The sequence below is a fragment of the Podarcis vaucheri genome, assembly GCF_965113315.1.
Source record: "Podarcis vaucheri genome assembly, chromosome: 1".
Taxonomy (NCBI): domain Eukaryota; kingdom Metazoa; phylum Chordata; class Lepidosauria; order Squamata; family Lacertidae; genus Podarcis; species Podarcis vaucheri.
This window is the reverse complement of record NC_138759.1, coordinates 5,342,169-5,486,347: the sequence shown is the minus strand read 5'-3', so window position 1 is coordinate 5,486,347 and position 144,179 is coordinate 5,342,169. Positions and strand designations below refer to the sequence as shown.

General features: G+C 46.9%; 1 protein-coding gene across 1 annotated transcript; it reads left to right on the top strand.

Annotated features, from left to right (window-relative positions):
* The first annotated feature begins 46,021 nt into the window (after positions 1-46,021).
* On the top strand, positions 46,022-132,869 carry LOC309535905 (maestro heat-like repeat-containing protein family member 2B). The gene is made up of 43 exons (XM_082229422.1): positions 46,022-46,249; positions 50,208-50,335; positions 53,239-53,404; positions 56,551-56,649; positions 58,703-58,854; positions 60,361-60,501; positions 64,101-64,193; positions 64,988-65,098; positions 66,320-66,389; positions 67,718-67,834; positions 69,248-69,321; positions 69,873-69,995; positions 70,632-70,769; positions 74,973-75,111; positions 75,298-75,338; positions 78,359-78,512; positions 80,277-80,323; positions 82,114-82,221; positions 84,331-84,450; positions 85,911-86,036; positions 90,116-90,310; positions 90,691-90,717; positions 92,015-92,137; positions 93,866-93,945; positions 94,283-94,409; positions 98,771-98,866; positions 100,128-100,229; positions 102,944-103,067; positions 103,181-103,290; positions 104,546-104,698; positions 107,323-107,477; positions 107,626-107,788; positions 109,787-109,977; positions 113,346-113,483; positions 114,754-114,865; positions 116,251-116,397; positions 120,403-120,576; positions 122,072-122,227; positions 124,002-124,133; positions 125,130-125,232; positions 126,739-126,804; positions 129,621-129,833; positions 132,725-132,869. Exons 1-42 carry the CDS (start codon positions 46,216-46,218, stop codon positions 129,830-129,832), a joined length of 5,067 nt encoding a protein of 1,688 aa, XP_082085548.1. The 5' UTR covers positions 46,022-46,215; the 3' UTR covers position 129,833; positions 132,725-132,869.
* Positions 132,870-144,179: the final 11,310 nt, after the last annotated feature.

Here is a 144,179-nt window from a genome sequence, read left to right as displayed (position 1 = left end):
TTGATAGGAAATGCTCTGCAACGGGATGGGGGACGAAAAATGGGGGGGTCGGGGGTCAAGGTGGATCAGTTTGGGGGGGAGCGAGAAGCGTCCACCTTTTCATCTGAGGGATGTTGGAGAGTAAGTAAAGTTCTGTCATGCCGGTGTGGTGTAGTGGTTAAGAGCGGTAGATTCGTAATCTGGTGAACCGGGTTCGCGTCTCCACTCCTCCACTTGCAGCTGCTGGGTGACCTTGGGCCAGTCACACTTCTCTGAAGTCTCTCAGCCCCACTCACCTCACAGAGTGTTTGTTGTGGGGGAGGAAGGGAAAGGAGAATGTTAGCCGCTTTGAGACTCCTTAAAGGGAGTGAAAGTCAGGATATCAAATCCAAACTCTTCTTCTTCTGTTACTCACCCTTATTAATCCTGATTTGTTTGTCTGGAGGTTACACACAACGTTGCACTAAGTGTTATCCCGCCTTTTCCATCATCATATTCCTTATCGCAAAAGCTCTTATCTTTGGGGGAAGAGGGTTTGTTGTGCAAAACCTGCCAATCAATTGTAATTGCACAATGCCCATTCCGAACTTCAGGAGGAGGGGGGGTTGCGGGCTCACGACCCCACCCACACATAAGGGATTCCCTTATTTGCATCCCCTGCAGCGCCAGCCAATCGGCTGGCGGCAGGGGCGGGCCTTCCAGAGGCCACATAAGGTCGGGGCAGCCCTCTGCTCGCTATGGGCTTCGGCTGGTCGCCGCAAGGGGCCTGGTAGGAGTTTTTCCATTTGGCTAATTGGCTGGTTTTTGGAGCCACTTGGTTTTTTCGCCTACCTCGTAGCAATTCGTCACAACTCCCTCGGTTTTGGCGGTAGGCATTGGCCGGGGTATTGTTATGCAAATGAGGTTGGGGGGGAGGAACGCCATCACCTCCCCCAATGCTTGAAGGGTAGTTCGTTAAAGGACTCCGAGGGGCGACGCCTCGTCCGAAACCTACGGAGGCTAGGGCCTAAAGCGCGCCCCCGAGCGGTAACCCCTCGGGGAGTGCCTAGGGATACGCATCTCGGGTGGCTCCCCCTGTTGGTGTTTAACCCTTCCCGGTTAGACCGGATAGTCGGTTAGGGGCCAATGCCTAAAGCCAATACCCTTCTTACCTGTAATCAATAAAGTTGTGGCCATTTACGCCCATTAACCTAAATTTCTGTGTCCGTTGTCTTTATTTATTCCACCTGTGGGGGGGGGGAGGGAATAGCCACGCAACCTGAACTTGCTGGTATGTGCTGAATGCAAAACTAGCAACAGTCTAGAAGTGTCCTGTACAGTGGTACCTCAGGTTAAGTACTTAATTCTGTTCTTAACCTTAAACTGTTCTTAACCCGAGGCATCCCTTTAGCTAATGGGGCCTCCTGCTGCCGCCATGCCGCCGGAGCCCGATTTCTGTTCTTATCCAACCTGAAGCATATGTAACCTGAAGCGTATGTAACCCGAGGTACCACTGTATCTAGTTTCTGTTGAGCTTTCATTCTGACTCCTTTTCAGGGAAGCCAGCAAGCCTCCCTCTCAATTTGCTTGGGTAGTGTTTAGACATCTTCCTGTTCATCATTTGTTCATTCGCCTGTTTCTTTCCAAACTGCAAGAAGTCTGCTTCTTCTTTTAAAACGTGGATTACCTGCACTAGGGCACTGAAGCACTTTACTCCTCTTGAATCTATTTTTAAAAAATATTTATATGAACTGTAAAAACAAAACACCAGAGCAATTTACAGCAATTGTACATAAAAACCATACCACAAAACATACCATGGAAAATATAAATCAGAAATCAAGTAACGGTTGTGCAAAGATGTGTTCTTAATGGCCTGCATAAGCTTGCCAAAAATGTTTTCAGCTGGCATTTAAATGATGAAACATAGGACACCTGCTGAATCTCTTATTAGCAGAGTATCCCACATACTGGGCCATTGACACAAAAGGTTTCTTGTTGTTGTCAGATGAGCTGCACCGACTCAGGGAGTTGTGCAAAATCCACTTCCAAGCTAGGGAGGAGGTGGGATTGCGAGCTTCACGCCCCACCCCACACTCGCAGGGACTGGCTCCAGCCCCACACGATAGCAGGGAATCCTCGGACGCGTCATACCCCGAGCCAGCCAATCGGCTGGCACGGGGGGCGTGGCCTCACCTACTTAGGTCTGGCGCTGCCGAGGGTCTCTCTCTTTCCCGCACCACAGTTGACCCGGTTTTCCCTCCCCTCCCACCCGTTAGGCTAGGTTCTCTGACGTCGCTATGAACCTCGGTTGGTCGCCGTCAAGGGGCCTGGTAGGAATTTTTCCAACTGGCAGATTGGCACCAGCCATTTGGTTTTTGCCTACCTCGTAGCAAACCGTCACAACTCCACGGTATTGGCATTTAGGCATTGGTGGGGGTACTGTTTTATTGTTATGCAGATTAAGGGGGGGAAGGAGCGCCATCACCTTCCCCCAAATCAAAGGGTAGTCCGGTAAAGGACTCCGGGGGCTGTGGCCTCATCCTAAGCCTATGGAGCTGTGGACCCACGGCACACCCCCACGCGGTGACCCCGGGGGAGGTCCTAGTTGACGTGCCTCAGCAGGACTCCCACTGGTGGTTAACCCTCACTGGCCAGGCCGGTTAGTTGTAGGACCAATGCCTAAGCCAATACCGCTTAATTCCTGTAATCAATAAAGTTGTGGCCTAATTTGACCCATTAACTCGAATTCTTGTGTCCTGTGTCTTTATTTCTATGGGGGGAGGCTGGAACTCACCACGCAACCTAAATTTCTCGTACGCACTCGAATCCCTCCTGCAAAACACGGACAGTCTGGAGGTGAGCAAAAGAGGTCCGGATTGAGTGAGCTCCTCATTTCTGACTTTTCCATTTCATTTCGCTTCAAAGCTGCCATCTTCCCATTCCGCTAATAAACAGCACCCGCTTCCGTTCCTCAATAGTTCCTACTGGGCTGGCTCAGCGGAATCAGAAAGCAACGTTCCTGAAAATATTGCCCTTTCGAAAAGCAGCATCTTTTTCCATGCGGCCTCATAGCAACACCTGGTTGCCGTTGTTTAAACAGCACTGCTGTGCCTGATCTCACAGGGGAGTCCTCCGAGCAGCTTTTAAACACCTGCTTGCAGTTTTACAGCCAACAGCATGAATACCTTCCTAAGTACAAACTAGGTGCAAAAATTCATGCAGCAGGTGAAACCGCTCATCTGCTCATTAAATTGTGGCTTTTACCATGCAGCTCCACAGTGCAGGCACACACAATACATTAAGCATTTAAAACTTCCCTAAACAGGGCTGCCTTCAGATGTCTTCTAAAAGTTATGCAGTTCTTTATCTCCTTGACATCTGATGGGAGGGCATTCCACAGGGCGGGCGCCACTACCGAGAAGGCACTCTGCCTGGTTCCCTGTAACTTCACTTCTCACAGTGAGGGAACCGCCAGAAGGCCCTCAGAGCTGGATCTCAGTGTCCAGGCTGAACGATGGAGATGGAGACGCTCCTTCAGGTATCCAGGGCCAAGGCTGCTTAGGCTTTAAAGGTCAGCACCAGCACTTTGAATTGTGCTCAGAAACACAGCAGTCATTTTGGGCCGACAAAGTTTGAATATGGGGGAAAAGGTGTCACATTTGCAGTCCAAACAGGTGTGCTGGGCCCGGGGGTAACCCAAGAACCGTAGTCCAGGTCCGGTCCAGAATCCATAGGTTCCGCTAGGAGTCAGTACAACAGGGTCAAGGCAGGACACAAGGCAGGAAACCAGGCAAGGATAGGTACAGGCTCTTAGGCAGGATCTGGCATACAACAATGTTGCTCCCGCAACCTGGGGCGGGGTCCGGCAGCCTTTTATCTTTGTCAGGGTAGCGGCCAGTCCTGATCCCCCGGCGACTCACCTCCCTGTTTCGCCCGAAGGCAAGCACTCCTCCTGCAAGTACTCAGGTCTCTCCTTCTCTCAGACCTCAGTCTCTGCAGCTCAGGAGACGTCGGTGGGTTACTAGACCCAGAGGCCGCCTCAGCCTCCCCTGACCCAACTGGTAGTGGAGCAGCTGTAAGTGATGGCCCAGCTGGAGGCAATGAGGTCATCCCCGCATCTGGAGCCAGGGCAGGCTCAGGCCCCGGACTCGGCCCAGCTGGTGTTTGTTGCAGGGGAGCCTGTGCAGATTGGGGCTCTTCAGGATCAGGCCCCAGACTTGGTTCAGATGATGCCTGAGGCAAAGGATCCGGTGCAGACTGAGTCTCCTCTGGTTCCGAGTCCGAGTCCCAGGCCATCACAACAGGACAGGGACCACTTTTGTCCAAAAACATTGGTGTCGTGAGAGTGCGTGTGACCCCCCCCCTGACCTATCCTGCATTTTGCCTGACCAAAGGTGGCAACCCTAGAGGGCACACACTTCCACTGTTCAAAACAGGCCTCATCCATGTGTCACGTCCTACACGAACAACTTCCACACACCTCACCCAAATGGCCCGCTGGAGACTTAGAGTCACTTCCTGGTGTCACATCTGAAAAAAGATAATCTTGGGATCTGCCCCCCCCCTCCCCTAAGGTACACAGAGCATTTAAATCTTCCAGCACCTCACAGCTCTCTAATCCTTTCTGCCAGGCACATCAATAAATATCCCCAAGATGCATGGCAAAACATTTCTTCTTTTAATAACTCCAGCAGCATGGCAGCGCTCTTCCTCCCCACTCCATTACATCATCATTATCAAAGTCGAAAGGAAATTAATTTTGTTTTCTGAAGGCTTGGCAGCGAGTCGGCTCGGGGCTTCGCCCGACATCTGCTGTTTTCCTACCTAGGTCATTCTCCGAAGCGCAGTTTCCCCCCTTCTTACTTCTCATAACAGTTTATCATGCGCTGCTCTTTGCCAGGGAAATAAAACGTGCGGCGAGATTTCTCACCGGCCCCGTAAAAACGTGTAAAGCTAACCCTAAAGCCGATAGTCATCGTCTATATTTCACTTTCAAAATAGTTTGGGGGGTTTTTTTTGCTGGTTTCGAAAGAGAGAGGCGGAAAGAAAAGAGAGCGGTTTGGCCGGGGGCAGGGAGAGCTGGGGGCGGACATTGGAGGAACTTCTCACCAAAGACTGTCAAGCAAAAAAATAACCTCTCTTGGTCTCTGCCTGAAATTTATTACTCTCTCTGCTGAATTTTGTTTTAACAGATGGGGCTTTATCAGCAGGGTCTATGGGCAGCCTACCAGTTCCTTTTAGGAATGGGGGGCTGTCTCTATTGACTTGGGCTCTTATCTCGGCACTTAGAGCTATATTCGGACCACAACATTCTAGCGGTTTTATTTTCATTTATTGATGCAGAAGATAAAGCACAGAGAATCTTATGTTCTCCCAAGTGCAGGCTACCTCTCACAAGCCTTCCGTGGCCCCGTGCGTTGTCGACAGATTATTGAGGGTGGCTGTCACGTACATAGCCTCCAAGCGTCCCGATTTCCCAGGGACAGTCCCAGAATTACAAAAGCCACCCTGGCTCCAGATTTGATCCCAGAATGAATGAATGAATGAATATTTATTTGCATCAGCCACCGGCCTTAACAATAAAACAACAATACGATATACAAAGAACAAAGATTTTTTTAAAAAAAGTCAATTATATAAAATGCATCTTAGGGTTTTGAATCAATAGTCAAATAGTGGATCTTATTCTGATGGCCCCAGCTAGAAACCTTGCCACCTTTGCTGTCGCCTGCTCATCTTGATCTGCGAAGAGAAGGGACACTGTGGCAGTGGCTGGGCAACCCGGAATGGACAGTAAAAGAGGGGCGATAACCTCATTCCTCAAGTCTTTATAAAGAGTACAAGCCAGAAGGGCGTACGCCACCAATTCGGTACTGCCATCTCCACAGGGACATAAGTGCTTTTCGTGTGGAATTTGTTGGAATGATCCCAGAATGTTCCTATTTCACCCGCCAGTACTGAACTCAGGCAAGAGGATGAACCGGTGTCTGTCCTGACCGACTGCGGTTGCGAATGCCTGCTTTCTTACATGCTCTGTTACTTCCGGGTCGCTGCGGAGCGCAACCCGAAAATATTTAAGCTGAAGCGTATTCATCCTGAGGTATGACTGTAAATATTATTTTTAAAAAGAGAGAGATGCATTTTAAATAAAAGCACACATTCTACTCATGTAAAAACACCAGGCAGGCCCCACAAATAACCCAGAGATGCATATTAAATAAAAGGACACATTCTACTCATGTAAAAACACGCTGATTCCCGGACCATCCATGAGCCAAATTGAGAAGGCGATTGGGCCAGAACCAGCCCCTGGGCTTTAGTTTGCCTACCCTTGCTCTAGACGGTCCAGAAGGATGTTATGGTCGATGGTATCAAAGGCCACTGAGAGATCCAGCAGAACTTATACTGTAAATCTATACTGTCTTCCTCTTCTCTAGAAGGTTGGGGGGGGGGACGGTCTTCACCATGCCTCCTCAGCCCAGTCCCTGACACCTTGTCTCAACAGGTTTTTGGGAACAACTGATTTTAATGAAAGGGCTGGTACCATGCTGTTTTTAAGCATAATAGTGGCTTTAATAGATTTTATATCTGTATATCGTTTCGATCCTATCAATGCCCAATTGTTTTCTAATTATTGCTTTACAGTGGTACCTCGGGTTACATACACTTCAGGTTACAGACGCTTCAAGTTACAGACTCCGCTAACCCAGAAATAGTGCTTCAGGTTAAGAACTTTGCTTCAGGTTGATAACAGAAATCGTGAGGTGGCGGCACAGCGGTAGCAGGAGGCCCCATTAGCTAAAGTGGTATCTCAGGTTAAGAACAGTTTCAGGTTAAGAATGGACCTCCGGAATGAATTAAGTACTTAACCTGAGGTACCACTGTATTGTGATTTTAGCTGCTCTTGTTTTTATCTGTAAGCCGTCAAGGGACAATGTGGGGTATAAATAAATCAACAACAACAACAACAATTCTAAGCAAACCAAATGTTTTCCCAAGCCTAGCTGCACCCCTGTGGTATTTATCAAGGCACCGACTTCCTTCTCCAGCCCCAAACCCCAGAGTTAACCTGTCGCTGGTGTTTTCTGCTGCCCTTTTTAGCCCATGAACTTTATTCAGCAGCAGTACTTGCTTTTGCAGATCTGGCCCCGAGACAGCATGGGGGAGTTGCTATCTCTTATCCCCAGTCCAGGGGTCTGTTTCAAACGCAGCTACATTGATAAACGGCGCTCTAATTTTCCTCCATAGCAGGTGCGAGATTAAGCAATAGGCTGAGAGCTGCTGCTGCCTGGCTGCCTTGGAGCTGGAGTTACAGTCCTGAGGACTTTGCTAAAAGAATTCTGAATTGGTGCAATAGCATCCCTGCACAGGTGGGACAAAGGAAGGGGGGGGGGAGTCGTGAGAGAGAACTGTGCAGCAGCTAGTTTCCAGGAACTGAAGCGGCGCTAAGGATACAAGAAAAAAGAAGATGGAGCCTAATGCCCAACTAGCCATTTGCAAAAAACAACAACACCTTTCTCCCAAAAAACCTCTTGTGTCCGGATTATACCTTTTTAAAAGCCATCTACTCTGCATGAAACAGGCGTCTTTCTTGGGAGAAAAGCAATGACAAACCTAGACAGCATCTTAAAAAGCAGAGACATCACCTTGCCAACAAAGGTCCGTACAGTTAAAGCTATGGTTTTCTCAGTAGTGATGTATGGAAATGAGAGCTGGACCATAAAGAAGGCTGATCGCCGAAGAATGGATGCTTTTGAATTATGGTGCTGGAGGAGACTCTTGAGAGTCCCATGGGCTGCAAGAAGATCCAACCTCTCCATTCTGAAGGAAATCAGCCCTGAGTGCTCACTGGAAGGACAGATCCTGAAGCTGAGGCTCCAATCCTTTGGCCACATCATGAGAAGAGAAGACGCCCTGGAAAAGACCCTGATGTTGGGAAAGATGGAGGGCACAAGGAGAAGGGGACGACAGAGGACGAGATGGTTGGATAGTGTTCCCAAAGCTACCAGCATGAGTTTGACCAAACTGTGGGAGGCAGTGGAAGACAGGAGTGCCTGGTGTGCTCTGGTCCATGGGGTCACGAAGAGTCAGACACAACTAAACGACTAAACAACAAAGCTCTGCATGAAGATGTACAAATGATCCTTGCTGTCTAACCTGCCTGTAAACAAAACACAGCAAATACGGAATAAACAGCCATCCTCGTCAAATCTCCTTGCAGTATTTGTGCAGACAAGTCAACACGAATGATCAAGAAAGCAAACAATTTGGAAAGCCCCTGCATTTTAAAACTGAATGTGTGTTGGGGGGGGGAGCTAAACCCCTCCCCATTTTTCCTGCCTGCGCCCTGACGCTTGGAGCACTTTCTTCCCAGCCCAGTTCTGACACCAGAAGGGAAGTGGCTCAGAGGAGAAAAGTTATTCATGCTGCAAGTTGCAGGAAGTGGAGAGCTCAGTTCCTCTCCCCAATAGGCACCATTGCTCCACTGGGTTAGGATGGAGAAACAAGGTTTCCCCCATGCTTTGCAGTCAAAGTACAACTAAGGGTAGGGGTGGAATTCAATTCAGCTCGCATTCAAAGGAAAATGCATGAATTGAAACACAGCCATTCTTCCCAATTTGCACGTCCCTGAATTTTGCAGTGCCCTTCTCTAGCCCTCTGATAGGTACAAAAAATGGAACTGCTAGGGTAAATTGTGCATAGAAATGTGAATATATAATAGAATAATAGAATAATAGAATAATAGAATAATAGAATAATAGAATAATAGAATAATAGAATAATAGAATAATAGAATAATAGAATAATAGAATAATAGAATAATAGAATAATAGAATAATAGAAATGTTCGAATCCCTGCTTCTGCCCACCTAGCAGTTCGAAAGCACTCTTAAGTGCAAGTAGATAAATAGGTACCGCTCCGGCGGGAAGGTAAACGGCGTTTCCGTGTGCTGTGCTGGTGCTGTGCTGTGCAGCTTCGTCACGCTGGCCACGTGACCCAGAAGTGTCTCCGGACAGCGCTGGCCCCCGGCCTCTTAAGCGAGATGGGCGCGCAGCCCCAAAGTAGGACACGACTGGCCCGTATGAGCAGGGGTACCTTTACCTTTACCTTTAAATTTGTGAAAATAACGCACAGAAATGCATTCTATAAGGAGAAGTAGCTTTGCAAAAATGTGCATATCAAGTGGAATTGTGTATATTAGCAGAAATTCGCACTAAAATGCTAATGAATTCTCATTCGGTTTTTTAATAAAGGTAATTGCAAATCACTGCAGAAACAAAGGAACTGACGTTACAAGTGGGAAAATAATAATAATAATAATAATAATAATAATAATAATAATAATAATTTTTTATTTATACCCCGCCCATCTGGCTGGGTTTCCCCAGCCACTCTGGGCGGCTTCCAAAAGAATATTAAAATACTATAATACATCAAACATTAAAAGCTTCCCGAAACAGGGCTGCCTTCAGATGTCTTCTAAAAGCCTGGTAGTTGTTGTTCTCTTTGACATCTGGTGGGAGGGTGTTCCACAGGGCGGGCGCCACTACCGAGAAGGCCCTCTGCCTGGTTCCCTGTAACTTGGCTACTCGCAGTGAGGGAACTGCCAGAAGGCCCTCAGAGCTGGACCTCAGTGTCCGGGTAGAACAATGGGGGTGGAGACGCTCCTTCAGATATAGACAATGAAACCAAAATTGACAGATTTGCCCCTCTTTAAATATAGCCAAATGATAGTCGAACTTGCCCACCTGTGAAATGATGCCTCTCTCCCACAAACTTAGTTTCTAAAGTAAAATTCGAATAGGACTGCAATGGCACAAAGATAGGCGATTTCTAGAAATCTGCTGCCTGGTAAGCAGGTGAGATAAGACCTGGGTGCTGAGCCTCTCATCCCTTGGTCTCCTTCTTGCAAGAGCCCACGCCGGTCACTTCCCAGAAAGAAAGGCTGCCCCACATCAGAGCCACCAGAGAACAAGGCAGACACATGAGCCCCGTGCTCTATGTGGGGCTACCTTGGAAGGTGACCCGGAAACTGCAATTAATCCAGAATGCGGCAGCTAGACTGGTGACTGGGGGCGCCCACCGAGACCGCATAACACCGGTCCTGAGAGATCTGCATTGGCTCCCAGTACGTTTCCGAGCACAATTCAAAGTGTTGGTGCTGACCTTGAAAGCCCTAAACGGCCTCGGTCCAGTATACCTGAAGGAGTGTCTCCATCCCCATCGTTCAGCCCGGACACTGAGGTCCAGCTCCGAGGGCCTTCTGGCGGTTCTCTCATTGCAAGAAGTAAGGTTACAGGGAACCAGGCAGAGGGCCTTCTCCGTAGTGGCGCCTGCCCTGTGGAACGCCCTCCCAGCAGATGTCAAAGCAATAAACAACTATTTTACTTTTAAAAGTCATCTGAAGGCAGCCCTCTTTAGGGAAGTTTTTAATGTTTTGAGCTGTAGTGTTTTTAATACAGTGGTACCCCGCAAGACGAACGCCTCGCAAGACGGAAAACCCGCTAGACGAAAGGGTTTTCCGTTTTGGAGGCGCTTCGCAAAACGAATTTCCCTATGGGCTTGCTTCGCAAGACGAAAGCCCATAGGGAAATCTCCGGGACAGCGGGGAAGCGCAGCGCGTCTTCCCCACTGTCCTCGGACCTCCTCCCGCCGCCGGCTTCGGAACGAAGCTCCGATGCCGGGCGGCGGAGGGGGAACGTCTCCCCGCAAGAAGAAAAAACTTGCGGAACGAATTAATTTCGTCTTGCGAGGCACCACTGTATTCAGTTGGAAGCCGCCCAGAGTGGCTGGGGAAACTCAGCCAGATGGGCGGGGTATAAATAATAAATTATTATTATTATTATTATAAATGAACATTTAGGTCCTGTCTGCACCATACTCTGTAAACACATGGCTTCATACACTGAATCCTGGGAACTGTGGTTTGTTCAGCGCACCGGGAATTCTAGCTCTATGGGAATAAACTGCATTTCCCAGCAGGGCCTTCTTAAGCATATCCGGTGCCGTAGTGCAAAGATCCCTCCGGCCGCCCCCCCCTTTCCCAGAGTTGTCAACCTTTTTTAGGGCTGGAGGAGGCGGGCAGTGGCTGGAGGGCAGCTCCTACGGCAGGGAAGAGGCGGAGGCTGGACATAGTGCCTCCCAGCTCGGCTGGACGCTTTGTGCTACAGTGGCCATGGCAGGCAGCACACCGAGTGAGCGAACCTGTGCCGAGCAAGCGAGGGCGTGTGCACTGCTCCCATTGAGCACCGGCTCTGTTTTTTCCCTTTTAGTCTTCTGGCGCTCCGCAGAATTCGGTGCCTGCAGACTAAAAGGGGGGAAACTGAGCTGATGCTCAGCGGGAGCAGCACACGCACCCTCGCTCACTCAGCGCACTCGTTCGGTGTTCCCTGGCGCCATGCGCCACTAGCATCTATGTGTAAGACGGGCCTGTATCTGTGCCTTAAATGCATGGTCTGAATGCGACCCCAGTTGCATCTGCTTTGGTCCTCAGCCTTACTAGCGAAGGAGAGAGAAAAGGAAATCTGGGTGCATGAGCAACAACTGTTTCTAGGCTGGGTTTTGAATCATAACGAAAGCATATCGGGCTTCTTGGGAGTGTCATCCAGCTGCAAGAAATTCCTCCCCTCCAGCCGCCTTTGATGGGTCCCCTGCCTTCTTTGTGTTACACTCGGCTAAGGACCACATGCCCTTCTGAAGTGCGGCCATGCTTGAATTACTTCATCTGCGTATAAATTTCATAGTTATTTGAAACACATGCAAAACGCAGATACCAATGTACTCTAAAATTGATTAAATATCTGCCTCATTAAAGTATAAAACCTGGAGCATAAGAGGCCCCTCTGGAGTCTTCACTTTGCATTAAGGCTGCTAACCTTTGCCAGCAAAATACTATTCTCATTTTGGCCGGGGTTTAAGGGTGCCACATCCGAACTGTAACAGCTGCCTCTTTCCATGAGAAACGGGCGCACAAAAAGCTCGCAGAGAGAGGCCACGACAATACTTTGGCTCGCCTTTGAGTACAGCAGGGGTGAGGGAGGTTTCTTCATTCCAAGGGCCATTTTACCTTCTGGGCAGCATCCCGAGAAACATGTGCCTAGGAAAGGCAGGATTGGAGGCAAAAGTGGGCAGAGGGTATTTTAGGGACGTGGGTGGTGCTGTGGTCTAAACCACTGAGCCTCTTGGGCTTGCCGATTGGAAGGTCGGCAGTTCGAATCCCTGCGACGGGGTGAGCTCCCGTTGCTCTGTCCCAGCTCCTGCCAACCTAGCAGTTCGAAAGCACACCAGCACAAGTAGATAAATAGGTACCACTGCGGCGGGAAGGTAAATGGCGTTTCTGTGTGCTGCTCTGGTTTCGGTGTTCCGTTGCGCCAGAAGCAGTTAGGTCCTGCTGGCCACATGATCCGGAAAACTGTCTGCGGACAAACACCGACTCCCTCGGCCTGAAAATGAAATGAGCACCACAACCCCATAGTCGCCCTGGAGTGGACTTTACCTTTACCTTTTTATCTATTGTATGAACGAAGACATTACCTTTGGCAAGTCCCTTCCAACTTTACAATTCTAGGATTATGTGATTGGATGTTCATAAGTTCTAATGCCTCAAGGTCCATAAAGAGCAACACACTAGTGGTCCGGGCCCTAAGGAAGTTAGATTGGCTTCAACCAGAGCCAGGGCCTTTTCCACACTGGCCCCAGCCTGGTGGAACACTCTGCCTCATGAGACCAGGGCCCTGCAGGATCTGATTTCTTTCCGCAGGGCTGGTAAGACAGAGTTGTTCCACCTGGCCTTTGGCTTTGGAGCCAATTTGATTCCCTCCCCCTCTTTCTTTTTCCTTTTTCCTTTCTCCTCCTGTGATGAGGCTGCATTTTAATATTTTAATGTTTCAATATTTTAATGTTGTATTTTAATCTTGTTTTTAAGTTGTATTCATTCAACTTGTTTTTATTATTGCTTGTTAGCCGCCCTGAGCCCGGCCTTGGCTGGGGAGGGTGGGGTATAAATAAAAATTATTGTTGTTGTTGTTGTTGTTGTTAATGTTACAGGAGAGGGAGAAGAAACTTTTCTCTATCCACTTTCTTCGAGCCGTGCGTAATTGTATAAATTATCATGCTACCTCTTACTAATCTTTTCTCTAAATTAAAAAGCCCTGAATGCACCAACCTTTCTTGCCGGTTGCTGCACCACTTTGCTAAACGCTATCTCAGCTGGAAACCACTTCCCTGGTTGTTTGGAGCCCAAACAAGGCAGAGCAGGATGAATACTGGGATCCTGGCCGTCTACTCTCTTCCGTATTTTTTATCTGTTGCCCTTGCAGCTGTGGCTGAACCTAGAGCACAGACTCTGGTTCCAGAGCAACCAGCTCTCTCTTTCAGAAACAGGACTCGAGGATCCTCAATTAGGGTTCGGTATGCCAATCCAGTGGCGTAGTGTGGGGGGTGCAAGGGGGGCCGGCCGCACCGACCGCAACATCGGGGGGGGGCGCTCGCCGCCTCCGGAGTCGCTGAAGAGCCTCGGGCGCAGGCTGTAGCAGAGCCCCATGTCTCGCGGAACCGACGAGCTGGCAGCGGCTCTCAGCGCTCGCCGCGGAGAGCGCGCCAGGCAGCCCCTCCTCACAGCCCCGCCGCCGCTGCTGCTGCTGCAGCTGCTGGGCCATGTTGCATTTTCCTCGCCTCTCTGCCCTTCTCCTCCTCCGGGCAAGCGGTGTCGTTTGGGCGGCAGCACCAGCGGCAACTCGCCTCAGATCACCTGACACCGCAGGTTAGGGGTTAGGGGGCGCAAATTACTTGCCTTGCCCCGGGTGCTGACAACCCACGCTACGCCACTGCTCCAATCCATAGCCTCTTCCTGGCCCTGACGTAAACAATGCCACGGTTTTATTTTATATTTCTGGAGGGGGAAATGCAAACGTAGAGAAAAACACATTTTGCTTTCATGATTCTTATTAATCTAATCTTGTTATTGGCATACCATGATGGTCCGTGAGAAATTTAGAGATGTGGTCAGTGGCCCCCCAAATCTTTGGGGTGGTGTGAAAACGGAACTGAAATGAAAATATCTGGCAAACCCCCAATCTGAGTGTACCTAAACTCTTCTCTGGAAACTGAAATGAGTTCTAAATTAACTTCCCCCGGTCAAATGCCAATTTTCCTGGAGCCTGATTCCCCCAATAAAGCAAAGCAAAGCAGTCAGGAAGTAAAGATGGAGAGCAAAAGGAAAGCTGCAAAATTAAATAGCTATTCCTTTGCATGTGGAATCTGGTGCAAAATACTTCCCTATAAACAGTTGTCGATAAACACAACTGCAGCAAACGTATTTGGTAAATGCCGGGGTCAAAGGTCTTCGATGTTTATAGCCTTGTAAACTCAAAGGCAAGTAAATTTATTGCTGGAATAAGTTTCTGAGTATTGGCCACCATAAAAACCCTCCACTCCAGGTACGAAAGGCCTCATCAGTTCTCTCTGCAGCTATTGCAGGCTTGAGGAGCCACCATTTGCTCAGAAATTCAAGCAGATATCTAGCCAGGTTTGCCATTTTTAACCCATCCTGGGCTGCCTGCTCAGTCATTGGCCATTTCCTGGGTAGAGATGCACCACTAGGTGAGCAGCTATAGGGTTTCCCTTGGATCTGGTCCTATAGTTACAAACCCACAAAGAACCTTCCATCAGCCATGGCTGATACAATCACAGCTGTGACTCCTCCAAGAGAGAGAGAGATTGACCTCAGTTCTTCATGCCCTGACAACATCTGGTTTGGACTACTGTAATGTGACGGACATGGGGCTGTCCTTGGAGACCACTCAAAAGTTCAACAAGTACAAAACACAATGTCTAGATGCCCAGGGTCAGCAGAAGACCTTTTGCTGCTAGAAGTGAAGGAGAAGAAGAGTTTGGATTTGATATCCCGCTTTATCACTACCCTAAGGAGTCTCAAAGCGGCTAACACTCTCCTTTCCCTTCCTCCCCCACAACAAACACTCTGTGAGGTGAGTGGGGCTGAGAGACTTCAGAGAAGTGTGACTGGCCCAAGGTCACCCAGCGGCTGCATGTGGAGGAGCGGAGACGCGAACCCGGTTCCCCAGATTACGAGTCCACCACTCTTAACCACTACACCACACTGGCTCTAAAGGAGAAGGAGGTGTCTCTTCCCATTGCACACACAGAAGCCAACAGCAGTGGCAGTTGAATCTTGTTCCAAGCCATAGGAACCAACTCTAGGAGCTGAGGTCCCTTTAGCCACCGCCAATAAATTATTTGAGGGGCCCACAAAGTTGGTGGGCATTGCCATTCAAATGCTTTGCATGAGCCACATCTTGCAATTGATTGTACAGGGTGGGGCTTATCCTCCAATATTTTACTCAAGCGGGTACCCCTGTTCTAAACTAGCAATTGGGTAGCATCTTTCCCTGCACCTGAGAGAGCAGACCAGCTTAGGGTTGCCCAAGATAGTCTATGTAGTATACAAGGTAAGGGATGTGGGTGGCACTGTGGTCTAAACCACGGAGCCTTGCCGAACAGAAGGTTGGTGGTTTGAATCCCTCAACAGAATGAGCTACCATTGCTCTGTCCCAGCTTTTGCCAACCTAGCAGTTCGAAAGCATGCCAGTGCAAGTAGATAAATAGGTACCACTGTGGCAGGAAGGTAAATGACGTTTCCATGCACTCTGGTTTCTGTCAAAGTGTCCCATTTTGCCAGAAGCAGTTTAGTCCTGCTGGTCACATGACCCGGAAAGCTGTCTGTGGACAAACGCTGGCTCCCTTGGCCTGAAAGTGAGGTGAGCACCACAACCCCATAGTCGCATTTGACTGGACTTAACCATCCAGGGGTCCTTTACCTTTCTTTTTTTTTTTAACCTATGTAGTATACACAGCTCTGTCCTCCAACAAGGGGGAACAGCTGAGGGAGACCTCAGGAGGAACCACGGGCATCATCCGTCAGAGAAGGGCAGGACATACCGGTAAATGTGGATGTCAAAGTTATGATGGGCATGCTTTTAATTCAACGGGCATAAAGAAGAGAAAGGACCAACTTTCCCATTCCATTCAGTCATTTGCTTTCTATGATCAACTGAAGTTTCTGCATCCATTTTTACAGAATCTTCTCACTGGGTTCTGAGGCTACCTGTAAGCAATTTATTTGGTTATTTCTTGAGAATGTCTCAAGAGTCTACTTCTGAGGAGGACCATATTGCTCAAAATGCGTAAGGTAATCCTTTTTTGCTTTTACCAGCACCTCAGACCCCCTCTGTGTGTGTTGTTCCATAAATTTTTGGACATGTTTTAATTGTTGTAACCCATCTTGGGACCTTAGGGTGAGGGGCAGGTACTAACATGTGATGATGAAACCTTTTCCTGATGTTTAGTCAGAATCTCCTTTCTTGTCCAAAACATCTGGAAAGCATTATGCTGGGGAAGGCTGTTCTAGAACACTGATATGTGCCTCAGCACTCCACTTGCCATCAAACACTAGAACTATTGGGATTTACTTTCCAGTAAGACCATCACTGAGCATAACCCATGTCAGGGAACTGACATCAGAGGAAAGGGAGGTGGTAGGGCTCCCAGAGACTGGGAGAGAGTCAGCAGCTAAAGCAGGGACAAGGAGGGGGAGCGAGGGGTCTCTGGAGGAGGATCTCAGTAATGCTGAGAGAGACGCAGCAGCCCAGGCAGGAAACAGCAGGGGAGAGAAAGGGGTGAGAGACACTTCCAGCGAAAATAGCGGGGAGGTGTCAGAAGCAACTGCAGGGAGACCCATGCTTCGCCGGAAGCTGCCACGTCGTGAGTCCAGGAGACGCGTTTCCGTTAAGGAACTTCTTTGCTGGAAGCGCTTCCGCAGGCAGCCACTGTCAGACTCTACTAGTGACTAGAGCAGACATGTCTGAGGAGCTCTGTCACACACAGAGGTTTGTGGGGCCGCACAAACTCTGAAGGGGCACAATTTTAAGCACAAGCAGCTAATCATCCCCTCACAGCAGTCTGACAGTCTCTGTACGCTGCCTGTGCAGGAGAAAGCATCATGAGCAACCCAGTCGGAACCGGAGAGGCAGGGGTTGGAGCTGGTCCAAGCTTGGAAGAAAGGTATCAAGCTCTGGAGGTCCAACTTGCGCTGCAGACGGCGAGGCTCGAGGAGAGAAGGGCTCAGGATGCTGACAAAAAGGGGAGAACCACTCAGTTCCCCAGAAAGGTACCAGGATTGGTGCAGAAGTTTGGGGGGGACCCCAAGGATTACCATGCCTTTAGGACTGAGATGCAATATGCCCTGAATGTGCAGTTTGATGAGTTCCCTGATGAGGAATCGCGAGTTGCTTTCGTAATTGGGCATCTTGAGAAGGGGGCGCGGGACTGGGTTCGACCCCTGATGGCAACGCACAACGATATCCTAAAGGACACTATGAAATTCTTTCGTGCAATGGATATCATGTTTTCCAGCGATATTGAGGAAGGGGTGGTGCGCAGACAGCTAATGGCTTGCAAGCGGGGAAGCAGATCTGTCCGTGAGTACTGGACTGAATTTACCATGCTGATTCACAGATTGGGGTGGGATTTATCGGCAGCACCCATTCAGATGCTATTTGAAGAAGGTCTTTCTTCAGCTGTGAAAGACGAGCTGGCCAGGAGCCCCAGGGCGGTGTCTATGGATCAGCTGACCAAATCTGCGCTGACCATTGGAGCGCGCCAGGAGGCAAGAGCCTTGGAGAGGCGGGAAGGGAGAGGGGAACGTTGGAAGGAGTTACGCATTCCAGACATTCCTGAGCCAGCTTTCCCGCCGGCAGAGCCGATGGAAATCGGAACAGCCCGCGCGCGCGCAGTTTCAAAGCCCAGTGAGGGGGCGAAGAAGGAGGGAAAGGGAGCCCGGAAATGCTATCTCTGCCAACAGCCAGGCCACTTTGCCAGAGTCTGCCCCCAGAGGAAGGAATGGCAAGGGATGGTGGGAGCAGTTGAGGGGGAAGAGCAGGGAGAAACGGAGCAGGTAAAAGCCAACGCCTGGTTGCCAACGTCAGGGCACTGCAGCCAGGCCAAAGAGCAGTGAAAGTGCCCGTGCCAGAAGCTTCTCGACCTGCTCTAGTGATTGAAGTGTCGCTAGAGCTGCAAAATGGACACCCCCTAAAAATAAAGGCGCTGTTGGACTCAGGCAGCTCCTGCAATTTTATGAGCAAGGAGTTTGCTGCTGAACATCAGATACAGACTATCCCTTTAAGCAACCCCCTGCAGGTGACCACGATCGATGGCAGGGAACTGTTGGGAGGAGGAGTTAGCTTGCAGACCGTCCCAATGATAATGAGGGTGGCAAGGCACACAGAACTGATAGCGTTTAATGTGGCCACCTTGGGAGGCGCTCCCATTATTTTGGGAATGAGCTGGCTAGCCTTACATGATCCGCTGGTGGGCTGGCATCAAAGAGTGGTTTCCTTCGGTTCAGCACATTGCTTAGAACACTGCAGGGGGGAAAAGGGGTCAGCAGGGGCCCAAGCCACCCTAGCAGGGACTGAAGTAATGGGGAAGGGGAAGGTGCCACCACAGTATGCTGATCTCAGCGACGTGTTCAGCGAGAAGGAAGCTGACCAACTACCCCCGCATAGGCCCTTTGATTGCCAGATCAATTTACTCCCTGGAGCACAGCTTCCTGTAGGCAAGTTGTATGCCATGTCAGACAGGGAAATGCAGGAGTTGCGAGCGTTCATTGACAAGAACCTGAAGAGAGGCTTCATCAGAGAGTCCAAGGCAGCGGGGGGTAGCCCAGTGTTTTTTGTGGATAAAAAAAACACGGACAAGCCGAGGCTGGTATGTGACTTTCGGCGCCTAAATGCAGTGACAGAGCCGGCGGCTTTTCCTATGCCCAGGATTGATGATATTTTGACCAGGGTGCGAAAAGGAAAGATTTTTACAAAGCTGGACCTAAGGGGGGCGTACAACCTGATACGTATAAGGAAAGGGGATGAATGGAAGACCACCTTTGGGGGCATTTGAATACCTCGTTATGCCTTTTGGATTACAAACAGGCTCCGCGTGTTTTCAAGCCTTCATGAACCACGTACTGGGGCCTTTGCTCTACAAGAATTGCGTGGCCTTCTTAGATGACGTGTTGGTGTATTCGGAGAATGAGGAGCAACATGTGAGAGACGTCAGAGAAGTGTTGAGCAGGCTGCAAGCCAACAGACTGTGGGTGAAACTGGAGAAGTGTCAGTTTCATACCAAGGAGGTGGAATTCCTGGGGTACCGCTTGTCAGACAAGGGGTTGGCCATGGACCCCGGCAAGGTTCAAGCGGTGCTGGAATGGAAAACACCCAAGACCAAGAAGGATGTGCAGAGGTTCCTAGGGTTTGGAAACTTTTATCGTAAGTTCATCCGAAACTTCGCCCACCTGACGGCGCCCATCACGGACTGTCTCAGCAGTAAAAAGAAGTTTGTTTGGACGGGGGAGGCGGAGCGAGCGTTTGAGGAACTGAAAAGGGCCTTCGCCTCTGATGAACAACTTCTACATGTGGATTTACAAAAAAAGCTGAGGGTCGAAACAGACGCTTCTGACAGAGCCATAGGGGCGGTGCTTCTTCTGCAGCCGGGGAAGGAGGGGTCAGAGTGGCGACCGTGTGCCTTCTTTTCGCGAAAGCTGAACAAATCTGAGAGGAACTACACGGTGTACGACCGGGAACTTCTTGCGATTCATGAGGCCTTCCGGAGATGGAGGCACCTGCTAATTGGTGCACAACAGAAGGTGCAAGTGTGCACGGACCATAAGAATCTAGAGTATTGGAGAACTGCGCGAGTGCTCAACCAACGGCAGTTGAGATGGGCCCAGGAGTTCTCCAAATTTAACTTTGAGATTTGTTACGTACCAGGCCCGGAGAACATTAGGGCGGACGCTCTCTCACGCAAACCTGAATATTTGGAGGGAGAGGGTGCACCCGAAGAGACCCATGTCATTCCCGAGGACCGCTGGGTGTGTGGGGCGGCATTGGTGGGGCAAAGGGAACTGGTAGAGGGAACGGTGCAGGATGAATACGCCCAGGACAAACTCAGGGGTCTCAGGAGGGAGGGAGACAAACCCGGGGGTTTTGAGGAGAGAGATGGGGCGTTGTACTACAAGGGAGCGTTATACATACCTGAAGGGGAATTGAGGGAAAAGGTACTCAAGCAACTGCACGATAGCCCCACAGCAGGGCATTTTGGGCAACACAAAACCATGTGGCTGGTTACCAGGGAATTCTGGTGGCCCAAGGTCAGGGAAGATGTGCGGGAATATGTGAGAGGGTGTGACCGATGCCAACGAGCCAAGGGGGAGAGGCGGGCACCGGCAGGTTTATTAGAACCACTACCCACGCCGGAAAGGCCATGGGAGGCAGTGGCAATAGATTTCATGACTGATCTGCCCAGGTCCAAAGGGAAAACAGCCATCATGGTTGTGGTAGACCTGTTAACCAAGATGGCCCACTTTATAGCCTGCTCACATGCGGTCACAGCGGAAGAAACCGCTAAATTGTTTGTGGAAAATGTGTTTAGGCTGCATGGCGCCCCCTTGAGGGTGGTTTCTGACCGAGGGAAACAATTTACTTCCAGGTTCTGGAGGAAGCTCATGAGCTTATTGCATGTAGAGGTTAATTTCTCTACTGCCCGTCATCCAGAAACCAACGGGCAGGCGGAAAGAGCTAATGGTGTCCTCCAGCAATATTTGAGGTGTTATGTGAATGACAGAGAGAATGATTGGGTGGAGAAGCTGGCATTGGCAGAATTTGCCTACAACAATGCAGAGAACGTGTCCACGGGGATGAGCCCTTTTTTGGCTAATCACGGGTGTCATCCCCGAGCCTTCCCAGGGGGGGAAGGGGAGAACTGGAGCGTTCCAGCCGCAGAACAGTTCGTTGAAGAAATGGAAGCGATCCATCGCCAGCTCCAACTTAATTTAAACAGGGCGAAGGAGGAATATAAGAGGCAGGCAGACAAAACCAGAAGGGAAGGGGAAAGCATTAGGGTGGGGGACCAGGTGTGGCTGTCCACCCAAGGGTTACCATTTAAAGGAGGTTGTAAGAAGTTAAGACCCAAAAGACTGGGCCCATTTGAAGTCACGCAACAGGTCAACCCAGTGGCTTTCAGACTCCGGTTACCGAACCACATGAAGTTGCACCCAGTGTTCCACAGGTCGTTGCTGTCACCGTATATAGGGGACAGAGAGGGGAGGGTCAATAGGGGACCAGCTATGGAGGAAAAAGAACACAGCTACCATGTAGCGGAGATCCTCGATTCCAGGTGGAAGGGAGAGCAAGTAGAGTATTTGGTAATGTGGGAAGGGGAGCCGGAGTCGGAAAACACCTGGGTCAGGGCAGAGGATGTAGATGACGAGGTTTTGATTGAAACTTTTCATCAGAGATTCCCTCGTAAACCCCAGCCAGTGGCGAGGTTCCGGAGGGAATACTTCGCCACCACCGACGAAGAAGAAGAGTGGGAGGGGTTCTCTGATTCCGAGGTGGAGGAGGATTCAGCGAGTCGGAATGAAGACCGATGGAGGGAAATGTTCGAGACGTCTGAAGATGAAGAGGATTCTTTTCGGGGTTTCAGCTCCTCACCGCCCAGAGGAGAGAGTAGGGGCGGGGGAGAAGGGGGCCCTGGAGGGGAGGTGGATGTCAGGGAACTGACATCAGAGGAAAGGGAGTTGGTAGGGCTCCCAGAGACTGGGAGAGAGTCAGCAGCCAAAGCAGGGACAAGGAGGGGGAGCGAGGGGTCTCTGGAGGAGGATCTCAGTAATGCTGAGAGAGACGCAGCAGCCCAGGCAGGAAACAGCAGGGGAGAGAAAGGGGTGAGAGACACTTCCAGCGAAAATAGCGGGGAGGTGTCAGAAGCAACTGCAGGGAGACCCATGCTTCGCCGGAAGCTGCCACGTCGTGAGTCCAGGAGACGCGTTTCCGTTAAGGAACTTCTTTGCTGGAAGCGCTTCCGCAGGCAGCCACTGTCAGACTCTACTAGTGACTAGAGCAGACATGTCTGAGGAGCTCTGTCACACACAGAGGTTTGTGGGGCCGCACAAACTCTGAAGGGGCACAATTTTAAGCACAAGCAGCTAATCATCCCCTGATAACCCAGCTACAGGGAATCATAGCAGGGTCTGCTCAGTGATGGCACTTTGTGCTCCCACAATAAGGTAGGTTGTAAACTGCCCTGTGATCGCTGGATGAAGGGTGGTACATAGATTTAATTAATAAATATTAATAATAAGTCAACAGGGTAGCAGGGGTCAACAAACTTTCTCAGCAGGGGGCCAGTCCACTGTCCCTCAGACCTTGTGGGGGGCTGGACTATATTTTTTGGGGGGAATGAACCAATTCCTATGCCCCACAAATAACCCAGAGATGCGTTTTAAATAAAAGGACACATTCTACTCGTGTAAAAACACGCTGATTTCCGGACCGTCCACGGGATGGATTTAGAAGTCGATTGAGCCGCATCCGGCCCCCGGGCCTTAGTTTGCCTACCCTTGGGCTAGAGCATGGTGCTGATAACGCCAAAGTTGCAGGTTCGATCCCCATAATGGACAGCTGTATATTCCTGGATTGCAAGGGGTTGGACTACATGATCCTTAGGGTCTTTTCCAATTCTACGATTCTCTGGATAAGGCAAGCTCTGATTTAGGCTGGCTATCCATTCCGGCTAAAAACATTCCTCTTCTGCCAGGCTTTCTGAGTCAGGATTATTGCCACATCCACGGAAGCGGGGCAGATACATGCTTTTCCTTTGTGAAATTGTGCATGTTGCGATCCTGTACGGTTTTTGCGATTGTTTCTAATTGTTTTTTACCCATTCTGTGTGCCGCGGCCCACACTGGAATTGTTTTTACAGCATAGGAAGGGATATAAATCTGGGAAATAAATATAGGCTGTTTTGACACAGATCAGGAATGTGGTTCACAGGGAGTTTTTCGGCTATTTTATGGGCAGACTCCCACCTCGCCTGCCCTTCCGCATGCGCTGGGCTGCATGCATGATTGAACTGAAATCAGGTATTCCACAGGCGACGGCAGCCAACATCTCAAAACATTTTAGGACTTTTTTCCTTTTTTTTTTAAGGGCATGAAAAATCAACCTTATAAATCAAATTCACAACACTGTAGATTTCAGGCGGCTTTGTGACACCTCCTGGAGAATATCGGTAGCGCAAAGAGACATGTACAATCTCATCTCCTCACAAAGAAACGTTTGAGACCTACTGGAGCAAAATCTAATCTTTCCTCCGGTATTTTAATAGGAGGGCAAAGAATGCGTTTCCTGCTTTAATCCAGACAGAATTTTGAATAAGTCTCTGTGTGGAGAAATTAATCCCTGTCACTTTTGGTTGTCTTTGCATTTTAAATCGCCGCCGATAATGCACCGAGTTCCAAGGCGCACCAGATAATAGAACTTTAAGGTGGATTCCAAACTCCCCCTTTCCCCCTCCACATCAGCCCCCCCCCAATTACGTCAACACGGCATGTTGCAAAGGATTATCAGTGGGGTGGGGTGCACTCACAGTTTGCAAAAGATGCCAGCAGGCTTAGTGCCCTGCGCAAAACAATGGTTTATTCCAATACGGGGATGGCGAACCCATGGCTTTTGCAAATCCCATCATCCCTGACCATTATCCATGATGGCCAAGGTTGATAGGAAATGGAGTCCACCTTCTGAAGGTCCGGAGCTTCCCCATGCCAGCTGTAATGGACAGCTGACTGGGTGCAGCCTCATCCCAGCCTAGTGGGAAGAGGAACTCAGTGAGGAAGAGTAGACATTGCCGCTGCTTACTTAAACTAGGGGACTCGCTCCCGCAGGGGACCGTGGGGCCCACAGTCTTGGAGGGTTTCAAAAGAAGATTAGGCAAATTCATGGAGAAGAGAGCTATCAACTGGCCATGATGGCTCTGCCTCCACAGTCAGAGGCAGCAATAATAATAATAATAATAATAATAATAATTAATAATAATAATAATAATATTTATTATTTATTATTTATACCCCGCCCATCTGGCTGGGCTTCCCCAGCCACTCTGAGTGGCTTCCAACAAAATATTAAAATACAGTACAGTGGTACCTCAGGTTACAGGCACTTCAGGTTACAGACTCCGCTAACCCAGAAATAGTACCTCAGGTTAAGAACTTTACCTCCGGATGAGAACAGAAATCGCATGGCGGCGGTGCGGCGGCAGCGGGAAACCCCATTAGCTAAAGTGGTACCTCAGGTTAAGAACAGTTTCAGGTTAAGAACGGACCTCCGGAACGAATTAAGTTCTTAACCAGAGGTACCACTGTAATGCATTAAACATTAAAAGCTTCCCTAAACAGGGCTGCCTTCAGATGTCTTTTAAAGATAACATAGCTACTTATTTCCTTGACATCTGGTGGGAGGGCATTCCACAGGGCGGGCGCCACCACCAAAAAGGCCCTCTGCCTGGTTCCCTGTAACTTGGCTTCTCGCAGCGAGGGAACCGCCAGAAGGCCCTCGGTGCTGGACCTCAGTGTCCGGGCAGAACGATGGGGGTGGAGACGCTCCTTCAGGTCTACTGGACCGAGGTTTCTGAACCCTAGTTGCTGGAAACCTCAGGAGGGGAGAGATGCTCTTGTGCACGGATCCTGCTTGCTGGCTTCCCAAGGGCATCTGGTCGGCCACTGCGAGAACAGGATGCTGGACCAGATCTGGCCTGATCCAGAAGGCCCTCCCCATGTCCCACCAGGATCTGAAGCCCAATTGGCAGGAACTTCTCTGTGGTGGCTCCTCGTCTTGTCTCTAATGACCCTTCTCTGGCAGAAGGATGCTTTCTTTTATTTAGCCAGGGCTATGGTCCACAAGTAGTAGTTTCCCAGTAGTGATGTATGGAAGTGAGAGCTGGACCATAAAGAAGGCTGATCGCCAAAGAATTGATGCTTTTGAATTATGGTGCTGGAGGAGACTCTGGAGAGTCCCAGGGACTGCAAGAAGATCCAACCGATCCATTCTGAAGGAAATCAGCCCTGAGTGCTCACTGGAAGGACAGATCCTGAAGCTGAGGCTCCAAGACTTTGGCCACCTCATGAGAAGAGAAGACTCCCTGGAAAAGACCCTGATGTTGGGAAAGATGGCGGGCACAAGGAGAAGGGGATGACAGAGGACGAGATGGTGGGACAGTGTTCTCGAAGCTACTAGCATGAGTTTGACCAAACTGCGGGAGGCAGTGGAAGACAGGAGTGCCTGCCGTGCTCTGGTCCATGGGGTCACGAAGAGTCGGACACAACTAAACGACTAAACAACAACAACATGGTCCACAAATTGACTTGTAAATATGTAGATGTGGTTTTAGCTGGCTATCATACAGTAGCAACTCACCACTGGGGCAGAGCTTCCTGGCAGGTGATTCGCTGTTGCTTACAGAGCAAGGCAGGTGGGCAGGTTGGCGTGGTTCAAACGCATCAGCGGACCCAATCTGGCTCTTCTGCTGTTGTGTTTGCACCACACTGACCTCTTCCCACCTCCCAAGCAGTTACTGTTGCAGCTCCACCTCACCTGGTGAGCCACTTCTGAGTTTATAGTGAAATATTCTTGGAGTCGAGAGTGGATTTCATGCTCTTCATTCCGCTCATAGTGGTGAGGAGGAATGAATGTTTCCCCAAAATATCTGCTTTATATACATTATTTACACAATGTGCTGCACGTGATTGGCTAATTCCGGGATTCTCCTGTAGGCCAATCAGATTGTGGATTCACTTCCACCTGGAGCTGGATTGGGTGGCTCCTGCGGACCAATCAGACTGCTGCATTGTTCTAGGACCAATCAGACTGCTGCATTCTGAATCCTATTGTTCTAGGACCAATCAGACCTCTGCATTTTGGATCTTATTCAACTCAGTACATAACAATAGGATGTTTTAGCTGCATTATAATTAATTATAATTGTTATGCAGCAATAAAAATGCTAGCACATTTGCAAAGCTAAGCAGGGTCTGGTATGGTTTACAACTGGATGGGGGACCGCGTGTTGAGATTCCGCGTGTTGAGATTCAGACTCCACGATTCTATTATTATTACCTGTCCTTCACCAGTAGGCCCCAGGGCAGGTCCCAACATATTAAAATCAGTTTAAACTTGATTACAGTCACATCCCAGGTGTCAAAGGCCAGGGACGAAAAGGTGCGTCTTCTGCAAAAGTTATATGGTGAAGAAGGCAGATGGGCATCTGTGAGGAGTGAAGCCCACAATGTAGGAGCTGCTACCAAGGAGACCCTGTCTTGGGTCACCACCCCTGGACTTCTCTTTGCAGACTTGGGAGGGTCTGTAACTAACCTGAGCACCTTTAATTGGGGCTGGATATGGACTGGCAACTGATATGTGCTTTCTTGCTATACCATTTGGTGGGGAAGTGGGGTACAAATTTAAGTACGCAAATATATGACCCCACCAGGCCAAATTCTTTGCAACTGCCATAAAACTTAGAGAACAAGCCGTGCTACCTTAATGACTGGGACGCGGGTAGCGCTGTGGGTTAAGCCACTGAGCCTAGGGCTTGCCGATCAGAAGGTTGGCGGTTCGAATCCCCGCAACGGGGTGAGCTCCCATTGCTCAGTCCCTGCTCCTGCCCACCTAGCAGTTCGAAAGCACGTCAAAGTGCAAGTAGATAAATAGGTACCGCTCCAGCGGGAAGGTAAACGGCGTTTCCGTGCGCTGCTCTGGTTCGCCAGAAGCAGCTTAGTCATGCTGGCCACATGACCTGTATGCCGGCTCCCTCGGCCAGTAAAGTGAGATGAGCGCCGCAACCCCAGAGTCGGTCACGACTCGACCTAATGGTTAGCGGTCCCTTTACCTTTACCATAATGACTAAGGCTTTAAATGACAAATTTAGGTTATATTTTAGTGATTAAGATTTAACTGATATGTTTTTAACTGCGGTTATATCTGTATCGTCCCTGTTATGCCCTATTGCAATTTTAAATGCATCCCTATCGTGTGTTATGATTTCCCTGATATCGTATATGAGCTGGAACTGGTCTGTGACCGAAATAATAAATTGACGACCCCACCAGCGCCCCCTCTCATGCGCTGTTTGAACCGGGACGGTTCCAAACGGTGCCACCAACTGTGGCCGCCATCGTCTCTGCTTCCCATTAAAGCTGGTGCAGCCTCCACAAAACGAAACATGTAATATTGCCTTGTTAGTAGATCTTCTTTATTATTCCTCTGGTCAGAGCATCTCTCTCCACAGGTCTGAGCATTCCCTCTGGATGCAAGCGAAGAGGTAATAAACATATTTGTTTCATTACAACGTCTTTTAAAATCATATATATATATATATATATATATATATATATATGCCAGAAAAACACCACTCAACCAACTGTAAGCTGACCTCCAGCCAAAGTACACATTAATTATCCAGCTTAAGTCAGGCGGATGCTCAAGGGAAGGGGAGATAAAGTTACCCCCAGCTGAATACTTTGTAGTTAGCACAAATGTAATATAAAGCGAACCAGAGTTTGTCAAGTGTCTGTCTGGATTTTCAGTTTTCATTAGTGCCCTAATTAAAACCACATTTCTCGACTATATTACCTATAACAAGAAAGGAATGAGAAATGAGGTTGTCAAGGTCAGCTTCTCTCTGCTCTTAACGCTGAGGATCTGCAGGCCACGGGGCTGGATTTTGGTGTAAACCAGAGCAAGAGGGGTGGAATGTCACGTTGCAGCCGAAACCTTTCTGCGGGCGAAGAGGCGAGCCCATGAGATCATTTCCTCCTCATCGCCAACAGAAGGGGTTCATCGGGACGGCGCTTCTGAGACAGGGAGGTGGGCAAGGGTGGTGGCGGGCAGAAACGACAGGCACCCTAGTCCTGTGTCTCATGACCCCCGTAGACTCAAAAACGGGGAGCAGGCAAGGTGTAATTTGGGCTGTGCCTCACTACGGGTTAGTCCTAGGACCAGGGCCGGATTTAGGTTTGATGAGGCCCTAAGCTACTGAATGGGATGCGGGTGGCGCTGTGGGTTAAACCACAGAACCTAGGACTTGCCGATCAGAAGGTCGGTGGTTTGAATCCCCACGACGGGGTGAGCTCCTGTTGCTCAGTCCCCTGCTCCTGCCCACCTAGCAGTTCGAAAGCACACCAGTGTGAGTAGATAAATAGGTACCACTCCAGCGGGAAGGAAAACAGCATTTCCGTGCGCTGCTCTGGTTCGCCAGAAGCGGCTTAGTGTGATGGCCTGGGAATCCGATTCAGAGGGTGAACCGGAGGAATCCCAGCCTGCACAGGAGTCCCCGCCTCCAGGGCCGGCTGAACTGGGGCAAGGCCTTGATTCTGAGGCACCTGCACCTGTGCCGGATCCTCAGGAGCAGGCACCAGGTGAATCCACTCTGGCTCCAGAGGTGGTTGAGGACTCAGTGCCTACAGGTGAGTCTCCCCCTGGGCCCAGTAACCCTTCAGCCTCTCCTGAACTGCAGAGGCTCAGGGCAGAGAGGCGAAGGGAACTGGTTTCTCCCAGGAGGAGTGCTCGCCTTAAGGCCAGGAGAGGCGGGGCTCCTGGGGGCCGGGACCGCCCCTGGCCTCAGAGAAGATAAAGGCCAGTCAGCCCGGTCCCAGGTTGCGGGAGCAACGTCGTTGTTGAGTACCTGTTCCTGCCTGGACCCAGACCTGACCCTCCAGTGTTCCTGTCCCCACCCGGCTTCCTGCTTCGGACCTCTCCCCGCTCCTTGTGAACTGTTTCCAGGCTAGTGACCCAGGACCGGACTTTGACTACGCCAGCGGTAACCTTCCCCCCAGGACCAGCACACTTAATCATGCTGGCCACATGACCCGGAAGCTGTACGCCGGCTCCCTCGGCCAATAAAGCGAGATGAGTGCCGCAACCCCAGAGTCGGCCACGACTGGATCTAATGGTCAGGGGTCCCTTTACCTTTAAGCTACTGAATGTAATGGGGCCCTTGATATGTCTAGCTGTCAACAACAATTTTTTGTGTGTTTAATATATGCTATATGGTAATTTATGGACCTAATAGGTATCTATAGCCATTTGCACATAACAGTCCGTGCAGAATGTAGGCACCCTATATAAAGAAATGAGCAAACCAGTGATATTTGAGGGAGCAGGCTAGCAGGCAGGGCCCATAACTTACATCATAAGAGCCGACACAACACAAAACACTGTTGCTATGTGTAGGTTTTATTTTATTTGTTGTTTATCTTATATTTTGGAAATGTACATCCAGGGTTTTTTCCCCTTTAATTTTCTTGGGGGCCCCCAAGAGAGTGGGGCCCTAAGCTATAGCTTGTTTAGCTTATACGCAAATCCGGCGCAGGAATTATGGCAGGGTGCCAGACAGATACAATGAGAGAGAGAGAGAGAGAGAGAGAGAGAGAGAGAGAGAGAGAGAGAGCGCTGCCATTTGGGTGCTAACCTCAGGCGGCAGAAGCGCTCAGCAAAGACTCTCTGGTGAAGATCTTCATTGTGGTTCTTCAACGCCTCTTGCCTACTTCTCCCTTTGGCTGGAGAATGAGAGATGTTACGTACTGAAGTTCTCACCTTGGGCCAGCAGGGGGATACTGTAGATAGTTTTCACTCAGGTCCACATATGCAAATAAGGGATTGAAAGTGATGTTCAGTGATTGGATAGTTACAGAAAGTGGTTACTGTTGCATTGTAGTGGGGCTCTATATAAACAGGCTGGCTGAACCCTTCAGTTCAGTTCTGTTCTGGCCTGTGAATAAATAAGAGCTGTTTGAAGAATCGCTGTGTCGTCTGATATGTTCACCCACAACTTAACAAGAGGCAAGGACCCTGCTTTGCACATAGAACCACAGGTATACAGAGCTGGAAGGGACACAAAGCACCATTTGGTCCAACCCCTTGGAATGCAAGAATCATATGACTGGGGAAGGGTAAGCCATCCCATCTACTTAGGTATGGTCCCAGTAGACCTGAAGGAGCATCTCCACCCCCCATCGTCCAGCCCAGACCCTGAGGTCCAGCTCTGAGGGCCTTCTGGCGGTTCCCTCCCTGTGAGAAGTGAGGTTACAGGGAACCAGGCAGAGGGCCTTCTTGGTGGTGGTGCCTGCCCTGTGGAATGCCCTCCTATCCGATGTCAAGGAGATAAAGAACTGCAAAACTTTTAGAAGACATTTGAAGGCAGCCCTGTTTAGGGAAGTTTTTAATGCTTAATGTTTTATTGCTTATTATTATTATTATTATTATTATTATTATTATTATTCTATTGGGAGCCACCCAGGGTGGCTAGGGAAACCCAGCCAGATGGGCGGGATATAAATAATAATATATTATTATTATTATTATTATTATTATTATTATTATTATTGACTCTAGAACAAGGGTGTGGGGTTGTGTGTGATTCATCTCTTTTACATTTTCATTCTTAGCAGGTACAGCAAATTCCCTTCTCCCCAGACCAGTGGCGTAGCGTGGGGGGTGCAGGGGGGGCTGGCCGCACCGGGTGCAACATCTGGGGGTTAGGGTTAGGGGGCACAAATCCACGGGTTAGGGGCGGAAATCCACGGGTTAGGGGGCGCAAATTACTTGCCTTGCCCCGGGTGCTGACAACCCACGCTACGCCACTGCCCCAGACACCTGTATGTGTTGCAAGGCACTAGGATTTGATGCATTTTTTTAAAAAAAAACAACCAAACAGGACAATGTTTTGTTTGCCCCCCCCAAAAAAAGCCAGGAAATGGGAACCATCCCCCACAAAAGGATTACTTTTTTTAAAAGAAAAGAAACCCAGGCAAATGTTTCTTTTTTAGAAATGGTGACTTGCTTTTAGAAAGGGTCAAGGGCCAGGTGGGAAGGGAATGCCCCGTGTGTCCCGCAAAACTGCTCCCTCTCTGCGTGAACCTCCTGGACGTTGATTGTTGCCGGCTCTCGGGCGAAGGGGGTGCTGGGCTGGGAAACCGGGTTTCTCTCCCAAATGTCCTTTGGGCAGGCGAGAGGCGCTCCGTCCCAGCCGGCTCCAAGACCACCGCAAGAGACAGCCGTGTGGCCTCAGGTGCCAGCAGGAAGCTCTCGGGGGCCCAGATGTTCTTTTTTAAAAAATAATATTTATTGGAATTTTACAGACAGTAAAAGGTTACAAAATTTAAACATAAAAAATAAGAGAATAAGAGAATAGAAAAAAGGGGGGAAGAGATGCAAAAATACAAAAACAAAACACATAAGTGAAAAACAGTTAAAAAGAAAAAAAATCAATATTTTCATGTCTTACAATTCATTTACTTGTTTCCTGACTTCCTCACACCTCCCCTTTTGTATTCCCGTTTAAAATTCCTTTCAGCAAATCCTTACCCTCTATCATTTATCTTTACTCAATATCTTAACCTATTATAACTATGTATTTTCAGCCATTACCAATCCATATTTGCATACTCTTAATAATCTTTTTGCCAATACCACTTATTTTCCATTCCAACATCATTTTAACATTCATTAATTTTGCAGTATTTCTGCAAGTAGCCTTTGAATTTCTTCCAGTCCTCTTCCACCGACTCTTCTCCCTGGTCACGGATTCTGCCAGTCATTTCTGCCAATTCCCGGGGGCCCAGATGTTCTTCCTTTTTTTTTAAATGCATTTTTATTAAAGTTATACACAAAAAACAGACATATATGAAAATACAGAGAAAAAATTACAAAAAAAGAAAAAAAAAAGAAAAACCACACATCCGTAAAAAACAACAACACACAATCTGAACTTCCCTCCATCCTTTTGATAAGTATCAAATATCTCCTTCCATTACGTATTTGATTTTCAATCTATAGTCTTAAATTCACTCGCTGGTCGTATTGTTCTAACCCCGTCAATTCACTTTAAGCATTTATTCCAATATATTTCCAAAATTTACTCCAATTTTTCAGAAATTTCTGTTCATCCTGATCTCTTATTTTACATGTTAGTTTGTCAAGCTCAGCATAGTTTACCATTCTAATCTGCCAGTCCTTTATGTTGGGGATGGTTTCCACTTTCCAATATTGTGCCAACATAATTCTCGCTGCTGTGGTGGCGTAGAGGAATATCGTCCTATCTTCCTTTTTAATTTCTTTATCCATCATTCCCAACAGGAAGGCTTCAGGCCTTTTGGGAAAGGTATACTTAAATATTTTTTTAAGTTCATTATAAATTAATTCCCAAAAGCCTTTCACCTTTTTACATGTCCACCATAAATGATATAGGTCACCCTCCACCTCGCCACATTTCCAGCATCTCTTATCTTTTAATCTATACATTTTGGCCAATTTCACAGGAGTGTGGTACCATCTATATAGCATTTTCCAGATGTTTTCTCTCAATGCCATACATGCTGTGAACTTTATGTTACAATTCCAAACTTCTATCCACCTTTCAAAATCAATATTATAACCAAAGTCAATTGCCCATTTAATCATTGCCTCCTTCACCTCCTCATCTTTTGTGTACCACTCTAGTAATATATCATAAATTCTAGACAGGGTTTTATTATTGCCTTCTATTACTTCTATATTAAATTTTGGGTTTTTTATCATCAAAACCCGCCTTCCTCTTATCCTCTTTTAACAAATCATTCACCTGGTGGTATTGCAGCCAACCAGTGAATAAATTTTTTATTTCTTCATAAGGTCTGAGTTTGGGCCCTTGGTCAGTTTTTCTTAACATTTCTTCATAGGTGGCGTTTATCTCCTCCATATTTATTTTCTTAATCGTTAAGACCTCTATTGGTGAAATCCACCATGGGGTTTTTCTTTCAAGGAGGTTTTTGTTCCTTTCCCATGCTTGATATAATGGTCCCCTAAAAATATGGTCTAAGAAACTCTTGTGAACTTTCACTTTCCCATACCAAAGGTACGAATGCCATCCGTACCAATTATTAAAGCCTTCCAGATCCAGTAGCTCTCTATTCTCCAGTTTTATCCAATCTTTTACCCAATATATACAAGCCCAGATGTTCTTCCTGGGGGGAGGGGGAGAAAGAGCAGGAGGCTGTGGCATCTGGAAGCGTCAGCTGCCAAGTGGGGGCTCATCATCTGCCGCTCGCAGGTGCTGCCGTTGCTGCTGGCACGCGAGGAGAGCAGAGCGAACCTGACACCCCAGGAGGATGTGTTTTCGGCTTAGCACAGCACAGGCCGCCCAGAGGTAGGGGCTGCTTCGAAGCACCCCAGATGTTCCTGCAGGCCCTTCGGTCCAGGGTCTGCTGAATGCATTAGGGCTGTGCAAATGCACCAGTCTCTCTCTCTCTGTGTGTGTCTGTTTCTCTGTCTCTCTCTCTGGCACAGGGGCTCTTGAGATTCTTTTGCCTCTCAGATCTTTTGTAGCTGGGGCCAGATTTAGGTTTGATGAGGCCCTAAGCTCCTGGAGCTCATGGGGCCCTTGCTATGTCCAGCTGTCCTTTGTCAACAACAAATTGTCGCTGTTTTTTGTGTTGAATATATGTGATATGGTAAAACCTAAAGGTAAAGGTAAAGGGACCCCTGACCATTAGGTCCAGTCGTGACCGACTCTGGGGTTGTGGCGCTCATCTTGCTTTATTGGCCGAAGGAGGCGGCGTACAGCTTCTGGGTCATGTGGCCAGCATGACTAAGCCGCTTCTGGCGAACCAGAGCAGCGCACGGAAATGCCGTTTACCTTCCCGCCGGAGCGGTACCTATTTATCTACTTGCACTTTGATGTGCTTTCAAACTGCTAGGTTGGCAGGAGCAGGGACCGAGCAACGGGAGCTCACCCCATCGCGGGGATTCAAACCGCCGACCTTCTGATCGGCAAGTCCTAGGCTCTGTGGTTTAACCCACAGCGCCACCCGCATCCCTTTAGATACCTATTAGGTAAAACCTAATAGGTATCTAAAGCCAATTGCACATGTTGCCGTGCAACCAGTCCATGCAGAATGTAGGCACCCTCTATATAGACGGCTTTATAGGTCAAAGCCAGCACTTTGATTTGGACCTGGAAGCTAAGTGGTAGCCAGTGCAATCGGACCAAGAGTGTAATATGCTCAAACTGTCTTGCTTCGACGAGCAATCTGGCCGCTGATTTCTCCTCTATCTATCTATCTATCTATCTATCTATATCTATCTATCTATCTATCTATCTATCTATCTATCTATCTATCTGACCAGAGTGGCTGAGGCAACCCAGTCAGATGGGTGGGCTATTATTATTATTATTATTATTATTATTATTATTATTATTACTTCCCCACCCATCATCTGGCTGGGTTATCCCAGCCACGTGACAGGGACTCAAGTCAACTTGCAGCCAAATTTTAATTTCATTCCGTTTATCTGTGGAAGGCGCTGTACACGATCCCTTCCCTTGCACATTTTTCCTTTACAGCCATTCTGTGAGGCAGGATTGGTGGAAAGGTTGCCATTGGCTCAAGGTGGCAGGTGTGGATGTGTGTATAATGTCGATGTGCTGCGAGAGCCAACGAGGGAGAAGCTTCGTGATGTAGAACGGGGCGACCCTTTTTAATCAGAGAAATATTGGAGGGTTTGGAATGCTGTCTGCACAGGTCTCGATGGACACAGGGGCTGCAACTTATAGCCCTGGGATGGGAAGCCCTCTGGATCTGCCAGGCTTGGTGCAAATGGTAAGCGAATCACCTCCTTCGGCTCACACAATTCTGGACTCCCAGGGGTGCCCTGATGAACATTCAGAGGGTGCAGCCTTCGAGTCTAGATTACAGTACAGCTGGCACAGCCCTGGCACAGCCTGGCCATGTCATACATGCATGTAAGTGTTTTCTGTGATGTGGACCCAAAATTCTGCCATTCTGCCATCCAGAAAGCAAATTTGGGATGAGTATTGAAAGCCAACAGCTCCCCCTGCTGGCTATTTTCAATATTATTGAATATTACTCTATTTGTGATAGGTAAAGGTAAAGGGACCCCTGACCATTAGGTCCAGTCGTGGCTGACTCTGGGGTTGTGGCGCTCATCTCGCTTTATTGGCCGAGGGAGCAGGCGTCCAGCTTCCGGGTCATGTGGCCAGCATGACTAAGCCGCTTCTGGTGAACCAGAACAGTGCACCGAAATGCCGTTTACCTTCCCGCCGGAGAGGTACCTATTTATCTACTTGCACTTTGATGTGCTTTTGAACTGCTAGGTTGGCAGGAGCTGGGACCGAGCAACGGGAGCTCACTCCGTCGCGGGGATTCGAACCGCCGACCTTCTGATCGGCAAGTCCTAGGCTCTGTGGTTTAACCCACAGCGCCACCCGCGTCCCCTATTTGTGATAAGTAGTCTATTTTCAAGTTATGTTTTTATGATGACATGTTCGTACTGGATCAGATTGTTATAAGGTCTACGGTCTTCATTGTTTCTGCAGCTTATAAACCACCCTGTGTATGGTAATATAGAAAGGCAACCTACAAATTAAAAGTGAAATGAAATGAAGAGGAATCACAATTAATCTATGATTCTGTGAGAGTTTAGTATTCCTCCCCCGCACAGATTTTTAATGGTCCGCCTTGCACTCACCCAGCTAATTTAGACCGATGGTCCCAGTTTCTTAAGAGCGCATTTGCATTGCAAAGGGACTGAGCAGATCACCCAGCAAAGAGCATTTCTTTACGGAATTGCAATATTTGTGGATGAAGCCGCTTCCTCTCACATCCTTCGTCCTCTAGCTTACAGGAAGAGGAAAGCGTGTGATGTGAGTGATGTGAGACGCGTCGACCGGCCGCTCATCTCCAAAGACCAAGGAAATCCCCATGTCTAAACATGGATTGTTAAACTGTAACATCTGGAAGGCAGGCGAGCTGTCCGCTGCAGAAGATCTCATCAAAGGACCTCGGATAACGTGCAAATGCGTCCCTGAGGGCCCTCTCTGGCCTTCCAGCTCCTGCGCCGCGAAACGCGTGATTTAGAGAGACGATAGCGCAGCCTCCCTCCATCTGCAGGGCTGACAAGGAGGCCTTGGGAGAGCATTAACGCAGAATTAACACACAGAGGCAAATGCAAAGTGAAGGGTTCGTCCCGGCCAGCGCGTGTGAGGCCGCTGATGTATCAGTTTGGGAAGTTACAGTCCAAGTGGGGCCCTGCATCAAATCCTAGGGAAAATTTAACACAGTGTTTCTCAAACTCAGGTCTCCGGCTGTTTTGGGACTACAACTCCCATCATCCCTAGCTAGCAGGTCCTGCGGTCAGGGGTGGTAGGAATTGTACTCCCAAAACAGCTGGAGACCCAAGTTTGGGAAAACCTATGCAGTTTCGATGCAATGCATCCATTCTTCCTCCTCTCCAAAAAAGACCCATTCAAATTGATGGCCAACGTGGGTCCACTAATTTCAGTGTTGATGCTTTTGAATTATGGTGCTGGAGGAGACTCTGGAGAGTCCCATGGACTGCAAGAAGATCAAACCTCTCCATTCTGAAGGTAATCAGCCCTGAGTGCTCACTGGAAGGACAGATCCTGAAGCTGAGGCTCCAAGACTTTGGCCACCTCATGAGAAGAGAAGACTCCCTGGAAAAGACCCTGATGTTGGGAAAGATGGAGGGCACAAGGAGAAGGGGACGACAGAGGACGAGATGGTGGGACAGTGTTCTCGAAGCTACCAGCATGAGTTTGACCAAACTGCGGGAGGCAGTGGAAGACAGGAGGGCCTGGCGTGCTCTGGTCCATGGGGTCACGAAGAGTCAGACACAATTAAACGACTAAACAACAACAATTTCAGTGGGTCTACCTTAAGTACGAAGTAGTTCTCTGAATACAACCCACTAAATATACATTGACAAATAGCAATGACTGATGTCTGACATTGGCATTTTCCATGGAGGGCACTGACTGTTACAAAATGTTTGGCTGCAGAGCAAAATAGTTGTCTGGTTACTCCTCAACGATAAAAATTTGAATTTGGGTTGCAGAAAGGGTGCCTTCCAATAAGTTCAAATCTCCCACTTCTTTTTGAAATCCACATATTGGCATAAACCCTAAGAAATTGTCTTTTGTTTCTGGTGCCTTTGCAAAACACAATAGAATTCCTCCACTCCCCCGCCCAATTTTTTTTGTTATATATCTGTTAAATAAAGAAAATAAAAGCACACAGGGGTGGGTCCCATTTAATCAGGAATCACATGGTGACTGGTATGATGTCATAATGTGACATGCTGATGTCACAGGAGGTCAGAGAATAGAAGCGTGCGAGTCAACACAAGTGACCAGATACTGGGCTCAGCTATGCTAGTGAAGAAAAAGCGTTTTATATGCGTTATAACAATGTCACACCAGAGGGCGCTGTGGAGTTCCATCTCCCGCCAACGTGATTTCCCACTAAGGTTTATAACACATTTTCCTGAAACGCTTTTTTGATGTATCTAGATCCAGCATTGACTGAGGATGCTGTCATCGAAGGCAACCGAAGGCATGTTAAAAGAATAGCCATCTTTTTTTTTCTTGAGTGCACAAAAAGGAGCCTACTAAGAGTTTTCCTGGATCATATGAATTTGCTGAACCAATTTTTAAAAGGGATACAAAAAAGGGAGGCGTGAGGAAGTCAGGAAAATAAGTTAACTAAAGACGAGAAATCAAGAAAGAGGGAGTTTTGTTTTCTTTTATATGTGTTTTTTCTTCTTTTTTGTGTTTAATGTTTGCATTTTTGTATTTTGTAATTTTGAAATTTTCTGTTTTTGTATTTTTCTGAACTTTTCTATTGATAAAACTTAATAAAATATTAATGGGGGGGGGAGAGTTTTCCTGGATCAGGCCAAGGGCCGATCTAGTCCAGCATGCTGTTCTCACAGTGGCCAACCGGATGCCAGGGGAAAACTCACAAGCAGGTTTTGAACACAAGAGCATCTCTCCCCTTCTGTGGTTTCCAGTCTCTGGTTTTCAGAAGCTTTGTTGCCTCTAACCGTGGAAGGAGAGGGTAGCAATCGTGGCTGGTAGCCATCAATAGCCCCCTCCTCCATGACTTTTTCTAATCCTTTAAAGACATCTAAGCTGGTGGCTGTCACTGCCATGTCCTCCAACATTTCTCAGTAGAAAATTGGGACGTGTGTCAGACGAGAGCCAGTATGGTGTAGTGGTTCAGAGTGGTGGACTCGTAATCTGGTGAACCGGGTTCGATTCCCCGCTCTTCCACATGCAGCTGCTGGGTGACCTTGCGCCAGTCACACTTCTTTGAAGTCTCTCAGCCCCACTCACCTCACAGAGTGTTTGTTGTGGGGGAGGAAGGGAAAGGAGAATGTTAGCCGCTTTGAGACTCCTGAAGGGGAGTGAAAGGCGGGATATCAAATCCAAACTCCTCTTCTTCTCCCCTGCCACAGCCCCTGCCTGGCAGCTGCCCACTCTCTTCCAGTGCTGGATTTACATATAAGCAAAACAAGCAATAATAATAATAATAATAATAATAATAATAATAATAATAATAATATAATGTTATTTATACCTCGCCCATCTGGCTGGGTTTCCCCAGCCACTCTGGGCGGCTTCCAACAGAATATTAAAATACAATAATCTATTAAACATTAAAAGCTTCCCTAAACAGGGCTGCCTTCAGATGTCTTCTAAAAGTCTGGTAGTTGTTTTTCTCCTTGACATCTGTAGCTCAGGGCCCCACTCTCTTGGGCCCCCCCAAAAAAAAAAATTAAAGGAAAAAAACCTGGATGTACATTTCCAAAATATAAGGAAAAAGCAAATAAAATAAAACCTACATACGGCAGCAGTGTTTTGTGTTGTGTCGGCTCCTATGATGTAAGTCATGGGCCCCGCCTGCTAGCCTGCTCCCTAAAATATCACTGGTTTGCTCCTTTTTATATATAGGGTGCCTACATTCTGCATGGAATGGTCGCATGGCCACATGTGCAAATGGCTTGAGATACCTATTAGGTCCATCAATTACCATATTGCATATATTCAACACAAAGAACAGCGACAATTTGTTGTTGACAAAGGACAGCTGGACGTATCAAGGGCCCCGTGACCATCAGTAGCTTAAGGCCTCATCAAAGCTAAATCCAGCCCTGGCTCTCTTCCTTCCTTGCGCCCTTCCTTCGCCTACGACACACCTCATGCCGCCATGACACAGGTGGCAGCTTTGGTGGCAGAGCTGTCAACTTTCAGATTTGAAAATAAGGGATCAGCAGCCTCACCTGTCCCGGGGACAGCCTATGGGATATCTAACAATCCGGGATAGCAGCGGGAAGCAGCGGGAAATGGCGCAGGAATGAGGGAATTTCCCACAAAAAAGAGGGAAGGCTGACAGCTGTGTTTGGTGGCGGCTGAGAGGGGCGGCAAGAGCGTTACTCGTGTCTGCTGCCCCTGCTCCAGTGGGAAAATGCCTTCCCTGTGCACAAGAGTTCCGCTTCGCGCAAGCGCTGGCTCATGCTCCTCCCGTGTCTGGTGGCATCGGCGCTGGAGGGGGAGAATGGGACATTCCCGGGTGAAATCAGAAGCAGGGGAAAGCTTGTCTCGCAGTTTGTATGCCAATTTCTCCAATTCTGCAGAGTCCAATTTCTCTTGCCACTGTTCTTTTGTCGGGGGTTTCCTCATTCTTCCATCCTTCTGCCATTAAGACTCTTGCCGCCGTTGTCGCATACATAAATAGATTCTTTATTTTCCTTGGCAGGTCTTTTCCTACAATCCCTAACAAAAATACTTCTGGTTTTTTTACAAACGTTAATTTAAACATTTTCTTCAACTCATTATATATCATTTCCCATTTTTTAAAAAAATTCTTTACATTCCCACCATATATGGTAAAAAGTCCCTTCTTTTTCTTTACACTTCCAGCATACATTTGACCCAGTTTTGTACTTTCTTGCAATCTGTACTGCTGTTATATGCCATCTATACATAATTTTCATATAATTTTCTTTCAAAAGAGAACAGTCTGTAAATTTTAAATCTATTCTCAACAATTTTCGCCAGTCTTCAAATTGTATATTATGTCCTGAATTGGACTCCTTGGCAGGTTTTGAATAAACATACACAAATTTATTGATTGTTAACATAATAGGCAGATAATTTAAGGATCTTTACAATTTTACAATATGCAGAGAATAACCTGTGTTGGAAAACCAAAGAGAGGAGCTGAGGGAAGTCCTGGGGGAGGGAGGGATGGTTGTTCTTGGGGAGGGGGGAGGGAAAAATGGGGGGGATGAAGATGATAGTTTTTGATAATTTGTTATGTTAAAATTCTTAATGTTGTTGTTGTTGTTTAGTCGTTTAGTCGTGTCCGACTCTTCGTGACCCCCTGGACCAGAGCACGCCAGGCACTCCTGTCTTCCACTGCCTCCCGCAGTTTGGTCAAACTCATGCTGGTAGCTTCGAGAACACTGTCCATCCATCTCATCCTCTGTCATCCCCTTTTCCTTGTGCCCTCCATCTTTCCCAACATCAGGGTCTTTCCCAGGGAGTCTTCTCTTCTCATGAGGTGGCCAAAGTCTTGGAGCCTCAGCTTCAGGATCTGTCCTTCCAGTGAGCACTCAGGGCTGATTTCCTTCAGAATGGAGAGGTTGGATCTTCTTGCTGTCCATGGGACTCTCATTCTTAATAAAATAATAAAATAATTCTTAGTAAAAACTATTTTAAAAAGAAGAAGAAGAAGAAGCCAGGGAAAGCTTCTGTAATTCCACGAATGTCCCGGGAAAGCAGGGACACTTGACGGCTATGCACTGCGTCCTGGAAGAGCACGGTGTTTTTTGGCCCTGTCAGAAAAGCTCACAGGAGTCATCCCATTAATTCCGCCTCCCTCCTGGCGCTTAAGAGAACGCCCTACCCTGAAGATGCGGCCTCTGCGTCTTATTTGCGCCTCTCCATCTGCTTTCTCTCTCTTTGTGTGTGAGCGCACGTTCAGCGGCCCCCCAACTGCGCTCTTGAACCTTGGCAACCGGCCAGCGCAGGGCCCCCCGCCCACTTTTTCATGTCTCGCTTCCAATTTCCATCTTATTAAAGACATGTCCTAACTTCAATGTGTGTAACATAAACAGTATCGCAAAGAGGAAGAATTAAAGCAGGCTGTCCCTGAGTGTAGCTGCGAGGGCTGGCGGAGGACGGGGGAGAGAGAGGAATTTCACCGCATGCTTATTTCATCTTGAGGGGGCGAGGAAAGGGGGGCTGCTTGATGCTCAGGCACAAAATGAACCCCATGTTGCTTTTTCCTCAACGCATTTCGGACCCCTTGGCCTGAGCCCCTCAGGAGTTTCCACCCGTGTTGTTCTTCTCGGTGATACTGTGATACTGTACCCCACTCCCACCTATCTCCCGTAATCCTCTCTGTCAAGCCCGCCGCGTCCATCACGAGAGAAATTTGGAGCGCTGCTGTGGCGGACATCTGGAGAAGGTTCGTTTGCTTGAAACCGTGAGCCTCTCTCTCTCCTTAATGCACCCCTGAGAAAGGGCCTGACGGGCCGCATACTTCTGCAAACCGTTCCCAGAAAGACCTAATTTCCTGGCGTCCCATGTGGTGTCAATAACAGAGCCCTGAGATGGAGCAGGCACTTATGAAATATTAAATCTCCGTTCGGGCTTTGCCCAAATTCAGACCACCTGTGAGCAAGTGGCTCGCTGCAAGGAGGACTCCAAACGTCGGAAACTTGGGGCATATGTGACCGATAAGGCATAATCAATATCTTTTGGAGAGTTTGGCGCAAGAAAGGTCTTGACAGTAGTGTGTCAGGAATCTGGGGTAGAGGAGTGGCTGTGGAGCATACGATTTGGTCGGGGGGGGGGGTTTCAGACACATTGCTCCATTGTTATAAATCTTTTAAGGATTCAAACAGTATCGGGTCACGGAGATTATTAAATTTACTGTCCTTGGCTGAGAAGAGGTCTTTATTATTCATCCATCCGTCAAGGAGGGGACCAGGCATGGCAGACGTTTCGTGACATTTGAATTAGATCATGTTGGCCCACGCCAATGAAAACAGCCTCTCAGTGTTTTAATGTCATGATTTAATTCCTTCATTGATACTGGGAGGCAAAGGCGAGGAACCCAGTGGAAAGGCTTCAGTCAGGGCTGGGGGGGGTACCTTAAATCACTCAGCTCCACACCCACCCGCACCCCGTCGGAGGGCAATATTACAGGACCGTCACGTCTCAAGTAGGGAGTGTGTGTTCTACATGCAGCAATGCTTTTACGTTGCCAGATCTCCCGTTTTTCTTTCTTTCTTTTAATGAAGTACAATAAATTTGGGAGCCTGCCTAAGCAAACAGAGAAACATCTGGGATCTTTTCTGCCGGCAAATGCTGGTGGACGTTTGACCTCAGAGTGGATTCCAAGATCCGAGTGTTAATTAGCAGCGCTGTTTTACGGCTTGCCAATGTTTGGACATCTGGGGAAGGGCACTTCCTGGAAGGTGGAAGAGTTGATGCCGCAGTTGGGGAAAAGCTTAAGTACCTGAGAAACGCTAGGGTAGAACTCTGCTTAGCTGCAAAGTTCACAAACGATTAAGAGACGTTGTTTCCCAGGCAGCTTTGCAACGAAAGGGATCAGGCCAAGCTCAGATCAGCGTTCTGTCTCCGCCAGCATTCCGGTGTGCCTTTCTTTTAATATGCCGTATTTTTCGCTTCAGAAGACGCACTTTTTTCCTCCTAAAAAGTAAGGGGAAATGTCTATGCATCTTATGGAGTGAGTGGTGAGTGCGTGGTCCCTGGAGCCGAATTTCCCAGGGGCAAAAAGCGGATTGTGCTTTTTTTTTTTCTTTTAGAAAGAGGGAAGGAGGTGTTGAAATGAAGCCGCTGAGCAGCTGATCAGCAAGCGATCAGGAGGGAGATAAGGGACGCTAGCGATAAAGGAGGCTGCCTGGGAGGGGGGAGGTAAAGACAGCAAACTTGCAAGGAGAGAAGACAGGAATACTAAAACAAGCAATGAGGAGAGAAATTAAAAGAAAAGGAGCAAAAAAATTGCTCCGGCGAAGGAAAAGACGCTATTTTTGCAAACATGTTCCCCAACCTAATGCATTTTTCATGTTGTGTTCATGCTGTTGTTGTTTAGTCATTTAGTCGTGTCCAACTCTTCATGACCCCCTGGACCAGAGCACGCCAGGCACTCCTGTCTTCCACTGCCTCCCGCAGTTTGGTCAAACTCATGCTGGTAGCTTCAAGAACACTGTCCAACCATCTCATCCTCTGTCATCCCCTTCTCCTTGTGCCTCCATCTTTCCCAACATCAGGGTCTTTTCCAGGGAGTCTTCTCTTCTCATGAGGTGGCCAAAGTCTTGGAGCCTCAGCTTCAGGATCTGTCCTTCCAGTGAGCACTCAGGGCTGATTTCCTTCAGAATGGAGAGGTTGGATCTTCTTGCAATCCATGGGACTCTCAAGAGTCTCCTCCAGCACCATAATTCAAAAGCATCAATTCTTCGGCGATCAGTGTTCATGCTAGTGGCGTAGCGTGGGGGTGGGTACAGGGGCGGTTGTTCCGGGCACAATTTTCTTAGAGGTGCAAAATTTCAACACCTGGAGCTGCCTCAATACAGCTGGGTGCTTCTGTCACTGGGCTTCACTGAAAACGGCTTCTCCATGTGAACCAGGAAGTGACCTCTCTGGACAACGGAACGGCTCTTCTTTATCTTATCTCTGCTGCTGAGATCTCCTGGGTGTTGTGGATGCCATTAGGCAGTTGAATGCTCATGTGTTTCCGTCCCTCCCCCTCCCCTCTGTGCAGCCCTGGGTGCTGGCAACCCACACTATGCCACTGGTTCATGCTGCAAAATTACTTTATACTTGTTTTTGCACACATTTTTGGGTTGGAGGAAATATTGTTAAATCTGGGAATGATGTTCCCGCTGTTCAACGTGGGGCAAATTTGCATCAAGCCCACCCTGAACCACTCCACCAACCCCACTTGAACTGGGAAGACACTCAAGGGTCAAGCGACCCCTGCTTTTCATAATCCCAAATATTCCTGGTTTTGTTTTTGCACAGCTTTGTTGCACTGTAGCGCTGGAGCTCCCCTCCAGGTGGCAGTAACAGGAAGAACAGCATCCCCAACATCACCATGCAGCAGAACAACATGTGTGGACTCTCCAGTAGAAATCCATCACCTGCTCACTATTACAGTGGTACCTCGGGTTACATATGCTTCAGGTTACAGACTCCGCTAACCCAGAAATAGTACCTCGGGTTAAGAACTATGCTTCAGGATGAGAACAGAAATCGTGCTCCGTTAGCACGGCAGCAGCAGGAGGCCCCATTAGCTAAAGTGGTGCTTCAGGTCAAGAACAGTTTCAGGTTAAGAATGGACCTCCAGAATGAATTAAGTACTTAACCCGAGGTACCACTGTATTGCAAGGACGCGGGTGGCGCTGTGGTCTAAACCACAGAGCCTAGGGCTTGCCGATCAGAAGGTCGGCGGTTCAAATCCCCGCGACAGGGTGAGCTCCCGTTGCTCGGTTCCTGCTCCTGCCAACCTAGCAGTTCGAAAGCACGTCAAAGTGCAAGTAGATAAATAGGTACCACTCTGGCGGGAAAGTAAACGGCGTTTCCGTGCGGTGCTCTGGTTCACCAGAAGCGGCTTAGTCATGCTGGCCACATGACCCGGAAGCTGTACGCCAGCTCCCTCAGCCAATAAAGCGAGATGAGCGCCGCAACCCCAGAGTCGGTCACGACTGGACCTAATGGTCAGGGGTCCCTTTACCTTTACCTTTAGCACTGTATTGCACTCAGTGACATGTTGCAGAAGATACCTGCAGAAAAAAACACCCCTCTGAAAGCTTTTCCTATTATTCAGTTAACACCATATAATTAACAAATTGTCAACAAAACAATTACAATCTATAAAACACTGTTAATAAGCCAGCGACAAGAAACAACAACAACCACAGACTAAACATCACAGCTGCAGTATAAGGCATGATTAACAAATCATCAATAAAACATTTATAATCTAGAAAACCTTATGAACAGAATAGCAACTGAAAAATAAGCTGAACACTGTTTTGGTGTTCATATTCTCTCTCCTCCCTTTTTGTAAAGGGAAATGTGTGGGCATTGGTATAAGCCATGTATGGAGAATCAGTGTCCTTCCAGGTGCTGGTAAACTACAACTCCCACCATCCCTGACCATTGGGAATGCTAACTGGGTCTAATGGGGTTCAAGATATGGAGTGTCAGAACTAATAATAATAATAATAATAATAATAATAATAATAATAATAATTTATTATTTATACCCCGCCCATCTGGCTGGGCTTCCCCAGCCACTCTGGGCGGTTTCCAACAAAATATTAAAACCCAGTAATGCATCAGTCATTAAAAGCTTCCCTAAACAGGGCCACCTTCAGATGTCTTCTAAAAGTCTGGTAGTTGTTCTCTTTGACATCTGGTGGGAGGGCGTTCCAAAGGGCGGGTGCCACTACCGAGAAGGCCCTCTGCCTGGCTCCCTGTAACTTGGCTTCTCACAGGGAGGGAACTGCCAGAAGGCCCTCAGAGCTGGACCTCACCGTCCAAGCGGAACGATGGGGATGGAGACGCTCCTTCAGGTATCCTGGACCGAGGCCGTTTAGGGTTTTAAAGGTCAGCACCAACACTTTGAATTGTGCTCGGAAACGTACTAGGAGCCAATGTTATACGGTCTCGGTGGCCGCTCCCAGTCACCAGTCTGGCTGCCGCATTCTGGATTAGTTGTACTTTCCGGGTCACCTTCAAAGGTAACCCCACGTAGAGCGCATTGCAGTAGTCCAAGCGGGAGATAACCAGAGCATGCGCCACTCTGGTGAGACAGTCTGTGGGCAGGTAGGGTCTCATCCTGTGTACCAGATGGAGCTGGTAAACAGCTGCCCTGGACACGGATTTGACCTGCGCCTCCATGGACAGCTGTGAGTCCAGAATGACTCCCAGGCTGCGCACCTGGTCCTTCAGGGGCACTGTTACCCCATACAGGACCAGGGAGTCCTCCACACCTGCCCGCCTCCTTTCCCCCCAAAACAGTACTTCTGTCTTGTCAGGATTCAACCTCAATCTGTTAGCCGCCATCCATAACTTTGCCAGAACGTTCCTGCTAGAGGCATTGGTGTGTATATCCAAGGACACAGGGCTGATGTGAAGGTCTGAGGCAATAATCTCCAGGTCTTAATGGTGTCAACAATCCCCCGTCGATTCCAGGGCCGTCATTGGTCAGGTTGCTTTAGTAATGTATGACACCATCACCACCCATATCACAATGGAAGCCCCGGCTCTGTTTGCTTTCCACTCGGTCTGCAGTCCTGTGCACGTTTACTTGGGAGTAAGCCCCCTTCAACTCAGTGGGACTTACTTCCGAGTAAACATGCACGGGCTTGCCCTGTTACTTGGCTCCGAGTTCCTGGCAAGGCTGTGAGGCAGCCCTTTGGCCTGCGAACTGGTGTGATAGTTGACTGACGGCGTCCGTCATGGATGTATCTGGTGACTTAAAGACAATGACAGGTAGATGAGTCAGTCATTCTGAATTAGCCTCCCCTGAGCTGTTTTGGCCTATAATTCCCATCATTCCTACTTAGCAGATCTTGATCCTTGAGGAATAACAGCGTCCACTTTGACAATCAGGAATTATTTTCTTTTTTAAAAAACAACAACAACACCCATGCTTTACTTACCGTATTTTTCGCTCCATAGGGCGCACCGGACTATAGGGTGCACCTAGTTTTTAGGGGGGGGGAATAAAGAAAAAAATTATTCCCCCCCAGCCCCAAAGAGCAAAGAAGCCAAGACAGCAAGTGGGATCCATCCCGCTGGCTGTCTTGGCTTCCTCTTTAGCCGTGCGCGATCTCTCCAGCCGGGAGAGGCTGCACACGGCTTTGGCAGAAGCCAAGACAGGGAGTGGGATGGATCCCGCTCGCTGTCTTGGCTTAGTTTTTAGCCGCAGGGCTGGGGTGGGGGAAGCCCGAGCTTCCCCAACCCCAGCCCCCAGAACAGGTCTGGGAGCAGCGGCAAGGTTGCGCGCAGCCTTGCCGCCGCTCCCGGAGCTTGTGGTGCTGGGGGTGCGCTCCAAAGGCTTGCGGATAGCTGCCTGAAACCTGGGGAGCGCAGCAGGAGTTGGCGCTGCACTGCCTGGGCTTCAGACTGCTATCCGCAAGCCTTCAGAGTGCAGGGAGAACTCCTGCTGCGCTCCGAAGGCTTGTGGGTAATAATAATAATAATAATTTATTATTTATACCCCGCCCATCTGGCTGGGCTTCCCCAGCCACTCTGGGCGGCTTCCAAAAGAATATTAAAATACTATAATACATCAAACATTAAAAGCTTCCCGAAACAGGGCTGCCTTCAGATGTCTTCTAAAAGCCTGCTAGTTGTTGTTCTCTTTGACATCTGGTGGGAGGGTGTTCCACAGGGCGGGGGCCACTACCGAGAAGGCCCTCTGCCTGGTTCCCTGTAACTTGGCTTCTCGCAGTGAGGGAACCGCCAGAAGGCCCTCGGAGCTGGACCTCAGTGTCCGGGTAGAACAATGGGGGTGGAGACGCTCCTTCAGATATACTGGGCTGAGGCCGTTTAGGGCTTTAATGGTCAGCACCAACACTTGGAATTGTGCTCGGAAACGTACTGGGAGCCAATGTAGGTCTTTCAAGACCAGTGTTATTTGGTCTCGGCGGCCACTCCCAGTCACCAGTCTAGCTGCCGCGTTCTGGATTAGTTGTAGTTTCCGGGTCACCTTCAAAGGTAGCCCCACGTAAAGCGCATTGCAGTAGTCCAATAACTGCCTGAAGCCTGGAGAGCGAGAGGGGTCGGTGCGCACTGACCCCTCTCGCTCTCCAGGCTTCAGCGAAAGCAACGCGTAGCCTCCGGAGCGAGGAGGGAGCGCTCGCTCTGTGCTTCGGAGGCTTCCTGTTGCTATCGCTCAAGCCAAGGAGCCTGCATTCGCTCCATAGGACGCACACACATTTCCCCTTCATTTTTGGAGAGGAAAAAGTGTGTCCTATAGAGCGAAAAATATGGTAATTCATGCAAGAACAAAACAAGCAAGAACTCGTTATCACTGTAGAGCTTTCACCTGCAGAAAGGCCCAGATTGTTACCTACTCAGCATTTTACAAACATTCCCCGACAAGAACTTTTAAAGCTACAAGTATCTGAGAAGGAAGGAGACATGTGGGGAGAGAGGAGGAATGAGCGAAACTGTCCGTTTCAGTTTCACTCAGTTCCTCATTTTCTCTGTCTTCAGTTCTCTGCATTGCCGTATCAGTTTGCAATTTATAAAGTCCTTGTGAAACTGAATAGCTCCGCTGGTTAGAGTGAGGCGCTGATAATGACAAGGTTGCAAGTTTGACAGTTCTATGAGTCTATGAAAGCTCATTGTTTTTTCTTGTTGTTGCAAATTTCTCCTAACATGCTCATTTTGCGTGCAATTTTGCAAAGCAATTTCCCCTCATAGAATGCAATTTTTGATGTTCTTTTAAGTCATACTTCTGCGGAGACACTTTACCTTAGAATAATATTACCATACACATGTGTGTTTTTTAAGAACTCCACTGCAGATTTCGGAGAAGTGCAAATTCTGCAGAACGGTTGTGCATTGGTTCACATACAGTTTTGAACAAGTGAAAATTCGGTAGGTTTGTCTTTAAATGCAAAATAAATAGAACATTTCCCCCACTCCCAGGAGAGGACTGAAGACTGGGTGTGCAGCGTGATGTCAAACTGCATGTTGTGGTTCGAGGACCCGCCCTCCGTGTGGTGTAATAAAGACACTGAGACACGCAATATATGGTTAATGGGCAAGAAAAGGCCACAACTTTTATTGGTTACAGCAATGGAAAAGGTATTGGCTTAGGCATTGGATATGGGTTATTCACCAGTAGGTGGAGCCTGTCGATGCTAATCAGACTATAGGCTCACCCCTGTTGTCACCGAGGGTCGTGCCAAGGCCTCCCGCCAAGCAGGCATCGGACGGAATACACGACCCCCAGATTCCTTTAACGGAATACCCCTAAAGCATTGAAGGCATAGGCGATGGCCACACCTAGCACTTTGACACACCACGACACATTATTCCAATGCCTAACCTACCCACCAATACCACAAAAGTTGTGACGATTGCTACGAGGTAGGCGAAAAAACCAAATAGCCTAGTGCCAAATGGAAAAACTCCTACCAGGCCCCCCAGGCAACCGGGGCGACCAACCTAAGGTCCATAGCAAGGCCAAGCACCTAAACCCTAACTAAAGGGAGTGGAGGGTGGGTGACTTCTCGAAGCGGCGACGACGACGAAATGGGGCCGGGGGAAGGCTGGCGCTGCAGCAAAAGGCTGCTGAACACGCCCCCTCAGCGGCACCTGGTTGGGTGGCCACACAGGGGGCGTGGGCGCCAGCCAGGTGAGCTGGAGGCAGGGGGCTACGCCCCCTGCCAGGCGGAGCTCGGGCTCCCGACCACAACCCCTCCCCTCTCTTTCAGGGAGGAGAGTCTTTACACTTGCAAACAGCTACATATATTTAAAGAAGGTGAATAAATGAGCAAATTAAGTTCAAGGGGGCAGTGGTGTAGCAAGGTTAGGTGGTACCCGATGCGGAAAATTTCTTGTCCCCCCTGCCCCATTGAATATTTTTATTTTTGCCTGCAAAAATGGTTTGACTTTATTTCATATTTTGGGGGAGAGCCAGAGTTGCTGAACTTTTTTGAGCTTATTTTGCAGAGATTGCATGCCTTGAGACAAGGAGTCTGCCTGCTGCCCTACAGCTGAGGTTGAGCCGGCAGGTGGACTATTTTGGAAGCCTAGAATCATAGAATCATAGAATCATAGAGTTGGAAGAGACCACAAGGGCCATCGAGTCCAACCCCCTGCCAAGCAGGAAACACCATCAGAGCACTCCTGACATATGGTTGTCAAGCCTCTGCTTAAAGACCTCCAAAGTAGGAGACTCCACCACACTCCTTGGCAGCAAATTCCACTGTCGAACAGCTCTTACTGTCAGGAAGTTCTTCCTAATGTTTAGGTGGAATCTTCTTTCTTGTAGTTTGGATCCATTGCTCCGTGTCCGCTTCTCTGGAGCAGCAGAAAACAACCTTTCTCCCTCCTCTATATGACATCCTTTTATATATTTGAACATGGCTATCATATCACCCCTTAACCTCCTCTTCTCCAGGCTAAACATGCCCAGCTCCCTTAGCCGTTCCTCATAAGGCATAAGTTCCTCGCAAGGCCTGCGCATTGCAACACCAAAGCATCTCTCACAGGTGTTGAGTGCCACACAGCATTTTGTCTCCCCCCTCGGAGGTGACACGTGTGGCGAACCACACCCACCGCAACCACCTTGCTCCGCCCCTGCAAAGGCGGAGGCCTGTGGCAGTTTGAGGAAGAGGCGCTTGTTGCATTCGTGGTTCTTCAAAACCGGCAGATCAGAGACGCACACCCATCAGTGACAACCAGTACAATGACCCGTGTTGCCTTTCAGAAATTTACAACTACATCTGCTGCAGCGCTGAGCAGAATGCCGACCTGGCTGCCCAAAGTCTCCTCCAGTGGGTGGGACCACCGAACATTGATGCGGCCATTCATGTGTTGGTGGAGATGCTGAAGGAGGTAGGAACAGAATTGATATCATGTGGGTTCAAGTGCTTTGGGTTGTAGATGGGCCAAAGGTAGCAGGGCATGTCAAATTTTTAAACTTTCAAATTCCAAAAATGAGTGGTACTTATAATGTGACATGGGAATTCAAAATATATTTTGGTTACATTAATATAATTTAGTTTCGCTTGGTAAGTAAAACATGTGTAAAATTGCATAGCATCATTTAAATGATTGCCAAGTACTTGCAGATGGTTGGACAGTGTTCTCGAAGCTACCAGCATGAGTTTGACCAAACTGCGGGAGGCAGTGGAAGACAGGAGTGCCTAGCGTGCTCTGGTCCAGGGGGTCACGAAGAGTCGGACACGACTAAACGACTAAACAACAACAACTTGCAGTTATTATTGATATTATTATTTAGCATAACCTGACATTATTATTTAGCATATTATTATTTAGCATAACCTTCCAGTAGGCAAAATTAAAATTCTTTGGTTTTCCGAAAGCAGTTTTTGTGCTTCTTCATCAAACATAGACTCACCAAGCTAAATATTGTCCAGTCAAAAAAATAATAGCAGATTTGAATTCCTCACGCACACAAAATTATTTTTAAGACCCCCTCACTTAAGAAATTTGCAAAAATTATGTTTTGCCGCCTTAAATGACATGCTCTACTAAGGCAGTCAATTCCATTAATGTCAATGAGAACATTCGGAGTAGGATGAATGTTGACTGTAACTCTTTAAGCTAAATATCCCCACAAGAATTTTCAGGGACCTTTCTGGTTAGTTAAGAGTGACTGTTGTACAAAATCCTGTTTCTTAGAGTAGGACTGCACATCTCAAAGAAGAGAGAGTTGCCCTTGAAAATGGCAGCCGTGTGTCTGACTCCCTATCCCATCTAGTTAGGGCTACATTTGAGACCTTTTAGTTTCTTCTTCTTCTTTGGCGATCCCTCGTAGCCGAGTAAGATTGTCTTCCATGAACACGGTCTTAGCAGTGTGTCCGTAAAGTGACTGTGGAGGCCAATTCTGGATCCACACATCCTTCCACAGTGGGGACATTGGTTTCTGGGCAGGAGTTGATCACAGTGTGGATTTGCCAAGCGTGCCTTCCTCTTAGCACATTTCTCCCTTGTATCCTGAGTTCGAGTGTCTTCAAAGCCCATGACACCTTTGGTAAAGGCTGTTCCCCAACTGGAGCACTCGCAGGCCAGTGTTTCCCAATTGTCGGTGTTTATATTACATTTTTTTTAGATTTGCCATGAGAAAGCCTTTGAACCTCTTTGGTTGACCACCAGCACTACACTTTCCATTCTTAAGTTTGCAATAGAGTAGTTGCTTTGGAAGACGATCATCAGGCATCCACAAAACATGACCAGTCCAACGAAGTTGATGTTGGAGAATCATTGCTTCAACACTGGTGATCTTTGCTTCTTCCAGTACACTGGCATTAGTTCGCCTGTCTTCCCAAGTGATGTGTAAAAGCGTTGATGGAATCGTTCAAGGAAAGGTGACTAAGGCAATGGAAGAAAGGCCAGCCATGACTTAGTTGTAGTTCTTCTAACCTAGATCATTCTTTGGGGATCCTGAAGAAAAAAATTAAGTACCCAGCTCAGGTCATTGTCTTACATAGAAGCTAGTCTGAGAAATCCACTCCACTTCCCAGTGGGGAGGAGTTGCGGTGCTACCCACTCCACACCGGGGGCGGGGGACTTTGTCCCCCGTTGCCTGGGGGATCACGGCCACGTCAAAGCCTGGCCAGCCAATCCGCTGGCCAGGGGTGGTGGTGGCCGGAGCCGTTTAAATATAGGAACGAGCCAGAGGACTTCCTCTTTGGCTCACTTCCTCAATCAACCCGCCCGCCCTCCCTATTTTGCAGGTTAGGCAATGGCCTTGCTATGGACTTCGGTTGGTTGCCTTGGTTGTCAGAGGGGCATGGTAGGAATTTTTCCACTTGGCAAATTGGCACCAGCCACTTGGTTTTCGCCTAAAAGGTAAAGGTAAAGGTACCCCTGCCCGAACGGGCCAGTCTTGACAGACTGTGGGGTTTGTGCGCCCATCTCACATTTATTGGCCGGGGGCCAGCGCTGTCCGGGGACACTTCCGGGTCACGTGGCCAGCGTGACATCGCTGCTCTGGCGAGCCAGAGCCGCACACGGAACGCCGTTTACCTTCCCGCTGGTAAGCGGTACCTATTTATCTACTTGCCCCCGGGGGTGCTTTCGAACTGCTAGGTGGGCAGGCGCTGGGACCGAACAGCGGGAGCGCACCCCGCCGCGGGGATTCGAACCGCCGACCTTTCGATCGGCAAGCCCTAGGCGCTGAGGCTTTAACCCACAGCGCCACCCGCGCCTACCTTGTAGCAATCATGACAACTATGTTAGGGTTGCGGTTAGGCATTGTTTGACCTTGTGATGGGGGGGGAGGTGTGGCCATCACCTGCCCCTCCAAGCTTAAGGATATTCCGTTAAAGGAATCCGGGGTGTGTGTGGATCTTGCCCGAAGCCCGGGTCGGGGGCTAGGGCCTTGACACAACCCCACGGGAACACCAGGGGGAGCTTGAGTTGGTCTGCATCGACAGGGCTCCCCCTACCAGTGGTTTACCCTTACTGGACAGTATCCTGGACATTGGGCAAGAGTCAGATATAGTCAGGTCCAATCAATGCCTAAGCCAATACCGCTCACATTCTGTATTTTCAATAAAGTTGTGGCCAAAATTTTGCCCAGTAACATAAACCTAATATCTGTGTCCTTGCGTGAGTTATTTCCAATGAGGGGGTGGCTGCGGGGTCTTGACACCCAAGTTCAACAACCTCCCCCATTAGATCCCAACCCTCACTGGGCACAGAAGGCCAAGAACTGGGCAGCATAATCTAGACTGACCGCCACAAACCCACAAGACTTTCTGCTTCCTTAGAAAGATGCGTCTGGGAGAATCGTCCAGCAAGCCAATGATGTCCTCCTATGTCTGGCAAGCTCTCTTTTCAATGACGTGATGTACAGACTTCAAAAGAATGTCAAGACTGGGATCCTCCCTCACCACATGGTCTTCAGGACCCTGGGCAACCTGGCCTCTCGCTACGGTAGGGCTCCCTTCAGTTCTTCACTGTTGCATGTTCTCCCATTGAAGGAAAAAAGGGCTTGATTCCCATCTCAGATAGGATGCAATTTACATATGGGGTGTGGGGAAAAACACTGAGGACTAGCGATTTCTTTTAAAATAATATGTTGTTCTTCTTTCCGTATAGAAAATTGCATTTGTTACTCAACAATTATATTCCAGTTAAACTAGTGACTTCCCACTTGCCCGTCATCGCTGTTTATAACTCAAATACAATTGCATTTTAGGGTTCCGTCTTAATTTTTTTCTGCTGTTTTCTTACACTTTAAACCCTGCTGTGGTCTTCGCATATGGGAAATATCTTTTTATATAGACAAGAAAAGAGTTTCCAGTCTTCTTTAAAAAGATTCTAAATTTGATAATACAAAAACCAAAAAATATAATCCAAAAACAATGGAAATGTTTAAATGATTATTTTTGTAGACAAAGATTAAATGTAAGGTATTGGTTGTGTTTAGAATAGATTTATGAAAGATTTAGAAAACTTATTGATTAGAATATTTGTGTGAGATAGTATGGGAAAAATGCAGAATAACAGATACAATCTTGCTTAAAATGTATATAGGAAGTGCGGTGTAAGCGATGGAAGTCAATCAATGAAATTTTATTATTATTTTCACATTGAGATATTTGTAGAATAAATTTGGAAGAAAATCTTCCAACTTTTCTTCTTTTTTCCTCTTTATTTTTTCTTCTTTTTTCTTTTCTTCTTTTTATCTTTTCTTCTTTTGCTCTTTTTCATATATGTGTGTGCTTACCTGAAATATGTATGTATTTGCAATATTTTGCTCATATTTTGTAATAATTAGGTTAAATAAAATAAAATAAATAAATTTGTCTCTTCTATCAGCGCCGTCAATTTCACCCTCTCTGCATCTTCCAAGATTTCCCATCAACCATTCTTCCTTTGGAAAGAGGGTTTTTCTCTCCCCCTTCCATAGGTGCTGGTTTCCTGGGCCCCCAGGTTCCCGAGAACCCACAAAATTCCCCATGAAGGAGCCAGGATTTTGGCCTCTTGGGAAAAGTCACTTTAAATATTTTCCAAATTTTCTAAATCGTCAAATATATATATATATATATATATATATATATATATATATATATATATATATGCAGGTTTTGGTGTCTTCGGGTGTCTTCCCGTGTAAGAGTCGGGGTGTCTGTGCGACGTTTCGACGAGGTCTCACTCGTCATCTTCAGGCTGGTGCTTTCGGCTTCTTGTTACTGGAACAGAGCAGAATCTGGTGTTTGAGTTCCTATAAATACTGTTGAGGGGTGTGGTGTATAGCCTCCAACGTTCTGGGCAGAGAGGAAGTTCCTAGATTAGTGTGCCACACGGAAAAGAAAAACTAGATAGCTTCCTCACACATCTCAACAGCCTACACCCCAAAATACAATTCACTATGGAAATAGAAGACAACAACCAACTCCCCTTTCTTGACGTCCTAATCTACAAAAACCTGATGGCTCCCTAGGACACACTATCTACCAGAAAAAAACACACACCAACCGCTACTTACATGCACAATCACACCACCACCCTGCACAAATAAACTCCGTAGCCAAGACTCTCATCTCCAGAACCAAACGCCTGGCTGACAAAGACCACTTGACAACTGAGTTACAGAATCTCTCAAATGTGTTAATCGCCAATGGATACCAGAAAAACATGGTTACGAAGCTAATCCAAAAAGAAACACCCCCCAAAAACCAAGACACAGAAGAAAACAATGGCATGGCCCTCCTTCCTTATATCAAGGGCACTACAGACAAAATCAGCAAAATCCTCCATAAACACAATATCAAAACAGCCTTCTGCACCAACCAAAAAATAGCCAATATCCTCAGAAACCCAAAAGACAAAATCCAGCTGGAAAACCAAGGGGTCTATGAAATACCCTGCAAAGTCTGCCCAGCCACGTACATTGGACAAACAAACAGACGAATAAATGCACGTATCGCAGAACACAAGAATGCCGTCAAAAAAGAAGAAAAAACTTCCTCTCTTTTCCAACACATGAAAGAAACAGGACACGAAATTAATTTTGCAGATTCTAAATTGCTCTTTAACATGGAACATCACCACAAGAGAATAATCATGGAAGCCATCGAGATAGAGAAACACCCTCACAACATGAACAAGCGTGACAACACGTCCCGCCTGCCAGACATCTGGAAATTAGCCCTCCCCACAAAAACCGACACCAGAACCAGAGGCACACAGAACGCCGTCACCAATCAACCACACCAGACCCAAACCCAGACCCTCTCCACAGACATATTACAGACTCCATCCAGTAGCCAAACTATAGTGGCACCTCCGGATGCTGCACCCCCCTGCAATCCCTACACAGATCTGGCTGGCACAAGGCACAAAACCACAGCTCGCCCCTATACACGAAGCCAAGCCAGAGCACAACTAAATGCAGCACAGCCATCTTCTCAGAAAAACTCTTCACAAGCTCAAGAGGTCAAGACACAAAAGCTTTAGCAACTAATCTACACTTAATGACCCACCCAGTGGTATTCAGAATATCACTCATGAAATCACCCAAGATATCCCTCAAGTAATTAAGGAACAAAAGAAGAAAAGGCACACTAATCTAGGAACTTCCTCTCTGCCCAGAACGTTGGAGGCTATACACCACACCCCTCAACAGTATTTATAGGAACTCAAACACCAGATTCTGCTCTGTTCCAGTAACAAGAAGCCGAAAGCACCAGCCTGAAGATGACGAGTGAGACCTCGTCGAAACGTCGCACAGACACCCCGACTCTTACACGGGAAGACACCCGAAGACACCAAAACCTGCATATATATATATATATATATATATATATATATATATATATATATATATATTACTGAGAACTAGTAACTTGACAAAGCTGGTTCTGTTTAATTTCACCCAGGCCACGCTAGGGGATCTAACCACAGGAAGGGCCACACTGCAACAGAAGTTTGTGTGTTTGCATACCAAAACCAGCTGAAGTTCAGTCCCATATAGAAGCATCTCCAACAGAAGGGCTGCCCAGAGTTCGTGATCCTAAATTGTAATAAATCATTACCATCCTCTAACGAAAGGTTGCTTGTGTCTCTTCACTCAGCACTCAGGTGTATCCCGTTTTTGTCACTTACCTGTGTGTATTTAAGGGTGATGATTAAGTGGCCCATGACTAGCCACATGAAAGAAGCAATATGCTACGGTGAGTGATTCTTTTTCTTTTTTGGGCGGGGGGGGAATGGAATATCACCATCTTCCTTCCATTCCAGTATAGCCCCTACAACTGCTAACTGTTCCTTAAAGACCATCATCTGTGCCATTCTCTGTGCGCCCCTTCCAAGAGAAGTTTGGAAGGCAATGAGACAACAGGGCCTATTTGGTGGTGGCCCCCTGATTGTAGAATGCTCTTTACAGGGCGGTTTGCCTGGCACCATTGTTGTGCTCCTTACAGTGCCAGACTGTGGGGAAAATTCCCCTTCGTTCAAAACGGAAGCACTGTTTTTGGGGGACAGGAGGCGGGCAGGTGTGGAGGACTCCCTGGTCCTGAATGGGGTCACTGTGCCCCTGAAGGACCAGGTGCACAGACTGGGAGTCATTTTGGACTCACAGCTGTCCATGGAGGCGCAGGTCAAATCTGTGTCCAGGGCAGCTGTTTACCAGCTCCGTCTGGTATGCAGGCTGAGACCCTACCTGCCCACAGACTGTCTCGCCAGAGTGGTGCATGCTCTGGTTATCTCCCGCTTGGACTACTGCAAAGCGCTCTACGTGGGGCTACCTTTGAAGGTGACCCGGAAACTGCAACTAATCCAGAATGTGGCAGCTAGACTGGTGACTGGGAGCGACCGCCGGGACCACATAACACCAGTCCTGAGAGATCTGCACTGGCTCCCAGTATACGTTTCCGAGCACAATTCAAGGTGTTGGTGCTGACCTTTAAAGCCCTAAACGGCCTCAGCCCAGTATTCCTGAAGGAGCGTCTCCACCCCCATTGTTCTACCCAGACACTGAGGTCCAGCTCCGAGGGCCTTCTGGCAGTTCCCTCACTGCAAGAAGCCAAGTTACCAGGCAGAGGGCCTTCTCAGTGGTGGCACCCGCCCTGTGGAACACCCTCCCACCACATGTCAAAGAGAACAACAACTACCAGACTTTTAGAAGACATCTGAATGCAGCCCTGTTTAGGGAAGCTTTTAATGTTTGATGCATTACTGTATTTTAATATTTGTTGGAAGCCGCCCAGAGTGGGCGGGGTATAGATAATAAATTGTTGCTGTTGTTGTTGTTGTTTGCCCTCTCCCCAACCACCTTTGGCCAGCCCAGCACGTCACCATTTTTCATCCAACTACAGCCTATGAAATACAACTGACGCAACACCTTTTTCTTTTTGCTGTACAGTGGTGCCCCGCAAGACGAATGCCTCGCAAGACTGAAAACTCGCTAGACGAAAGAGTTTTCCGTTTTGGAGGTGCTTCGCAAAACGAATCTCCTATGGGCTTGCTTCGCAAGATGAAAATGTCTTGTGAGTTCCTGCGGGGGTTTTTTCCTCCCCCCCCTTTTTCTAAGCCGCTAAGCTGCTTATCAGATGATCCGATCAGCCGATAAGCCGCTAAAAGCCGTTAAAAGCCGCTAATCCTCTAATCCGTCAATGGGCTTGCTTCGCAAGACGAAAAAACCGCTAGACAAAGAGAATCACAGAATGGATTCTTTTCGTCTTGCGAGGCACCACTGTACATGTCAGAGTTGCTTTTCAATGTAACAGTCAGCCATTAGTTTCCCATTTAACTGGTTCTTGCCAATCTTGTGATCATGTCCCATTGTTGTGCCCATGACACGGGTCTGAGTAATAACAGGCCTAACAGTATTTCCACCTCAAGACAAATACAGTGGTACCTCAGGTTACATACGCTTCAGGTTACATACGCTTCAGGTTACAGACTCCGCTAACCCAGAAATAGTGCTTCAGGTTAAGAACTTTGCTTCAGGATGAGAACAGAAATCACGTGGCAGCAGCGGGAGGCCCCATTAGCTGAAGTGGTGCTTCAGGTTAAGAACAATTTCAGGTTAAGAACGGACCTCCGGAACGAATTAAGTACTTAACCCGAGGCACCACTGTATTTTTTTTTTAACCCCACTCCTAGGAATTGGGATAGAGCGAAGGGTCAGTCTCCCATTGTGGACCCACAACCTCCGACTTTCGATTGCTTCAGTGCCAAGCAATCGCTTCTCAGACGCTTTCTCTCTCTTTCTCACTCATTCAGTTATGGAACATTTCTGTGCAGCAATAAACTATTACTACAAAAACTGGAGAGCATGTTCGTTCCCAAGAGAGACAGAAGCTCAGCTTTGCAGCCCCGTCATTCCCATCTATCAACGCTTGGCTGGCGATTGGCTGAATGACGAGGAACCGAAGGTGAGAACCAGGAAAGTTTCATCTTATCACAGCCGCGCCCAAAGCAAGGGAGCCGCTCCCCTTCCGGGCCGATGGGATTAGCTTGGGGGGGGGCTAAGCGGCTAGGGGCCAGCAGGGGGTGCTGGAGGTATAAATGAACTGTCAGACTTTGCAAAGCTGGTACCCCTGGATCAAGTTCATCAATTCTGTTGAATTAATTGTTTTTAATACTTGATTGGGAGCCGCCCAGAGTGGCTGTGGAAACTCAGCCAGATGGGCAGAGTATAAATGATAAAAAAGGTAAAGGGAAAGGGACCCCTGACCATTAGGTCCAGTCATGACCGACTCTGGGGTTACGGCGCTCATCTCACTTTACTGGCCGAGGGAGCCGACATTTGTCCGCAGACAGTTTTTCTAGGTCATGTGGCCAGCATGACTAAGCCGCTTCTGGCGAACCAGAGCAGTGCACGGAGACGCCGTTTACCTTCCCGCTGGAGTGGTACCTATTTATCTACTTGCACTTTGACGTGCTTTCATGCTGCTAGGTTGGCAGGAGCAGGGACCGAGCAACGGGAGCTCACCCCATCGCAGGGATTCAAACCGCCGACCTTCTGATCAGCAAGTCCTAGGCTCTGTGGTTTAACCCACAGCGCCACCCGTGTCCCGCATACATAAATTATTATTATTAATTAAACAAAATCGTCACCATTGGGTTTTGAATAAATGTGTACATCGCCCTTCATGCATGGATTTCAGGGCAGTTCGCAACATTGCAATACAAGACAGCTGCTCCAGACAGACCCTGTGGTCAATGGTTATCAAAAGCCACTGAGAAGTCAAGGAGAATTAACAGGGACACATTGCCCCGATGTCTCTCCTGGAAAAGGTTGTCATACACAGTGAAAGCAGTTTCTGTGCCAAAATCGGGCCCAAACCCCCATACGATATGTGTAATGGGAATTGGGGGTTGCTCATGCGTAAGTTGCCGCCATTCTCGGTGAGGTTGCCTGGATAAACCTTTCCCTGGCTGGACAGTCCTGATTCTGCGTCTGTCTCAGTCACTGGCAGAATCCGTCAGTGGGCGTTTCCTGAACTTCTTCCAATATAAAAGTTCCTTGACGGATAGCCTCCGCCTAGCCTCCCTGCGCAGAAGTCTTCTGCGCAGGGTGGGTGTGGGCAGTGGAGGACCAATGCTCTCCCTGCTGGTCTCTGGTGAAGAGTCCTGGAGCCCTCCCTCCAAAACCCGCCTCTGCCCCCCTTTCTCCCTGGTGTAACGCTGATTTCCTTCCCCGGTCACTGAGTCCCCTCTTTTCCTGCTGGGACCTTCTTCGGCATCGCTCGGGAGCCCTTCCACCACTCCTGACTGCGATGGCTGTTCCCTGACAATATGGATGTAGAAAATCAGTTTCCTCCAAGAGCACCTTGATCTGGTCTGTGACCACCCACTGGTCTAGCTAGAACCTTTGCACTGGTTTGAAAGCAGCACTCAGCTCCACGGAAAATCTTTCCATGTGTGTCCTTTTGCAGGTGAAGGAAGCCTTGGTGAAAGCTCAGTGGCCTATGCTAGGAGCTCTGGTCCGCTGCACAACGAAGCAAGATGAGATCATCAGGAAGATCCCACAAGTCCTCCGAGATAGCAAGATTTTGGATTCTTTCCTCATTGCCAAAGTAAAGGGATATATATATATATATATATATGCTTTCGTAAATTTTCACGGGTACAGGAATGCAGGTTTTGGTGTCTTCGGGTGTCTTCCCGTGTAAGAGTCAGGGTGTCTGTGCGACGTTTCGACGAGGTCTCACTCGTCATCTTCAGGCTGGTGCTTTCGGCTTCTTGTTACTGGAACAGAGCAGAGTCTGGTGTTTGAGTTCCTATAAATACTGTTGAGGGGTGTGGTGTATAGCCTCCAACGTTCTGGGCAGAGAGGAAGTTCCTAGATTAGTGTGCCTTTTCTTCTTTTGTTCCTTAATTACTTGAGGGATATCTTGGGTGATTTCATGACCCACCCAGTGATATTCAGAATATCACTCATGAAATCACCCAAGATATCCCTCAAGTAATTAAGGAACAAAAGAAGAAAAGGCACACTAATCTAGGAACTTCCTCTCTGCCCAGAACGTTGGAGGCTATACACCACACCCCTCAACAGTATTTATAGGAACTCAAACACCAGACTGTGCTCTGTTCCAGTAACAAGAAGCCGAAAGCACCAGCCTGAAGATGACGAGTGAGACCTCGTCGAAACGTCGCACAGACACCCTGACTCTTACACGGGAAGACACCCGAAGACACCAAAACCATATATATATATATATATATATATATATATATATATCACAACCAATTTTATAAGTTGTGCGTCTTTGCTTTTCAATTTGTGTTATTTTATGCACTGTGACTTACTGTTATTTTTATCAGTTACATTTTAGAAATTATTTATTGTAATCGCTAAGAGTGAATTTCTGTTTAAGTATTATTATTCGCTGATGTGTAATTTTATTGTGCACTATTGTATCCTAATGGATTATTGAGTATTACATTATTTGATATAAGTGGGTTTTTTTAAAGTTATGTTTTTATTATGACATGTTTGAATTGGATCAGATTGCTATAAGGTGTTTGATCTTTTTTGTTTCTTCAGCTTGTATTTTTTTTTTAATAATTTTTTCCCCGGTTTTACATAAAGGTTGTACACAACAAACATAACAATTCTAAAAATAAATAAGGTTCCTTCGAATCTTCAGACCTCCTTCCTTCCCATTCCATTTCTTAAAAAAAATAAAATCTGCATCTTATACAGTAATCTATCTATTATATAATCATAGTATCCAAAATTCATGTTACGTTGTGTCCTTGTATTCCTGCCAATGATTTCAACAGTGGTCTCTCAAATATGTTAAAAAGTTATTCCAGTCTTTTAAAAAATACTTTTCCCCAAAATTTTTTTTATTGGTTTTCACAATACTATAAACAAACACACACACACACACACGACAAACATAAATCATAGCCTTCTTGAAAATTGCAGTTATTAGCTTTGTTAGGTGACTTCCTCGCTTCCCTTTGGTTGAATTTAATTGCTTGTCCTTTTAACGGTTTTCCAAATCCCAATTTTTATAAAATTTAACTTAAGCATTAACATCCTTAGATCTTCACCTTATGGAATTAAACATATTAATTCATCACTTAACATAAATAAAATCCTTAGCCCACTAGGTATCTGCAAGCTATTTTCAGTCAGTTTAACTTAACAAATTTAACTAAATAATCATTAAATTTATTCCACTCTTCCTGACACTCCTCCTCCTTCTGGTAGTGGACTCTTCCGGTTAGGTGTCGGCTAGCTCTGAAAAATCCATCGTCTTCATCTGCCATTCTTCTATCGTCGGTAATTCTTGGGTTTTCCACTTTTTAGCTAACAAAATACGAGCAGCAGTTGTGGCATACAAAAATAATTTAACATCTTTCTTGGGCAATTCCAAACCTAGTCTTTTAAAAAAATACTTGGTCTTCCTGGTTTCTGATCTTTCCCGTCCATCTCGCCATTTCTGCATATTCCACCAGCTTGGTCTGCCCCTCTTCTCCGATTGGTACTTCTTCTTTTTCCCATCTCTGAGCTAGAAGCATCCTTGCTTGTAATAGGTATGAGTTACTCGCGCGTAAACTGGTGCCTTTCTCGGTTAATTTGCCTTGTTAAACCTTTCTGACTGCACAGCCCCATCTCATCGCGGCTGCCTCAGTCACTGGCAGAATCCATCAGTGGGCGTTTCTTGAACCTCTTCCAGCATAAAAGTTGTTTGACACCCAGTCTCCTCCTACTCTCACTGCGCGGGAGTCTTCTGCGCAGGGAAGGCGTGGGCAGCGGAGGACCTGGGCTCTCCTCACTGATGTCCAGTGAAGAGTCCTGGAGCCCTCTCTCCAATTCCCCCGTCTGCCCCCCTTTATCCCCGGTGTTGCGCTGATTGGCTTCCCCCTCTACTGAGCTGTTTCTCCCCCTGCTGCTGGGTCCTTCGCCAGCATCATCTGGGAGCCTCCCCTTCACCTCTCCCTCCGATGTCAGTTCCCTGACATTGCTGTTGCAATTGCATACATAAACAGTCTTTTGTTTTCTTTTGGTAGTTCAGCGCCTATAATACCTAACAAAAAAGCCTCTGGGGTTTTTTTTTAACAAAAGCTATCTTAAACATTGTTTTCCTAACTCTAATAATAATAATAATAATAATAATAATAATAATAATAATAATAATACATTTTTATTTATACCCCGCCCTCCCTGGCCAGAGCTGGGCTCAGGGTGGCTAACACCAGTAAAATTACAATAAAAACATAATGGGGGGGGGGTTGGAACAAATTTAAAATACAGGTTAAAATGCAGCTTCATTTTAATAATAGCCCATAGATCAAAACCATAAGGGAAGGGAAACATAAGGGTCAGACTGAGACCAAACCAAAGGCCAGGCGGAACAGCTCTGTCTTGCAGGCCCTGCGGAAAGATGTCAAGTCCCGCAGGGCCCTGGTCTTTTGTGACAGAGCGGTCCACCAATTTTACTGGTGTTAGCTGCCCTGAGCCTGGCTCTGGCCCGGGAGGGTGGGGTATAAATAAAATTTATTATTAATATTATTATTATGAGAGAAAGATGGCTGCGTGACTCGGCTCTTTTATGGGGTGAGCCAGAGTCATACCCATCTCCCTGGTCACAAGCAGGGGGAGAATGCTCCAGACCAGTGGAACAGGAGGTTATACTGGCTGGAGTAACATCTCCCTGCCTGTGTCCAATTTAAGAAAACAAGGAATGCTGTATTTGACTGCGCCAATGGATAGGTAAAGGTAAAGGGACCCCTGACCATTATGTCCAGTCATGACCGACTCTGGGGTTGCGGCACTCATCTTGCTTTATTGGCCGAGGGAGCCGGCGTACAGCTTCCAGGTCATGTGGCCAGCATGACTAAGCCGCTCCTGGCGAACCGGAGCAGCGCACGGAAACGCCGTTTACCTTCCCGCTGGAGTGGTACCTATTTATCTACTTGCACTTTGACGTGCTTTCGAACTGCTAGGTTGGCAGGAGCAGGGACCAGGCAACGGGAGCTCACCCCATCATGGGGATTCGAACCAACGACCTTCTGATCGGCAAGTCCTAGGCTCTGTGGTTTAACCCACAGTGCCACCCACTTCCGCGCCAATGGATAACATCCCACAGTTACAAATGTGGCCATGTCACAGATGTTTATAAGGGCATGAACCGATTCTTTTCTTTTTCTTTTTTAGAGGCTTAATATTTTTTTGGATGTCTGCGAGGAGTACAAACCCCCAATCCCAAAGAAGATATCCCAGGCAGTTTGTGACTTTGTATTCAAGCAGGTAAGACATCAGGGAAGCTGGTGGTTTTTCGGATCCAAGTGACCTTTGTAAACGTTAGCACCGCAGGCCCAGGTCAAGGGAGACGTTGTTAATCGTGTCACCTTTGGAAATGACCTGGGTGCGCTGTACACTTGTCGTTTGTGCAAAGGGCAGCTCCTGGGTGGTTTGGGACAATTTTATCCCTACCAGAGAGACCTCAGAAGAGTCAACATGGCCTCCAGTTCCATGGGTTGACAGCCCAAGAACTGCCTCTACTGGGAACCTCTCAGCCAACATGGTAAAATTAGCACCAGAGTCCAATAAAGCGAGATGAGCGCCACAACCCCAGAGTCGGCCACGACTGGATCTAATGGTTAGGGGTCCCTTTACCTTTAGGGACGCGGGTGGCGCTGTGAGTTAAACCACAGAGCCTAGGACTTGCCAATCAGAAGGTTGGCGGTTCGAATCCCTGCAACAGAGTGAGCTCCCATTGCTCGGTCCCTGCTCCTGCCCACCTAGCAGTTCGAAAGCACAAAGTGCAAGTAGATAAATAGGTACCACTCCTGCGGGAAGGTAAACGGCATTTCCGTGCGCTGCTCTGGTTCGCCAGAAGCGGCTTAGTCCTGCTGGCCACATGACCTGGAAGCTGTACGCCGGCTCCCTCGGTCAATAAAGCGAGATGAGCGTCACGACCCCAGAGTCGGCCACGACTGGACCTAATGGTCAGCGGTCCCCTTACCTTTACTGTGCCGGCAATGCGAGCTGGGGATGGTTTCAAAGCAACCTAGGTACTGACGTTTCTTGATCTCTTCCAGGTAGTCCCACGCAGTACTTCAGGGCAACCGAAGATAATGGAAAGGTTCAAGCACCAACGGTTCACGGTGGAAAGAGAAATCCAAGAAGGAGAATCATTCCCGTGTCATCTGGTAGCTTTCATAAGAATCTGCTTTATCCTGAGTCAGCTCACTGGTCCATCTAACTCAGTATTAGCTGATGGCAGGTCTCCAGGGTTTCAGAAAGGGCTCCCCCAATTTGTCTTTACTTTCTTTGCTTTTCTTCAATTCTACCTGAAGGTGCTGAGGACTGCAGTGGAGCTGCCCTTGAAACTGACCCAGAAACTCCAGCAGGTGCAGAATGCTGCAGCGAGACTCCTTACGGGGTTCTCGCCGCAGGATCACATTCACCCAGTGCTATACCAGCTGCACTGGCCCCCGGTGGAGTACAGGATCAGGTTTAAGGTGCTGGTTTTAACCTTTAAAGCCCTATACGGCCTAGGACCCTCGTACCTATGGGACCGCCTCTCCTGGTATGCCCTGCGGAGGACCTTACAGTCTTCAAATAAAAACATCTTGGAGGTCCCAGGCCACAGGGAGGTTAAGCTGGCCTCAACCAGTACCAAGAAGGCCCTTTGCCTGGTTCACTGTAACTTGGCTTCTCACAGCGGGGGAACCGCCAGGAGGCCCTCGGCGCTGGACCTCAGTTTCTGGGCAGAACAATGGGGGTGGAGACGCTTCTTCAGGTATACTGGGCCAAGGCCGTTTAGGGCTTTAAAGGTCAGCACCATCACTTTGAATTGTGCTCAGAAACATACTGGGAGCCAATGTAGGTCTCTCAGGACCGGTGTTATGTGGTCTTGGCGGCTACTCCCAGTTACCAGTCTAGCTGCCACATTCTGGATTAGTTGTAGTTTCCGGGTCACCTTCAAAGGTAGCCCCACGTAGAGCGCATGGCAGTAGTGCAAGCGGGAGATAACCAGAGCATGCACCAGAGCATGCACTCTGGTGAGACAGTTTGCAGGCAGGGAGGGTCTCATCCTGCATCCCAGATGGAGCTGATAAATAGCTGCCCTGGACGCAGAATTGACCTCCGCCTCCATGGACAGCTGTGAGTCCAAAATGCCTCCCAGGCTGCGCACCTGGTCCTTCAGGGGCACAATTACCCCATTCAGGACCAGGGAGTCCTCCACACCAGCCCGCCCCCTGTCCCCCAAAAACAGTACTTCTATCTTGTCAGAATTCAACCTCAATACATTAGCTGCCATCCATCCTCCAACCAAGCTGGGGGGCCTTCTTCCATGACTGGCCCTTTCCTGGTCTGAAAAGATGGTTTCTTCAAGCCAGCAGCCTTTTCCCTCTTTCTTCTTACAGTCCTCTTCTGAACACCGGGAGCTCTGCATGGATCACCGAAATGTCCTTATGGAAGCCTTTGCACACTTGGGTAAGAGCCGGAGCAGGAATAGAGAACCTGTGCCCACCCCCCACAAATGCACCCACCAACTGTTGCCTGACTCCAGCTCCCATCATCCCTAAATATCCTTCCTTCCTTCCTTCCTTCCTTCCTTCCTTCCTTCCTTCCTTCCTTCCCATTTGTATGCCATTGTTCCACAGTTGAAGCCATGCTCAAGGAAGCTTGCAGCATGGGGAAAAAATACATTGCAACAAAACAATAAACAAAACATTAAAAAAATACTCAACCAAACTGAGCAATTTCCACACGAAGCACACAAGGTCTAAAATAAAGATACGAAAAGACAACAACAAAGCCAGATATTCACTAGGCCATGTTGGACTGATGGGAGTTGGAGTACTACAACAAGAGAGGGGGCCGACTGCTCCACCCCCAGACCAGAGACCTGAAAATATCATTTCCTTCTTGGTTTTCCTCAGAAATGTCAGGTCTTAGGTCTTGGATGAATCTGTCAGTTGTAGTTTCTGTCAGGTTCTCATTTTCCAGTCTTCATTTCTCCACATTTCCACATCAGACATATCTATCTATCGATCGATTATCTATCTATCTATCTATCTATCTATCTATCTATCTATCTATCCATCTATCCATCTATCCATCTATCCATCTATCCATCTATCCATCTATCTATATCTATCTATCTATCTATCTATCTATCTATCTATCTATCTATCTATCCATCTATCTCTATCTATCTATCTATCTATCTATCTATCTATCTATCATCTATTCTAGTGCTCACAAAATTCACCATTTTAGTTCAAATTTCTCCTAATGGACACATTTTTGCATTCACAATTTGACCTAATAACACACCTTGACAAAGCCATGTCCCCAAATACATTTGTGTATCTAATTTTCATCAAAATAATAATAATAATAATAATAATAATAATAATAATAATAATAATAATGACAATGACAACAATATATTATTTATACCCCACCCATCTGGCTGGGTTTCCCCAGCCACTCTGGGCAGCTTCCAACAAAATATTAAAATGCACAAATGTGTGCATTTTGAAGCACACTTCCCTGCGATAGATGCATTTTTGTACACACTGCTTGGCCAGAGAACTACATCGCAAAATTCAGAGAAGGGCGTAGGGCAAAAGATCGCTACGTGTTGGTGTTCTCATCTTGTTTCGGAAACGGTGAATTAGGTTGGCTAGCTTTTAAACGTGAGCTGAATCAAACACACACACACACACTTGCAAAATAATGATAATGATGGTCTGTAAAATGATGGGATGATGGGAATTCTGACTTGCCCAAATTTGCCATTCCTTTCCTTGCAGTCGGCTGCTGTCCCATCGATGCTCTGGACTTCTTGCAGGCTCAGATGAAGGAGGACTCCGAATATATCCGTGTGGGGTTCTTAATGCATCTGAAAATGATTGTTGGCAATGATGGCCGTAAGTAGCAGCGTCCACGATCCATATAACCGGCTTAGGTGCATAGAAGAGTAACATTAGCATTCACAGTTACAGATAGGTAGCCGTGTTGGTCTGCCATAGTCAAAATAAAAAAAATCCTTTCAGTAGCACCTTAAAGACCAACTAAGTTAGTTCTTGGTATGAGCTTTCGTGTGCATGCACACTTCTTCAGATACACTGAAACAGAAGTTGCCAGATCCTTCTATATAGTGAGAAGGTGGGGAGGGGTATTACTCAGAAGGGTGGTGGGAATGGGAGATTGGCAGATAGCTGAGATGAGCCTGTTGACGATTCTTAACGACTGCAATAGGTCTTACAGGAAAAGGCTTGGTAAAACCATGGAGAGACCTGGTCTGAACAAAGACATTGGATTCTTATCTCATTATACATGACTAAGCCATTTTTCACCTTCTCACCCCTTGCCTTTTCCTGTAAGACCTATTGCAGTCGTTAAGAGTCATCAACAGGCTCATCTCAGCTATCTGTCAATCTCCCATTCCCACCACCCTTCTGAGTAATACCCCTCCCCACCTTCTCACTATATAGAGGGATCTGGCAACTTCTGTTTCAGTGTATTCACAGAGCATTTTCACGTAGGGTTGGTCAGGCTTCAGTTTTGCATGATTTGCTTTATATTTTTTTAACCCCACCTACCAGGGATACTGTAAGTAGCCCATGGCCTGAACCAGGAAGAGGTCGGGTATCCCTTGAGATGCCTTCAAACTTGATTATCCAATGTTCCTAGCGCCAGCATGTGGTTTGGGACCATTGGGATGGGCAGATAGAGCTGGGAATGGGCTGGGCGGGTTTTGCAAGGAAGGGCGCATCATTTTTTGCAAGGAAGGGCACATCTTGAAAGACCTACATTGGCTCCCAGTGTGTTTCCAAGCACAATTCAAAGTGTTGGTGCTGACCTTTAAAGTCCTAAACGGCTTCGGTCCAGTATACCTGAAGGAGCGTCTTCACCCCCATCATTCAGCCCGGACACTGGAGTCCAGCACCGAGGGCCTTCTGGCGGTTCCCTCACTGCAAGAAGGGAGGTTACAGGGAACCAGGCAGAGGGCCTTTTTGGTAGTGGCTCCTGTGCTGTGGAATGCCCTCCCATCAGATGTCAAAGAAAACAACAACTACTAGACTTTTAGACTTCATCTGAACGCAGCCCTGTTTAGGGAAGCTTTTAATGTTTGATGCATTACTGTATTTTAATATTTTGTTGAAAGCTCCCCAGAGTGTCTGGGGAAGCCCAGCCAGATGGGCGGGGTAGAAATAATAAATTGTTATTGTTGTTGTTGTTGTTGTTGTTATTTCATGGATGCTTTTATGAGATGCAGCTGACAAATGTCCATGTTGGAGCCCCCCTGAAATCCTCTCTCCATCTCCTGCCTCTTCTAGCGTGTGAGAGCAGAAATAAGAAACAGCCAATTGTGGAAGCCGTGAAATGTCTTCTAGATGACCACCGTGAAGGGGTAAGACCAGGGAAGGGGCTCTTTTTGAGTTGCTGAAATGCTGGAAGATTCGGAACAGATACGGTAAATGTTACAGCTTTCTTCTCCCTTCACTGTTTGAGGTAGAATTTCTCTGAATACCAGTTGCTGTGGTTTCCATGAGGAAGTTTCATAAGTTAACTCTCTGCTGCATGAAGAAGCTCTTTCTATGACCTTTCCTGAATTTTCCATCATTCCATTTCGTGGCATGTCCACAAGTGTTATGAGAGAGGAAGAAAAACTTTCCTCTACCCTCATTATCCATGCATAATTCTTACAAACTTCCCTCATTTCTCCTTTTACGTGCCTTTTCACTAAACGCCCCCAACACTGCAACCTTTCGTCGTAGGGACGTCAACTTCCATCCTCTTGATCATTTTGGCGGCCCTAACCTTTTCCAACTCTTTGGGAGCTCAGGCGACCAGAACCACAAACACAGGATTCCAAATGCCGTCACGCCCTAGATTTGTAGAATGGTGTTGTGGTATCGCCTTTCGAAAGGTGAGATGACTTTGCTTTCCCCACTGCCACAGGTGAGAAAAGCACTCCTGCATTTCATCAAAGAGCTTCTTTGCTCTCAAAACGTCGAGGGCTGTCCCGTGTGGGAGATGGTTGTCTACATATTCAGCCAGTTCACTGTGCACATCAGCCATCAAGTAAGTCGGGAAACATGCTGCTAAAATGCTCTGACAATATAGGAGACTAAGGAAGTCAGATTATCCTCCACCAGGGCCAGGGCCTTCTCAGTGATGGCTCCAACCTGGTGGAATGCTCTGTCCCAGGAGACCAGGGCCCTGCAGGATTTCACTTCCTTCCGCCTGTAAGACAGAGCTATCCCACCTGGCTTTCAATATGAACTTAGCCTGATCTTTTATTCCCCTTCCTTCCCTTCCACTCCCCTTTTTATGAAGATTACCCGCTCTGGGATCCCACAGCTAATTCTCCCCTGGTCTCCTCGCTGGCCCAAGTGAGACTAATTTAGCCAGCTAGCCCTGGTGATCATCTAATGTTTATTGGATGGATTTCCCCCCTAAATTGATTTTTTAATTCTGAATTTATTGTTATTCACGTTTTATACTGTATTTTATACTTTTTTGTTGCATCAATTAAGTGTTTTAAATTTGTTGTTAGCCGCCCTGAGCCCGGTTTTCTGAACCGGGAAGGGCGGGGTATAAATAAAAATTTATTATGTTCTTATCCCAAGGCAAAGTTCACAAACCAAAACACCTCCTTCCAGGTTTGCAGCGTTCTTAATCCAAGTTGTTCATGAACTAAGCTGTTCTTAAACCAAGGTGCCACTGTATTTGCCTCTCTTGCCAAAGCACGGGAAAGACCCCGCAGTCGAGCAGAAGGAGAAAGAAGAACGGATTCAGGAACTCTGCATCGACGTCTTGGAGAATTTGAATACCTCTGCGGAAGGGATGAGCAAAGTGAGTGATTCGTATGAGTTTTTCACCCCCATCGTTCTGCCCAGACACTGAGGTCCAGTGCCAAGGGCCTTCTGGCAGTTCCCTCACTGCGAGAAGCCAAGTTACAGGGAACCAGGCAGAGGGCCTTCTCGGTAGTGGCACCTGCCCTGTGGAACACCCTCCCACCAGATGTCAAAGAGAACAACAACTACCAGGCTTTTAGAAGACATCTGAAGGCAGCCCTGTTTTGGGAAGCTTTTAATGTTTGATGTATTATAGTATTTTAATATTCTTTTGGAAGCCGCCCAGAGTGGCTGGGGAAGCCCAGCCAGATGGGCGGGGTATAAATAAATTATTATTATTATTATTATTATTATTATTATTATTATTATTATTATTATTATTATTATTATTATTTCATGGGAGAAGACCCCTCCTGGGTCACAGCACAGGTCTGTGAGTGCTCCTTGCCACATACCGCAGAGGAGACGTTCAGTTTGGCTTGCATGTAAAGGCTAACCCATGGGTAGGCAAACTAAGGCCTGGGGGCCGGATCCGGCCCAATCGCCTTCTCAATCCGGCCCACAGACGGTCCGGGAATCAGCATGTTTTTACATGAGTAGAATGTGTGTTTTTATTTAGAATTCATCTCTGGGTTCTTTGTGGGGCATAGGAATTCGTTCATTTTTTTATCTCCAAAATATTGTCCGGCCCCCCACAAGGTCTGGGGGGACAGTGGACCAGCCCCTGCTTTAAAAGTTTGCTGACCCCTGGGCTAACCGATCAAATTAGCTCTTTCTGATGCAAGGTGCAAACCGAAACTCACATATCCTTTGAAAATGGATGTGTTAGGGTGAAGTTTGCCAAAGGACGGTTAGGTGGTAGTGAAAGTAACATTTAAAAATGCATTGCGTTCGGGGAAATTGCTTGCAAAGATGAGCACGTTTGTCAAAACTGCATACGAAATGGGTTCATTAGGAGAAATTCGCACCCAAACGCTGATGAATTTTCATGAGGTCTTTAAAAGAAATTGCAAAATGTGGAGAAACTGAATTCGAGACTGGAAAAAATGAGAAACCCCTCCTGTGTTCTATTTAGATTAGTTTCTTTTATCTTTGATTTTAAAAATGGTATTGGATGCTTAAAATCAACCTTTGCATGTTTTCTTTCAAACTTTAATAAAATCTATAGGAAAAATAAAGGAACAATGAGAAATGGAGAAAAGTGAAATTGTCAGATCCAGGCTGAGGGCCACATTCTGCCTGGACACTGAGGTCCCTCGTCACGAGAAGCCAAGTTACAGGGAACCAGGCAGAGGGCCTTCTCGGTGGTGGCGCCCGCCATGTGTAAAACCCTCCCACCAGATGTCAAAGAGAAAAAATAACTACCAAACTTTTAGAAGACATCTGAAGGCAGCCCTGTTTAGGGAAGCTTTTAATGTTTAATAGACTATTGTATTTTAGTGTTTTGTTGGAAGCCGCCCAGAGTGGCTGGGGAAACCCAACCAGATGGGCGGAGTATAAATAAAATATTATTATTATTATTATTATTATTATTATTATTATTATTATTCCCTTATGAGGATCCTACTGGGAGCCGCACGTCAGTGGTGGGTGGGGCCCAAGGCATAAGTGGGTGGAGCATTGCACAGAGGCATCTACGAACCCCCAACCTCTCTCCATCCTCTTTCAGGGCAAGCAAGAGGCAAAAATCACTCTAGGAGGGTGTGGCTTCTGTGAAGGGGTGGGATTTGAGCTCCAAGGCCTGAACTTCTCCACCCCAACAGAGGCAGACTTTGTTAATATGATGTCCTGAGCAAGGACAAAGTTTACCCTCGCCGCCAAAAAATATTTATTATTTTCACAATAATTCATTTTGGTACTCACTGGGCCTAACTTTGAGTAGGTACCCACATAAATATCGGTACAGTGGAATCTCGGTTTTTGAGCATCTCAGAAACCAAATGATTTGGAACCCGAATGCCGAAAACCTGGAAGTAATTGTTTCCATTTTCGAACGTGCCTCGGAAGTCAAACAGTTTTTCTCCCCCCTCCCCATTGACTTTGCAGCCAGCCCATTGATCCTCGGTTTTTCATAGAATAGAATAGAATCATAGAGTTGGAAGAGACCACAAGGGCCATCGAGTCCAACCCCCTGCCAAGCAGGAAACACCATCAGAGCACTCCTGACATATGGTTGTCAAGCCTCTGCTTAAAGACCTCCAAAGTAGGAGACTCCACCACACTCCTTGGCAGCAAATTCCACTGTCAAACAGCTCTTACTGTCAGGAAGTTCTTCCTAATGTTTAGGTGGAATCTTCTTTCTTGTAGTTTGGATCCATTGCTCCGTGTCCGCTTCTCTGGAGCAGCAGAAAACAACCTTTCTCCCTCCTCTATGTGACATCCTTTTATATATTTGAACATGGCTATCATATCACCCCTTAACCTCCTCTTCTCCGGGCTAAACATGCCCAGCTCCCTTAGCCGTTCCTCATAAGGCATCATTTCCAGGCCTTTGACCATTTTGGTTGCCCTCCTCTGGACACGTTCCAGTTTGTCAGTGTCCTTCTTGAACTGTGGTGCCCAGAACTGGACACAGTACTCCAGGTGAGGTCTGACCAGAGCAGAATACAGTGGCACTATTACTATTTTTGAATATTTCGGAAGTAGAACGGTCTTCCAAGCAGATTACTTTTGAAAACCAAGGTTCCACTGTATTGTTGCCTCAGCTTCAGGATCTGTCCTTCCAGTGAGCACTCAGGGCTGATTTCCTTCAGAATGGAGAGGTTTGACCTTCTTGCAGTCCATGGGCCTCTCAAGAGTCTCCTCCAGCACTATAATTCAAAAGCATCCATTCTTTGGTGATCAGCCTTCTTTATGATCCAGCTCTCACTTCCATACATCACTACTGGGAAAACCATAGCTTGAACAATACGGACCTTTGTTGGCAAGGTGATGTCCCTGCTTTTTAAGATGCTGTCTAGTGATCCCTTCATGGATCACTGCCTTGCCATGGCGAAGGGGCTTGAATAACTCAGAGAAGCTATGAGCTATGCCGTGCAGGGTCACCCTAGATGGACAGGTCGTAGTGGAGAGTTTTGACCAAACGTGATCCACCTGGAGCAGGAACCAGCAAGCCACTCCAGTATCCCTGCCAAGAAAACTCCATGGACAAAGACAACAGGCATGTTATTATTATTGTTGTTGTTGTTGTTCTTGTTATTATTATTATGTGCCTCCTCTGCTTGGCACTGTGTGTAGGGGAACCACCCGAAATCTGGCATTGACCCCAGCTGCTGAATATTGACCTCAGCCCTATCATCACAGTGTTGGACATTTTCCATATCTGATATTGGGTCCCCGGAGCACAGATTCACAGAAAGTGGCAAGCAACCTTGCAGGATTCAACAGGATTTATTTGAAATGCATATGCAGGACAAAGGCACAGCATGATAAGCTCGCAATCTGCACACCCCAGTCAGGATGCGCCCATTTTTTATACATTTGCAGAATACAATACCACCCGATTTCTGGGAAATCAAAAGTTATAGCAACTTTCTATGTCCTAATAATAATAATAATAATAATAATAATAATAATAATAATAATTTATTATTTATACCCCGCCCATCTGGCTGGGCTTCCCCAGCCACTCTGGGCGGCTTCCAAAAGAATATTAAAATACTATAATACATCAAACATTAAAAGCTTCCCGAAACAGGGCTGCCTTCAGATGTCTTCTAAAAGCCTGGTAGTTGTTGTTCTCTTTGACATCTGGTGGGAGGGCGTTCCACAGGGCGGGTGCCACCACCGAGAAGGCCCTCTGCCTGGTTCCCTGTAACTTGGCTTCTTGCAATGAGGGAACCGCCAGAAGGCCCTCGGTGCTGGACCTCAGTGTCCGGGTAGAACGATGGGGGTGGAGATGCTCCTTCAGATATGGGCTTGCCCCTCCCCCCTTCCTGCAATGGCCCCACCGGCCTCCCCACGCCACGGCAATGTGCATTCCTGAGTCTGCTTATCTCTTTACAACCTTGAATAAAAAACATTTGAGCCTGTTCCATCAATGCCAGCCTTGTTCTCCTGACGCACCTCTTGTTTCTCAGAAAGGCCATTTGGGGAGGGGGGGGTTTCTTATGGCCCTACAACAGTGGTTCCAGTAAATCAGAACCCAGCACCAATTGCAGCAAAAAAAAAAAAACAAATTGCATCTCCCTCCTCTTTGCAGGCTCTGTGGCCAAGGCTCCTCTTCTTCGTTGTACCAGCTCCATACACCCCAACGCTGACCCCCCTCTGTAGATGCCTGAAAGAAATGGCCCTTGGCCGAGAGGACGACGCGACACTATTTCTTGGCTCTTGCAAAGGAGGTTTGTGGAAAGAGGTTGTCTAAGGCCCGTCCACGTGCTTGAATGAGGGCAATGTGCTGAGAGGCACCCTCTACTCTCTTCCCACCAGTGGGCCAGTGTGGGAGCTATATATGAAGCCAACGGCAGAAAACCACAGTGTCCTTCCAAGCCTGGTGTACTGAATTTTCTTCTTGTTTTTCTTTTTAGTAGGCCTTCCAAGCGCCCATGGATTGGTAGCGAGGCTTCTGGTGAGGAATGAGTTTAAAAAGCAGGGTTTTGTCCCCTTGAAAAATAAAATAAGCAAGTGTGATGCATTTCAGTATATCAGATCCCCTACCCCTGGGTATTTATTGATCATCAATATAGGAACTTCAATTGAAGTGTACTGCCAGGGCTGGATTGAGGTTTGATGAGGCCCTCAGCTACTGAAGGTCATGGGGCCCTTGATATGTCCAGCTGTCCTTTGTCAACAACAAATTGTCGCTGTTTTTTTTGTGTTGAATATATGCCATATGGTAATTGATGGACCTAATAGGTATCTAAGGCCATTTGCACATGTTGCCCTGCAACCAGTCCATGCAGAATGTAGGCACCCTATATATAGAAAGGAGCAAACCGGTGATGTTTGAGGGAGCAGGCGAGCAGGCGGGGCCCATGACTTACATCATAGGAGCCTACACAACACAAAACACTGTTGCTGTACAGTGGTACCTCGCAAGACGAATGCCTCGCAAGACAAAAAACTCGCGAGACGAAAGGTTTTTTCGTTTTCGATTTGCCTCGCAAGACGAATTTCACCTATGGGCTTGCTTCGCAAGACGAAAACGTCTCGCGACTTTGTTTCCTTTGTCTAAAAACAAAGACATGTTTTGTTTATAAAGTTAATTTATTTTCCCTTCAATTTTTGAACTGCTCTTTACAGTATGTGTGACTTTAAAGAACAGTTAATAAACTGTTGTTGTACCAAATTTGGCTTTGTTTGGACTTTTTTTGACCATAGGAACGCATTAATTGATTTTCAATGCATTCCTATGGGATTTCGTGATTCGCAAGACGAAAAATTCACTAGACGACAAAACTTGCGGAGCGAATTAATTTCGTCTTGCGGGGCACCACTGTATATAGGTTTTATTTTGTTGTTTATCTTATCTTATATTTTGGAAACGTACAATTAAGAGGAAGTATACAGTGGTGCCTCGCAAGACGAAAAGAATCCGTTCTGTGATTCTCTTCGTCTAGCGGTTTTTTCGTCTTGCGAAGCAAGCCCATTGACGGATTAGCGCTATTAGCGGCTTTTAGCGGCTTATCTGCTGACCGGATCAGCTGATAAGCGGCTTAGCGGCTTAGAAAAGGGGGGGGAGGGGAAAAAACCAGCAGGAACTCGCAAGACATTGTCGTCTTGCGAAGCAAGCCCATAGGAAATCCATTTTGCGAGCACCTCCAAAACGGAAAACTCTTTCGTCTAGCGAGTTTTCCGTCTTGCGAGGCATTCGTCTTGCAGGGCACCACTGTATTGATAGTGAAATACAATTAAAAAGAAGTATATCTTTGGGAGGCCCCAAGAAAATGGGGTCCTAAGCTATAGCTTGTTTAGCTTATATGTAAATCCGGCGCTGTGTACTGCACAAAATTGTTAGGTCTAGTGCCGGATAGTGACTCTGGAGCCCCAAACTCCTAAATTTAAGCTTCCATGAATTTTGCAAATTTAGCTGTGCTTCCTGCACTGCGGGGGCTGGACTACATGACTCTGGGGGATTTATCAAACTCTACGGTTCTAGGAGTCTGTGATTCTATGAACTGTTTGCTGTGAGTCAGAAGTTTACAACCTATCCTTAACGCATAATTATCTTACTAAGCTCTCTGCCCCTGTTAATGTTGTTCCATTAAACTCGAATTGGAGGGCCCCTGCCCCCTTTGTTTACCCTGTTCCTTATTTGGTCTATGTTCCTATGCATCAACATACAGTGGTGCCTCAGGTTACAGACTCCGCTAACCCAGAAATAGTATCTCGGGTTAAGAACTTTGCTTCAGGATGAGAACAGAAATCACGCACTGGTGGGGCAGCGGGAGGCCCCATTAGCTAAAGTGGTGCTTCAGGTTAAGAACAGTTTCAGGTTAAGAATGGACCTCCGGAACGAATTAAGTTCTTAACCCGAGGTACCACTGTACTGGTGCAAGCGACAGCCACATCCTGACCACTAGTTGTCCCAGTTACAGGTGTAAATGAGTTCTATACCTGCTCAAGCCTATAAATAAACCGGGGGTAGGCAAGCTAAGGCCCATGGGCCACAAGCAGCCCACGGGGGTCATTTAACCAACCCACGAGCCGCCCCCAAATCCAGCCGCCCACTCAGCGAGTCCCCACGCACACTGCGCGGGAACTTGATTCCGCGGTGCCAGAAATTGCGTCTGCACAGACGTAGATGTTGGAAATTGCGGCCTACAATCCAGCCCACAGAGGGATCTCTGCTGGAGTGAACTGGCCCAGGTGAACCTGGCTGACCCTGAAATATGTGGGAAGTAAACACAGGAGCAGTCAATGACAACATTCCTAGAGTGTACATGTTAGAACATGGGGAGGGATGTCTGTCCAGCAAGCAGGTAAACTTCCTGGGGACGGACTTCCTCCGCATGTGACCAGAGGTGGGTGTGGCCTCACCTGTGCAGGTAATGACAAAAGCACAGGGCAGGCAGCCATCTCTCTCTGCCATCTTCCTTCGATGAGGAAACATCTAAGGATGCTCTCTTGGCTCTCAGCCAAGAGAGGAGATAAGGACTATCTTGCTACAAGATAGATTCTGAATGTATGTAACCTTTTTAAGCTGTCTGCCTTCTGGGATCATATTGTGAACAGAACGTGAGTAAACTCTTTTATACTTTTATAAAGACCGTGGCGTGTCTTGTATTTTAAGAGGGAACAAAAGGAGAAATTACCAGAGTAATTATTATAGAGGTTCTTGCGAACCTGTGCACACGTTACCGTTGCGAACTTAAAGGGGAATGTCTATAAACTCTGCTGATATTTTGGGAACTTGTTAGCACAAGTTGGATAAGGATATAATTAGTCAATATAGCCTCTCCTGCACCCCAGAATATTCCCACAAAATAAACCATATTCCAGCTGCAAGCTGCCTTGTTTACAAGCAATCTAACTGCAAGTTTGTTCTAACCAGGAACATAAGCAAGTCTGGGCTGCCTGGGGTTGTCTAGCAGTTGCAGCATTGTGGAGAAAACAACATCCTCATTCCTCACGCTCTCCTGCCGACAGGTCTTGGCGTCCAATCCGAACCAAAGAGGGAGCTGGGCACTGCAACTCTTACACGCCTTGCACTGCAACATCCACACGGCCATCACCAAGTTGTGGGCCAAACAAATCCCATTCCTTTGGGACTCCTTCCTAAGCAAGGCGATGATGCAAACAGGTAAACCTCCTTTGTGCATGGCCACCCAGAAACACTTTCGCCCTGGCCAGATAGATAAAACTACAACCACCAGTGGCGATGAGCAGGGGGGGCAGGGCTGGTGTGCATCCTGGGGGCGCGGGCAGGGGACCAGCCGCAATGGCACCCCACCAGGATTGCACTGCCAGGGGCGGTGCACCCCCCCCCGCACTCCTCTTCCTCCGCCAGTGGCAACCACCCTTTTCTTTTTTACGTGGGAGTAAAGTTGAATATCTGGCTGTCAGGTGGCCATATTTGCCTGTCTAATGTGTTTATAGGGACGCGGGTGGCGCTCTGAACCACTGAGCCTAGGGCTTGCCGATCAGAAGGTCGGCAGTTCGAATCCCCATGACGGGGTGAGCTCCCATTGTTCAGTCCCAGCTCCTGCCAACCTAGCAGTCCAAAAGCACACTAGTGCAAGTAGATAAATAGGTACCGCTCCAGTGGGAAGGTAAACGGCATTTCCGTGCGCTGCTCTGGTTCACCAGAAGTGGCTTAGTCATGCTGGCCACATGACCCGGAAGCTGTCTGCGGACAAACGCTGGTTCCCTCGGCCTGTAGAGCGAGATGAGCACATAACCCCAGAGTTGGTCATGACTGTACCTAATGGTCAGGGGGTACCCTTACCTTTACTTTAATGTGTTTATATGGCACCTTCTTCTCAAGGTGGTGTGCATGGTTCTCTGCTCCCCATTTTACCCTCTCAACAGCTCTGTGAGGGTAGGTTTGGCTAAGAGGCAGTGACTGGCCCAAGGCCACCCAGGGACTTGTAAGATCAAGTCCTTACAATAGCAGAATGGGTATCATGTGGCTTTTGCAACAGATGCTGGTATAATAATAATAATAATAATTTATTATTTATACCCCGCCCATCTGGCTGGGCCTCCCCAGCCACTCTGGGCGGCTTCCATAAAAACCAAAAATACAATAAAATATCACACGTTAAAAACTTCCCTGAACAGGGCTGCCTTAAGATGTCTTCTGAATGTCAGGTAGTTGTTTATCGCTTTGACATCTGATGGGAGGGCGTTCCACAGGGCGGGCGCCACTACCGAGAAGGCCCTCTGCCTGGTTCCCTGTAGCTTTGCTTCTCGCAATGAGGGAACCGCCAGAAGGCCCTCGGCGCTGGACCTCAGCGTCCGGGCAGAATGATGGGGGTGGAGACGCTCCTTCAGGTATACTGGACCGAGGCCGTTTAGGGCTTTAAAGGTCAGCACCAACACTTTGAATTGTGCTCGGAAACGTACTGGGAGCCAATGCAGGTCTTTCAAGACCGGTTATATGGTCTCGGCGGCCGCTCCCAGTCACCAGTCTAGCTGCCGCATTCTGGATTAGTTGTAGTTTCCGAGTCACCTTCAAAGGTAGCCCCACGTAGAGTGCATTTCAGTAGTCCAAGCGGGAGATAACCAGAGCATGCACCACTCTGGCGAGACAGTCCACAGGCAGATAGGGTCTCAGCCTACGTACCAGATGGAGCTGGTAAACAGCTGCCCTGGACACAGATTTGACCTGTGCCTCCATGGACAGCTGTGAGTCCAAAATGACTCCCAGGCTGCGCACCTGGTCCTTCAGGGGCACAGTTACCCCATTCAACCTTTGAAGCTTGAAATGGCCTGGAATGTTGCGACCCAAAGGACGTTTTTGAAAACAGATTACCATGTTCTCATTATGATGTTATTTTGCTATTAATTCGGTGGTTTCATGTTTCAGCTCAAATGGCACAATTTCCTCCCCTTTTTCTCATAGAACGTACTGAGATCAGGAACCAGGAATGGGAGAAACAGCTGCTGCAGGTAAGGAAGTGCTGAGATTTCACCTGCAACAGGTGGGGATGTGGTAGGGCAGGTCTAAAGAGTTAACAGGCCTGGATACTGGTGGGTTATCCTTTCATTTTAAGCCAGTGATGGCCAGACTTGGCCCTCCAGCTGTTGTTGGACTACAGTTCCCATCATCCCTGACCACTGGTCCTGTTAGCTAGGGATGATGGGAGTTGTAGTCCCCAAACTGCTGGAGGGCCAAGTTTGGCCATCACTGATTTAAGCTCTTGAGTCAAACTATTGGTCCAACCAGCTCAGTTTGTTGCTGGGCTCCCAGCTCCCAGCAGTTCGAGCAAGCGTGGCCAACGTTAGGTAATGATGGGAAGTATAGTCCTAAAGACTTGGGGTAGAAATTCTGCAGTATCCATTTGCAAGGACACAGCCTTCACTACAAAACCTATATACCGTAATTTGGGTTGAGTAACTGTAACTCTCCTGAGGCTTCAAGACTTTGGCCACCTCATGAGAAGAGAAGACTCCCTGGAAAAGACCCTGATGTTAGGAAAGGTTGAGGGCACAAGGAGAAGGGGACGGCAGAGGACGAGATGGTGGGACAGTGTTCTCGAAGCTACCAGCATGAGTTTGACCAAACTGCGGGAGGCAGTGGAAGACAGGAGTGCCTGGCGTGCTCTGGTCCAGGGGGTCACGAAGAGTCGGACACGACTACACAACAACAACAACAACTGTTTTCAAGGACTATGGTGGGGGGAAGAGAAGGTGAAGTGCTGGAGAGGCAGAAGGTGGTTGGTTGGAAAATAAACAGCCGAATGATGTGTTTTTCCTACATAAGGTGGTTTGCATTCCTGAATTAAAAGCCTGACTAATCTGGTGTGCGCCCCCAAATATTGAACCCCCCCAAGAGAATTTTCTCCCACAAGGGTTCCTCATCCCAGTTTGGGATACCTTGCCAGAGTGGTGCATGCTCTGGTTATCTCCCGCTTGGATTACTGAAATGCGCTCTACGTGGGGCTACCTTTGAAGGTGACCCGGAAACTACAACTAATCCAGAACGCGGCAGCTAGACTGGTGACTGGGAGAGGCCGCCGAGACCACATAACACCGGTCTTGAAAGACCTACATTGGCTCCCAGTACGTTTCCGAGCACAATTCAAAGTGTTGGTGCTGACCTTTAAAGCCTTAAATGGCCTCAGCCCAGTAGACCTGAAGGAGCGTCTCCACCCCCATCGTTCTGCCCGGACACTGAGGTCCAGCTCCGAGGGCCTTCTGGCGGTTCCCTCACTGCGAGAAGCCAAGTTACAGGGAACCAGGCAGAGGGCCTTCTCGGTAGTGGCGCCTTCCCTGTGGAACACCCTCCCACCAGATGTCAAAGAGAACAACAACTACCAGGCTTTTAGAAGACATCTGTAGGCAGCCCTGTTTCGGGAAGTTTTTAATGTTTGATGTATTATAGTATTTTAATATTCTTTTGGAAGCCGTCCAGAGTGGCTGGGGAATCCCAGCCAGATGGGCGGGGTATAAATAAGATTATTATATTATTATTATTATTATTATTATTATTATTATTATTATTATTATTATTCAAAAGGGCATCTCCCTTCTTTGCAAATGTAAGGTCACCATTCCAGACAGAAAGGTTGTTGAGCTTGTTTTGCAAAAAGAAATTGGATGTTTTGGAGCTATTTTTGAGTAAAATGGGCCAAAACGGCACTGCCTACATCGGTTGTCATACGTTCAGATTTCCCTGGACATTTGGGAAGTGATGGTAGGCAACATATTTTGTTCCTGCTTTTTCTTTTTCTCCATAGTTCCTGAGAAGGACCTTGGAAACCATTGATGACAACACTTGGACCCAGAATCTGAGCAGAGAACTGGAAAGTCAGATGACGAGCTACGCCCAGCAGTCCCCCGAAAGGGTGTGTATCTCTCCAAAGGCATTTGTCCTTGTTCCTTTGCTAATTAGTTAATAAAAGGCATGAAGTCTGGATTAGGGTTGGGCAATATCCGGTTTTCAGCATCATGATATATCACCAACTAAGCATCATGATATATCATGATGCCTGAAATATGGATGGAGTTATTTAGAGACATTGATAGGCTTCACAATTTTCCCCAAATTGTGACTTTTGATGGCAACAGTCTCTTGCAATTTGCTGGAGGATTGCTGAGCCAGCAGAATTAGCAGGGGCTGCAGGAATCGAGAGAAGCATTGACTGGTTTCACTGGCGTCACAACATGATTCGTGATATATTACCAGGCCAAAAATTAGGAAACTTCAAACTGGTTTTGGAAGATAGGTCGATATATCGCCCAACCTCCTTAGCCAGGACAAAGCTGCATACAGAAATATGTATTAGGAGAAATTCACACTAAAATGTTGAGAAGCTTTCACAAGGATTTCTTTTTTTTTAATACAAACTGATGTGGAAATGCTGAGAGCTGAAGCTAAGACTGGAAACATGTCATCCCTAGTGGGGAAGATGAGAGTTCTCAGGTGGTCCTCTCTCTAGCTCCCTTAGTAGAGCATCTTCTTTGCTTGTAAAATGTCCCATGTTCAATTCTCAGCATCTCTAGTTAGGACTGAGAGAGCACCCACTCTGACACCTTGGAGAGCCTCTGCCAGTCAGTATAGCATAGGCGCCAACTCCCCAGGGCCCTGGGTGCCTGAGCCCCAACAAAATTCCCCATGAAGGAGCCAGGGCCATGCACACTGTGTGGCACCAACGGTCCCGGGCACCCACAGTCACTGAGCCAAATTGGCACTCCTGCAATGCAGACAATACTAAGCTAGATGGATCAATGGTATAACCCAACTTCCTTTGTTCTTCTCCCAGTGTGGTGTAGTGGTTAAGAACAGTGGACTCGTAATCTGGTGAACTGGGTTCGATTCCCTGCTCCTCCACATGCAGCTGCTGGGTGACCTTGGGCCAGTCACACTTCTTTGAAGTCTCTCAGCCCCACTCACCTCACAGAGTGTTTGTTGTGGGGGAGGAAGAGGAAAGGAGAATGTTAGCAGCTTTGAGACTCCTTAGGGTAGTGATAAAGCGGGATATCAAATCCAAATTCTTCTTCTCTTCTCCCATGATGCACCTACTATGATCCGTGACATCAACATCTAGCGGCAAGGTTTACCTCACCTGGGCCGGTTCACTCCAACAGAGATCCCTCTGTGGGCCGGATCGCATGTGCTCCCATGATTTCGGGCGTCTGCACATGTGCAGGTGCGATTTCCAGCACTGCAGAAGTGAGTCCCTGCGCCATGCTGTGCTGGTTTAGCACAGCGCGCAGGGACTCGCCGAGCAGGTGTGTGATGGCCTGGGATTCAGAGGCTGAACCTGAGAAATCCCAGCCTGCACAGGAGTCCCCGCCTCCAGAACGAGCTGAGCCGGGGCTGGGGCCTGAGCCTGAAGGGTCCTCACCTGTGCTGGGTCCTCAGGTGCAAGCACCAACTGAGTCTGCTCTGGCTCCTGAGGTGATGGAGGACCCATTGCCTGCAGGTGCTCCACTCTCAGCCCCGTCAGGGGAAGGTGAGGTTGCCTCTGGGTCCGGGAACCCTCCAGCCTCTCCTGAGCTTCAGAGGCTCAGGACAGAGAGGCGGAGGGAACTGAGTTCCTGCAGGAGGAGTGCTCGCCTCCAGGCCAGGAGGGGTAAGTCACCCGTGGACCGGGGCCGCCCTATGCCTCGGGACAGCTAAAAGCCAGCCAGCCCCAGGCCCAGGTTGCAGGAGCAACATTATTGGTTGCTAGTTCCTGCCTGACCCCTGTCCTGCCGGAGCTCCTGACCTCACCTGACTCCCTGCCTTGGACCCAGCTTCAGCTTTGACGGACAGCCTCCATACTGCACCCTCGACCACGGACTGGACTCAGACCTCGCCTCATGGTTAACCCATGGGACCAGCACAGGGTGGCTCAGTTGGGGGCTGCTCGTGGCCCAGTTTAACGACCCCCGTGGGCCACTTCTGGCCCATGGGCCTTAGGCTGCCGACCCCTGACCTAGCCTATCCTTTCCTTATTCTTCCTTTTCAGAGGTTCCTCTATAAATCTCTGGGAATTGCCCTGACCTGTTGTGAAGACCCAGCCTTTGTTCAGAGTCGGATGAAGCACTTGATAGAAAATGCAAACTATATGGAACAACTAGAGAGAGAGGTGCGATGCTGGTGGGACCACTTCTGAACCCTTCAAATGTGATTTCTTTGCTTTGTCTCTTTGCTACATTCCCTGCTTCTCAGACCAGAACGGGCTCCTCAAACCGTGTGCAATTAACATCCACACAAAAGTACAATATTACTAGTGGCAGTTTCTTCCAACGCCCCCTCCCACCAAAAATTCAGTGGGTGGTATAATACAAGGTCCAGGCTGTCAGATTGCATTTCTTAGTGCAGAAAGTATTGCTCTAATATGTGTAGAGATCTTTCCTATTCTAATTCATTCAAGAGGGTTCTGGAAGCTTCTCTGTGTGAAAGAAACAAGCAGAAGGTTTGTGATGTTTGGGTTATTTCTTACGAGAAGCTGAGTACAGCTGGCTTAAACTGGTTCTCTTATCTCTTCTTTCAAGGCCATGAAAGTAAGGCTAGAAGGAGCTTGGGTTTCACTTTCTGTCTCTCTATCTTTCTGGTGTTCTGTATATAGTGTTAAGGTTTATAGACTTACTATAAGTTATTGTAAGTTTAAGTCTGCTGCAACTGGATTTCTTATGGACAGCGCCAACCCTGAATGTATTGGATCTGTGACCATTATGCTCATTTGCCTTCAGTAGCAGTAGCAAACTCTGCTGGATGAAACACAATTGCCTCTGGTCTATTTTTTGGGAACCCTGCAACATGTTTAAGTTTTTACTCTGCTAACTATACATTGGAGTTCTGCTCTGGATCAACACTGAGTTGAATTTCATGACCCAGGCAACTCCCATTTTTGGCGCAACTGACATGTGTGCAATCATGCACAGACGCACAGCATCAAACCAGGAAGTGATCTGGAAAAGCCATAAAGACATCACCAAAATGTTTAACCTCAAACTCATGGCATCCATTTTTGTCTCTGGGATTAGTATGTATTTCATTTTATTTATTTCAGATGTTTCTGTATTCTCTTCCTCACCCAAGCTCCTCAGCAGAATACATAAAAATTGCAAAAAATAAAATAAAAATTACAGTGTATAAAAATCATTTAAAACATAGGTAAAGGTAAAGGGACCCCTGACCATTAGGTCCAGTCGTGACCGACTCGGGTTGCGGCATTCATCTCGTTTTATTGGCCGAGGGAGCCGGCGTACAGCTTCCGGGTCATGTGGCCAGCATGACTAAGCCGCTTCTGGTGAACCAGAGCAGCGCACGGAAACGCCGTTTACCTTCCCGCCGGAGTGGTACCTATTTATCTACTTGCGCTTTGACGTGCTTTCGAAGTGCTAGGTTGGCAGGAGCAGGGACCGAGCAACGGGAGCTCACCCCGTAGCGGGGATTTGAACTGCCAACCTTCTGATCGGCAAGTCCTAGGCTCTGTGGTTTAACCACAGTGCCACCCACGTCCCAAACATAACTAAACATAAAAACAGAAAGCACTGAGACCTGACAAGGCTGATTCTTTTCTATTTCTATTCCACTTTACAGAAGATCATCCGGATCCTTTCTTTCTCGGCTGTGGGACATTTAGATCTGACCTTAGCCACGTTGCAGGAATTTGGAGCTGGGATGGGTCTGAAAATTAAGATGTCCTCTATCATCAGCCGCTACAAGGTAATGGAAGAGAGACTTCTCTCCTGGGTTAAACGTTGCGGGTTTAAGAACGGCCTTACAAGAAAGGGGATTCCAGTTAAACACCAAGAAGAACTTTCTGACAGTAATTGCGGTTCAGTAGGGGAACGGTCTCCCTTGGGAGCTGGTGGACTCTACTTCCTTGGAGGTTTTTAAGCAGAGGTTGGATGGCCATCTGTCAGGGATGCTTTGGCTGAGATTCCTGTCTTGCAGGGGGTTGGACTATGTTAGATCAGTTACAGGTAGGTAGCCGTGTTGGTCTGCCATAGTCAAAATAAAAAAAATCCTTCCAGTAGCACCTTAAAGTCCAACTAAGTTAGTTCTTGGTATGAGCTTTCGTGTGCCTGCACACTTCTTCAGATACACTGAAACAGAAGTTGCCAGATCCTTCTATATAGTGAGAAGGTGGGGAGGGGTATTACTCAGAAGGGTGGTGGGAATGGGAGATTGGCAGATAGCTGAGATGAGCCTGTTGACGACTCTTAACGACTGCAATAGGTCTTCCAGGAAAAGGCAAGGGGTGAGAAGGTGAAAAATGGCTTAGTCATGTATAATGAGACACTAACTTAGCTGGTCTTTAAGGTGCTACTGGAAGGAATTTTTTTATGTTAGATCAGGCAAACTCGGCCCTCCAGAAGTTTTGGGACTACAACTCCCATCATCCCTGACCACTGGTCCTGTTAGCTAGGGATAATACAGTGGTACCTCAGGTTAAGTACTTAATTCGTTCCGGAGGTCTGTTCTTAACCTGAAACTGTTCTTAACCTGAAGCACCACTTTAGCTAATGGGGCCTCCCGCTGCCGCTGCGCCGCCAGAGCACGATTTCTGTTCTTATCCTGAAGCAAAGTTATTAACTCGAGGTACTATTTCTGGGTTAGCGGAGTCTGTAACCTGAAGCGTATGTAACCCGAGGCACCACTCTAATAATAAAATTTTATTTATATCCCGCCCTCCCCAGCTGAAGCCGGGCTCAGAGCGGCTGACAACAATAAAAGTAACACAGTTTACATAAAATCACAATCAATTGAAATGCATTCCAAAATCAGTTCATTCTAAAATCAATTCAAAATCAAATTCATGGCAACCACTGGACTAGAGTTCTATGAGGATTGCCAAAGGAGGGGGTCAGACTGTGCCTTGGCCAAAGGCCTGGTGGAACAGCTCCATCTTGCAGGCCCTGCGGAAAGATGTCAAGTCCTGCAGGGCCCTAGTCTCTTGTGACAGAGCGTCCCATCAGATCGGGGCCACGACCGAAAAAGCCCTGGCTCTGGCTGAGGCCAGCCTAACCTCCCTGTGGCCCGGGACCTCCAAGATGTTTTTGTTTGAAGACCGTAAGGTCCTCCGTGGGAGAGGCGGTCCCGTAGGTACGAGGGTCCTAGGCCGTATAGGGCTTTAAAGGTTAAAACCAGCACCTTAAACCTGATCCTGTACTCCACCGGGAACAGTATAGCTGGTATAGCACTGGGTGAATGTTATCCCGCGGCAAGGACCCCATAAGGCATTCTGCACCCGCTGGAGTTTCTGGGTCAGTCTCAAGGGCAGCCCCACGTAGTTGTAGTCCCAAAACATCTGGAGGGCTGAGTTTGCCTATGCCTGGACTAGATTAACCTTGGTGACCCCTTAATTCTATGATTCTGAATCCAATCTATTTCTTTACTATTGTTGTTACCGGAAAAATCTGAGGGCTCTCTTGGACAAAAACAAAGACACCAACCAGGATAACTTGGAGCAAAACAGCAGCCTGTAGGCTTGGCCTTTATTGAACTGTTGCAACAGGGTGTTCCCCTCACTAGCAAGAGAGAGGAAAGACCCAGAAAGATGGTCTGCAAGACCTTATAAAAACTTTTGAAATTCCCATCCTCCAGGTCAAGCCCACCCCCAGAAACATCATGCATACATTACAGAAAGGAGGGGTTGACATCATGCATACATTACAGAAGGGGTTGACATCATGCATACATTACAGAAAGGAGGGGTTGAGGGAGGAGTTGTGGTGGTAACCTGAGTGTCCTGTCACCTGGCTGGTTCTTCCTTTCCCCCTGCCCATGAGTCACTTCCAAGAGACAAAGGGGAGTTTGCAGTTTCCTGCCCCCAGAGGGAAGATCTGATCATTGTCCTTTGTTTCAGTCCATGCTGAATCCACTCCCATATGCAAGTTCTTTGTGATCATGATTGTCTTCTGTCTGGGATCATCAGGGTTGACATAGCAACTGGGCAGGGCTCCTGTGGATGTGCTGGGATGGTGAAGGGATTATGGCTGACCAGAACCAAGCCACCCCCCCTTTGATAGTCCTTGTCATATGGAGTAAAACAAAAATGGAACAGTGCAAATCCGATGTATGGTTGATTTTTCTATGAATTTATAACAGAAATGTGGCGTATGTAGTGTGTGAGTGTGAGTGTGTGTGAAGTTTGTACAAACAGAATGATTGGGGTGGGGGGGTTCCTGCTACATTGTTCTAGGTTTGAGGGTTTCTCCCACTCTCCAAATCCATTTTCTCATCTGTCATTTCTTTCCGGGCTGCTTTAGAAGGCACCACCTTTTTATCTCTGTTCCCTTAAACTGCTTACTCTGCAAGCAGAGTGGAACGCCTCCCAAGAATTCCTCTCTCCCCTGCTGCTCCTTTCAGCTTTCCTCCTTTTAATTCCTCCTCAAGCCCATGGCCTCCCTGTCAGCATTTCTGCTTTATCTCTGCACAGCGCCAGGAGAGACGTGAGCTCCCGCTTCCCCAGGCCTGGTTTGCTGCCAGTGGAGCATCCGGCATGGACTTACAGAGGCACGACACCATCCCTGTTTCCTCCTCACACTTCCTCTTTGGAAAATCTCCTTTGGGGTGTCATTGGGGACTTGCTGAGGGAGGGGATAAAGTTGCTGTGGTGTGTTTACAAGCTCATTTTAGTGAAGGCCGATGCATGTTTTGCAGAGATTCACGCGGTCCTTTACCCCTCCCAAATTCAGATGAGTGAGCTTGTGGAAATAATCCTTAAAATAAATTCGTGGGGTTTTTTTAAGAAAAGAGGAGATCAGTTGTTGTGTGTGTGTGTGTGTGTGTGTGTGTGAGAGAGAGAGAGAGAGAGAGAGAGAGAGAGAGAGAGAGCGCTGCCATTTGGGTGCTAACCTCAGGCTAGCTCCCAAATTCAGATGAGTGAGCTTCTGGAAATAATACTTAAAATAAATTCATGGTGTTGTTGTTGTTTTTAAAAAAGAGATCAATTATTCTCTCTCTCTCTCTCTCTGTGTGTGTGTGTGTGTGTGTGAGAGAGAGAGAGAGAGAGAGAGAGAGAGAGAGAGAACAAACAGGCAATAAGCAATTCAAGGGTAATTAAAGGGTAAAGTGGCTCTTTGTCAGTATTGCTGCTGCTGTGCCGAACAGGAAGCAATAGGATCTGTAAGGAGCAAGCTACTAATTAAAAGTACGATAGCACTGGAAAGGGACGCAGGTGGCGCTGTGGGTTAAACCACAGAGCTAGGACTTGCTAATCAGAAGGTTGGCGGTTCGAATCCCCATGATGGGGTGAGCTCCCGTTCCTCAGTCCCTGCTCCTGCCAACCTAGCAGTTCAAAAGCACGTCAAAGTGCAAGTAGATAAATAGGGAAGGTAAATGGTGTTTCTGTGCGCTGCTCTGGTTTGCCAGCAGCGGCTTAGTCCTGCTGGCCACATGACCTGGAAGCTGTACGCCGGCTCCCTCAGCCAATAAAGCGAGATGAGTGCCGCAACCCCAGAGTCGGTCATGACTGGACCTAATGGTCAGGGGTCCCTTTACCTTTACCTAGCACTGAAAAACCATAAAAAGCATTTGCCAGTTTGCATAGAGAAATCTGGTGCTTCAGTTCTTTGTTGGCTGGAAAAACAATAGCCGCAAATCAGGTTGGCAAAAAATAAAGGAGGACAGGGCTGAAAACACTGGGTAGCAAGAATCTGGCAACGGTGTGGTCTAGATTCTCTGCAAAAAGTGAAAACAAGGCTGGTGATTTCAGGTTTAAAGTTAAACAGCTCATGCGGAGGCAGGCAAAATGGAACAAGAAGCACCCATGCCCAGTAATTTTTTCTGTTGCTCAGGACTACCAGCAGGGCAGACGGGGTCATGTCCACCAAACGCTAATGCTCACCTACGGCAAGGTGGCCCTCCAAGCCCCCAAGGAGCTCCTGCTGCCCAGGGTGGAAGCCGACATAATGAAGAATGTCCTCTGCTATTACCGGAAGAGCTGCCAGGCAAGTGCTTTAAAGGAGAGGGTGGTCTTTGCCACAGAGCTGGTTCCAGAGGGTGGCAAAGTTCAATGGGCCTTAGTCAAGAACCTACCAGCACTCAGAGGTCCTTCGAAACCTTCGTTGTAGGTCTTTGTGGAGGGCAGGATGGAAAGCTCACCCAAACACCTATGTCCTTTTAAATGTGCTTGTGAGAAGGGGTTTATTGGTTTATTTGTGTATATTATTGTTTTCGTTGTGTATTTTGGCTTCTCGTTTTGCATTTTTATGTTGTGTACTGCCCTGTGAACTTCAGGTATACGGTATACAAATTTTAATAATAGTAATAGTAACAGTAATAATAGAAGAAGATGATAATGGGCTGACTGTTGTGCTGTGTTTGTTATTTGGCAATTTGTCCAGGCAATTTGTCCATTTCATTTGTCCAGGTTTGGGGCGTCAGCATCGAGAACAAGGTGAGCAAGGAATTATCTGACTTGGAGTCTTGAACAGGTAAAGGGCCCCTGGACAGTTAAGTTCAGTCAAAGGCAACTATGGGGTTGCGGTGCTCATCTCGCTTTCAGGCCGAGGGAGCCAGCGTTTGTCCACAGACAGCTTCCCGGGTCATGTGGCCAACAGGACTAAACCACTTCTGGTGCAACAGGACACCGTGACGGAAACCAGAGCGCACGGAAACGCCGTTTACCTTCCCCTCCGCAGCAGTACCTATTTATCTACTTGCACTGGCGTGCTTCATAGAATCATAGAGTTGGAAGAGACCACAAGGGCCATCGAGTCCAACCCCCTGCCAAGCAGGAAACACCATCAGAGCACTCCTGACATATGGTTGTCAAGCCTCTGCTTAAAGACCTCCAAAATAGGAGACTCCACCACACTCCTTGGCAGCAAATTCCACTGTCAAACAGCTCTTACTGTCAGGAAGTTCTTCCTAATGTTTAGGTGGAATCTTCTTTTTTGTAGTTTGGATCCATTGCTCCGTGTCCGCTTCTCTGGAGCAGCAGAAAACAACCTTTCTCCCTCCTCTATGTGACATCCTTTTATGTATTTGAACATGGCTATCATGTTCAAACCTAGCTTCGAACTGCTAGGTTGGCAGGAACTGGGACAGAGCAATGGGAGCTCACCCCGTCGCGGGGATTCGAACCGCCAACCTTCTGATCAGCAAGCCCAAGAGGCTCGGTGGTTTAGATACAGCGCCGCCCACGCCACCTAGCCCAACACCCCGTTCTCACTGTGGCCAAACAGCTGCCCCCCATGGAAAATCTAAAAGCAGCACTAGAGCTCTCTCCCCTTTGTGCAAATTCACCCAAATTTTATTGAAGATGCCTCCATAAAAACACTTTTGAATACTATATCCGTTTCTGCGGAGCAACATTTCCTAATACAAGGAATGCCTCGCAAGACGGAAAACTCGCTAGACGAAAGAGTTTTCCGTTTTGGAGGTGCTTCGCAAAACGAATTTCCTATGGGCTTGCTTCGCAAGACAACAATGTCTTGCGAGTTCCTGCGGGTTTTTCCCCCCTTCCCCCCCTTTTGCTAAGCCGCTAAGCTGCTTATCAGCTGATCCGATCAGCAGATAAGCCGCTAAAAGCCGCTAATAGTGCTAATCCTCTAATCCTTCAATGGGCTTGCTTCGCAAGACGAAAAAACTGCTAGACGAAGAGAATCACAGAACGGATTCTTTTCGTCTTGCAAGGCACCACTGTATAATAGTTTGGGGGGTTTTTTGAATGTTTTCTTTTGGCAACACAGGACTCCAATCTCAAGCTGGCCTTTGTTGAGAGCACCACAGATATCTGCCAGGCTATCTGCGAGACCCAGGACTTCCAGAACTTCACCTTAACTTGCAAAAAGGAGCTCCTGGACATCTTGTTGGTGAGGAACCTGACGTTCTTCCTGAGGCTATGGCAGCCCCCATCACTCAGAGAGGCCTTTGCGTGGCAAGTCCCCTCCCCCATGTGAAATGAAGACACTGGACACATTATTTAAGGTTAATGGGCATAAAAAGGCCACAACTTTATTGATTACAGAATTGAAAGGTATTGGCCTTAGGCATTGGCTCCTATCGACTACCTGGCATGGAGACCGGGAACGGTTATCCACAAGCCGTGGGAGTCCTGTTGAAGTACGCCAACTAGGATCCCACGGGTGTCACCACTCAGGGGCATGCCGGAGGCCCTTACCTCCCTAGGTTTCGGACAAGGCAACGCCCCCCGGAGTCCTCTACCGGACTACCCTTTTCATTGGGGGAAGGTGATGGCGCTTCCTTCCCCCCCATTCATTTGCATAACAATTAACCCCTGCCAATGCCTAACCACCAATACTGCGGAAGTTGTGATGTTTGCTACGAGGTAGGCGGAAAAACCAAAAGGCTAGAAGTGCGCCAAATTGGAAAAATTCCTACCAGGCCCCTTGCGGCGACCAACCAGAGTCCATAGCAAGGTCAGAGCTAGCTAAGCCTAAGGGTGGGTGGGATGGGAAAACCGCTCAGCTGGAAAGGGGCAAAGAGGGCGGTCCCCAGGCGTGTCTGGCCTTAAATAGGCTAGGCCACGCCTCCCTGGCCCGCCGATTGGCAGGCAGGGTCGAAGACATGCCCGGGGATTCCCTGTTCACACGGGGGGCAAAAGGCCAGCCCCCGCGTGTGTGGGAGGGGTTAGCCCGCAACCCCCTCTCCTCCCAGGTCGGAAATGGCTTGGCGTGAAACTTTTTAACAAAGGTGCAGAACCTCTCCTAGGATTGTAAGGGGGTAGGTTTCCTGATGACATCATGGGCTCCCAGCCAATCGGCACTGTGCACAGCCAGCTCCTGCTTCAAATTTGCAGAACGGTGTTATTTCCCCAGAGGTCAGCCCCGTAGTGCAAATGTACTTTTGTAGCTAAATGCAGTGGCGGCCGTTCAAGATCCACCTTGGTGCTCCTAAAATGTCGCCTCTGTGTCCTTCCCTCATGGATTGATTGCCCCTTAGCCTTTCAGGTAAGTTACCGTATTTTTCGCTCCATAAGACGCACCTTTTTCCTCCTAAAAAGTAAGGGGAAATATCTGTGTCTCTTATGGAGCGAATGCGTGGTCCCTGGAGCTGAATTGTCCATGGGCAAAAAGCAGATCGTGCCATTTTTTTTTTAGAAAGAGGGAAGGGGGTGTTGAAACAAAGCAGCTGATCAGCAAGTGATCAGGAAGGAGACAAGGGACGCTAACGATAAAGGAGGCTGCCTGGGAGGGAGGAGGTAAAGACAGTGAACTTGCAAGGAGAGGAGACAGGAATACTCAAACAAGAAATGAGGAGAGAAATTAGAAGAAAAGGAGAAGAAAGGGGAGGGAGATAAGGGAATATAGCAATGAAGGAGGCTGTGGCCACAGCATGAACCACAAAAATCATACATCCACTGTTTCATTCAGAATATATTTTTTTTCTTATGGTCAGGTGCATCTTATCGAGCGACAAATACGGTAATCACTGGCTTAGCAAAGAGTGTTTGATCCTTTCTTGGTATCCTTTGGAAATCATAGAGGCCATGGCACGTCAGTGGAGGAAATCTCTCTGCCCCTCAAGGGTTTTCCCCCACCCTCAATTCCTTTTGCCCTTTGCCCGTCTTGTGTTCACAGGATTTCATCAAGGAGGAACCACTGGACGCTCTGAATACTGCACTTCGTCCCCAAGCCATCACTGCCCTGGCATTCCTGAGGTAGGTGTGTTTCTTAGCAGTTTTCCACATAATTTATTTTCACAGAATCATAAAGGGACCACAAGGGTCTTCTAGTCTAACCCCTTGCAATGCAGGGATCTTTTGCTCAGTGTGGGATTCGAACCCATGACCCATGAGACTAAAGAGTCTCACGTTCTCTCAGTTGAGCTATTCCTCTTTGGATTCTGTCTGGGTTGTTTAAGAGACTTTGGCAACAGCCATCGCTCCCTCTTGTGGGAGCAAATGTTCCACAACCAAACTGAGGTCAGGCCCACTATTCTTCAGATATCCACAAGTCTCTCCTGTGTGACCTATCAGTCCACCTTCCTCCTGCCAGCAAACTGAAGCCATGTTTGGCCATGGAGGAAATTCGCAATCTCCTCGATCAGAGCATCAAGAGTTTGTTTCCTCTTCCTTCCCTGGAGCAGCTGAAAGAGACGGCGGGGGATGCTCTAAAGATCGAGGTAGGTGGCAAAAGTTTATTTCCAGATCTTCTTTTCTCATCCACATGGGGGTTTCCTGGATGCATCTGATTGGCCACTACCCGGATCATTCCAAAGAGCGGGACCGGGGCCAGATTTAGGTTTGATGAGGCCCTCAGCTACTGAAGGTCATGGGGCCCTTGATATGTCCAGCTGTCCTTTGTCAACAACAAATTGTCGCTTTTTTGTGTGTTGAATATATGCTATATGATCATTTATGGACCCAATAGATATCTAAAGCCATTTGCACATGTTGCCCTGCAACCAGTCCATGCAGAATGTAGGCACCCTTTATATAAAAAGGAGCAAACCAGTGATATTTGTGGGAGCAGGCTAGCAGGCGGGGCCCATAACTGACATCATAGGAGCCTACACAACACAAAACACTGTTGCTGTATGTAGGTTTTATTTTATTTGTTTTTTTATCTTATATTTTAGAAATGTATCCAGTGTTGTTTTTTTTCCTTTTGTTTTTTTTTGGGGGGGGGGGCAAGAGAGTGGGGCCATAAGCTATAGCTTGTTTAGCTTATATGTAAATCCAGCACTGGGTGGGAGTTCTTTTCTTTTATTTTAATAATATTTTATTAGGTTTTATCCATAAAAAAGTTTAGAAAAATACAAAAAACGAAAAAGCTTCAAAATTACAAAATACAGAGATACAGACATTAAACACAAAAAAGAAAAGGAAAAAAGCACATATAAAAAGACAAAAATTCCTTCTTTCTTAATTTCTCCTCTTTGATTAACTTATTTTCCTGACTCCCTCGCGTCTCCCATTTTTGTATCCCTTTTAAAAGTTAGTTCAGCAAATTCATGTCCTGTTAGTCTATCTATTTATTAATCCAATCTTGCATTTTACCTTGTTGCTAAAACCCCTGCAATTCATTTCAATGTCCTCAACATTCAAAAATTTTACAGTATTTCTGCAAATACATTTTAAATTTCCTCCAGTCTTCTTCCACCAACTCTTCTCCCTGATCTCGGATTCTGCCAGTCATTTCTGCCATCTGGGAGTTCAATTTAGCTCACATTTTAATACAAGCTTCCGAGAGAGAGAGAGAGAGAGAGAGAGAGAGAGAGAGAGAGAGAGAGAGTCATCCTCACCTCTCCAAATTTCATGGTGCAGTTATTCAACCGAGAATTCACACAAAAATTCGCATACTGCGTATAATGAATGTGGGAAAATGCATTAGTTGCTGGAAGCCACAGGATGCGGAAAATGTTAGGATATTTCCGTTCCACCTTAAAAAGGGAAAAGGCAGTTGTGTGTCACAAGCCTGCGTACTTCCGGCTCGCAGGAAGTTTCTGTTTTGTATATCGCTTTTGTTTTCTCTCTGTTGCCTCGGCACTAAGGCAGGCAGTCATGTTTTTCCTTTGTTCTGACCACCGCTGAATAAAGCTGTAAATATGCTGCTCTCCTGGGTGAATCTTCCGTTGTGGAAACTCTGCGAAAAGGGCGTGCATGAGTCCTGGAATGTGGACAGCTATTTCTGAGGCCCGTGTCGCTAATTGACTGATACTGTTCTACGGGAGACCAGAGATGACGTGGAGTCATGACGGCCTTTGTCTCTCTGGCAGTATCCCAACAGAAAATCCTCTTCTGCTCATGTCCTGCTTGCAGACTTCCAAGAGGCATCTAGCTGGCCACTATGAGAACAGAATGTTGGACTAGAATCATAGAATCATAGAGTTTGAAGAGACCCCAAGGGCCATCGAGTCCAACCCCCTGCCAAGCAGGAAACACCATCAGAGCACTCCTGACATATGGTTGTCAAGCCTCTGCTTAAAGACCTCCAAAAAAGGAGACTCCACCACACTCCTTGGCAGCAAATTCCACTGTCAAACAGCTCTTACTGTCAGGAAGTTCTTCCTAATGTTTAGGTGGAATCTTCTTTCTTGTAGTTTGGATCCATTGCTCCGTGTCCGCTTCTCTGGAGCAGCAGAAAACAACCTTTCTCCCTCCTCTATGTGACATCCTTTTATATATTTGAACATGGCTATCATATCACCCCTTAACCTCCTCTTCTCCAGGCTAAACATGCCCAGCTCCCTTAGCCGTTCCTCATAAGGCATCGTTTCCAGGCCTTTGGCCATTTTGGTTGCCCTCCTCTGGACACGTTCCAGTTTGTCAGTGTCCTTCTTGAATTGTAGTGCCCAGAACTGGACACAGTACTGCAGGTGAGGTCTGACCAGAGCAGAATACAGTGGCACTATTACTTCCCTTGATCTAGATGCTATACTCCTATTGAGACAGCCCAGAATTGCATTGGCTTTTTTAGCTGCCGCGTCACACTGTTGGCTCATGTCAAGTTTGTGGTCAACCAAGACTCCTAGATCCTTTTCACATGTACTGCTCTCAAGCCAGGTGTCTCCCATCTTGTATTTGTGCCTCTCATTTTTTTTGCCCAAGTGCAATACTTTACATTTCTCCCTGTTAAAATTCATCTTGTTTGTTTTGGCCCAGTTCTCTAATCTGTCAAGGTCAAGTGTGATCCTGTCCTCTGGGGTGTTAGCCACCCCTCCCAGTTTGGTGTCATCTGCAAATTTGATCAGGATGCCCTTGAGTCCATCATCCAAGTTGTTGATAAAGATGTTGAATAAGACCGGGCCCAAGACAGAACCCTGTGGCACCCCACTAGTCACTCTTCTCCAGGATGAAGAGGAACCATTGATGAGCACCCTTTGGGTTCAGTCAGTCAGCCAGTTACAAATCCACTGAGTGGTAGCATAGTCAAGACCGCATTTTACCAGCTTCTTTACAAGAATATCATGGGGCACCTTGTCAAATGCCTTGCTGAAATCAAGGTAGGCTACATCCACTGCATTCCCTTCATCTACCAGGCTTGTAATTCTGTCAAAAAACGAGATCAGGTTAGTCTGACATGACTTATTTTTCAGAAATCCATGCTGACTATTGGTGATCGCAGCATTCCTAAATCAGCTCTCTTTGGTCTGATCCAGCAGCCAGACTCTTTCCAGTTTCAATCTCTAGCACCTCCAAGTAAGAATGCAGACCTAGGCTGGATCTCCACTGATTGTAAAAACACTGTAAAAACACACACATAATAATAGCTGATAATGCAATTTCCCATTGACGACAGATTGCTGCCCCACAGCACCCTCTGTTGTCACATTTTTATAATGCATTTCTAACGTTAGAACTGACCAGTGTAGACCTACCCCTACTTGAGATCGCACAACTCTGGGACATGATGTTGATGGGCAACTGACAAACCCTGTCCACAACAATCGAACAGACAAGAAAATCACTGCTTTTCAATCAACCTGGCATAGATATATTACGTATGTGACATTGCTCGAACATGGTTATAGGCAGTGCTCTTTTCCTGGCCCACAGCACAATTTGGAGCACATGAAGAACATATTTTAAATATTATTATTTCCTCCTCCCCGTTTCTGCTTTTGTATAAACCTTGCAGACTAGCACTGCTGCGGATACAATATATCTTTTGAGCTGTGGACAACAGTTCAAGCAATGGAGATTGCTATGTCTTATTTTTGTGTTAAGTTTGTGATGATATTAGTATATACACTTTGATAAAGCACTATGGAGTATTCGGAGATGATTCTTTGACTGTGTGCAATCGTTTTATCTTTGATAGTTTTTTTAAATTAAAAATAAAAGTGTTCCACTTACTGTACCAACTTCATGGTGAGTACCGACACCACTTTTCCCTTTAAAAACCTCAAAAAACCACTGGTTATAGGCCTCCAAGGACTTATGGAATGCTAAAACTGAAATGACTTAAACGTTTAATTACATTTAGTGCTTCTGCTGGGGTGGGTGGGATTGTTGAAGACTGATGGTTGCTTCTTGCAGAAATAAGTGAAAACGATAAAATATTTTGGGGAAAAGAATGTCTCCTGTCTGAAACCTTGGGCCAGCGTGGTGTAGTGGTTAAGAGCGGTAGTCTTGCAATCTGGGGAACCGGGTTCGCGTCTCCGCTTCTCCACATGCAGCTGCTGGGTGACCTTGGGCCAGTCACACTTCTTTGAAGTCTCTCAGCCCCACTCACCTCACAGAGTGTTTGTTGTGGGGGAGGAAGGGAAAGGAGAATGTTAGCCGCTTTGAGACTCCTTAGGGTAGTGATAAAGCGGGATATCAAATCCAAACTCTTCTTCTTCTTCTTCTTGGGGAGCTGCTATCAGTTGAACAATACTGGGATAAATGGACCCAGTGTCTGAGTCAGTGCAAGGCAGCATCCTATGTCCTGACTGGACCTCTGCAGCTGCTTATTAGAGCATTTTTAATCCAGTCATGGATCTCCAGACGTCCCATCTAGCTTGGCCCTCCGATCTCCCTACTTGCATTGTGCTTTCAGTCCCTGTACTCTTGCTCCATGGACGCCCTCAGGAAACTCGTGACGAGCATCGTAGAAGACCACCCAACACCTGAGCTGATGGTCGAGATGTTCCAGGTGAGCCGCAGGAGAAACTTTCTCTATTGGCGTTCATTGGTTTGGATTAGGCAACCAATTTAGAGACCTTTTCAGGCATCTGGAGATGCTTAAAAGGCCTCCCCCACGACTTCCCTGCCTTCACAGGTGCCCCTGCTCTGCCAAATCCACTCAGGAATGAATTGCCTTTTTTATTTTAGCTTCCAGACTGTCTTCCAGGGGATACTCAAACAGAGAACATTGCAGTCGTCTTTCTGCTAGGTTACCAACGCATACATCTGTCAGTTTGCATTTCTTAGTGCAGAAAGTCTTGATCTGATGTGTAGAGATTTTTCCTATTCTACTTAATTCAAGAGGGTTCTGGAAGCTTCTGGAAGCTTCTCTGTGTGAAAGAAACTTCAGGATGTTTGGGTTATTTCTTCAGAGAAGCTGAGCACAGCTGGTTTAAACTGGTTTTCTTATCTCTTTCTGTCAAGGTCATGCTGACTATAAAAGTAAGGCCAGAAGGAGCCTGGCTTTCACTTTCACTTTCTATCTCTTTTCCTTCTAGTGTGGTGTTCTGTACATACTATGTTTAGCGTTAAGGTTTTAGACTTACAGTGGTACCTCATGTTACGGACGCGATCTGTTCCAGAGGCCCGTCCGTCATGTGAAATGCCCACAACTTAAAACACTGCATCTGCGCAGGCGTGTGGTGCGATTTGGTCTCCTGTGCATGCGGGAAGCGCGATTTAGGACTTCTGCGCATGCGCGAGTGGCAAAACCCGGAAGTAACCCATTCCAGTACTTCCAGTTTGCGGCGGGACATAACGCAAAAAGATGCAACATGAAGCGGACACAACATGAGATGTGACTGTATTATTAGTTATTGTAAGTTTAAGTTAAGTCTGCTGCAACTGGATTTCTTATGTACAGCGCCAATCCTGAGTGTATTGGATCTGTGACCATTATGCTCATTTGCCTTCAGTAGCAGTAAAACTCTGCTGGATGAAATACAATTGCCTCTGATCTATTTTTTGGGGAACTCTGCAACATGTTTAAGTTTTTACTCTGCTATATGTTGGGATCTGCTCTGGATCAATATTGAGTAGAATTCCAACGACAACATCACAGTGGCAAGGCCCTGTGTGAGAATAGCCATAGCTAATGAGGTGGACAAAATTACCACTGTGTTTTTATATTGCAAACTGCCCTGTGATTGTCAGATGACGGGCAGCACAGGAATTTAACAAAAATAGATGTTCTAATATCAGTTGCGTTTGCCTTCCTGCTCCGCCAACAGCTCATAGACCCCTGGTTCACCGTATCGGACTGTAGCAGGGAGAGAGCGCTGCAGGCAAGCTCCCAGACCCTCGCTGCCTTCCAGGAGAACTATCAGCTCCCCGTGAGTTTCCTTCTCTTCACCTGCTTGCCAGCTGCTCAGTCTGCACATCTCTGCCCACTATCCCAGAAACTTCAGCGGATGCAGAATGCTGCAGCGAGGCTCCTCACGAGGTCTCTGCCATGGGCGCATATTCACCCAGTGCTTTTCCAACTGCACTGGCTCCCGGTGGAGTACAGGGTCAGATTTAAGGTGCTGGTTTTGACCTTTAAAGCCCTTCACAGCCTAGGACCCTCGTACCTACAGGACCACCTCTCCCGGAATGCCCCACCGGGCACTGGGCCCTAAGAAAGTTAGATTAGCTTCAATCAGAGGCAGGGCCTTTTCAACACTGGCTCCGGACTGGTGGAACACTCTGTCCCATGGGACCAGGGCCCTGCAGGATCTGATTTCTTTCTGCAGGGCCTGTAAGACAGAGTTCTTCCACCTGGCCTTTGGCTTGGAGCCAATTTGATTCCCTCCCCCTCTTTCTTTTTTCTTTTTCCTTTCTCCTCCTGTGATGAGGCTGCATTTTAATATTTTAATGTTTCAATATTTTAATTGTTGTATTTTAATCTTGTTTTTAAGTTGTATTCATTCAACTTGTTTTTATTATTGCCTGTTAGCCGCCCTGAGCCCGGCCTTGGCTGGGGAGGGTGGGGTATTAATAATAATAATAATAATAATAATAATAATAATAATAATAATAATAAATATTTATTATCTGTAAGCAACACCATTAAAATGCAGTCTTACAAATGATTTAAAACAACGGCTCTGAATGTTCACATTTTTGCAAGGATTTCTACCCCCCCACCCCCAAAAAATATAATACATTTCCCCTGTTACTTTCACTGATATCTCCATGTTTGCACACACTCCCCCCTAATGTTTCTACGCTTGTACACATAATTTGGGCAGAGATTTTCAGAGCAAAATTCAGAGAAGGGTGAGTTTTGAAAGTTCACGCATTGGCTTGAGAGGGGCAAATCAGGTCGCTTCTTGTTGAAAGTCAATCAGAATTAGATTTCTCCCCAGCTCTGGTCACCATCCATCTCACAAGTGGCATGGAGGGGGGACCCCCTGTCAGGAGGTCCTACACATGAGTAGGTGTCCGACAGAGACACATGCTCGACTGGCATGTTCTCTCCCACCTGGTCGGACGTTCGGGAGCTTCAAAAGCTTTTTCCAGCCCAAACATCACAGCGACTGATACCAAGAGGCATCAACACACTTCGGATCAGCAGAGTATAGGCATCCAGCGTTCAGACTCAGTAGCGCAGCTTTTCGGCTAAACTACATTTATTTACATATACCATATTTTTCGCTCTATAAAACGCACTTTCCCCCTCCTAAAAAGTAAGGAGACATGTGTGTGCATGTTATGGAGTGAATGCAGGCTTCGTGGGCTATCCCAGAAGCCAGAACAGCGAGAAGGAGCGCTGCGCAGTGCTCCCTCTCACTGTTCTAGCTTTTGGCTTAGCCGTGTGAAGCCTCCACAGGGCAGTGGGGAGCCTTCATCCCGCTGCCCTGAAGAGGCTATGCGCAGCTATCCCTGGCTTTTGCGTGAGGTGGGGGAAGGGACAGAGCGTGTGGTTCTGTCCCTTCCCCCACCTCCCAGAAAAGCCCCCAAGAGCCGCGCTCCCTTTAAAGAGCACACGGCTCTTGCGGGAGGTCGGGGGGAAGCCAGGAGGCTTGCTTTCACTGAAGCTAGGAGGGCAAGAGGGATCGGTGCGCAGCGATCCCGCTTGATCTCCTGGCTTCAGGGATAGCCCCGCAAAGCCTCCTGACCGAAGGGGGAGGAGCGCTCCCTCTTCGCTCAGGAGGCTTCTTATTCTTGTTTTCCTCCCCTAAAAACTAGGTGTGTCTTATGGTTGGGTGTGTCTTATAGAGCGAAAAATATGGTACACACTCGGAGCATCTTGACTCAGCTCCTTCCTCTTCAGCATCAGACAGCAGAGAGAGAGAACAAAGGGACAAATGTCCGGCAGAAATGTCTGGCAGAATCCGAGACCAGGGAGAAGAGGTGGTGGAAGAAGAATGGAAAAAAATTAAAGACTACCTACAGAAATACTGTAAAATTAATGAATGTTAAAGGGATGTTGGATTGAAAATAAGTGGTGTTAGTTAAAAGATTAATAAGAATATGTAAATATGGATGACAATGGTGGAAAATATATATTTATTATAGGTTAAGATGTTGAGTAAGGATGAATGATAGAGGGTAAGGACTTGCTGAACTAAATATCTGAACTGGAATACAAAAAGGGAGGTGTGAGGAGGTCAAGAAACTAGTGAATGAGGTATAAGATATGAAAATACTAATCTTTTTTTGTTTTCTTTTTTGGTGTTTTTTCTTCTTCTTCTTTTCTATTCTGTTAACTGTTTTTTATTGTGTACTTCTATGTGTTTTGTTTTGTATTTTCCCATTTTTGTAGCCTTTTTTTGGTTTTTGTATTTCATGTTTAAATTTTGAAGCTTTTGATTGTTTAATAAATATTATTTTAAAAACAACAACAAAGGGACAAATGTCCTACAACACAGTAATAAAAACATCCTGTCTCCTTCACTTCCCACAATGTGGAATGAAAACACACGCCGTCATGTGATATAAACAATCCCATGACTGCAACACGGGGGAAGAATCCTCACACACACACACACACACACACACACAGGTCATAAAGATCAGGCAGGCACAAATGAACAGATTCTTTAAAATCTTTCTTTTCCTGTAGGATGGAGAAAATTTTCAGCAATTTGGGTCACTGGTTGCATTCCTTGCCCCCTACACCTGTGATGGCTCCATCAGATGCCGGCAGTGGGCTGCCCAGTGCATTAGTTACCTTTTGCACATACAAGGTGAGACTAAAACCATAGAATCATAGCAAAGCCTCCGTTCAGCAAAATCTATCCAGCCAGAAATGCACTGGTCAGGAAATAGATCCATCACTATTCTCTCTCCCCCTTGCCAGCTCAGTCAAAAGTCACAGCAGAGGAGGAGGAAGAAATGCTGTCTGCCTGTCGTGACCTGAACGCTGAGATCCCCAGCGCTCTATTCGAAGCTTCGTGCAGAATGGCCAAGGTAAATTTCCCAATAATAATAATAATTTATTATTTATACCCCGCCCATCTGGCTGGGTTTCCCCAGCCACTCTGGGCAGCTTCCAAAAGAATATTAAAATACTATGATACATCAAACATTAAAAGCTTCCCTAAACAGGGCTGCCTTCAGATGTCTTCTAAAAGTCTGGTAGTTGTTGTTCTCTTTGACATCTGGTGGGAGGGCGTTCCACAGGGAGGGTGCCACTACCGAGAAGGCCCTCTGCCTGGTTCCCTGTAACTTGGCTTCTCGCAGTGAGGGAACCGCCAGAAGGCCCTCGGTGCTGGACCTCAGTGTCTGGGTAGAACGATGGAGGTGGAGACGCTCCTTCAGGTATACTGGACCGAGGCCGTATACCAATCATTTGGCTAACATCTGTGGACCAGATTTCATTAAATCACAGAACTACAGAGTTGGAAGGGACCCCAAGGGTCATCTTAAGGTCCATAAATAGCAACACCCTAGAGGTCCCAGGCCCTAAGGAAGTCAGATTAGCCTCAACCAGAGCTAGGGCCTTTTCAACATTGGCTCCAGCCTGGTGGAACGCTCTGTCTCCTGAGACCAGGGCCCTGCAGGATCTGATTTCTTTCCGCAGGGCCTGCAAGACGGAGTTGTTCCACCTGGACTTTCACTTGGAATCAATTTAATTCTCTCCCCCTCTTTCTTTTTTCCTTTCTCCTCCTGTGATGGAACTCCTATTTGGGGACTTCCCTGGCTTTTTTCTGGCCCATGTAGGACCAGTCTGGATAGTTAGCCTTGGTGAAGACTTGACGTTTTCATCCCCCCCCCCCAAAAAAAAAAAATTTTTATTTGAGTTTCTACTGAAGTTGAGGCTGCATTTTAATGTTTTAATGTTGTATTTTAATCTTGTTTTTAACTTGTATTTCAATCAATTGTTTTTATATCGGGTATTAGCCAATTAGCCACCTTGAGCCCGGTCTTGGCTGGGGAGGGTGGGGTATAAATACAAATTATTATTATTATTTTAATTATTATTATTTAGTCCAACCCCCAGAAATGCAGGAATCAGAGATGAAGAATCCACAACAGATTTCCATCCAAGCTCTGTTTTAAAATCTCCAGCAAAGGAAAACCCACCACCTTCGAGGGAATACATGCCACTTCCATTTCTTTGACGATTTCCCTCTCTATGGTCAGAATGAACCACAGTTGCATTTCAGTGCAATTGTTATTGTGATCATAGGTTCACAAACCTTTACTTTTGGCGTTTTCACAGGTGGTCAGCATGCATTTCCCACCAGATCAAGCCCTGGATTTCATTGAGGTCATCCTGGAAGACCTGGTGTCCGGAAATGAAATGTGTGCCATTTCTGCTGGTCGCTGGCTGTTAACCATCCTTTGGGACTCTGGAGATGCTATGGGAGCCCAGGTGACTACTTGCCACCATGGGGGGGTGTAGCTTTTATAAGCTTTGTTTGACATGTGTCAGACAGGTCTCCAAAGGCACCAATCTACAATTGGTTGTTGGAGCAGGCTTTGGCTGGTGTGGAAGGTTGGCTTTAGCTTTTGAGCAGAGGCAGGGATCGTGTTTCATAGTCCTTCGGGGGGGGGTACATGCCAAGTGTGGGTGGGGCTGGATGGGCAAGTTGGCTGAGTGATGGGTGCGACTCTCACCTTCGCACATTCTGCCCATGCAAAAGGATGCTCTTCCTGTTAGGATATTTCCGTTCCACCTTAAAAGGGAGCAGGCTTTGTGAGTCAGAGAGTCTGCGCATGTCCTGTTCACAGGATGTTTATGTTTCCTATTGCTTTCATTTTCTCTCTGTGCTGGTGACCCTGATGCAGGCAGTCATGTCTTTCTTTGTTCTGATCAACGCAGAAAAAAACTTGTAAATAATGCTCTTCTGAGTGCAACTTTTGGCTGTGCATTATCTGCTGATAAAGAGTGTGCATGAGCTCTAGAATGTAGCAAGATATTTTCTAGAAACTCATGTCGCTAATTGCTGATACTGCGTGCCTACGGGAGATCGATGGATCGTCCGGCAGACGGCTTGGGGCCATGATGGACTTTATCTCCCTGGCAGTATCCCAACACTTCCTACATGTACCCATCACTCCAAAGATCCAGCCAAGTAAAAGCTCTTGCAGAGGACGCACAGCAGGGCCAGGGAGGGGTGTGGCCTTGTAGAAGGGGGTGTGGCCAAAGAGAGCCCTGGTGGCCAGGTAGAGAGGCTTGGGGGTGCATGTGTCCCCCATGGCTGAAGTTCCTTACCCTTGTTTTCAAGCAACCAATGAACATAAACCGAAATTAAATTTTGACCTAACCAGCTTAGCACAGCAGAGCACCACTGGGTCCTGAATGAAGTACAGTCGTACCTTGGTTTTCAAATGGAATTCGTTCCGGAAGTCTGTTCGACTTCCAAAACATTCAGAAACCAAAGTGTGGCTCCTGCAGCCAACTGGAAGCCGCAGAAGCCACGCCGGATGTTCGTCTTCCAAAAATCATTCAAAAACACTCACTTCCGGTTTTTGATTGTTCGGGAGCCAAAACGTACAAGTTCCAAAGTGTTCGACAACCAAGTGTGATGGCTTGGGAATACTCTCCGCAAGAAATGCTTCTGCTCAGTCAGAGGTACATATATACATCCTTTATTTTACATTATGTACAAGCAGCACACACAATCATGTGTCCGAATCCTGTGATTCAGATTCCCGAAGTGACTTATGTCCGCCCCCTTTCCAGCAGAAGAGGCAAGGCATTCTCAATTGATGTCTCTGCCCCCTGCGCTTTAACCCTCTCCCTTCCTGAGCAGAAGGAACCAGCACTGCATCACTGTCAGTGCCAGAGCTTTCTGTGCAGGGATGAGGCTCTGTTCCAGCATCTGAGAGCCTTCCCTCCTCCTGACTTCCCCTCCTTTCCTGCACTGGCACTTCCTGCCCCCCTTCCTCTGCTTGTCTCTCCTCCTCCTCCCCTGCGTTCTCCGGCAATACCATGACACCAAGGTACGGCTGAACTTGGTTTTACTTCTTCAAAAACAAAGCAGGTACTCTTCCATTGAGCTACAGCCTTTCCCCCAAATAAGATTGCAGTGTTAATCTGTTCATGGTGTGCACATTCCTTGGACCAACCCACTACCTTGGGCTGTATAAGACCGTATAGAAATATAGGGCTGGGGAAGGAAATGCCTCTCTCTGAAACCCTGGAGAGCCATTGTGAGTATGATAGAGAGCCAGCAGGCCTCGTGGCCTGGCTCAGGACAAAGCAGGTTCTTTTTTTTTTTTTGCTACTTGCATACAGTGGTACTTCGGGTTAAGAACTTAATTCGTTCTGTAGGTCTGTTCTTAACCTGAAACTGTTCTTCATTTTTTGTTTTTATAATCTTTTATTAGGTTTTATCAATAGAAAAGTTCAGAAAAATACAAAAACAGAAAAATACAAAGTTACAAAATACAAAAATACAAACATTAAACACAAAAAAGAAGAAGAAGAAACACATATAAAAGAAACCAAAAATTCCCTCTTTCTTAATCTCTCATCTTTAGTTAACTTATTTTCCTGACTTCCTCACGTCTCCCTTTTTTGTATCCCTTTTTAAAAATTGGTTCAGCAAATTCATGTCCTATTAGTTTATCTATTATCAATCCCATCTTACATTTTACCTTGATGCTAGAACCCCTTCAATTCATTTCAGTGTCATCAGCATTCAAAAATTTTACAATATTTCTGTAAATAAGTTTTAAATTTCCTCCAATCTTCTTCCACCAACTCTTCTCCCTGGTCTCGGATTCTGCCAGTCATTCCCGCCATTTCCATATAGTCTATTAGTTGCATCTGCCATTCTTCCAAGGTGGGTAGGTCTTGTGTCTTCCAATGCTTTGCGCCGCCATTTCCATATAGTCTATTAGTTGCAAGCAGGTTCTTATGCTCCTTTGTTCAAAGAAAGCAGAGTAGCGTTAAATTTCTGAGAAGGTATTTGGAATTTCTAGAATGCAATTGACTCATACGAGTGGGACTGCTGATAGCAATGCATGCCCCTGAATTGCTCCTGTCAGGTTTCAGAGATCCTGGACATTTTCTACAGCCGCTTGCCCACCATCAAACAGGAAGATCTGCGGCAGGTCCTTGTGGAAGCTGTGGCTGCTGTCTCCCATTTTCACCTGGACACCGTGATCGAGAGCCTATTCTGCCGCCGCCTCCCGATGGACAGGTGCATGCCAGCATTAAGCTCAGGCTTTTGTACATTTGGGGGGATACTCCATCTGCATTTCAGCCCACAAATTGGACCCACTGGGTTTAAGTGAACAGTGCTTGTGGGAAAACAAATCCTCTTCAACTTGTGTGTTGTTGCATTGCAGTGAAACGGGTGAACTCTGGAGGTCCCTAGGCAAAGACCCTTCCCAGGCCTTACTGATTTTATGCAAGTTAGCAGCCAGGGTGGCAGAGCCTTCAAGTCTGGAAGCCCCTTTCTCCTCAGGCAGCAATGACAGCGTGGAATTTGCAGATGAAGGACCTCTCAAGGTGAGCAAGAAGAAGCGAGGAGCAGTTGAGAAACAGGGAGGGATTCTTACAGCGGAGAGATTTCAGTTCGCTTAATGTAGACTGAAACAACATAAGAGTACCAGGAGAGCCTGGTTACTGGGGTAGCCTCACATGCACCAGAAATCTGATGGGGTTGAAGAGGAAAATATAGGTATATATGAAAAAGAGAATTCCAGGATGCCCAAGATCCAGGTTTGGGGCAAGTACTCTTTTGTGAGAGAACTCCAGCACAAAAGTTTCCCTCCTAAGTTGTTTCCAAAGTCCCTCTCTTCTCTCCTAGCATAGAAAGAGACCACACATTTGGTAAGTTAAAAATGCTTTACTTACAAACCCTTCCAAGGTCACATTCATGTGCTTTTCCATACAGCACACAGAAAACCAGGCAGTCTTGGAAAGTGGACTCTCCTTCATCAGAGGTTTTCAGCAGAGGCTGGATAGCTGCCTGTCAGCAATTATTTAGCTGTGGTTACTGCATTGCAAGAATTTGGACTAGATGTCAGGGACTGGGCAAGGAGGAATGGTGGAGACCGCCTCCCCGGCCTGACCCTTCCAGAGAAGAAGAAGAAGACAGTTCAGAATCGCAACAGGGGTTTGAGGGAGGTCACAGCTCAGAGGCAGATGAGGGGGGGAAGCTGGGAAATAAAGGGAGATGAGGAAGAGGAACCACCAGGAGGACAACAGCTGATGGACACAGTGTCCTTAGAAAGCGTTCCAGACCCGACCTTCCCAGAACCCGGCGAGCCTTGAAAGTAGGAGAGCAAAGAGCTCAGACGCAAAGGGCCCTCAGCACCACCCATAGAGATGATGATGAATGAGGAAGTGGGAGGAAAAGGGGGTGGAGAGTCACTCAGGGCAATGCCATTACTCATAGATGCTGAGTTCCAAGCCTCTCTCTGTAAATATTGAATAAAAAGCAGATGGTAAGGACTTTTCCTTGTCTTATCCGTTCCTGGCAACCTGCTGTGGGGTTGTTTCCTCTGCCACTTGATACTAGATGTTGTTATTTTTATTATTATTATTATTATTATTATTATTATTATTATTATTATTATTATTATTTATACCCCGCCCATCTGGCTGGGTTTCCCCAGCCACTCTGGGCGGCTTCCAACAAAACACTAAAATACAATAACCTATTAAACATTAAAAGCTTCCCTACACAGGGCTGCCTTCAGATGTCTTCTAAAAGTTTGGTAGTTATTTTTCTCTTTGACATCTGGTGGGAGAGCGTTCCACAGGGCGGGTGCCACTACCGAGAAGGCCCTCTGTAACTTGGCTTCTCACAGTGAGGGAACTGCCAGAAGGCCCTTGGCACTGGATCTCAGTGTCCAGGCAGAACAATGAATGTGGAGATGCTCATTCAGGTATACTGGGCCGAGGCCGTTTAGGGTTTTAAAGGTCACCAACACTTTGCACCAACACTTTGAATTGTGCTCGGAAACCTACTGGGAGCCGGTGTAGGTCTTTCAAGACCGGTGTTATGTAGTCTCAGTGGCCGCTCCCAGTTACCAGTCTAGCTGCTGCATTCTGGATTAGTTGTAGTTTCTGGGTCACCTTCAAAGGTAGCCCCACGTAGACCGCATTGCAGTAGTCCAAGTGGGAGATAACTAGAGCATGCACCACTCTGGTGAGACAGTCTGTGGGCAGAGAGGGTCTCAACCTGCGTACCAAATGGAGCTGGTAGACAGCCGCCCTGGACACAGAATTGACCTGTGCCTCCATGGACAGCTGTGAGTCCAGTATGACTCCCAGTCTGCGCACCTGGCCCATTCAGGACCAGTAGGTCCTCCACACCCGCCCGTCTACTGTCCCCAAAAACAGTACTTCTGTCTTGTCAGGATTCAACCTCAGTCTGACCACTGGAACTCCTTCTGACTCTACAATTCCATGATTCAGTTCTATGACGGCCATTTTACTGGAAGGCGTCCTCTCACACACCCAGGCGTCCTTTCATTCTTTTGCTGTTTCTCTGTTCAGGCCACTTGCGCCATCTACGAGGTCCTGTCTGTGCTGCACACCGAAGAGGGCATCCAGGAACTGTTTCCAGAGCTGTTCTGCACTCTCCTAAAGCAGGTCAGCAAAACCCTGGAGACGAGGATGCCCTTTTACGAGGGTCGCCGGAGGCTGTTTCTGAGAGAACAGCATTTGTCTGAAGGCAACCCTTGCAGGTCAGTCTCCCACTTTGCCCACATCTTTTTGCATGGGCCTAGAATCATAGAAGAGTTGGAAGAGACCACAAGGGCCATCGAGTCCAACCCCCTGCCAAGCAGGAAACACCATCATAGCACTCCTGACATATAGTTGTCAAGCCTCTGCTTAAAGACCTCCAAAGTAGGAGACTCCACCACACTCCTTGGCAGCAAATTCCACTGTCGAACAGCTCTTACTGTCGGGAAGTTCTTCCTAATGTTTAGGTGGAATCTTCTTTCTTGTAGTTTGGATCCATTGCTCCGTGTCCGCTTCTCTGGAGCAGCAGAAAACAACCTTTCTCCCTCCTCTATGTGACATCCTTTTATATATTTGAACATGGCTATCATATCACCCCTTAACCTCCTCTTCTCCAGGCTAAACATGCCCAGCTCCCTTAGCCGTTCCTCATAAGGCATCGTTTCCAGGCCTTTGACCATTTTGGTTGCCCTCCTCTGGACACGTTCCAGTTTGTCAGTGTCCTTCTTGAACTGTGGTGCCCAGAACTGGACACAGTACTCCAGGTGAGGTCTGACCAGAGCCTCCTCTGGAAACATATAGATCTTGGGTCTGGGCTTTGAATTAGAAAATATGTTAAGAATCTCATTTATTAGGAAACCAGAAGCATATCTGTTGGGCATTGCTGATTCAGATATTCCTTAAAAATTTAAAGATCTTTTTTTTGTATGCAACAGTGGCAGCCAGAGTTCATATAGCTACAAGGTGGAAGAGCGACAGAATTCTTTCTAGACAAGAGTGGATACAAAAATTGACTGAATATGCTGAATCACATGGTCTATCTGAAAAAAATAAACAAATAAACCAAGAATTGAATTTGTATCAACATGGGAAGCCTTCAGAACATATCTTAAACAAAATTATACCAGGTTAAAATCGGTAGCAGCTTTTGAGTCATCCCAGCAGCTTTTATTAATTGGTTATATAAATATAAACATTTATAAATTGTGAAAATGTTAATATAAAAAATAGAATTTTGATACGGCAGTAAATTTATGTAAAAAGAAATAAGGAATAAATGGGAGGTCGGGTATAAAAGGTAATGAGATTTTTATTTTTATTGTAACGTGAAATTGCAATCACAAATTTATGTCATAATTTTTATCTTATTAACAGATTGTGTAAATTTTATTTTCTTTCCTTTTCCCTCCCCTCTTAAGCTGTACCCCTTTTCAGTATTGGTTTTTGGTTTGTTTGGTTTTTTGTATGTAATAAGCATGGAAATAAGCATGAGGGGAAAAATAAATCAATAAAATAAATGAATAAAAGATCTTGGGTGTGGGCACCAAGCCTTATGAGGATCAGTTGAGGCAATTGGGTCTGTTAAGCCCAGAGAAGAGGAGACTGAAAGGTGATATGATACCTGTCTTCAAGTAACTGAACGGCTGTGTCACATGGAAGGTGTGATGGCCTGGGACTCGTGCTGGGACTCGGAACCAGAGAAGACTCAGTCTGCACTGGATCCTTTGCCTCAGGCATCATCTGAACCAAGTCTGGGGCCTGATCCTGAAGAGTCCCAGTCTGCACAGGTTCCCCTGCAACAAGCACCAGCTGGGCCGAGTCCGGGGCCTGAGCCTGCCCTGGCTCCAGATGCGGGGATGACCTCGTTGCCTCCAGCTGGGCCATCACTTACAGCTGCTCCACTACCAGTTGGGTCAGGAGAGGCTGAGGCGACCTCTGGGTCTAGTAACCCAACGACGTCTCCCGAGCTGCAGAGACTGAGGTCGGAGAGAAGGAGAGACCTGAGGACTCGCAGGAGGAGTGCTCGCCTTTGGGCGGGACAGGGAGGTGAGTCTCTGGGGGATCAGGACTGGCCATTATCCCGACAAAGATAACAGGCTGTTGGACCCCGTCCCAGGTTGCAGGAGGAACATTGCTGTATGCTAGATCCTGCACCTATCCTTGCCTGGTTTCCTGCCTCATGTCCAGCCTTGGCCCTGTGGGAGTGACTCTTAGTAGAACCTCTGGATTCTGGACCGGTCCTGGACCGCGTTTCACGGGTTACCCCTGGGCCTAGCACAGAAGATGGAGCAAGACTGCTTTCTCTCGCTGTGGAAGGTAGGACCCAAACTGATGAATTCAAGCTACAAGCAATAAGATTCCGAAGAGAGGAATGGGCTCCCTTGGGATGTTGTGGACGCTCCTTCCTTGGAGGCTTGTAAGCAGGGATTGGGTGGCCATTTGTCAGGGTTTTTTTAGCTGAGACCCCAGCATTGCAGGCGGTTGGACTAGATGACCCTTGGGGTCCATTCCAGTTCTACAGTTCTATGGTTTCCTGTGACAGCAGCCCTTCTGAACTAGTAAATTTGCGTATACAGAGGCCTCTCTTGTCGGCCTGCAGGAACTGAACTAACAGCCCCATGAACATAGCATACAGGTGTGCAAACCTTGGCAGTGGCGTAGCGTGGGGGGTGCAGGGGGGCCGGCCGCACCGGGCGCAACATCTGGGGGCTAGGGTTAGGGGGCGCAAATCCACGGGTTAGGGGGCGCAAATCCACGGGCTAGGGGGCACAAATTACTTGCCTTGCCCCGGGTGCTGACAACCCACGCTACGCCACTGAACCTTGGGCTTCCTCTTAGACAGCTGCACATGCAGAGTTCCATCCTTATGACTTCTTTCCATGCAAAACAGGCTTTTTATTTTTATTTTTAATTTCTATCCTGCCCTTCTTCCCAATGGGAGCCCAAGACAGCAAAAAGCTAGGAAAGCAAAATGCTATAAAATAAAATAAAATAAAATAAAATGAAGCCATTTAGTACATCAAGAAACAATGAAAGCATCAAGTACATCAACAAACATTTAAAAACAGTCACATAACCCTCAGTTATTAATTTCCAGGTTGCCAGGTTCCATAGCTTTCGGCCATCAAACCTCCCAAATGAATAGACTTGTGTGTTGTTGTTGTTTAATTGCTCCTGAATGTTAATAACGAGAGAGGCAGACACATCTCACCAGGAAGAGGGTTCCACAAATAGGGAGCCACCACCAAGAAGACCCTGTTGCAGAGGGTGGCGCAATAAAAAAGGCCTCCCCTGCCCAAAATGGTTGGTATTGGGAAAGGCAGGTTTAGGTAGTTGGAGCTCAAGTCATTTATGGCTTTGCACGTTAATCCTAACCCCTTGAAATATGCCTAGTAGGTCACCCGCAGCTGCTGGCTCAGTGCTTTTAGGACCAGAGGTGACCAGAGGTGGCAGACCATTTTCAAAATAAAAAAATTCCTTCCAGTAGCATTTTCAGTAGACCATTTTCAGTTTGCATTGGCCTGTTCTTCTTCAAGTATCCGACCTTCTTCCGATTCAGATGCCCTTTCTGTGCCCTTTTGCTCCACAGACTTTCTGTGGCAAGTCTGAAGGCTCTCGTGTTGAAGCTTACTACTGATCCCTCACTGGCAGAGTTTGGAGAGGTGAACATCTGGACTTCACTTGGTGATCCTAGAACCCACCAGGAGGGGGCTTCTCTGCTGGCCAGGTGAGGGACTTGGGACTTCTTAGTGAACTACAGTAAGTCCTTCATTTGACGTTTGCCACACTTCCCCTTATATTCCGGAGCAGTGGCCTATGGAGCTGCGGAACTGCCACATTCCTTTGTTATCCTATACAGAGTTCAGCAGACCATCAATGAAGCAGTTCAGGCTATCTGCTATATATTGGGGAAATCGTTTGCCTGTTGGCTATGCGTTTGGTCACCTTCTAAGAGATTGCAATCAAATTATGCAGGATGCTTCCTGAGATCAAGGAGCAGATTTTTGGACAATGGCCCGCCATTTAGAGCACAGCAGAGGTTATATTTTCTGAGAACCCTCCGGAAAAATAATCTCTCAAAGGACCTGTTGATGGCATTTTACCATTGTACTGTTGAAAGTGTATTAACTTATGGTCTGTGTGTGTGGTTTGCGAGCTGCACGGTCAGGGGAAAAACAATGCTGTCCAGGGTTGTAAAGACTGCAGAGAGAATAATTGGGTTCACTCTCCCTAAGTAAAGAGGTAAAGAGACCCCTCACCATTAGGCCCAGTTGTGACCGACTCCGGGGTTGCGCGCTCATCTCGCTCTATAGGCCGAGGGAGCACTCTTCCCACCTTGGATCAAATCTATGCTTCCAGGTGCCATAAGAAAGCTGCAGAGATAGCGCAGGATAGTGCGCACCCCGGAAATGATCTCTTTCAGCTTCTGCCTTCTGGAAGAAGGTACAGGGTTATAAAGACTAGGACTAGCCGCCTGAGAAACAGTTTCTATCCAAATTCAATTTTGGTTTTAAACGCAGTATAAGGTAGTCTCCATGGGAGTATATTGTATTTAATTATGGGGTATTGGAGTTTTTAGGGGGCTAACTAGGCTGCGATAGCTGGGATAGCAGGCTTGTTGGTTTCTGAATGTCTGGTGTAGATTTTCAATTTCGTTGTTCTGTATGGGACAATGACAATAAAGATTAACGTATCGTATCGTATTGGAATGAAGGTGCTCTGAGCTAGGGGAGCTCGTATTTTGAATGACCCCAACTGAGACTCCCTCACTCGCCCACACAGCTGTAGAGGTGAGCATCTTAATCATAGAATCATAGAACCATAGAGTTGGAAGAGACCACAAGGGCCATCGAGTCCAACCCCCTGCCAAGCAGGAAACACCATCAGAGCACTCCTGACATATGGTTGTCAAGCCTCTGCTTAAAGACCTCCAAAGAAGGAGACTCCACCACACTCCTTGTTCTCACATTCTTCTAATGTTCCTTTTTCTCTTATAGACATCTGTTTCAGAACAGACTTTTGGACCAAAAGATCATTGAGAATGCCCTCCCCTGGATGACTTCAGAGTCCGAAAAGCTTCGGCTGACAGGAACTGCCTTCTTTTCAGAGGTACGACCTGGCCATCTCAGGTGTTGCTTTCAAAAGGTGCCGTGGTATTTGAGCATAAGAACGGAAACCTCTGGCTTGTGTCCAGTGCTAGTCCTAATCAGTGTAGACCCATTGAAATTAATGAACTTAAGTATGCAATTCCCATGAATTTCAGGGGTTCTACTCTGAGTAGGACTAGCACTGGAAGTGCTCCACTGTTTCCAGGAATTGCTCTGTGTTGTCACTGTGTAGTGCAGTAGCAGAGAGAAAACAATAGCAACATTTCTGGTTTGGCAAGAGGAATCGAAAGGACTTCCGTAATCGAAAGTGTATCTCTCTTCCTGAGAATGAGGAAATCCCAACGAAAGAACAGTGGCAAGAAAAACTATGCGGAATTGGCCAAGTTGACATATAAACTGCGTGACAAGGACAATCGTGACTTCAAGGAAAAATGGGAACTTTTTACAAATGATTTAAAAAGACAACAAAATGATTTGGACTCCTTGGCAGCTTTTGAATAAACATCCACAAATTTATTAGTTGAATATATGATAGATAAGGCAATGATATGTACAATTTTACAACATGCAGAGAACAATATGTGCAAAGAAACCAAAGAGGGGAGCTGAGAGAAGTCCTTGGGGGGGGTGAGGGGGGAATAAAAAAGGGGGGCAAACGTAAATGGATATATTGATTGAAAATATGTTTGTTAAAATTGTTTACACACACACTGGTATCTCAGATTAAGAACTTAATTTGTTCTTGAGGTCCATTCTTAACCTGAAACCATTCTTAACCTGAGCTACCACTTTAGCTAATCGGGCTTCCCGCTGCCGCCGCCACCGCGCAATTTCTGTTCTCATCCTGAAGCAAAGTTCTTAACCAGAGGTACTATTTATGGGTTAGCCGAGTCTGTAACCTGAAGCGACTGTAACCTGAAGCATCTGTAACCCAAGGTACCAGTGTATTAATAATAATAATAATAATAATAATAATAATAATAATAATAGGTATATAAATGCAACAAAGTATGGTGCAGTGGTGCCCCGCAAGACGAATGCCTCGCAAGACGGAAAACTCGCTAGATGAAAGAGTTTTCCGTTTTGGAGGTGCTTCGCAAAACGAATCTCCTATGGGCTTGCTTCGCAAGACGAAAATGTATTGCGAGTTCCTGCGGGGTTTTTTTCCTTCCCCTCTTTTTCTAAGCCCCTAAGCCGCTTATCAGCTGATCCGATAAGCCGCTAAAAGCCGCTAATAGCACTAATAGCACTAATCCGCTAATCCGTCAATGGGCTTGCTTCGCAAGACGAAAAAACCGGTAGACGAAGAGAATCACAGAACGGATTCTTTTCGTCTTGCGAGGCACCACTGTGAATAACTCAATGAAATTGTCTGTTTATTTGCAGGCGATTCGGGACCCCATGCTAGGAGAAAGGGTGCGTCTGAAATCCATCCTTCCCCTCCTGATGAAGAGGGCAGGGGACCAGCAACTGGGCAGCCGCCAGATGGCAATCAAGGGCCTGGCAAACGTTCTTCTCGTGGCTGCAGACAAGGTGAGGCGTTGCTCTTTAAAGGTGGCATCATTGCAGGACGTCCGTGCGTCAAAGGCATCAGCTGAGGGTGACAACATGAGACAGGGCCTTTTCTGCAGTGGCTTCCTGCTCGTGGAATGCTTTCCCCGGGGAGGCTCACCTGAGGCAACGAAGATGCCAGGCGATAATGTTCCTCTTTAGCTAGGCATTTGGCTGATTAACATCCTATGGCTTTTTTTTAATGTGCTCGTAGAAGGGGGGTTATTGGTTTGCTTTTTGTTTTGCTGTGTATTTTGTGGAATTCGACATCCTGGTCTTCTGATCGTTCTGTCTGTACAAGTTGGATAGTTCAGTTGGTTAGATTGTGGTGCTGATTTCACCAAGGTCGCAGGTTCAAGCCCCGTATGGAACATATTTCTGCATTGCAAAGGGTTATACAAGACCAGGACTAGGCAACCTAAGGCCCGGGGGCCAGATCTGGCCCAATTGCCTTCTCTTTTTTTATATATATAAATATTTATTAGGTTTTCACAAATTGTACAATCAAACACAACAATACAAACAAACACAAACAAGAAAAAACAAGTATAATTTCAAATCCTTATTTTCTTAAAACCTACCTCACCGACCTCCTCATACCTCCCCTTTCTGCGTACCAATTTCAAATATTTAGTTCAGCAAATCCTCACCCTTAATTTTATCTAATTGTTAACCTTTCTTTTTATTTTAACACTCATTAATTTTACAATGTTTCTTAAGATAGTTCTTAAATTTCTTCCAATCTTCTTCCACCGTCTCTTTCCCCTGGTCTCGGATTCTGCCAGTCATTTCTGCCAATCCCATATAGTCTATCACCTTCATCTGCCATTCTTCCAAGGTGGGTAGATCTTGTGTCTTCCAATACTTTGCGATGAGTATTCTTGCTGCTGTTGTACCAATTGCCTTCTCAGTTCGGCCCACGAATGGTCCAGGAATCGGCGTGTTTTTACACGAGTAGAATGTGTGCTTTTATTTAAAATGCATCTCTGGGTTATTTGTGGGGCACAGGAATGCATTCATTCCCCCACCTCCCAAAATATAGTCCGGGCCACCACATGGTCTGAGGGACAGCGGTGTTGGGATAGTGCCGGGGAGACGGGGGCATCAGGCAGGACCCCAGCTGGCTCCAGCTACCGGCCGGCAGCCGGGCGATCACCGGTCTCCCTTGGAACCGCATCAAACAGCAACACGAGCCTCAGATACATTTAGAGACTTAGCACACTCTATCAGCAGAGTGAATAAATCTTCTCACAGCAGAAGTGGCGGACAGAGCCACGTATAAGCATATTTACAGCATTTATTCAGCATAGTTCAAAGGAAAAAGCATGTCTGGTGCCCAAAGATTAAGGCTTTCTGGGAGATGATCTATAATGAAATGAAAAAGGTATTTAAATATACCTTTCTGAAGAAACCAGAGGCTTTTCTCTTGGGCATAGTCGGCCAATTGGTGCCAAAAAAGGACCGAACTTTTTTAATGTATGCAACAACAGCAGCAAGAATATTGATTGCAAAGTAATGGAAGACACAAGATTTACCCACACTGGAAGAATGGCAGATGAAGGTGATGGACTACATGGAACTGGCAGAAATGACCGGCAGAATCCGAGATCAGGGAGAAGAAGTGGTGGAAGAAGACTGGAAGAAATTTAAAGACTATTTGCAGAAATACTGTAAAATTAATGAATGTTAAAGGGATGTTGGATTGAAAATAAGTGGTATTGGTAAAAAGATTAATAAGAATATGTAAATACGGATTGACAATGGTTGGAAATATATAGTTATAAATAGGTTAAGATATTAAGTAAAGATAAATGATAGAGGGTAAGGATTTGCTGAATTAAATATTTGAACTGGAATACAAAAAAGGGGGGTGTGAGGAGGTCAGGAAACAAGTAATTGAAATATAACACATGAAAATAGTGATTCTTTTTTTTCTAACTTTCTTTTTACTTTTTATGTATTTTGTCTTTGTATTTTTGTATCTCTTTTTCTTTTATTGTTGTTATTCTGTTCTATTTTTTATCCTTAATTCTGTAACTTTTTTGTTTGTTTGTAACATTCTAATAAATATCTTTAAAAAAACAACAACAAAGGAAAAAGCATGCCTGCTTCCCTTCGTCTCCAGCAAGCAGCTAAAAGCAAAAGCAATATACAAACGGAAGTTCCCAGCAAGTGCGACACACAACAGTCATGCCTGTTCCCTTCTAAGGTGGAACGGAACTACCGGTATATCCTAACAGGTGGACGAGCCCATGGCTGGAAAATGTTGCTGAACCCCTGTACTAGACCATCCTCTGAGTCCCTTCCAGTTCTACAATTCTATGATTCTAACATTTCGGCTTGCCAGAGAGAACAATCCTCTTTCTCCCCCTGCTCCAAGCACTGCTCCAGACACCCCCCCAAGCCAGTTTTGGGGGTGCATGTGGGAAGAAGGGGGGGAGTCCCATTGCGCAAATGGTAGTCCTTGCTGAGGGCTTCAGCTGACAATGAGGAACCCTGCGCTGTATTTCAAACTCTTTATGGCAGAATCCGAGACCAGGGAGAAGAGATGGTGAAAGAAGACTGGAAGAAATTTAAAGACGATTTACAGAAATATTGTAAAATTAATGAATGCTAGAAGGATGTTGGATAGAAACTAAGTGGTTTCCAGCTGTAATGCTTTAAGAGATAGGAAAAAAGGTTTGCAAAAGGGTAAAAGCTCAATGGTAAGGATTTGCTGAACTAACAAAATGAAGTGGAATACAAAAAAGGGAGGTATGAGGAGGTCCTGGGAAATAAGTGTAAGGAAAATATGTTATGGAAAATCAATGTGTGTTTTTTTAAACTGTTTTTATTTTGTATGTTTCTTTTTATTTTTCATTTTTACTGTTATACTTTAACAACTTTAATAAATATCTTTTTTTTAAAAAAAAGTATTTCAAACTCTTTATGGAAGGACCAAATGATTCATTAGAGCAGTGGGAGAATTTTATTCAATACAGTGTACGATGTTTCTGTATACAGTGGTACCTCGGGTTAAGAACTTAATTCGTTCCGGAGGTCCGTTCTTAACCTGAAACTGTTCTTAACCTGAAGCACCGCTTTAGCTAATGGGGCCTCCTGCCGCCGGAGCACGATTTTTGTTCTCATCCTAAAGCAAAGTTCTTAACCCGAGGTACTCTGTAACCTGAAGCGTATGTAACCCGAGGTACCACTGTATAAGCTAAGCAAGTTATAGCTTAGGGGCCCCACTCTCTTGGGGGCCCCAAAAAAATTTAAAGGGAAAAAATCTGGATGTACAAATAAAATAAAACCTACATACAGTAACAGTGTTTGGTGTTGTGTAGGCTCCTGTGATGTAAGTCATGGCCTGCTAGCCTACTCCCTAAAATATCACTGGTTTGCTCATTTCTATATACAGTGGTACCTCGGGTTAAAAACTTAATTTGTTCTGGAGGTCCATTCTTAACCTGAAACTGTTCTTAACCTGAAGCACCACTTTAGCTAATGGGGCCTCCCGCTGCCGCCATGCCACCGGAGCACGATTTCTGTTCTCATCCTGAAGCAAAGTTCTTAACCCGAGGTACTATTTCTGGCTTAGCAGAGTCTGTAACCTGCAGCATATATAACCTGAAGCGTCTGTAACCCGAGGTACCACTGTACTGCAGGCAAAATCACAGCCGCTCTAAACTAAGCCAAGAGGCAGTTGAGGTTATTTGAGAAGCCACATATCTATTGACTTAGACTTAATTAGACTTCTTTTTTTCCCCCAGGCGTATTTACTAAGAATAAATGCTAAAGTGTATCTGTGTGCTTGCTGGTCGATATATTTAATTTGGCCTCGTAAATTATTTCACATAAGGGATTATGGATTTTATAGTCCCCCCCTCCCCATTTTTGTTCTGTATATATCATTGCATCTGTCACGAAGATAAAATGAGTATTTTGAAAAAGGACTCTTGCCTCTCTGCCATATCATGGGTGCTCATCTCATGTCCTCCCTTCCAGGTGAAACAGCAGAAGAGGACCATTGTGGCTATTTTCCTGGGAACGTTGTACGACGCAAATGTGGTGCTGGAGGGTCTCAAAGCCCTTGCCCTGGTCTTTCCTCACCTGAAAAGGCAGGATGTGGGCTTCATGTTCAAAGACATCTCTATGAAGACCATCACCTACCTGAGTGATGTAAGCCAGTGAGAGAATCCTAGAATCCTAGAATCATAGAGTTGGAATAGACCACAAGGGTCAGCGAGTCCAACCCCCTGCCAAGCAGGAAACACCATCAGAGCACTCCTGACATATGGTTGTCAAGCCTCTGCTTAAAGACCTCCAAAGTAGGAGACTCCACCACACTCCTTGGCAGCAAATTCCACTGTCGAACAGCTCTTACTGTCAGGAAGTTCTTCCTAATGTTTAGGTGGAATCTTCTTTCTTGTAGTTTGGATCCATTGCTCCGTGTCCGCTTCTCTGGAGCAGCAGAAAACAACCTTTCTCCCTCCTCTATGTGACATCCTTTTATATATTTGAACATGGCTATCATATCACCCCTTAACCTCCTCTTCTCCAGGCTAAACATGCCCAGCTCCCTTAGCCGTTCCTCATAAGGCATCGTTTCCAGGCCTTTGACCATTTTGGTTGCCCTCCTCTGGACACGTTAAACCACAACCCCACCCTTCAAATTTTCCTGAGATCCGACTTTGTGTTTCAGGTTACCTTCCCATGATGAACATAGGAAACTGCCTTGCAATGAATGAGTCAGACTATGGTTCCATCTAACTCAATGTCATCTGCACTGACTGGCAGTGACTCTCCCAGTCTTTCAAGCCAAAAGGCTCTTCTAGCCCTGCCTGGAGACGCCAATGGGGATTGAACTTAGGACCTTTTGCATACGAAGCAGATGTTCTGCCAATGAGCTACAGCCCTTGCCATTGCTTGCTGCCAGCTCATCTCTGCTATAGGGAAGGGATGCTCTGCAGTGATGTTGCGCAATGGACCCTCCAGGAAGCTGTGGATTGGTCTTGGGTGGTAGTTAAGGGACGCGATTGGCGCTGTGGTCTAAACCACTGAGCCTCTTGGGCTTGCCGATCAGAAGGTCAGTGGTTTAAATCCCCGCGACGGAGTGAGCTCCCGTTCCTCTGTCCCAGCTCCTGCCAACCTAGCAGTTCAAAAGCACACCAGTGCAAGTAGATAAATAGATACCGCTGTGGCAGGAAGGTAAGCATGTGAGCAGTTCTGGTGCTGAAGGAGACTCAGGGCTGATTTCCTTAAGAATGGAGAGGTTTGATCTTCTTGCAGTCCATGGGACTCTCCAGAGTCTCCTCCAGCACCAGAATTCAAAAGCATCAATTCTTCAGCAATCAGCCTTCTTTATGGTCCAGCTCTCACTTCCATACATCACTACTGGGAAAACCATAGATTAACTATACGGACCTTTGTTAGCAAGGCGATGTCTCTGCTTTTTAAGACGCTGTCTAGGTTTGTCATTGCTTTTCTCCCAAGAAGCAGGCGTCTTTTAATTTCGTGGCTGCTGTCACCATCTGCAGTGATCATGGAGCCCAAGAAAGTAAAATCTCTCTATGCAGTTGCTGATTTCTTTTACTATCATGCAGTGTATACATTTTATGAAATTATAAATAAAGAATGATCATCGGTTGCGGGTTGTTTCTTTTCCTGCCTACAGGTTGATGCGGAGATTCGCGAGGCATCATTCCATCTTTTTGGCATCCTGGCTGACTTGCCCAAATTCAGATACAGAACTTTTTTTGCCGAGCAAGCGAGGAAGAGTTTGGTGCCACTTCTGATTCACCAGTGGGACCCCAATCCCAAGGTGTCTGAGGTAAGACCCAGAGCCCCGTCCATCCCATCAGGGTCACTGAATACCAAAGGAAAGTGATAGTTCCTTAGCCGTTGCCTCCTGGCAAAGTCACGTTACGATGGCACAGAGTGAGGCCCAAAGTAGAGGTTCCTGCATAATTTGATCTCTGAGAGATCTCTCATAATAACTGTCTAGACTGGCACCTCCTAGATCAGTGCAATCCTAAATGTGTCTACGCAGAAGTAAATCTGTCATGCTCAATGTTTATGTTATAGGAGTTCTGAGGTCTCATATATATAAATCATATGTCCATAAATTTACAAGGCAAACACATACGTAAGTGTGTCTGAAATAGTACAGGAGAGCAATCCTGAAACCATTTTGACTCTCCCAAATTGACCTCAAATGTTTCTCTGCAAGGAGGAAGGAAATGGGAAAATTTCCTCCCCTTTGTCTCTTTGCTCAGAAATCCTGTCTTAAGGGCGTATCTGTGTATGAATAAGGTGAGCTTGTAACCTGGATTCAGGAACTGAGTATTGAACATCACAAAAGAATGGCCAGGATGCCCAGGTAAAAGCAAGCAGTGACCATTATCGGGTATCCTGGCAGACAGGCTTTCTGCTGTAGACTGCATGTATGATGTTTTGGGGGGTGGTCTTGAGCTACAGGGGAGGCAATTTTCAAATGTCTATATAAATGCTTGCACACCATTGTTCTAGGTTCCTCTCCTCCCTCCCTGCGTGGGGTGAGCGGGGGACCCTGTTGCAACAGTTTAATAAAGATCAGGCTTACTAGCTGCTTTGCTTCTCAATATTCTCTGGTTGGCCTCTGTTCACAGCTGTCAACCGTCCCTTATTTGGCAGGAAACTCCCTTATCCCAGCGCTGTTTCCCGCTCCTGTCCCTTATTGATGATGTCCCTTAAATTTCCCGGGTTTCAAAGGAAGCAGCTCCTCTCCCTCCCTCCCTCCCTCCCTGCCGGCCAGGGAGGAGGGAGGCTCCAACTGGGTTGCTTGGCTGAATTGCTCACCCAATAAGGAGTCTAAGAACGACTGGGGGGTAGAGCTTGCATGCCTTGTGCCAATCAAATCGGCCGCCTTGCCTGGGGACTCGCCTTTGCTCAGCGCTTCCCAGCAGAGAGGTGACGGTGGTTTTCCTTGCTGCATCCCCTTTGCTGGGTTGCTGCACTGTGGGAACCACCGCTTGAGGCTTCGTTTGGCTGCTAGCTGGGCTTTCTGCCTTTTGGCTCGGAGGGGCTCAGAAGCTGAACATACCTGTGCTTGGAATCGGATGGTTACGCCATCGACGTCCCACTCACCCTTGCCGGGGAAAAGGTCTGTCTGGAGCGGGGGCACATGGTGGGGGAAAGGAAAGGAGGTGGTTGAGTACAATGGTGGGCGGCAATCTCATGGGGGGGGGGCTTTTGGATTTGTTTTGGAGGCTCCTTCGATTGACTGTTATGGGGCAAAGGAAAGGAGCTGGTTGTCTGAAATCCCTTATTTTGGCTGCTGATCCCTTATTTTCGAGGCTGCTGGTCCCTTATTTTCAAATCTGTAAGTTGACAGCTATGCCTCTGTTATTTTTCTCCTTCCGATTGAAAACCTACTTAAGGACTCTATACGGGCTCTTAGATACCCCATAAGGGAAAGAGAGCAGTATTTTCCTTCCAACAGTTTGGTTTCTGTAAATTATTATTATTTTCCTGCAGTGCATTCACGTCTTTGAAGGAGCCTACTGATAATTCTGGAACTGCACAGTTCTGCTTTCCCCCTACACCCTCTCTCTTCTTTCTTTCAGGCCTGCAGAGCCGCATTTCTACATTCGGTGCCATTTTTGGCCAAAGGGAAATTGAGAGTCCATCTGGAAGAACTGTACACCACCAGCAGTTTGGGGCTCCCAAATTTACGCATGCACATATGCAAGCAGCTGGTGAGAGACAAAGAGATCCCTGAATGAGGAGGCTATAAATCAGGCACAGGCAAACTTGGCCCTCCAGATGTTTTGGGACTACAACTCCCATCAGTGGTCAGGGATGATGGGAGTTGTAGTCCCAAAACATCTGGAGGGCCGAGTTTGCCTAGGCCTGCTATAAGTGCAGTGTCCTTGTGGCAGAGTGGCAGGAAGGCGGCAGTGAAGTTGAGAAATCATAGAAGCGTTGCCGAGTTGGAAGGGACTCCCTGGGGTCATCTAGCTCAACCCCCCTGTGATGCATGAATCCCGCCCACAGCTGTCCCTGGGTGGACTCGAACCCCCAACCATATGGTTTAAAGCCTTAGCGCTGAGTTGTCACAGCTGTATTCTGCAACAGAGCCGCCCGCGAGGGGACATGCTTCTCTGGTTCCTAAGAGTGGAGGAGGCCTCAAGAATTCAGAAACTGGCCACTCCACACCCAGTATTACAGAAGGGGGACGACGACAGGGAAGAGATGGGAAATGCCTGTTGATTTTGTTTGTATATTTAATTTCTATAAAACGCACAGCACCGTGTTTGGTAATGAAACTCACAAAAGGGAAATTTGTCACAAAAGGCACTACAGTGTGATCTATCAGCTTAAAATTAAAATTAAAATTATTTATACCCCGCCCATCTGGCTGGACTTCTCCAGCCACTCTGGGCAGCTTCCAACAAAATATTAAAATACCATAATACATCAAACATTAAAAGCTTCCCTAAACAGGAAATTAAAATTAAAATTAAAATATTAAAATTAAAATTAAAAAATTAAAATTAAAATTAAAAAAGAAGAGTCATTTTGTTGTATCACTATTGCCTCTTTTTATGTTATTTTATTTTATTATTTTATGTTATTTTATGTTATTTTATGTTATTTTATGTTATTTTATGTTATTTTATGTTATTTTATTTTATTTTATTTTATTTGCAGCCAAGGAAGCTAATGAGAATGTTGTGTTTGGTCAATGTCAGGTAAACAGCCACCCAGCGATGAGGAGAGAGCTCTTGAAAAAGACCAAAGCCTATTTCCAAAGCAGGTGGGAAGAGATCCAGATCAGAGCCCTTGAGTTGTCAGGTGAGAGGCCAGGCCGCCGGGGGCTGATGGGAGACGTAGTTTTCTCTGTCCGCCTGTGAACATGAGTTGTTGGTCTTTTGGTCTTTGCATGAGAACGTCGGTGTTTCATGTGAATGGTCCATGGTGTAATGTAATTTTGTTTAAGTTTTTAAATGCAAATCACTTGGAGACCTTTCAGATAGCCAGCTACTAATAAGTCTAATGATTGATTTGATTGATTGATTGATTGATTGATTTAATTGATTGATTGATTGGTTGGTTGATTGATTAAAACATCTGCAAGGCACCAGGTTAGAGATGTGGAGGTCTTTAAGCAGAGGCTTGACAACCATATGTCAGGAGTGCTCTGATGGTGTTTCCTGCTTGGCAGGGGGTTGGACTCGATGGCCCTTGTGGTCTCTTCCAACTCTATGATTCTATGATTCTATCAGATTTACAGTATGACAAGTCCAGGAATCTCACACTCATGTTACACTATTATACCGCATCGTGCTTTTTAAAGAATATTTTATTTATGATTTTCAGTTTTATACATTTCAATCACTTTAATAGTTCAAAACTTGATTTCCTTCCCCCTCTTTCTTCAGTTCCTTAAATTTGTTTTTCATATTTTCTGCATATCCAAATTAAATCAGTTTGCTTGTATATTCATCTCCTTTAAATACATACTCTTATAAAAATGCAGGTTATTACAATTATGCTGCCAATGTTCTTATCTGTCTACAGTTTGTAAATATTCAGTCAATCATTTCCATTCTTTTATAAAAAAGCTTGTTATCTTGATTTCTTATTTTCTGGTAAGTTTCACTATTATACCACTCTGGGCTCCCCAACCCCAAATAATTCTGGGAAGTGTAGTTTGGGACAGGTGCCGTGAGTTGTTGGACGACCCCTGCTCCCCTTCCGGAACTACAATTCCCAGAGTTCCGTGGAAAGGGCTGTTGATTGTTAAACCACTCTCAATTTTACCCGCGGACTGCCATCTGTCCAGATTTTAATTTGCTCTGAACTAATTTTAAGATGTATTTTAATTAATTGATTGCCTGTTTTCATGTTCTTATGTTCTTTGTACAGTGGATGCTCGGGTTGCGAACGTGATCCGTGCAGGAGGCACGTTCACAACCCACAGCGTCCGCAACTTGCAGCGCCGCGTCTGCGCAGATGTGGGTTGCGATTTGGCGCTTCTGCGCATGCGCAAAGCGCGATTTAGTGTATCTGCGCATGCGCGAGCGCTGAAACCTGGAAGTAACCCGTTCCGGTACTTCCAGGTTTCGGCGCGTCCATAACCCGAAAACGTGCAACCTGAAGCGTCTGTAACCCGAGGTATGACTGTATACTGTGTTAGTTTTATGATGTTAGCTGCCCTGAGCCCGGCTCTGGCCAGGGCGGGCGGGGTACAAATAAAAATTTATTATTATTTTTATTATTATTAAACCGCTCTGGGGATTTTATAGCTAAGATGGCATCAGATACCTGACCTATCCTTGTTTAACTTCTTTCCTCCAGGAGTCATTCTGGACTGCATGCAGCTCACAGAACTAGACGAAACTTTGCGGCTGCTATTGCTGGCCTGTAAGTCATTCAAAAGTCACCTCTGCAGGGTTTCCAATGAGGGCAGCAGCAGCTCTGCTTGCAAGGCCTGCTCAAGGATATGTTTCTCCTTTTTCTCCCTTCCATTGTAGGAGTTTTCTAACAATGCAAGTAGCGAATTGCACAGAAAATATGTGGGAATGTTAAGGATGGTCAGAGAGGATATATTGATTCAATATTATCCTTCCTTCCATCCATCATCATCATCATCATCATCATTTTTTTATTTGTATACCGTCTTTCTTACAATAATATTTTACAATACTCAAGGCGGCTTACAAGCTGAAGAAACAAAAAATGCACATCTTATAGCAATCTAAAAAAGTGTTAATAAAGCAAAACTTTAAAATAAGCAACCTACATCAAAAAGTAACATTCAACAATTATTAGAGTAGTATAAAATAATAATACATAACATAAAAAAGTTAAACAGAAATCAACTCAACAGTTGCAATAAATAATTTCTAAACTATAATCACGGAAAGCCACAGTACATAAAATAATACAATCAAATTGAGAAGCGGAGACTAGAGGGTGGAGCAAGGCAGGTGGAAGGTGGCTAATGAGTCTTGTAGCAAAGCACATTCCTCTCTCCCCCCCCCCAATTTTGGGATAACAGTTTATTAATTTTCCCAAAATAACAAAAATGAAAAACAATAATAATATTCACATCCAGAAATTTGAACCACAAATCTTAATTGACTTCCCTTAACTCCCCCTCCTGGTTGAATTATTTTACTCTTATTCTTGCACGTCCTTAAAAAAACACATTCCCCTTGATAGGGCAGGAAGGTAGTTTGCAGATTCGTTTCAACTTCATTAGTTAAGCAATCCAGTCTGGCTTGATCAGACTAGATTCTTCCTGGTGTCCCCTTTTATCCCTTTTAAAAGAATATAGAAGCAAGAGTCTTTCCTTAAAGGTGACAAGAAGTTTACTCGCATTCAGTTCGCAGTATGATCCCTGAAGGCAGGCTTCAGCTTGTAGTTACAGAACATGTTGTTGTTGTTTAGTCATTTAGTCGTGTCCGACTCTTCGTGACCCCCTGGACCAGAGCACGCCAGGCACTCCTTTCTTCCACTGCCTCCCACAGTTTGGCCAAACTCATGCTGGTAGCTTCGAGAACACTGTCCCACCATCTCGTCCTCTGTCGTCCCCTTCTCCTTGTGCCCTCCATCTTTCCCAGCATCAGGGTCTTTTCCAGGGAGTCTTCTCTTCTCATGAGGTGGTCAAAGTCTTGGAGCCTCAGCTTCAGGATCTGTCCTTCCAGTGAGCACTCAGGGCTGATTTCCTTCAGAATGGAGAGGTTTGATCTTCTTGCAGTCCATGGGACTCTCCAGAGTCTCCTCCAGCACCAGAATTCAAAAGCATCAATTCTTCGGCGATCAGCCCTCTTTATGGTCCAGCTCTCACTTCCATACATCACTATGGACCTTTGTTGGCAAGGTGATGTCTCTGCTTTTTAAGATGCATCTTTTAAAGATACTTTTTAAGATGGAGCATGAACCGGCAAGCCACTCCAGTATCCCTGCCAAGAAAACTCCATGGACAAAGACAACAGGCATATAAAAGTAACAGATCATAGTGTGAGTTCATCCCTTATGGGAATTGAGCCCATGTGCTGTTGGCTGAGAGCCAGCAGACAGCAAAATACATTAAAAGAACAGCATCAAGAGAACAAAAATGGCTGCAGGAGAACATCATGGCATCAAGAGAGAGAAATGGCTGCATGACTCGGCTTTTTTATGGAGTCAGCCAGAGTCACGCCCATCTCCCTGGTCACACGCAGGGGGAGGACGCTCCAGACCAGTGGAACAGGAAGCTATACTGGCTGGAGTAACATCCCCGTGCCTGTGTCCACTCTAGGGAAACAAGGAATGTTGTATTTGACTGCTCCAATGGATAACATCCCACAAAATACCGTATTTTTCTGTTTATAACACGCCCCCGTATATAAGACGCCACCTACATTTGGGGTCTCCAATTTAAGAAAATGGGGAGGATTGCCCAAAGTTGTTGAGCCGAAAATCACTTACCCGACTGACAAACGCTGCCCATCGCATGCATCACAGAAGAAAACAAGCGTCTGAATGCTCGCTGCCACCAGCTGCCAATCACCCACCCAATTGCCGCCACCACAGCCAATCCTAAGCAGCCCTTGCCACAGCCACCAATCACTCACCCAATCGCCGCTGAAAAGCTCCTGTTCGCGGCTGCAACCAATCGCCTGTCCCGCATATGCACTATCCATGGCTCAGTTTTTTGGCTCGGTTTTTTTCCTTTTTAGCCTGCAGGAGCCGAATTCTGCAGGACCCAGAAGGCTAAAAGGGAAAAAACTGAGCCAACGCAGCAGCAGTATATAGTAGTGGTAAAAGGTAAAGGGTAAAGGGACCCCTGACCATTAGGTCCAGTCGTGGCCGACTCTGGGGTTGCGGTGCTCATCTCGCTTTATTGGCCGAGGGAGTCATGTGGCCAGCATGACTAAACCGCTTCTGGCGAATGAGAGCAGCGCAGGGAAACACCGTTTACCTTCCCGCCAGAATGGTACCTGTTTATCTACTTGCACTTTGACGTGCTTTCGAACTGCTAGGTTGGCAGGAGCAGGGACCGAGCAACGGGAGCTCACCCCATCGCAGGGATTCGAACTGCCGACCTTCTGATCGGCAAACCCTAGGCTCTGTGGTTTAACCCACAGCACCACCCGAATCCCTTATAGTAGTGGTAGTTAGGTTCTATTGGCATATCGGCTCTTGTTACTTGAAGAGTTGGTCCCTTGACACATCTGCCCCTCCTGTTTCAGCGCTCGATAAGCTTGAGGCGGCGCCCAGCCACGACGTTCAAGTGGCAGCTTCTGAGGTGACTGCCTGCCTGCTCAAGAAGTGGGGCGGAGATCTGCTGAGGAGGAAAGTTGCCGGCCGAAGCAGGAGCAGCATCACCCAAAGGTCTGCCCCCATGTGGGGGCAACCCAGCACCATCATGGAAGTCGCTTCCGTCCAAGAACTCTACGAGTGAGGTTGGTCCCGTAAGTACCTCTCGCAGCTGTTGGAGAACCACCTTTCAGTTCACGCATGGGAAGTTTGCATTGGGATTCAGAATTTGCAGAGATCAAATTCCTTGAGCATCCCTCTTTGGAAGCGAGAAAGCAGGGGAGAGCGGAAAGGGCAATGCAATTGTTGCTTCAAGATTGGTTTGATAGTTTTAAAAATCGTCTAGAATCATCCTTTAGATACCATTAAGTTGTTGTTGATGATGATGATGATTTATTTATACCCCACCCATCTGGCTGCGTTTCCCCAGCCGCTGTACGGATGCGGGTGGCGCTGTGGTCTAAACCACTGAGCCTCTTGGGCTTGCAGATCAGAAGGTCGGCGGTTCAAATCCTTGCGACAGGGTGAGCTCCCGTTGCTCTGTCCCAGCTCCTGCCAACCTAGCAGTTCTAAGCATGCCAGTGCAAGTAGATAAATAGGTACTACTGTGGCGGGAATGGTGTTTCCATGCGCTCTGGTTTCTGTCACGGTGTTCCATTGTGCCAGAAGCAGTTTAGTCCTGCTGGCCACATGACCCGGAAAGCTGTCTGTGGCAAACGCCAGCTCCCTCAGCTTGAATAGCGAGATGAGCGCTGCAACCCCATAGTTGCCTTTGACTGGACTTAACCATTCAGGGGTCCTTTACCTCTACCCCAGCCACTCTTGATCCAGAAGGGATAGGCTACACCAAGCATAGCCATTGTGCATGCTCTTCAACATCTCTCCAATGAAAATAGGGACGTCCTGTTGTTGTTGTTGTTGTTGTTGTTGTTGTTGTTGTTGTTTATACCCGGCTCATCTTACTGGGTTGCCCCAGCCACTCTGGGCAGCTTCCAACATATATAAAAACATAGCAAAACATTAAACATTAGAAAAAACTATACAAGGCTGCCTTCAGATGGCTCGGGGGTCAGTTAACTCCATACCCTCCAACTTTTCTCCAATGAAAACAGGGACGGCCTAAGGAAAAGCAGGACATTCCGGGTTGAAATCAGAAACCAGGATGGTAAATCCAGAGCTGTCGTGGGAAAATAGGAACCCCTGAAGGGTCTGAATGTGGTGTCATCCATTTATAGAGCTCCCGTTGCCCCTTACTGTTTGCCATGCTGTCTGAGACTGACGGAGTCTTATCATTTGGCATCAGATGTGGGAGAGGGAAAGAGAGACTAGGGAGGACTTTTAAGGGAGAATCAATGGGTTTGTGGGAGGGTGCATAACTTTGCCACCTGAACATATAATTTTATTTATTTACTTATTTATTTATACATACATACATACCCCACCCATCTGGCTGAGTCTCCCCAGTCACTCTGGGCGGCTCCCAATCAAATGTTAAAAACAATACAGCATTAAATATTAAAAACTTCCCTAAACAGGGCTGCCTTCAGATGTCCTTTAAAGATAGGATAGCTGCTTATTTCCTTCACATCTGAAGGGAGGGCGTTCCACAGGGCGGGCGCCACTACCGAGAAGGCCCTCTGTCTGGTTCCCTGTAACCTCACTTCTCGCAATGAGGGAACCACCAGAAGGCCCTTGGCGCTGGACCTCAGCGTCCAGGCAGAACAATGGGGGTGGAGACGCTCCTTTCAGGTATACTGGACCGAGGCCATTTAGGGCTTTCAAGGTCAGCACCAACACTTTGAATTGTGCTCGGAAACGTACTGGGAGCCAATGTAGGTCTTTCAAGACTGGTGTTATATGGTCCCGGCGGCCACTCCCAGTCACCAGTCTAGCTGCTGCCTTAGTTGCAGTTTCCGGGTAACCTTCCAAAGTAGCCCCACATAGAGTCCATTGCAGTAGTCCAAGCGGGAGATAACTAGACCATGCACCACTCTGGCGAGACAGTCTGCGGGCAGGTAGGCTCTCAGCCTGTGTACCAGGTGGAGCTGGTAGGCAGCCGCCCTGGACACAGAATTGCCCTGCGCCTCCATGGACAGCTGTGAGTCCAAAATGACTCCCAGGCTGCGCACCTGGTCCTTCATAAATGATAAGTTGCATGTTCTTCGTTTGCATTCTGTGTCAATACATGAGCTTTGTATCAAATCAAAGTGTCTCATAAACACCAAGGAAGTGTTGTTTTAAAACGCTGGTGAATGATTTTATTTATTTACTTAGGCACATAACATGCTGTTCTGCTCTAAGAAGGCCTGGGCAAAATGGAGCTGTAGACTGAAGTAAGAATGGGAAAGAAAAGCGATTTGATTCACAATGATAAGCTAATATTCCCAATTTGCACTTTCTGAAACAAGACGCGAACCAAATCTCAGCCATCTTTTGAAATTCAAACCTCCATGGATTTTGCTATGTGGTTCTCCTGCCAAGTGATGTGTACCAAAATGTTCATAGGAGATAACAGTGCGCGGGGGGGGGGGAATGCATTTCATGCTCGCAGAAAGGTTTTGAATCATAGCTTCTCTGTGGATTAGTGATGGCTAACTTGTAGACAGGTGGCGCTGTGGGTTAAACCACAGGGCTTGCTGATCAGAAGGTTGGCGGTTCCAATCCCCGCGACGGGATGAGCTCCTGTTGCTCGGTCCCAACTCCTGATAACCTAGCAGTTCGAAAGCACGTCAAAGTGCAAGTAGATAAATAGGTCCCCCTCCGGCGGGAAGGTAAACGGCGTTTCCGTGCGCTGCTCTGGTTCGCCAGAAGCGGCTTAGTCATGCTGGCCACATGACCCGGAAGCTGTACGCCGGCTCCCTCGGCCAATAAAGCGAGATGAGCACCCCAACCCCAGAGTCGGTCACGACTGGACCTAATGGTCAGGGGTCCCTTTACCTTTAACCTGTAGACACAGTTGGCTTGTCATCTTGAGATTTTAAGAAAACGACAACCCGTTGGTCTCTGTGCAATAATATTCCTTTCTCTCTGCTCCCAGGACATCTGGAGTGTCAAAAGTCCCTGCCACTCACAAGAGAAGGAGCAGATTTGGCCCACAGCAGGAGAAGAGACCTCATCACCCCTCCAAGAGCGAATGGCTCTCAGCATTATTTGGATCAATATATTCCTCACTGTTGTGGTTCTGTTGCCTCTCTGCCTTACTCCTTTCTCAAAACAAACAAGCAAAAGTACTTCTAGAAATCTCCCACTCTGCGTGTCGGCAAATGAGCTGTGGACAGGTTCGAAGACATGAGCGTCAAGATATGCCAGTAGCAATATCTGTGGAGAGGTGAGTTTTGCTGAAGAGTCTGTTCAAAAAGTGAGTGCTGTGTTGAAAGGGCAAACCACCCTTTCAGGCCAGAAATTGCCATCCAATCTTCTTTCGGAGGCGATGGGAAATGGAGGGGCTGAAGATGATATTGTAGAGCAGACATGAGAGACCTCTTCCAGTCCACAGGCCACATGCGAGTCCCAATTTAGCCCTTGTGGCTGTTTCCCCCAAGCCACCTGCCCCACACCTGACACCATTGTTGGGATACTGCCAGGGAGACAAAGTCCATCATGGCCCCAAGCCGTCTGCCGGATGATCTATCGATCTCCCGTAGGCACGCAGTATCAGCAATTAGCGACATGAGTTTCTAGAAAATATCTTGCCACATTCCAGAGCTCATGCACACTCTATCAGCAGATAATGCACAGCAAAAGTCGCACTCAGGAGAGCATTATTTACAAGTTTTATTCAGCGTTGATCAGAACAAAGAAAGACATGACTGCTTGCGTCAGTGTCTCCAGACACAGAGGGAAAACGAAAGCAATAGGAAACATAAACATCCTGTGAAAACAGGAAATACGCAGGCTGTGACACAAACATCCTGCTCCCTTTTAAGGTAGAACGGAAATATCCTAACAACCATATGTTCCCCCTTTGGCTGGGATCATATGACGTCAGGTGTGGTACAGGTGAAAACACAGCTACTGTAGCCTTATTGGAGTTCACCGGCTGGGTCTGCATTGCTCCCGGGAGGGAGGAAGGAAGTCAAATGACACCGAGGTTGATTCAAAGAAAGAGTTAATTCTGCTCTCTGGATAGCAGAAGGCACTTGTGTGGTCAGTCCACAGCAAGTCCAAAGAAATGGGAAATTTCATGCAGTATATATATCCTCCAGGCACCCTCTCCCCCTTCCCCAGGAATCCAAGCACGTCAGCTTGTACACATAGGTTGACATCACAGATGTTCCTGCTCCGGCACTCTTAACCATAAAAGGGTTTTCCTTCCTGTACTCCTGACCATAAAAGGGTATTCCTGTTCCTACTCTTATCTTGGAGCAAGAGGTCTCCAACTCCAAGAACATACTCTGGCGCTGTTCCCAGACTAGGTCTGTGCGTCAGAGTGAGGTCAGGACGTAAGATAAGACGTAGACGTGTCATCCCTGTTCTACTGGAACAGCCAAGGCCATCCTTGCCATCATGAACTGATAAAGGAGAGGGCTCTGAGCACTTGTTTATACAGCCTGGTTTTTGTTTATACATTGACTCAGAGCTCAAGTTAATGGATTTTAGCTAAGGAAAAATAGGGATTTTGGTGCCCGTTTCAAACTGACTGCACAGTCAGTTTTGGGTTTGGGAAACCCATTCCTTCACTACAGAGTAAAAATTGGCAGGCAGAAAGTACATTCCTGGTTTTTCCTTGACAATCAAGGCTTGTGTTTGGTGCCTTTTAAATTTGTAGGCTCTGCTGGGACTGCATCCATTCTGGAGGTCCATTCTGGAGGTTTTCCATGTCGGATCCAGTCTCTGCAGAACGTGGGGTTTTCTGACAGGCCCTCCTTCCACACAAGCCTCCTGAGAAGAGCAAAGCACCCACAAGACGTAACACAATAAGAATATTATCTATAACACAATTTAGAATGTTATCAGGATCATACTGTGATCCCTGATTGGCTGGGAAAGAGGAAGGAGATCCACCCAGGAAATAAAAGTGGGGCAAAAAGCTGCAGGTGAAGCAATAGTTGACAGCAACAAATAGCCTTGAAGGAATGTGGCTGTTAAGGGATTCCCTTCCACGCACACCAGGAAGTATCCCCCTCCTTCTCAAACGCTCTAATTGCTACTCTGATTAAACTAGGCAAACGTTAGTAGACTTCTGCCTATTAATGGTCTTCTTCTGCATGCAAAGACAGGCTCCCGTGGATTGAAGATACAAGACCAATAGGGAGTTCAATGATCAATAAGGTGGTTTCTGCATTGAAATATACTCGGAGTCGAGAGTGGATTTCATGCTCTTTATTCAGCTCATAGTGGTGAGGAGGAATGGAAGTTCCCCCAGAATGTATGCTTTATATACATTATTTACACAATGGGCCCCACGTGATTGGCTAATTCCAGAATTCTCCTGTAGGCCAATCAGGTTGCGGATTCACTTTCACCTGGAGCTGGATTGGGTGGCTCCTGTGGACCAATCAGACTGTTGCATTCTGAATCCTATTGTTCTAGGACCAATCAGACTGCTGCATTCTGAATCCTATTGTTCTAGGACCAATCAAGACTGCTGCATTCTGAATCCTATTGTTCTAGGATCAATCAGACTGCTGCATTCTGAATCCTATTGTTCTAGGACCAATCAGACTGCTGCATTCTGGATCCTATTGTTCTAGGACCAATCAGACTGCTGCATTTTGGATCCTATTCAACTCAGTACATAACATGCATGTTTTGTAGACGGAAATGGGGGGCAGATGGGGCTTGGCAACCTGGGAAGGGAGCCGACTTAGGAGAAGGAAAAATCTGATCCTAAACCTCCGCTGCCTTGAGGGATATCTTCAGGAGAAGGAAAGGTTTTGGAGTAAACCATACCAAAATCCAGAGTGGAGTTCTAAAGACCGAGGGATGGCTCCTTGTACGCCTCCTCCCGGCAACTCCTGAAGCCCAGCTAGTGCCAAGTGTCTTGCCCTGCTTTTGTTTGGACCCCATCAGTGAGGACGAGAGGGGGGTCTTCTCATCTGGGCAGCACCGAGGTTGTGCCCCAAGGAGGTTCCTTCAGTGCTACTAAACACAGCAGTTTGACTTCACCCCCGGAAGCAAACTCCATTGCCTCTTGTGGCAGGCGGTTGCCAGCCTATTAATGTGTCACAAGAACCAGAAGATGGCAGCACTGCTCTTACTATCCTGGAACAAATCCCTTGCTTGCCTTCTGTTCCCTTGAAAGGGGCCTTTCTGTGCCAAGAAGTTTTCACAGAGCTGCCATTTAAAATTTCTTGCAATTAGTGAGTGGAATGTGGCTTGCACAGCTTTAGCAAAAGTAGCTAAGGGGCTAAGCACCATTAAACTCCAAAGGTCTTACCTTTGAGTAGATTGTACAGCATTGTACTGTTAGACCTTTGCCTCCAAGTAAGTCCAGGAGGGACGCGGGTGGCGCTGTGGGTTAAACCACAGAGCCTAGGACTTGCCGATCAGAAGGTCGGCGGTTCGAATCCCCGCAACAGGGTGAGCTCCTGTTGCGCGGTCCCTGCTCCTGCCCACCTAGCAGTTCGAAAGCACATCAAAATGCAAGTAGATAAATAGGTACCGCTCCGGCGGGAAGGTAAACGGCGTTTCTGTGCGCTGCTCTGGTTCGCCAGAAGCGGCTTAGTCATGCTGGCCACATGACCCGGAAGCTGTACGCTGGCTCCCTCGGCCAATAAAGCGAGATGAGCACCGCAACCCCAGAGTTGACCCCGACTGGACCTTTACCTTTACCTTTAAGTCCAGGAGTGCAGGGAATCCATTATCCTAAATATGCCACTAGTCAGTTCCCTTCTCCAAGGGCCAACCTTTGAATGGTCAAAACTGCACCATTCACCCGCAAAAGAGAAATGATAGAAAACTCAGAGAAACCCAGCCATTCACAGTAGTACACAAAATATTCAGGAGCCGGGGAAATCCACCAAAGAGCAATCAAACCCCCAACAGCCCAACCAGGAAGGAGCATGCTCAGTGGCCAACGATTGCTGAAAAGATAGTCGGAAAGCCACAGAGGAGAGGGAACGGAATGGAGTCTCCTGGAAATGGGCATAGCTGAGTGGCTGGCTGGAGCCAGAGTCCTCCATGCTGTATTCATTTGAGTTCAGGTCCCGCTTTTCTGTCTCTGAATCCATTTTTCAGGCAGAGAATGTCATTGCTTATGAAACCAAGACACCGCTGGTGAAACTCCAGTGTTTGTGCTGGTTGACATTTGGGTGGGGAACAAAAAACCAGGGGAGAGGGGGAATGGAATGGAGTGTCCTGGAAGGGTAACAGGGTGCCAGCCAGCCACACAATATTGTTCCACACTCATACAAAATTGATATTTTACTGAGGCAGCGCCTACCCTCCCTGCCAGTTGAAACAAGGAAGGTGCCTTTGCGGTATTCTTTTCAGCACCTGCTTAAAACACTTTTGTGTAGGCAAGGCTATCCAGGCATGCAGGACGCGGGTGGCGCTGTGGTCTAAAACCACAGAGCCTAGGGTTTGCCAATCAGAAGGTCGGTGGTTCGAATCCCCGGGACGGGGTGAGCTCCCGTTGTTTGGTCCCTGCTCCTGCCAACCTAGCAGTTCGAAAGCACATCAAAGTGCAAGTAGATAAATAGGTACCGCTCCGGCGGGAAGGTAAACAGCGTTTCCGTGCACTGCTCTGATTCGTCAGAAGCAGCTTAGTCCTGCTGGCCACATGACCCGGAAGCTGTACGCCAGGTCCCTTGGCCAGTAAAGCGAGATGAGCGCCGCAACCCCAGAGTCGTCCGCGACTGGACCTAACGGTCAGGGGTCCCTTTACCTTTATCCAGGCATTCAGATGTTGGTGTGTTTTAATCTCTCTTTAGTTTTAATTGTTTTTACTTGGGTGTGTTTTTTATTTATTTATTAAAGATTTCTTGGTTACAAAAGTATGTGCAATTTTCGAGTTACATTTTCTACAGATCAGTTTCATTTGTTGACACATGAGTGTTACATTAGGAAGAAAAGAGGGGAGGAGGTGGAGGGGGCCGTGGTGGGTGGGGGTGGGGTTGGGAGGCGATGATTTTAGTTAATGTATGTGTGGGTTTTGTGTCAGCATCATTTGTGCAGGTTCTCTTTGCTATTTGCTTGTGTTCCTTTGCTGGTGAGAGAGGTTGGGGTTGGCCTAGGGCAGGGGTCAGTAACCCGCGGCTCCAGAGCCGCACGTGGCTCTTTTACACCTTTGCCGCGGCTCCGGGGTGGATACTAGCGATGGGAGGAGGCGCATTGTGCGCCCCGACACTCCCCACTGTGGCGGGCGCTGTACTGGCTGTGACATTGCATGGGGGCGGTGCGTGCGTTAGTCACGCACCGTCCCGACGTCACCTTCCCGCCCGCCTGCCCGCTACATTGTAAGGGGCATGTACGCTGGTCACAGCATTGAAAGGGGGGCATGTACGCTGGTCACTGTTTTGAAGGGGAGTGAAGAACACACACACACAAAAAGGTAACTTGTTAATTTAACGTTTATTTCTATGAGGAGGAGTAATTCTGAGGGGTCAAACAAAGAAATAATAAAAAGTGACAAAAAAGTTATTTTTATAATGACGAGTTTTGCGGCTCCCAGTTTCTTTTTCTTTTTGGAAACGGGTCCAAGTGGCTCTTTTTGTCTTAAAGGTGGCAGACCCCTGGCCTAGGGTGTGGCTGTTCATTTGTGGTTGGCTGTGGTGGTCTTTGTTTTCATGTGTGAGTGGGGTGGGTGGGTGTTTTGGATCAGGTTAGCCATATTGATTTGTATGTTGTTGGTGGAGTTTTGTCGTTGTCTTGCTGGGCTGTGTATGTGATAAAGGGGAGCCATACTGGGGTGAAGGCATCTTCTTCTATTTGTCCCCGTGTCAGTTTCAGTTTATTGGTTAATTTTTCTAGTAAGGCTGTTTCCCATACTACTTGGTACCATTGGTCCATGCTTACTCCTGCCCCCTCTCTCCAGTGTGTGGCTATGGTGCTTCTGGCTGCTGAAAGTAGGTGGGTTATGAGTTCTTTATTGATGTGAGTGGGCATTATTGTCTTGGAAGATGTTTAGTAGGGCCAGTTCTGGGGTGATTTCTAATACTTGGACGTTCTTAACCGTTTTTATTGGCCATTGTAAATCACTTAGAGGCGTGTGCATTTTGTTCAACCAACCAACCAGTAAACAGGACAACTCAGCGATACAAAGTCTTGAGACAGACCCACTTATAAGAATAATAATAATCATCATCATGTTGTTGTTTAGTCGTTTAGCCGTGACCGACTCTTCATGACCCCATGGACCAGAGAACGCCAGGCACTCCTGTCTTCCACTGCCTCCTGCAGTTTGGTCAAACTCATGTTAGTAGCTTCAAGAACACTGTCCAACCATGTCGTCCTCTGTTGTCCCCTTCTCCTTGTGCCCTCCATCTTTCCCAACATCAGGGTCTTTTCCAAGGAGTCTTCTCTTCTCGTGAGGTGGCCAAAGTCTTGGAGCCTCAGCTTCAGGATCTGTCCTTCTAGTGAGCACTCAGGGCTGATTTCCTTCAGAATGGGGAGGTTTGATCTTCTTGCAGTCCATGGGACTCTCAAGAGTCTCCTCCAGCACCACAATTCAAAAGCATCAATTCTTCGGCGATCAGCCTTCTTGATGGTCCAGCTCTCACTTCCATACATCACTACTTGGAAAACCATGGCTTCATCATCATAGTAATTTATTATTTATACCCCACCCATCTGGTTGGGTTTCCCCAGCCACTCTGGGCAACTCCCAACAGTATATTAAAACCATGATAAAACATCAAACATTAAAAACTTCCCATTAAAAACTTGAACGTAAGAGGTGGTGGCCTGGGCGAGGGTCTTCTCTGTGGTGGCCCCAAAGTCATGGAACTCCTTCCCCATAGATATGTGTCTCCCACCCTCATTGCACAGCTTTTGGAGAATGTTGAAGATGCCCCTCTTCCCCCTGGCTTTTGACACTTGAGGTGGACATTTTTGGGACCCACCTTTTTTTAAAAAAAAAATAATTTAATTAAATTGCTGTTTAATTTAAAATTCATTGGAGAAGTTTTAAAAAATAGTAGCTGAATAGGAGCCCTGCTGGATCAGGCCTAGGGTCCATCTTGTCCACAGTCCTTCCCATGGAGTGGTCAGCCAAATGTTTCAGGGATGTTAACATGCAGGCCATGGAAGACAACAGCTCTTTTCGCTCAGAAACTAAGCAGCTCCTCCGGGCTGACATTGTTCAAAATATTGCACCATCCCTATATGTAAATGGTCTTGTAATAAGTCTTGTCGAACACCGCTGTCGATGACTCGGTTAATGGAGAGGCGATATATTTCCGTTCCAGCTGGCAGTGTCTGCCGCAAGCTTCAAAACAGGCAAATGAAATACAGATTTGCAAAACGAAGAGGAAACTTTGGGGATTGTTTGGAGGGAAGAATGGAAATCTCTCCAATACATGTATCTTATACAAGTTCATAAATTTGGGTTTCCAGTGCCAAATGCTGATAGCTCTGCTCAAACCTACACATTTGTCTGTACAGTGGGCTTGCATTTTACATGATGGTTCAGTTCCGGGGGTCCGCGTGCAAATCGTGCAACGTCAGGAACCTCTGGGAACCCCCAGCCCACCTCGTGCCATGAGACAGAGGGCTGCTTACCAGGGTCTGGGAAGGTCAGGCTAACCAGAGATGCTTCCAAAGTCCTTGGCCCCAATAAGTGAGTAAAAGCTCCTGAATGAGGTGAGATGGGATTTATTTATTTTCCCCCACCCCCGTATAAACTGTCTTCTCTTTGGCGATCCCTCTTAGCCGAGTAAGATTGTCTTCCATAAACACAGTCTTAAAAGTGAATCCGTAAGTGACTGTGGGGGCCAATTCTGGATCCACACGTCCTTCCACAGTGGGGACATTGGTTCCCGGGCGGGAGTTGATCACGGTGTGGATTTGCCAAGCGTGCCTTCCTCTTAGCACGTTTCACCCTTGCGTCCTGAGTTCGAGTGTCTTCAAAGTCCATGACACCTTTGGTAAAGGCTGTTCTCCAACTGGAGCACTCGAAGGCCAGTGTTTCCCAGTTGTCCACCGACATTTTTTTAGATTTGAGATTCTTTAAACCTCTTTTGTCAACCACCAGCACTACACTTTCCATTCTTAAGTTCGGAATAGAGTAGTTTCTTTGGAAGACGATCATCAGGCATCCGCACAACATGACCAGTCCAACGAAGTTGATGTTGAAGAATCATTGCTTCAACACTGGTGATCTTTGCTTCTTCCAGTACACTGGTATTTGTTCGCCTGTCTTCCCAAGTGATGTGTAAAAATTTTCGGAGACACCGTTAATGGAATTTTTCGAGGAGTTGGAAAGGGCGTTTATAAGTGGTCCATGTTTCACAAGCATGCAGTAAGGTTTGTGGTACAATAGTTTTGGTCCCAGTCCTCAAACACTCTCCACTTCAATCAGGAGAAAGCTGTGCTCACAGAGCTCAGGCGATGCTGGATTTCACATAAATTGTGACCAGTAAGTGAAAGTGGTAGGAGAGGGAATGTTTCATTGCACATGTAGAAGTCCTCACGTCAATGAGATGATTTTGTTAGCTGCAACTCAAAGGGAATTATTTTCTTTTTAGGTTTTCTTTTAAAGATTTGTTTATTTGGTTTTATGTAATGCAACAGACATCAACAAGACTGAGCCCCCGCCTCTTCCTTTCTCCTCCTGGCAGAACCCAAACATAACCCATCAAAATAAATGCATGCATTAGAAAAGGAAAATCACTTCCAAACGATATTTTGTATGGCTGGAAAGGAAAATGGTGGAATATTTGAAAAATTATTGTAAGCTCAAAACGTTAGCAGGATTAGAATAAATTTAGTAGTAGATTATAAACTGAGAAAAAAATCTGGAAAAGAAATAATAAGGAATAATTAGAATAGGCAGCAGTAAAAGAAAGTTGAAAAGAACCATGGAAGGGGGGAATTCAGTGTTAAGTGTAGGGTTTGCTTTCTTTGATTTGTATGAATGTTGTAAAATTGAAAATGATAAATAAAATTTCTTTTTTTAAAAATCGTTCCATGCATTCCTAGGAATTATTTTTTAAAACCTCATTTCAGTCCCAGAACACAACTTAATGCCAGGCCACCTTCTGTAACCGTGACCAGAAGTGACTGGTCCCATCTGACATTTTTTCACATGTGGTGGGATTGTAAAATTATAAAGAAATATTGGGAAATGATCTATAATGAAATGAAGAAGATGTTTAAAATAACCTTTGTTTTTAAAAAACCAGAAGCTTTCCTACTAGGTATTACAAGAGTGGACTTACCAAGATCCAAAAAAGAACTTATTTATATATGCAACTATGGCTGCACACTGATAACACAACATTGGAAAGAAGAAAGTTTCCCAGCTAAAGAAGATTGGCAAGTCAAATTAATGGAATTTGCTGAAATGGCAAAAATGACAATGAATCATAGAATCATAGAGTTGGAATAGACCCCAAGGGCCATCGAGTCCAACCCCCTGCCAAGCAATGAAACTAAGAGGAAGAGATGACAATGAATTTAAGGAAGAATGGAAGATGTTTTGTTGTGCACCATATTTTTTGCTCTATAAGACGCACCAGACCATAAGACGCACTTAGTTTTTGGAGGAGGAAAACAAGAAAAAAGTATTCTGAAGCTCAGAAGCCAGAACAGCAAGAGGGATTGCTGTGCAGTGAAAGCAGCATTCCCTCTTCCTGTTCTGGCTTCTGGGATAGCTGCACAGCCTGCATTCACTCCATAAGATGCACACACATTTCCCCTTACTTTTTAGGAGGGAAAAAGTGTGTCTTATAGAGCAAAAAAATACGGTATATACAGAAACATCGTACAGATGTTAACACATTAGCAGGATTTTAGGACTACTTTTAATTTTGTTATAAATAGGTAATTTAAATGGTTTTCAAACTTAACAATGGACATGCGGTATGTTGATAAATAATAAATAAATAAACCAAGGAAGGGAATAGGGGGAGGTCAATTTGTTTTGTTTTGTTTTGAATTTGTATTTTTGGAATTTGTTTTTTTGAAAATTAATAAAATGTTATCAAAAAACCGAAACAGAAGTGACTGGTCCCATCAGTCCGTGCTCCCTTTATAGCCTCATCTCAACATCTTTGTGTGATCGTGGCTTTGCTCCCGGTCACGATAATCGGCCCTTTGCTTTAATTCATCCGGGATCTATCTGAACTTGATCGACTGCCCTGTCACTTCCTTGCCTGTGCACTTTTCACACCTCCACTCCCTCCATCTGTCTGAATCGAAGCTCTTATCTCCTTGAGGAAACAATGAGAATCTGCAGTGGGACTTGTCAGCAGGTGCCAAAGTACAGCTACAATTGCCATTAGCAGACCTGGGCAGAGATCCAGAGGGCTAGTTGGGTAAGACCAGTGGGGTTTCCTGCTCCATCCTCTTAAATTAAGATGACGGAGATTGAACTCCAAGTCTCCTGCATGCAAAATGATTGCTCTATCACGGAGCTGTGTTTGGGGAGAACCTCTTAGCTTCAGAACTGATTTGCCATATAGCATAAAGGACCACCATACGTGGAGCAACAGCTTAAAGCAGCTCTCCACTACCTGTTGCTCTCCCAGTATTTTTAAATATACAGCGGTACCTCTGGATACGAACTGGATCTGTTCCGGAGCCCTGTTCGCATCCTGAAGCAAACGCAACCCACGTCTGCGCATGCGCGGGTCGCGATTCACCACTTCCGCACATGTGCATGACGTCATTTTGACTGCGCATGCGTGAGCGGCGAAACCTGGAAGTAATGTGTTCCGTTACTTCCGGGTCACCGCAGAGCGCAACCCAAATGCACTCAAACTGAAGCAACTTTAATAATAATAATAATAATAATAATAATAATAATAATAATAATAATAATAATATCTTTATTGTCATTGCCCCCTTCGGGGACAACGAAATTACTTGACTGCTCCATAAAAACACTAATTAAACAATACAGTATAATACAGCAAGGGAGATTAGATGACTTTCAAAGTCCGGGCTTCCCATTCAGGGCCGAGATCGCTCTGGAGAAGAAGCTGTTCTTAAGACGGCTCGTTCTTGTCTTCATCGACCTGTATCTCCGTCCCGACGGCAGGAGCTCGAAGAGACAGTGACCAGGATGCGATGGATCTTTTACTATGTCCAGTGCCTTCCTATGGCACCTTGTGGCATAAATCTGCTCTAAGGTGGAGAGTGGGCAGCCAACAATGCTCTCTGCTGCCTTAACTACCCTGCACAACCCCATCCTGTCCTGGGTAGTACAGCTTCCGTAACACACATATAAGCCATAAGTGAGCACGCTCTCAATGGCACAGTGATAGAAGGCAAGCAGCAGTTTCTGCGGAAGATGGTTTTTCCTTAGTATTCTCAAAAAGTACAGTCTCTGCTGCGCCTTCTTCACAAGCCCCCTTGTGTTGACACTCCAGGACAGACCCGAGGTATGA

Excerpts from the sequence above, each read along its gene's own strand:
- LOC309535905 (XM_082229422.1), top strand. The coding sequence starts at position 46,216 with ATGGATGTATCTGGTGACTTAAAGACAATGACAG. Across the intron at positions 53,405-56,550 it reads CAACCTGGCCTCTCGCTACG|CACTCAGGTGTATCCCGTTT; the intron begins GTAGGGCTCCCT and ends CTCTTCACTCAG. Across the intron at positions 69,996-70,631 it reads CTGTGCACATCAGCCATCAA|GTGCCACTGTATTTGCCTCT; the intron begins GTAAGTCGGGAA and ends TCTTAAACCAAG.